The 144,179-nt window shown below is 33.4% G+C and overlaps 3 protein-coding genes across 3 annotated transcripts in view; 1 reads left to right on the top strand and 2 right to left on the bottom strand.

Annotated features, from left to right (window-relative positions):
* Positions 1 to 37,262: 37,262 nt before the first annotated feature.
* LOC129226460 (leucine zipper transcription factor-like protein 1) lies at positions 37,263 to 85,890 on the bottom strand. The gene is made up of 10 exons (XM_054861067.1): positions 85,803 to 85,890; positions 67,954 to 68,081; positions 64,493 to 64,687; positions 60,785 to 60,926; positions 55,220 to 55,285; positions 49,621 to 49,707; positions 47,098 to 47,169; positions 46,623 to 46,727; positions 43,296 to 43,399; positions 37,263 to 37,521 (listed from the first exon to the last, which is right to left on the bottom strand). The coding sequence occupies exons 1-10, from the start codon at positions 85,803 to 85,805 to the stop codon at positions 37,494 to 37,496; spliced, it is 930 nt and encodes a 309-aa protein (XP_054717042.1). The 5' UTR covers positions 85,806 to 85,890; the 3' UTR covers positions 37,263 to 37,493.
* A 351-nt stretch (positions 85,891 to 86,241) lies between these two features.
* LOC129226952 (uncharacterized) lies at positions 86,242 to 134,880 on the top strand. The gene is made up of 8 exons (XM_054861581.1): positions 86,242 to 86,380; positions 90,258 to 90,331; positions 94,182 to 94,239; positions 103,293 to 103,368; positions 107,412 to 107,471; positions 114,859 to 114,930; positions 133,995 to 134,103; positions 134,851 to 134,880. The coding sequence occupies exons 1-8, from the start codon at positions 86,311 to 86,313 to the stop codon at positions 134,878 to 134,880; spliced, it is 549 nt and encodes a 182-aa protein (XP_054717556.1). The 5' UTR covers positions 86,242 to 86,310.
* Positions 134,881 to 143,600: 8,720 nt separating this feature from the next.
* The window catches only part of LOC129226951 (GATOR complex protein WDR59-like), a 64,535-nt gene continuing 63,956 nt past the window's right edge, over positions 143,601 to 144,179 (bottom strand). The window contains exon 20 of the mRNA XM_054861580.1: positions 143,601 to 144,179. This exon is cut by the window's right edge and continues 371 nt beyond it. The gene's annotated coding sequence lies outside the window, so the exon portion shown is untranslated.

The raw sequence follows: 144,179 nt of genomic DNA, 5'->3' as shown, positions 1-144,179 counted from the left end.
CTTTTTAAGCATTTCTCTCTCTCTTTTTTTTTCCTTTTTTAAATTTAGTCATGGCTGAACAATTAAATTCGAAAGATAAAGTAAATACAATAATCATTTTCAGTAACGTAATTAGTCGGCCATGAAATTGAAGCAATTTTTCCCAGGATATTTTCATGATAATCAAGAGTGCAATTAAATACGCGTTTATGGAATAATTCATTTCAAAAGCTCAATTAACTACAAAGAGGGAAATATTCTTCTATTTAGGATTAATGCGCTGTTTAAGGCTCCTTTATAAGAAGAAAAATCAGTAAAAAAACTTTTGTTTAGTTAAGAAATTAAGAATGCAACGTTGCCGACTATTTATAATCGGCCAAATTTCGCCGATTAATCGGCAGAAAAAAATATTTTTCAAAATAATTTTTTTAAACGTATTTTCAACAAGAAACTGTGATGAAAACATTTATGAACAATAAATAAACGTAGTTTGCTACAAACATTATTACTTCTTTTTACAAAAAAGGAAGTATTGCATTCGCGAAAAAATTTTCACTGAAAAATCGACCTTAATTTCCATTTTAATCACCCCCGAATGAATGTTGAGTTTTTTTTTTTTTTTTTCGACTCGACCACACGTGGATAAGTAAGTGCCTAAGAACGTACAGACCCCCGAAATATCCATTTTGACAATCCTCGAGTTAATTACAACGAGTTTTCTCGTGACGTCCATATGTACGTATGTATGTCGCATAACTCAAGATCGGTTTGTCCTAGAAAGTTGAAATTTGGTACGTAGACTCCTAGTGGGGACTAATTGTGCACCTACTTTTTTAGTTGCATTTAGGTTTGTTTCCAAAGGGGTCTTCTGCACCTTTTTGGGGGGAAATCATTGTTAATTTCGATGTAAACTGAAGTGGTGTTATAATTTGACTTGGCGATATATCGCCAGTCTTTTGGACGCCATGTTTTGTCGCCAACTTAGAGACAAATTTGGCGATTTTTTTTTTTTCTTTTTTTTTTTTGAGCAGTTACGATTACTTATTGTTCTCACTTGACTGTTTTTGATGTTACGCTGATTTTATTTTCTCACCAGCACCCTCTGCCAGCGCCACCGTCGCGTCGACCAGCCTCACGATGCTGCTCCTCTTGCGAAAACCGTCTCCATGTTGCGTCCATATCCTACACACACAAACATACACACACACGCCTACACACTCATGCCTGCGCACAGACACAAATACACACTCCTACACACACACACACACACACACACTCATGCCTGCACACAGACACAAACGCATATGCCTACATACACACACACGAACGCCTACACACACACGGGCGCGTGCACACACAGCACTGCTTACACAACACGCACACACATACATACATACATACACACATATACACGCACCTACACACATGCGCCTACACAAACACACACGCGCATTCATACACACACACGTTCGTGATTGCGAAAAACATAATTTAAATTCAAGATGCCAAAAATTTAAATTAATATAATTTTTTTAAATCTGATTTCAATCTGGTCCCTGTTGGTGATATTAGAGAGTAAACTATTGAATCACATTAAAATTGCCAGTAATATGAAAATGACATTGAATTGGAGTAAAAGGAAGTCATGTGATGCACACATCAGCTCGTTTTGGAACTGCCGTATGAAAGTGTACAGAGTAAATACAAATAGTTTAGAAAGTGCGTAAAACTGAATGAAACATTAAAGAATAATTCCCTTAGCTGAATTTTACATGATACAACAAAGTATAATTAAGTTACAAAACTTTTTAACTACAACGCGAAAAATATCTATTAAGATCATTAATTAGCCAGAGTCGATTAATCGATCGATTATCAACAGCGGATTAATCGATAATCGGCCAATTTGCTTATCGATGCATCCCTAATACAAATTTTTTATTTTATTTACTTGTTTACCTTAGAAACATTGAAACCGTACGAAAATAGTTTTAATAAAATATTAAGTGTTGGTTTTGACATTTGATAACGAATAAATATCAGCGCTTGAAATATACATGATTCATTTGCGTTACAGATCTAGGGTAGACCGACCAGTGAATGAAAAGTTAAGCACAATTTCATTTTTTAAAAATCCTAGTAATTTTAGAGTCTATATTATACAGATCGCGATAGCTAAAACATTTTAATTGATCTATGTAAATGTCTCTAAAAAATCGCGGGAACTTAAATGGTACCGCTTCCGACTTTTTTAGGTATTTATAGAAAAAATGGCACAACGACCCAGTGAATGAACACCTCGAACCAGTAAATGAACACAAATTGGTCCAGTGAATGAACATGATAAATTTTGATTCAAAAAGAAACTAAGTTTCTTTGAGATCTATTTATCTATCTATCTATCATCTATCAATCTATATAACTATCAATATCTATTTATCTATCTATCTATTTCTATAATTATCTATATCTATCTATCTATCTACTTATCTATCTATCTATCTATCTATCTATCTACCTATATACTTATCTATATATCTATCTACTTATTTATCTACTTATCTATATATATATACTTATCTGTCCACTTATCTGCTTATCTATCTATTATCTATTTATCTATCTACTTATCGATCGATTTATCTACTTATCTAATTATCTATCTACCTATCTATCCATGTATGTATCTATTTATCTATCTACCTTCCTACTTATCTATTTATCCATATATCTATCTACTTATCTCTCTACTTATCTACTTATCTATCTACCTATCTATCCATCTATATATCTATCTATCTCTATCTATCTATTTACTTATCTATATATCTATCTACCTTCCTACTTATCTGTTTATCTATATATCTATCTACTTTTCTATCTATATATCTACTTATCTATATACTTATGTATATATCTAGCTACTTATCTATCTATCTATCTATCTAACTATCTACCTATTTATCTGTCTGTACATCTAAATATCTACCAATCTATATCTATCGGTCTGTCTACCTGTCTATATATCTACCTACGATCTATCTCTGTATCAGTCTCTCTACCTAGCTATCTATCTCTATATTAGTCTCTCTATCTACCTATCTATCTATTAACCACTACCTATCTATTTTTCTATCAATAAATCTATCGATCTATCTACCTACCTACCTATTCCATCTCTATATTAATCTACCTATATATCTATTTCCCTCTTATTTTTTATTTATCTATCTCTATATCTTCCTCTATATATTTATCTATCTATCTATATACAAACATACATACATATCTACCTATCTATTCTTTCTCTTTATATATATATTTCTATTTCTCTATCTCTCCATCTATCTGTCTATCTATCAAGAAAGATAAAGATATAGAAAGATAGATGTAGGTAGGTAGGTTAATATACAGATAGAGATATAGATAGATAAAAGATAAAACTCAGTAAAAAGTGCATTATTTACAAAGACAAAATAAAGAAATTATAAAATATATAATGAAGTACATAAATAAATAAGCATATAAAACTATCTGCATTACAAAAAAGTACGAGAGTGAAAATATCTCAAAGAAACTTCGAATTTCTTTTTAAATCAAAAGAAATTTTGCCATTGTTCATTCACTGGGTTTTCGCAATTTTTCGTACCCAGTGACTGAACACCCCTCCACCTGAAAATCTACGCATTCTGCATTGACTGAAACAATTTAAATCCATAGCCTAAATATGTATACTTAATTTTTCTTTCGTAGAGTTAAAAAATAAAATTTATCGATAAAAATAATATGTATCAAAATAATTGCTAGCACGAAACCAGCCTTATTATTTTGAAAGAGAGAAAGAACGATTCACGGCAGTAAAAATTTAAAATTTTTTCCAGGAAAAAAATACGTATCCAAAGTAACCAATCAGGTGTCAGATAGCTTAGAATATCAATAAAGAACGCTTTTGTAGTGAATTTATTCAGAAAAATTTTTTTGGAAGCTTATTTCTTTTTAAAAAAATGACGCGCTGTTCATTCACTGGGTGGTGTTCACTCACTGGTCGGTCTACCCTATACTTAATCATCGGTAATAAAGTAATATTGGCCTTTGATACTAATAAATATTGAATATCTTCAACTTTATTAGCAACTTTATTTGTATCTGCTCCGTCAAATCTGAAACAAAAAAAAAAAAAAAAAAACATTTTCTTTACCGACATTCAACAATTTCTAACTGTTCCTCATCACGCTGTTTTACGATCAATACAATTAATTCCATTTACGCTAAATAGAGTTTTAACTAACGGAGCGTAGCCAAAGAGGAGGGGGAATCTTGAAATCTATCCCTCCCTCCAAAACTCAAAAAACTTCCTTTTTTGACCATAGAAAAAGATTAAACTAACCATATCCTCCTCCGAAATTTCACCGTCATAACCATGTTTTTCTTTTCTTTTTTTTTAATTACGCTACTAATTAACTAGATTGGTTATTACACACCAAGAACAAAATCTTGAATGTTTTTTCTACCTACATTTCATAAACGCTTTTAAGTGGTTGTTAAAATTGTGACAATCATTTTAGAACATTTATGAAACGCTAAAACATTACGTGTGCTAACTGGGTAGTGTATGAGGTACGTGTAAGGTCAATTCATCGAGTTGTTACATTGCGTCAACTCGTAATTCTCTCAACTCATTTACAAACATCCATGATCAAAATCTTTAGGGCTGAATTAAAAAAAAAAAAACATTCAAATGCGTTTAGGTTAACTATTAGACTATTCATCAGCCCATTACCGGAATATTCGAGCAAAATGGCTACATAAAATAACAAATAAATAAACAGGCTGTTGTGAAATCAAATTTCTGACATTATAGCAATCTATAGAGGAGGTATTTCTAAAGACATCAAAACACCATTCGTTATGAGGCAAGTGAAAAGCATTGCAAGAGCAATTTGCTCAAAACGATTAATGAGTTAAATAAAACAATGAAAGGAAGTTATTTTCAGAAAGTATAATGAGCGCAATATAAAAAATAATAATAATAAATATGTAGTATTTAATAATTTTACTTTTAGTGGAAAATTTTGTCATTACCAGCACATATTTCATCGCACTTAAATCTGTTTCTAGAACAATTTTTCTATTCAGTTCAGAGTTTTAACAACTTTTTTTTTTTTTTCAAAATTATAAAATAGACAACCGAAAAAGTTTCTTTTTTCCAAATGATTTGTAAAAATAAAGTGTTCAAATATTTTGTCTAAAATGAATTAATGAAGATTTTAAAAGTTCAAGTCGCACATCCAGTTAAACACTAATTTCAATAAGAAAAAAAAAGATCATTTGCCCAAATTTGAATAATATTTCAACTTTGAATACACTTTCGTAAGTTTGAAATTTTTGTTTTTAGATGACATTTACATTAAACTATTTGGGATTTTGTTTGAGTTGAAATTATCGCATCTTCATTTCTTTTTTAAATTCCTCGTTCTAAATTATCATCGAGATGCTTAATTACTGCTCTTAATAAAATATTTTTTTACATTCCTACAATTCTGTATCTTCAGAAACACAAAAAAGGGGGGGAAAATCAAAAAAATGTTTCATTAATAAATAATTGTTTAGGGGAAGAAAGAATTCTTTTTAAGACTAAAAACTCTTGTCTTTATCGCTCGAATTCAAAAAATTATAAATAAATAAAAAAAAAATCTTCGAAGAAATAGAAGAAAAAAATGATAAGTTTGTTCGATTAATTTTTCATCATTTGGAAGTAATTTTGTAACTTAGGGCTTTTTTTTTACTAAGGATGTACAATTTTTCTCCCTGTATGATTGGTTCCATCATTAGAGGGAACGTCGATTTTGAGGTAATTAAAACCTAATTATATTCAAAATTTCCGCCATTACCGTTTTTGACTTTATAATTATCCTCCGCAGAATATATTAGTGATAAGAGAAAAACATTTTAAGAATCGCTGTTTTTCTGTAAGGATGTTATTTCGAAATGTTTTTTTAACAAAAATGTTTTTCAGAATTCTAAGGCAAAATTAATTGGAATGTTTTTGCAAGCTTTTCAAAAAAATTACGTTTTCCAGTTTTCATTTTACAAATTAATGATGTTTATAACTAAAGGGTCTAAATGAGTTTCCAGATTTGATGTTAGGTAGTAGTGGAGATGTTTTAGGTTTTTATTTAGATTAATTAAGACGCACTCAAAATTTGCAATTTCAAATCAAGATTTCCATGAAAAACGAATAAATTAAACATGAAACTAAAGGAGAATATTTCAGATAGTATAAAGAGTATAAAAAAGGAAAACATTTTGGATTTTAATACAATCGTGCAACATAGACACAGAAAAAAGATAAACTGGAAGGTACTCCAAAGATTTTTTAGTAAAATTATACAATAGCTCAACAAAATTACCAAATTCCAGATGTTTCTATTTAAAGGAAATGCTGGGTTATTTTCCTTTTTTAGAAAAAGAGAGGGGAGGGGGGCTAGAGAAATATACGCCCAGATCCATTACCTTAGAGAAAAATTGTGTGGGAAAAAATAATAATTTTCGTTGAATGCATATTTTATTGCTTTTCTTTATTTTTACTAGACAATAATTAGAAGTTTTAATCAGTTTGCTCTTTTATCTCAACAATAATATAACTATGAAATACACCGCCAGCTCAGTCATTTCCAGCCGAGGACTGCAGTTTCGTGCTTGTTAGCACTCATCAGCCCGGCATAGGAATGACTGAGCTGGAGGTGGGAAACCTCTTAAGGAAGCCTAGAGTGCCAAACAAACTGGTAGCTAATACAGAATTAGCTCTGACCAGACGAGTGAACGAAATAATGGTTCGGTTCAACTCGAATATTGAAATTCAACATTCTGTATTAGCTACCAGTTTGTTTGGCACTCTAGGCTTCCTTAAGAGGTTTCCCACCTCCAGCTCAGTCATTCCTATGCCGGGCTGATAAGTGCTAACAAGCACGAAACTGCAGTCCTCGGCTGGAAATGACTGAGCTGGCGGTGTATTTCATGTATTTCGGCCTTAGCTCTGGCTATAGGGCGATAACTTACTGAATAATAATAGAACTAGCTTTAATGTCTGTTTCAAAAGGGTTTTTTAAACAATTTTCTAACTAATAGTTCATCATTTTTCGCCTTTAAATAAAATCCAGATATATCACAATAAGCAAAACACTACTTGATAAACTCATGTGAATTAGTCAGCAAGCAATTATCATATTATCATACTATTAGTCGACTAAGTTGCGTTTCCTACATTGAAAAAAGGGTGCGCCCATGTAAGCCCAAAACACGAGTAGGCAAGTTGCATTGCAGGATATGCCCGATAATATTGCTTGGCTAGTTTGGTTAATCTTTCAATAATTTCAATGGGATATACTGAGCCAAACTTAGTTCATTTCATGATATTTTTCTGCGCAAAGGAACGCAGTCTTTTATGCTAGGCTATCTTTTTCCTGAATCCCAAAATAAATAGATAAAATAAATAAATATTCTTGGAGGAAACGGAGAAAAAAAATAAGTAAGTTTGTTTTTATATTGAATAGAAGAAAACTACGAAAACTCTCCACAGGCCCTTCAATGACTGTTGGGGAAGAAATCACAACAGCCTCGTGAAAATGCAAGACTGAAATGTCGAATCCCACTTGTTAGAGGCAAAACGTTACCGCTGGACTACAAGTCAGTCTAATAAAATTTAGTGCAGGCGCTAAAGGGAGTTGAGTATGCAAAATGTGAGGACCGCATTCTGTAATTTGTTTTGAACGCAGAAAAACTAGCAGATTACGATTCTGGTGATTTCCAGGAGGATTGTTGATCCATTATTTTTTTTATACGCCGCTTCCTTAGGTACTAAATAAATAAATTGAGCAAACTCATCTGAACCATTTTAATGATTGTCCTAGTTACAATGTCCCGTTGTTTCTTAAAATTTATGATATTTAAAACTATGTAATTTAAAATGAAACAAGAAAATTAAAAGAATAATTTTTGTTGGAAAAAATTTGAATCTATCTATTTTTCCAGTGTGTTAATGATTCATAAGTTGTTAAAATAATATTTGAAAAGTTGTTTAAGTTGATTTACCCATCCATGTATAACTAGTTATGCTCATTTTAATCTGCATGCGTTAATTTTTCCCGACTCAGAAAAAAGTTTGTTCAAACAGTTCTGATATTCTATTATTTCGAACTTTCGTTGTAATAGCGTAAATTACGTATACCTAACTTATCGGAACATTGTTTAGCTGTGACGAGAAATCAAAGAAACATTTTACATCGCTTTAATGCTAAAAGTTAGCATTAAAACGATGCCTTGGCTCTCGGTAGTCCAGCTTACTTTATTTCTTTAATAATGCCTTGTTAGCTAGAGAAGCCTAGCATTCAGATTACAGGCTATCATATTCTATCGTCTTAAACCCGTCTTTCAGCCAGTGCTTCGATAGAATGACGATAATAACATTTTGTCATGATTATTTTGATGATAATCATAATCATCATAATAATTACCATTGATATAATAATAAATAGCTCGTTTCTAGTTATTAATGGTTATTGTTGTCCGTCGAACCTTCACCTTGGCATATGTTTCGCGTTGTGGCCCAACTTAAACTTGTGATGCGAAATTTCCCTATTAATTTGATTTAGCCGCTCATTATAAACACGACCGCCTCACATTAGGACTCAATGGCATTATGGGAAAAGCAAGCGTAATTATAGGCTTTTTTATTGGTTACCTACCACACTTCATGCACATGCGCATACGTTAACAGAACGTTGCAAAAATTTACATATGTTAAATATCGCAAAACTGTTGCCTCACCCCAGTAATATTGTCTGTGACAACCTTATTTTGTACTTAATGACTTAATGAACAGCTTCTGTGAAAATGATATCATTTTACGGTTAACAGCTTAAAATTTCTTGAAAGTTTATTACGTTGAAAAAATATTTCTTTGCTACAAAACGTATTAAAAAAAAGCTTAAAAGACAGAGCTAAAAGGGCAATTCATATCATTCCACAAGTAATTAGTATTTCAGAAAGGTTTTTGCTTAAGCCAAAAAAAAATGGCTTAAAATAGAGAATAAAGAATATACGAACAAAGAGAAGAGGATATTTTAATTCTGAATTTTTTAAGCAACTACTAAAAGAACAGAATTTTAATATAAAAACAATCTAGCTTAACTTAAATACAGTATTTCTCTCACATTCATTAATTTATTAACGGTTTGTTTGTTCTTTTTATGCATTAAAGCTCATTTTGAATTCTTTTTGTCCTCTTTAGGGTATATTTTTCAAGCTTTGCACTATCATATAAAACAAACACCCATTTATTTTCCTTATCTTACTTAAATAGCTCATTAAGGAATTTTATAACTGCTATGATATGAATGACAAAAACTCTTAGCTCCTAAAAAAAACAGAACCTTCTTTCACAGATAAGTTACTAGAATCAACAAAGACTTAGAAATAATTATTCACGGTGCATTCTCAGTGAAAACAATGAACTCTGAGAAAAGTGGATAAAAATAATTAATCCCTCCTCGTACCCTCCCTGAATTTCCCAGGAACGTTATTCGAAAAGTATTAAATTGGGGCCAGCCACATCTTTTTAGTCTTCACGAGGTATTCTTTTATTTCAAACGCTTGATGAAACAACAGTAAAGCCTTTGTCAGATGCATTGAATTATAATTAATAGGTTGGAAATAGTTCTCTGTTGGGCTTGAAAATGCTAAAGAGAAGCTTTTTATCTTCTAGGTAAGGGATTTTTGTGGGCATTTATCAGCATGGCTTACTTTCAGCACGTATTATATGTATTCAAGTAAGTTTTGAATGCTAGTAAAATGTTTTATGAGATGTTAAAATTTTAGAGTTAGCAAAGTGTTTTTGGTTCTACAGTGCTGGCTAAATTATTAGACTAAGACTGTTTTAAAAGCAAATTCTTTATTGATTACATAACTATAGACATATTAACGAACAGTGAAATAATTATCTAATATTTAGTATGCATTCCCTTGTTCTTGATGAGCATTTTAAGTCTTTTTGGCATACTTTTCACAAGGTTTACACCATTTCTTAACTTTTTAAAAAAGAGAAACAAAATTGTTTATACTCACTATTATATATACTCACAACTTTAAATGTAACAGAACACACTAATAAAAAGAACTAGTGAACTGTTTAAGCTGATTGAGGTTATGTTCCTGCTAGGTAGATAAACAAAGAACATAAACAAAGCAGACAGTGCTGCCACCTGCAAGCATTAAATTATGCTAAAATAACGTAATAATCAGTGCACAGTATGTACCGTACTTTAACAGTAAAATAAATAGTATTTTAGTACAAATAGGGTACAAAACACAAAACAAAAATTCTTTAGTCAAATTATTTGGCCGGCACTGTAGTTTCTCCTGGGTAAATTTAATTCAATTTAAAAATTATAAGGGGGCTTGGTGCATTTACACCGCTTCTTTGTACTTAAAAGTTTCTATTTATGGCTAGTTTATATTACAGGGTGCGGCAAAAAAAAATCGAACAAATTTTAATGCAACTTCAGTGAAAATAAATAAATTGAACAAAACACAGCAAATTATAATTTTTTGTAGACCTTTACTAATAAGTAAAGGTCAATAACACTCAAATAACACTTTCCTTTGTCACTAAATTCCCCAGAAAGAGGTAACCATTGACAAGATCACAGATCTACTTATCAGAGCCGCACTATAAGCATGCAGGAGTGTTGGGCACTCATAATGTGACAATAAGGAGACTGTTAGCCCAGTGGACGAACCAATGTGCAGGTTGCAGTAACCCAACATGAAATCCTCAAATAGTTAGACCCACAACCTCTAACATGCAAACCTACTTTTCTAGGAAAAGAGAGAGTGGATGGTATTCGGGTTTAAACAGTAGCCTGTTTTGTATTACTATACTAAAGCTGATTACTAAAATATGAAATAATAACTCTAATATAGTAGCTCAATATTAAATCCTCAAAAAAAGACACACATCCTCTAGCATACAAACTTATTTTTCTAGGAAAAGGAAGAGTGAAAGTACGTCTCCTTGTTCGGGGTTAAATAATAATCAGCTCTTGTATTACTACACTAACGCTCAGAGCCGGATTTGGAAGTGTGGAGGCCCCAAATCAGGGTTAGAAAAGATCATCATATTGACGAAAATATCTGATACTTTGATATATATCCGAATATTTTGATATATATGTATATATCCGATATTTTTGATCCGTGAAAGTTAGGATATTTTGTAAAAATTTTATTGTGGGGGGCCCCTTTGTTGTGGTGGCCCCGGGGCAGTAGCCCCGCTTGCCCTCCCCTAAATCCGGCCCTGCTAACGCTGATTTCCGTGAAACCGTGAATAAGTTTTAACACAATACAAAATATATTGCAATAACATAATGCAAAAGTTGTAATGAAATGCAAAACAAAAGAAAGCAGTTGGGAAAAGTTCAAAAATCATTCTGCGTAATTTCTTAAACTAGCAAAGCACGCAATAAAAGTAAAACAATGGGCTTGTTTCCTTCAATCAAAAGTAGTACTTTTTGTCACTGAAATTGATAGAATAAGCAAAAAAAAAAAAACATGGGCCCAAAAAATACTTTAATTTTCCCAACAGTTATTTTTTAATTAATTTTTTTAAATGTCCGATTTTGGAAACAAGGCGTGGTCTTTATGAAGTCACAAATGATGCTCTTGGCGCATCCTTCTATCGCGTTTCCACGCTATGATAATCAAGAAGCGAATTAAAGTTGCGCTCTGCGCTTGCTATCAACCATATCGCTGCCAATACACGTGAGTAAAAATGCGAATTAAACATTTGCTCTGTGAATGGGAACACTGAATGACATTTCATCATTTGTGATGTCATCGGCAGAAGTATAAACAATGAAAGCATACCGATTTAAGTATTTTTTTTAAATATTAAACTTAAACAAATTATTTAAAAAATTGGTCAGATCCTATGTTTTTAGGAATGCTCTTTCAGAAAAAATACTTTTAAAATTTTGGAAACGACCCCATTCTTCCTTTAAAAGTAAGAACCGAGGTATTTCTTCGAACAACTAATAGCCATTTTTATACATAAAAAGTAAGACTTGTTTAGACGTTTAGTGAAAGAAAACAATGTTATTAAAATTTATAATATGATAAATGCGGAAACACCTGCTATAAATTTTAATGAAATATGTTTCTATTTCAATAGGTTTCTTTTTAAAAAGTACATCAGCATATTCGGGATTATGTTTTGGCAGTAAAAAGGACCGCAAACTAAAGCCCAATGCACGGAATTCATTATGCATTCCTTATTTGGCGAAGAATTTACGTCCTCACCCAAGTGAGTAATGTTCTCGCTGAAATCTAATCTCTGTCTAAGGCATTAGCAAAAATGAAAAAAAAAAAAAAAAAAATCCACAAAAAAAAAAAAAGCAAATGTTTACTGTTAAATATAAATGACTTTCATATATCCTCTTAAACTATAATAGAATACGAAATAAAAACAAAGCTGCGGTTTTTAATGCCATCTAAATTCAAAAATGAAAACGTTAAAAAATTGTTCTGGCATAATCAGTTGTGAAAGCTTTAAAAATTCCCGCACCTCTTCTCTTAAATGTTTCCTGTGTAGCTAATGCGACTGGATAAAAATAAATGCCAGCCATGAAAATAAAAAATCGTCCACCAAAATAAAGCGAGAGGAAAAGTGTTAAAAGATAAAATTAAAAAAAGAAAAAGAAAAAATCGTCTGCCTATGGGATGATTTAAGAATCGTTCAAAATCTGAGCACCTTTCACCGACTTCGAAATGAGAAATCATACCTCGCGACTAAATCCGGAGGGTTCTTAAAAAGTTATTTCCGAAAATTTTCCCCTTTTTTTTATTTCCACTTGTGCTCAAGCCGCTATTATTTTCTGCGGCCGTCGTTTTCTAATGACCTTAAATGACGTGGGGTAGAAAAGGAAATGATCATTTGAAGGAAAAGGGGCATGGGGCTTCGAACACGAGACCAACAAATAAAATGAAAAAAATATACGTACGAATATGCGATGTGTATCGAACAAGACAAAAAAAAAAAAAAAAAAAAAAATGGCGATTTTACTTTGGAAGTCCATAAAGATGAGAAGGTGGGTAATCGGGTTTTATGAAAAGAAGATTCCAAGCTGGGTTTAAGAGGCAAGGCTTTATTTTGAAATAAAGGGAATGGTTTTCGCTTTTTCCTTAATATAAATATAGTGCTTTCCAGCAATGGCAACGAAAGAACTGCGCAGACAGCTTAAACGCGGATATCAATGCGAGAATTACGTTTCTGGGGGATTATTTTGCTTCAAAATCTAATCTGAAGTGACATTCTAAAATGTAAGCAATGGACATTTTGAGCTATTTTTTATGCAATGAGTTGAGTTAAAACTTGTTAATAAACAAGTGAAAAAATTCTGCTTAGTTTTTGAGACATGAAAAGAAAAGCAATAAATAATTCACAAGGAGTGAGCATTAAAATGATATATTGTTCGAAACATTGCCAAAAAAGTAAATGCAAATCAGTTTCTCAGCAGAAAAGTGAGTTTTGTAAAAAGGATTTCGATTGTTTAGGTTTTTCCGTAAAATCTTCTCCGAGTAGTCTTAGTTATTACTCAATTATTTTAATTAAAAAAAGGTCAAAACAATTCTTAGGCCCAATATACTAATACGAATAAATTTCTCCAGAACATAGAGCATGCTCAATTCATTTGCACTGATGCGACATTTTTACTCATATATTTGAACTTTATTCTCGGAATTTTAAACTTTGATTTTTAATTTTTAAATACAATAGACCCTCGTTTTACGCGGGGGCTACGTTCCACGGAAATGCCGCGTAAATCGAAACCGCGTAAATTGAGACCTAATAGTAGTGTTAAAATAGGGGTTTGGTTCCGTAGATAACAAAATACTTCATTCTATAAAGCGAGAGGAAAAGTGTTAAATGATAAAATTTAAAAAAAAAGAAAAAATCGAGATGATTAATTGTATAATAAGTTTAATGTGTAGTTATATTGACTTTTATGCACAACATGCATAAAGAAAACATAAATTAATTTCGTGTTTCGTTTATAAAGAGCAGCTGGCTATGATGGACTTATGGCAGTCATTAAGAATTTTTCTCTGTAATTCTTTGGAGAGCATTAACGCATCCATGATCACTTGCGTCATTTCCATGATAGAACCTCCCTTCACTAACAAATCAGAAAGATCATTACTACTGTCTAGGAATGGCTCAAAATTTTCAATGTGAACGTTTTTGGTTGTGTGTCACCGATGTCGGTATCCTCGTTGGTTTTGGCCTCCTTTGTCACTCCTAAAAGCTCTTCTTCCAGTGAGTTCTGAACTGTATGAGTTTAATAACTTTTCTTCTGGAAAGAGCTTTGAAACTAATCGCATAAAATGTCTCCAGTGGCCCAAGCTCGATGATTAGCACGCCAAAATGCAGTTTATTACGTGTAATCTGCAATCTTTAAGAGTTCGGATTTTGAAAGAGGTTAAAATATTATCTGTTTGCATTGCTGCGTCCGCGTAAAACCAAAACTCATCTGCGCAAAATAAAATCAAGTTGTCAAGTCTTAAACCGCGCATAATCGAAACCGCGTAAAATGAACCCGCGTGAAACGAGGGTCTACTGTATTTGTATTTAAGGAACTATTATTCCTCATACTATGACGTATGAACTTTCTAAAACAATGTTTTGTAGATGAAAAGCAATGATATGTACGTGATGCGGGTTTGAACTCGCAATACGGAAAAACAAATTTTAGAAATTTGACACTTCATATTACGAAACACAATAATTCCTTACATTCGAATGTATCAGAATCAAAAACTAAAGTTTAAAATTGAGAGAATCAAGTGCTAATATACGCGTAAAATGTAAATAGATGCATTCTGCATGTAGCCATTCAAAGTCCCCTGTTTTTTCCCCTTTCCATAATTTTGAAATTTAGCACGTTCTGAAAGTTACGTACGTTAGTATGAAATTACTTCCTGAAAGTCACATATAGTACATTTTGTCACCAAAATATACAAAACCCAAATCTATGCGTTTTTTTCTAAATAAATAAATTGTAAAGCTTAAAGCACACAGTACAGTAAAAAAATATATGTATTTTGATTCCTTACAGAAGTTCAAAACAATGTGAACTTACCTCTTCATTACTGTTTAATCCAACTGCTTAGATAAAAATATGACAAATGCATCCTTTTGACATCTTTGATACAAAAGAAGCAACTGAACAACTGCGTGCCAACATAATTGCCAAATAAATGACAAGTCGGTTTATTTCACAAAAATAAGGAAAACTCAATCGTTTCATTATTATTATTTTTTCCAAAAATATTTTTTTAAACCAAACAAACTTTGAATTTTTACTACAAAATTCTTTTGAAACATTTCTACCTCCTGAAAAATTCACTCATTATTACGGATTTCACATCAGAATCTACTGAACAGACTGCGGAAACAGCGAACGGGCTATGCAAAAGACACTCGCGCGTTCACTTTCGTGCACCATTTTCAAGGTCAGTTTTTTTGCGTATTCAATCCCCAACCAAACCTCATGCTACATTTCACGTTCGATGGGAGGGAGCCCGAAAAAAAAATCGACACAAAAACTTGAGAGGTCTGTGGAAGGAACTAGCACGTGCTGCCACGTGCCAGACCTTGAGCCAACGGATGGAAAGAAAAAAATTGCTTAAAAAAATCATGATGTCCCTGTTCTTTGTTAAAAACCTTTTTTCGTGCCCCACATGGAAGGGCCTCAAGTTTGGTATCACCAAATACAATTTTTTTAAACTCTTTCTCCCCCATCAGTCCTACACGCACACGTCACGCATGAGTAAACTAGTTTTTTGCATCTTTAAAATGCAGAGAATGTTTACCAAATTTTCTACTCATCACTAAGAAATTTACTGATATGTAAATAATAATCATGTATGATAATCATACTCAAGGGTTTTGATGCGTTTATCGCAATAAAAATGTTAATTATTATCAGTGTCCGACAAAAAAGGTAAAATTTTAGGAGTTATGAAGAAATTTCAGGTTTTCACTTCGCCCCATATATAATGAAGCGGAAAATCAAAAGTCGGAAAAACGAATCTGCATGAGGTGCAAAAGTTGTCCCTTGATCCCTTGAACATACTTGTTAAATGTTTCAACTATAAAATGTTTCAACTTTCAATTAATTTCTTCTGGTGGCCCAAGGCACTTAAAAAATGGTCAAAACTCGATATTTTTGTGAATTTTGAAACATAACTTATAAATAAATAATTAGTTGAAGAAACGATTTTATAAGTTTAGAAATAGAGATTAGGAATGGAAAAAATATAAAACTAGTATGTTGTGGCCATCACGAAACTTTCTTCTATATTTTTCCTTTTTCTGATCCCTCCCCATGCTTGACGAGGAAGCAATATTCCCAACAAAAACAAAATGACACATGCAAAAACTTGACGACCATCCCAATGTCTGAATTATTGTAAAAACAAAACAAAGAGCGAAAATTGAAAGTTACATTAAAAGCTTAACTTGAATTAATTACAAATATTTTATTTATTAACAAACATAAGATGGCAACAGTTAAAAATTTTAAATCATTGAGATAATATTTCTGATCATTTCCATACAATTAAAATCACGAGAAATACGCAGACGACAATCTATTACGATTTATCTTTCTTATTGTTGCATTAATAACTAGTATGTTGTGGCCATCACGAAACTTTCTTCTATATTTTTCTTTTTTTTTTTTTCTGATCCCGCCCCATGCTTGACGAGGAAGCAATATTCCCAACAAAAACAAAATGACACATGCAAAAACTTGACGACTATCCCAATGTCTGAATTATTGCAAAAGCAAAGCAAAGAGCGAAAATTGAAAGTTATTTTAAAAGCCTTGCTTGAATGAATTACAAATATTTTATTTGTTAACAAACATAAGATGGCAACAGTTCAAAATTTTAAATCATTGAGATAATATTTCCTATCATTTCCATACAATTAAAATCACGAGAAATACGCAGACGACAATCTATTACGATTTATCTTTCTTATTGTTGCATTAATAAAAATATTTTTATTCGCAAAAAAAAAAAAAAAAAAAAAAAATCAACACCTCTTGGAGCGATCGGCGTCAAAATAGAACCAAAGCCTGTTTACATATGGATTCACATATATTCCAAATTTCAACCAGAACGTAGCATTACTTCTTGAGATAGGGCACTCAAAATGGAAAAAAAGAACGGGTGATTGCGCTACCCCCCTTTTAGCTATTGACACAAAAATAAAATCAGTTCTTATACCCACTAAGGGCTACTTGCCGATAAATTTTTCTTTCATTCCGTTCATTATTTCTTGAGATACAGCAGTCACAATTGACGACAAAAAACGTTCTACAGCTCAACCCCCGTTTGAGTTATTAACACCAAAATTGAATCAGCACCTGTTCCTATTAATGGCAACATATGGACCAAATTTTGTTTGATTCCGCCAGTTACTTCCTGAGGAATAGCAAGCCCGCGTAACTCAAAAAACGTCCCAATGCTCCACCCCCCTTGGAGGAATTCGCGCCAAAAACCAATGAACACAAGTTCACATGGGGGCACATATGTGTACTAAATTTCGTTGGATTTCATGCGGTAGTTTTTGTTGTAGAGCGGCCACAAAAAACTGGTCACACACAGACGTGACACACATACACACACACACACACACACACATACACACACACACACAGACAGACAGACATTTTCCAAAAATGGTCGAAATGGACTCAGCACACCTCAAAACGTTCGAATCCGTCAAAATTCGAAATTCGAAAATTTGCACGAATCCAATACTTTCTTCTATATATTAGATATAGAAGAAAGTAAAAATGGACAAGTACTATTGTTCAGAGTCAGCAGCTTCTTATTTCCTTTTCACAAATACGCAGACGACAATCTATTACGATTTATCTTTCTTATTGTTGCATTAATAAAAATATTTTTATTCGCAAAAAAAAAAAATTAACACCTCTTGGAGCGATTGGCGTCAAAATTGAACCAAAGCCTGTTTACATATGGATTCACATATATTCCAAATTTCAACCAGAACGTAGCATTACTTCTTGAGATAGGGCACTCAAAATGGAAAAAAAGAACGGGTGATTGCGCTACCCCCCTTTTAGCTATTGACACAAAAATAAAATCAGTTCTTATACCCACTAAGGGCTACTTGCCGATAAATTTTTCTTTCATTCCGTTCATTATTTCTTGAGATACAGCAGTCACAATTGACGACAAAAAACGTTCTACAGCTCAACCCCCGTTTGAGTTATTAACACCAAAATTGAATCAGCACCTGTTCCTGTTAATACCAACATATGGACCAAATTTTGTTTGATTCCGCCAGTAACTTCCTGAGGAATAGCAAGCACGCGTAACTCGAAAAACGTCCCATTGCTCCACCCCCCTTGGAGGAATTCGCGCCAAAAACTAATGGGCACAAGTTCACATAGGGGCACATATGTGTACTAAATTTCGTTCGATTTCATGCGGTAGTTTTTGTTGTAGAGCGGCCACAAAAAACTGGTCACACACAGACGTGACACACATACATACACACACACATACATACACACACACATACATACATACACACACACATACATACATACACACACACACACAGACAGACAGACATTTTCCAAAAATGGTCGAAATGGACTCAACACACCTCAAAACGTTCGAATCCGTCAAAATTCGAAATTCGAAAATTTGCACGAATCCAATACTTTCTTCTATATATTAGATATAGAAGAAAGTAAAAATATTTTTATTCGCAAAAAAAAAAAAAAAAAAAATCAACACCTCTTGGAGCGATCGGCGTCAAAATTGAACCAAAGCCTGTTTACATATGGATTCACATATATTCCAAATTTCAACCAGAACGTAGCATTACTTCTTGAGATAGGGTATTCAAAATGGAAAAAAAGAACGGGTGATTGCGCTACCCCCTTTTCAGCTGTTGACACAAAAATAAAATCAGTTCTTATACCCACTAAGGGCTACTTGCCGATAAATTTTTCTTTCATTCCGTTCATTATTTCTTGAGATACAGCAGTCACAATTGACGACAAAAAACGTTCTATAGCTCAACCCCCGTTTGAGTTATTGACACCAAAATTGAATCAGCACCTGTTCCTGTTAATACCAACATATGGACCAAATTTTGTTTGATTCCGCCAGTTACTTCCTGCGGAATAGCAAGCACGCGTAACTCGAAAAACGTCCCATTGCTCCACCCCCCTTGGAGGAATTCGCGCCAAAAACTAATGGGCACAAGTTCACATGGGGGCACATATGTGTACTAAATTTCGTTGGATTTCATGCGGTAGTTTTTGTTGTAGAGCGGCCACAAAAAACTGGTCACACACAGACGTGACACACATACACACACACACACACACACACATACACACACACACACAGACAGACAGACATTTTCCAAAAATTGTCGAAATGGACTCAGCACACCTCAAAACGTTCGAATCCGTCAAAATTCGAAATTCGAAAATTTGCACGAATCCAATACTTTCTTCTATATATTAGATATAGAAGAAAGTAAAAATGGACAAGTACTATTGTTCAGAGTCAGCAGCTTCTTATTTCCTTTTCACAAATACGCAGACGACAATCTATTACGATTTATCTTTCTTATTGTTGCATTAATAAAAATATTTTTATTCGCAAAAAAAAAAAATTAACACCTCTTGGAGCGATTGGCGTCAAAATTGAACCAAAGCCTGTTTACATATGGATTCACATATATTCCAAATTTCAACCAGAACGTAGCATTACTTCTTGAGATAGGGCACTTACAATGGAAAAAAAGAACAGGCGATTGCGTAACCCCCTTTTTAGCCGTTAACACCAAAATAAAATCAGTTCTTATACCCACTAAGGGCTACTTGCCGATAATTTTTCTTTCATTCCGCTCATTATTTTTTGAGATACAGCAGTCACAATTGACGACAAAAAACGTTCTATAGCTCAACCCCCGTTCGAGTTATTGGCACCAAAATTGAATCAGCATCTGTTCCTGTTAATGGCAACATATGGACAAAATTTTGTTTGATTCCGCCAGTTACTTCCTGAGGAATAGCAAGCACGCGTAACTCAAAAAACGTCCCATTGCTCCACCCCCCTTGGAGGAATTCGAGCCAAAAACCAATGGGCACAAGTTCACATAGGGGCACATATGTGTACAAAATTTCGTTCGATTTCATGCGGTAGTTTTTGCTGTAGAGCGGCCACAAAAAAACTGGTCACACACAGACGTGACACACACACATACACACACACACACACACACACACACACACACACACACATACACACACACACACATACAGACAGACATTTTCCAAAAATGGTCGAAATGGACTCAGCACACCCCAAAACGTTCGAATCCGTCAAAATTCGAAATTCGAAAATTTGCACGAATCCAATACTTTCTTCTATATATTAGATATAGAAGAAAGTAAAAAGAGACATTTTATTGATTCCGCTTCCCGTCGCATGCTTTGTTTAAGGAAATATGACGCCATTTGTCATTGTTGTAATATAAATTTCGCAAAATATACTATCTATTTGAAAGACCAAAAATTTAACATTGATATAAACGACAGAAGAAATATTACTGCAACACAAAGATCTACGGGCCTAATCTTTGGTCCACTTTGCGAACTTGACAGACAAGTGTTATTTTCATAAACAGATCGGCTAAAATACTTTTTCTTTCCTCTTGGTGTCCTGAGTGAAAATGACGGTATTATGTGACTCTACAACAGATAAAATTGCATAAGTGGTTTAAAAAAAAAAAAAGACTGAGTCAATGTTAATTAAAAACTATTTATTCCCCGTATAACTAGCTCATAAGAGAGGTATTGATAACTTCGAAAATGTTACGTTAAAAATCGGTATCTTTTAAAGCCCTAAAGAGTACGAAGAACTGATAAAATAAATACCAAAACTAAATGAAAAGTTATCGTATTGGTACAATTTCTTTATTTTTCAAAGTCGCAAGTTATAAGTGCACGAATTTTGACACATGTACAGTACAACCTCGTTTATTCGGACTAACCGGGACCAAACACAATCCGGATAAGCGAAAATCCCGATAATTCGTTTAGTGTGTGCAAAAGGCAAAGTATAGCCCTAAAAAAGCAATCCTATCGTTCATCACGATAAAAAGCATATTTTGCACCAAAATTACATAGAATTGTTTAAGAGACATAAAATGTATCAAAACAATTTTTCATAATTTCTCAACAAAGAATTGGTACTAAGTCTTCTGGTTCAATTACGCGTGTCGTTTGTTTAAAACACGGTCAATCTGCCTCTTTCCTTTTTCATTATAGTTCAGCTGCATTGGTATTTGTTAAATTACTATAATCCATTGTAGTAATGCGTGAAACGATACCTCTTGGGGTGCTGCACCAGAGATTGCTCGGTTTCTGGCTTGGTTCAAAAAACCAGAGCTGTCTTCAGAGACCCATCCAACTGGTTAAGCCACAAATAGTGGTAGGTATGGGGGACCTTGCAGTGAAAAGTGAAAAGTGTAATATCTGTGCACTAATGAGCTGTGAAAATCGTAGGTGCGGGGGACCTCGGGGTGTCATGTCATGTAATATCTATACAGGAGCTGTATTTTAAATCACAGCAAAAAGCTAATTTTCGACGTTCTACTAGTTACGTATCATAATTTTACATAATTTAAAAGTATCTATGCAAACATATTTTTTTAATCTATAAATTTGATCCGGATGTACAAGGATCTACTGTAGATGTGAATAACATGACAATTCCACTTTGCTGATCGGATGTTTATGAAAGGATTGGAGAGGAAAATAACTATAGAAGAAATGGATATAATTTTGACCAAAAAGAAAACGAGTGAAAGTAAACAGTTGGAAGACGAAAGTAAAACTCTTAAAACGTTTTTCATGCTGAAGCTTACGCCCGCCGTATATTCAGCCATCTCTGAAGGTTTAAATGAAGTAGACAAATGAAAATGTTGAACTATTTGTGAACTCTTTACATCTTTGGTCCTGTTTTTCTGATATAGATACAAATACGATGCAGTATCAATCACAGAAACGGTGCTTTTTTTTTTTTTTTTTTTTTTTTTTTTTTTTTTTTTTTTTTTTGCGCAATCACGATTTCTTATTGTTCTCACTTGACTGTCCTTGATGTTGTGGTTTCTTTTTCAGCTTGAACCATTGGCCTCTGCAGCACCACCGCCTACCGGCACGTCTCCTCCGGTCCTGAGCACTGTCCCCCAGCGCCCCAGAATCCACTTCTGCTGGGCGGTGACGTCCATGCGCCTTTATACACATACATACTCACACACGCGTGTGCGTAACAAATACGTAAGCCTACACACACAAACTCAACTATACACACAGTAACCACCCAGGAGAAGGGATATGCTTGAGGGGGGGGAGCCGTTTCTAGAAACAATAACTCCAATGAGTAGGGTCTTGTCGCAACTCGTGATTGCGAAAAATATAACTTGAATTCAAAGTTTTAGAATTCAAATTAGAGTTGATTGGAAAAAGTAGTTCACAGGTCTTTTTTTTTTTTTTAATTCATTTTTTACATTATTGGGGAATATGAAAGTACGGAATTTATGTTAGAGCAACTGCTTCGTTGCCAATGTCATAATAAAGTGTGGCTTCTATGACCCTATTTAAAGTGACCTAAGCCTAAGGTAGTCGAAAACTGCATTTTGGGGATTTTAATTTCCTGAAAAGAACGAAAGAAAAACCTAAAACAATGTCCTGAAATTTTGCTTAGGGCTGCCATAGCTGAATGATGACCACCTCTGAAATCGGAATATGGAATCGAGTTTGGCTGTTAGACAAGGAATTGAATTTTAAACTGAAGAAAATGAATGAGACCGAGCAAATGTGTCAATGCTGAGCAAGTCTGTCACATTTTATGAATGGTTCAAATTATTTCACACTTCTTTTCATTAACATGTGTCTCTATAACATGTTTTGGGTCATCAAAAAATATAAATGGATTTTAATTTAAAAAAAATATGTAAACTATTATACCTATCATGCAACTTTTTCAACTCGAAACAATAATAAAAATCGATTTTTTTTTTAATTTTCATAAAACTTTTAACTATATTTGAAGAACTTGGGGCACCCCGAGAGATATCAACAGATTTCGATGGAACAAAATACATAAACTGGTATACCTACCTAAAACGCAAAATATTTTGTCTGTAGGGAAAAAAATCAACCGCAGCTTCCATTTTTACGTAACTTTCAAATAGTTATCCAATAAAACGCAACCCACTATTTTCAAGGGCAGCTATCCTTTAAAAAAGAAATGAATAATTCTTCACTGAAACATCTGCATTTTCCTCTTTTGTATTGGCAAAATCGAACATCATTTCCTACACCTTGTTTCTCTTCCAACCCTTTAACAAAAAAAAAGTTCCCCACTAATAAAAAGTGGAGGGTTAAAAATGACACACTGTTTATTGTGACAGAACCCTTATAAAGAGGGAGAAATCAGGAAGAAGTTCAGTCGTGCCAAGGTCGTCCTCGTATCTAGGTCACTTTTTTTCTTTTTGCCCACCACCTTTTAAAAGCTGTGCATGACTTTCAAATGACATTAATAAACATTTAGAGCCAAGTTTCTCGAATTATGCCGTGATTGCTAGAGTTTAGCGAAAGTTGGAATAACTATTTGTTCATTCAGCACCCCCCCCCCCTGAGAGCAAGGGTGCACTCCCCCTAAATATCGTGAAGAGCCGCTTCCAGAGCAAGACCCCTCCCTGAAACCTCCTCTAGGTAGGCACCCCTGCATTCAGAAACCAAATATAAAATGCGCTTAGCAAATTATAAGAAAAGTAATCATTCAACGTAACTTTGGGCTGCTGGCTCTCTATTTTAAACTCCTGATCCATTCATATTTTCGTTGTATCTTTTAGTATATAACAAAAGAAATTCCCTTAAACTAGTCAGGGTATCCCGCCGTTCAGGGTTACTTCGAGTCGTGTCAAAATGAGAAGTAAATTATTTTAAAGAAAGTAGTGGGGCCAATCTATGGTTACGGGCGTGACGTTCATTGTGTAACGTCACGCCCGTAACCATAGATTACCATGTTATCTATGACATGGATAACTACTATATACTGAAGTTATATAGTAACCATATATAACTTCAGTTGCTCATATTTTATTCAAATATGCTGTTTTAAGTTTTGATGAAACGAGTTGATGTGTGCATCACATGACTTCCTTTTACTCCAATTTAATGTCATTTCCCCATTATTCGCTATTTTAATGTGATTCAATATTTATTCTCTTAATATCACCAACAATGGCCAAATTGAAACCAAAAAAAAAAAAAAAATCCGCCAAATTTGTCGCCAAGTTGGCGACAAAACTTGGCGACCAAAAGACTGGCGATATATCGCCAAGTGTCCGACAAATTATAACGCCACTTGAGTTTACATCGAAATTAACAATGATTTCCCCCCAAAAAGGTGCAAAAGACCCCCTTAGGAACATCCGAAAGCAACCAAAAGGGGAGGTGCACAACTAGACCCCACTACGAGTCTATGTACCAAATTTCAACTTTCTAGGACATACCATTTTTGAGTTATGCGAGATACATACGCACATACGCACATACGCACATACGCACATACATACAGACGTCACGAGAAAAGTCGTTGTAATTACCTCGGTGATGGTCAAAATGGATATTTCGCGTGTCTATACATTCTTAGGCACTTTTCCGCATGTGGTCGAATCGAAAAAAAAACTCAACATTCATTTGGGGGTGAGCAAAATGGAAATTAAGGGCGATTTTTGAGTGAAAATTTTTTCGCGAATACAATACTCCCTTTTTTGTAAAAGGAAGTAAAAAGGAATGATAACGTTCACATCTAACATAATTAATTATCACCTAACATGAGCAGGGACGGATCCAGAAAATTTCGTAAAGGGGGTCAAGTTTCAATCGCCAGTGTTTTCCTCCAACATAAAAAAGTATCAGTAAAGCAGGTGTGACCCCCCCCCCCCCTCCAAGGGATCGGCGCATCCCCTCATATGCTACAGAGCACCGTCCCCCAAATGAGATCAAAACCCTCCCGATTATTTGCCTTTCCTAAATTTTTCAATGGCCCAGCCTGTACCTCCCCTCATTCCCTTAAATGTTCATCAAAACTCATATTTCTTCACGCAAACAGGCTGATCACGTTACCGTAAGCTTTGACTATATAAGATTACAGCCAGGGCCGGACTGGACTCCTCAAAGGGGCGCAAAACGCCCAAATAAAAGTTTAAATGCACCTCTCGTGTGAACACGTATGCAAGAAGTTTTGTAATTAGTAACACACCATGAAAACCTTTTCTCCCTCGCACCCCCCTTGTTATATATAATCTACAATTGGTAAATAAGTGCAGACATATCATGCGCCCCTACAGCTATAAAATAGATGGAAAAAAAGCACAAACGACATGTGGTTTGAGGTGGAAGAGAACTCTGAAAAAACGTTGAACTCATTAAGGATAATTGTTCTTTTGAAAATGAACAAAAAACTCAAAATAGCAGTAGCTCAGCAAACCAACCAAGTCAATCTTTTGAATTATGACGCACTGAGAAGAAATACTTTGCACAACCAAGCTAAGTAAGGTTAACATTGGTTCTATGTACTATTGTGTTGTCTTGTACTATGTTTTCCGGTTCTAAAAAAACTGAAGTTTAATAAGAATCATAGTAAAATTGTTATCACAGGGTGGTCAGCTGACGCTTTGATCCTCCCTTGAATCTGCCCCTGAACATGAGTTTGAGAAGAAAACGAGTGGTTACAGGTGTGACGAAAAAAAAAGACATGGTGTTTTTTGAATGTCATGAAACAATCACAATGCAAATTTTCTGTGAATCTATTGTACTTATGATCTTCTGGATTTTTAAAACAATTTCTCAAATCACTCATTCAATTTTATGAATTTTTGATTACGGTTACGGTTGTGACAAAAGCGATTACGGGTGTGACATTTTTTAATATATATTGTTGCCAAAAAAAGTTTTAATATATTTTTTAGATTTTTTGAGCTCTAATCATGAAATTTTCAGCAGAAAGGTTTTTCACTTTCATTTGAAGATTAGATGCCCTCTCGAGTTTATCATAGTAGACTCGAAGCTTCTAAATCAGTTGAGCTTTAGTTTCCCACTAAACTTTTTCAGAAAAAGCCTGCACCTTTCCTTGTCTCCTCAAGTATTTCAGTTCCAATAGCTCCTCATCAGCAATGTTTTAAAGGTCTGAAATGGATGTATAGGTACAAATTACCGAGCCATAGCCAGAGCTAAAGGCAATTGCAAGCAAACACCGAAAAGGTCAGTTACATCATCCAGAGATTGCAGTTGCGCTCTAGATTTATGCTCATAAGTTTGGAGTAGCTAAAACCATGCTCAGGCAAAAACCTCACGTGAAGCTGAGTAGATTATCACATTGGTAAATAAAAATACATCCGCATAACAGAAAGAAGTATGCTAACATGATGGTATGGCTCCCGATCGAAAAAGGGAAAGAGCTTGGGATAAACATTTTACCCCAGCTATTGCTAGAGTGAGGTAGTAGAAAGAATTGGATGCGCGAAGGGGCTAGGACCCTCGCATAGAAATTTACAAAATTGATGTCAAAAACGCAATTTTTGGAATGTTTTGGTGGTAAGATTAGGTGAGACGGGGTTGAGATTCCTTCCCGATTATTTTTCCTAGCTTCAATCATTTTCAAGCTATCTTTACCGATATTAGGTATTAGGGAATACAATGCTCTTTCCAGAACTTTGCACAAATAAATGTTTAAAAAACGCAATTTTATGCTATCTGTGATTTCATGAAGGTGATGGAGAAGGTCCAGGTGCTCTCTCTGAAAGTTTTTCGCTGTGGAACTCAGGAAAAACACAATTATAGGCTATCTTTGGGAACGTTTAGGCGAGGAATTCTTTAGTGATTTACTTTGGAAAATTTTCAGAATTCTAGTCTTTAAGAAGGAGTTTTATGTAATTTCTGGTGAATCTATGTTACTAGGCGGCTCTCCTCCGGATGTTTTTCGAAATTGAACACGTAAATTTAGGCTATAACTGGTGACGTTTAGGCAATTCGTTCGGAGGGCCCCTGGAAAGGTTTCGTTAGTGAAGTCTGAACGACGCAATTTTAGTCGATGTTTGGTTACGTTTAGGAAACAGAAAGTTTTATAGGCTCTCTATGAAAATATTTTAACAACTATCTCTTCAAAAGGATGTCTTTAGTGGCGTTTCATTTGGAAAATGGGAAAAGTTTATGTCTCTAGAAGTTTTTTGACCCTAAAGTTCGAAAAAAAAATTCAACTGTACGCTTACTTCGTCAACGTTAGGAGGATGTCTTTAAGTCACAAAAGTGAAGTCAGGTCATTATTCCGGATTTTTTTCAAAATTAAGGTCCTAAAGATGTGACTTAAGGTTTACGTTTGTGAAAGATAGAGCAAAGAGGACCCCGACCTCCTCTTTTTTGACTCGATCTTTACCTCCTTCCCTCCCGAAATCTCTTTCGAACAGTCATTTTTAGGTTGTATATGAAGAAGAAAGGTTCGGAGATTCTCCAACGGAATTTTCTGAAACGAAATTTAAAGCTATCTGTGCTGATACTAGGGGGGAGGCGCCGGGTGGGAAGAATTTAGGTGTCTTCTTCTGCTAAATTTGGAAATTGAAATTTTAAAGACACAATGTATTCTATCTTTTATTTTAATACTAGAAAGAGTGTCTCCAGAACTTTAAAACGCATTTCCGTTTTTCTTGGACGATGCTAGAAGAAGCGTTGGGGTTCGCGGGTTGTCCTCTGAAATTTTTTTAAGTTAAAGATCTGAAAATACAATTTTAGGTTATATTTTATGGAATGGGTTATCTTTCAAGGAAATGTTTCAAGCTGGAAGGCCTAAAAATGAATCTTTTTTTAGTCATGTTAAGGGAACGGAGAGTGTTTAAGGACTTTCCCTACAAATTTTTGACATTAAAGCTAAAAAAGCAATATTAAGCTTTTTTTAAGGGTAACGTTAGGGGAAGGAGATTCGAGAGCTCTTCTCCGTCTTAAAAAAAAAACATATTGTTACAAATTCTGTAAATGGTAGTTATTTTTATGATTAATTTGTCGTAATCTAGCTAAATTTGGCTTTTATTAAACTATCTTTCATCTAAAATTATTGTAGCAACTTGACCTGTAAATATTTTCTTGTAATGAATATACAGTTCCCGTACATTCGGCTGAAGTATACGGTCCCCTCATTTCTGAATGATAAAATTTGTGAATGAAAAGAAATAAAATAACTGTCAACGATTTTCGGGAATCTTGTGGAATATTTGAGAGTTCTCTTTCGATGTCTATAAAAACAGCGGTCCCGCATGATAAAAAGTCAGTCTCGATTGAGAATTTGTACTGAGAGTGTATTAGCTCTGTTTATTGCGAGGCATTTCGCTGTGTTGTTTTTCGTATTTGGATGTAAATACGTGTGTAACCGTTGAGTTTACGGTGTTGAGTGATATTTGCTTAATTGCTGATGATTAATTTAGCAGTTGTAAACGATTTCTCCTGTACATAGTGAAAATAAAGCTCCTGTGTTTGTATCAAGAACTTTGTCGTACTTACAAGAAAGTTGGAAGTCGCACCGGAACCTTTAACAATATTTTAAATCTTACTTAGGCGACGATAAAAATAGATCATGAAGAGAAGTTTCATATCAAAAGTAGTTTGAAATTGAAAAGCCAAAATAAAATTGTATTCTATATTTGTCCAATTTATGGGTGAAGATTAGAGTAAATTGGAAAACAGATAGAAAATATTCTCTAGAAATAATTGAAAACAGTGCGTTAAAAATGCAATTTTAGGTAAACTTTGATGACATTAGGGGGAAGTGGCGGATCACCCGAGAAAATGTTAAAAAATTAGAGGCCTAACAAAAGTTTTAGGATTTCTTTGTAAAAGTATTGCAGTATTTAAAATCTTCGAAAATTCAGTTTTAGCCAGCGTAAGTTCTGACCTTGGGGAGGGGAGAGGGCTACAGCCCTTTTAGCCAGCAAACGGAGTAAAATATATGATTTAATTTGAAACTAATAACTTCAGTTTAAAAAGCTTCGACAGCAGGACGAAGTTTTTTCCTCTAAGACTTTCCATGCCATTGCAAATCACATTGTGATCAGTTATAAGTTTTACCCCTCCCCCCCAACCTAACATTAATACGCCACCAAATATATAGAGTATAGATTTATTTAAATATAATGCATATTTAAATTTGCAAAAGTATTGGGTTTTGTCAAGGTTTATTTCTGATCTCATGGGGAGAGGTGCTACAGCACCCTTAGCCTGGGAACGAAGTAAAATATATGTGGCTGTTCATTCAGTAAGTTACCGCCGTATAGCCAAGGCTAAGGCAGAAATACGTGAAATACACCGCCAGCTCAGTCATGAACCAAACCATTGCTTCGGTCACTCGTCTGGTCAGTGCTAATTCTGTATTAGCTACCAGTTTGTTTGGCACTCTTGGCTTCCTTAAGAGGTTTCAGTCACTTTCCTATGCCAGGCTGATGAGTGCTAATAAGCACGAAACTGCAGTCCTCGGCTGGAAATGACTGAACTGGCGGTGTATTTCACGTATATATGGCTGGTTTAATTTGAAAGTAATAACTTTCAGATGAAAAAAAAAAAAAAACGATTGCAGAACGAAACTATTTCCTCTAAGCCTTACCATTCCATTACAGATCAGAATTAACTTTGTTTTTAGATCGACCAAATGGGAGAAGGGGTTACAGCCACCCCCCCCCCCTCTCCTTCCATTAATATGCCAACATACATAGTAGTTTTTTTAAATATAATGCATATTTAAATTCGCAAATGCATTGTAGTATTAAAAGTCTCTGAAATTTAGATTCTATCTAATGTAAGTTCGGACCTCAAGGGGGGAGGGGGGCTATAGTCCTCTTAGACCCCCCCCCTTGGATCCGCCACTGTACGTACCAAATTTCAACTTTCCAGGACATACCGTTTTTGAGTTATGGGAGATACATACGCACATACGCATATACATACGCACATACGCATATACATACGTACATAAAGACGACATGAGAAAACTCGTTGTAATTAACTCAGGGATCTTCAAACAGGATATTTCGGGTGTCTATACGTTCTTTGGCATATATCCACGTGTGGTCGAGTTGAAAAAAAAAAAAAAACTCAATATTTATTCGGGGGCGAGCAAAATGGAAACTGTTCAATCTCGGAAAACTTCCGAAGGGTATTCCCAAATCTCCTCTTCTCTCTCACTTAACGTCTCTGAAGACAACCCCAAATTACCTTTTTAAAACTTAAATTTCGAAAAAGAAAATCCAGGAAATGGTCTTGGAATGCCTCCCTTTTCCCTAACATCAACACAGATAGCTTATAGCTTCGCTTTTAGAAATTTCCGTGGCAGCACCCCTGAACCTTTTTGCCTAAAAGATTTGAAATTGATATAAATTAGAGAAAGATTTTGGGTGAGAAGTCCGAACCTCTCACCGCTTATGTCTCTTATCATTTCCAAAAGAAGCCTGAAATCACCTTTTTAGAATGTCAAACTCAGAAAACTTCGGAGAAGAACCTCTTCGCTTAACTTTTGGTGACGTCAAAGCTCTCTTAAAGTCACCAACGATAGTCTACAATAGTGTTCTTCAGACTTCATGTCGAAAAATTTCCAGAAAAATTCTTCGAACCTTCGCCATTAAGTCACTATAAGAGAAATCTTAAAGTTTTACTAATAAAAATTTCCGTGGGAGAGCTCTCTAACCCCTTTATCTGCACCATAGCCAAAAATTGATTTCAGTTTCATAAAAAAATGTCCAAAGGGAAATGGTGTTTCCTTCAGACCAAAAAAGGGGCAGTGCGCTTTCAGAAAAGAGTGCACTTTTTGATAGAAGTTTTGTAATAGAAAAGGTGCTTTTTCACTTTTTGGTATACTAAGTGCATTTCCGAGAATTTCCTGGAAGAACCCCCGACATTCTATTATAAACAAAAATAAACTAAAATGGACTTCAATTTGAAAAAGAAAAAAAAATAGTTGGGCATTCTCTTCTTTTTCTTCTCCTGTAACGTTACCGAAAATTGTCCGAAATTACGGTTTTTGACGTCAACTTTGAAAATATCGCTTGGAAGGGAACTGGAACCCCTTCTCCCGTTTCTTTTCTCCGTAAGCCAATGTAGATCAACTAATTTCGAAAAAATTCAGGGGGAAATACCCTGACGCCTCCCTTTCCTAGTGTCCTTCTTAAGTTGTCAGTGTAGAAGCCTTAAAATGTGTTTTTTAAGACTTGTAACCATTAGTATCCTTCTTTCAAAGTCATTTAAAGAAAAATAGGAACTATAGTGGCAGTTTAATGTCTTTGCTCGACCTCGGAAGAATCGAGATCCGGCATTGTTTCATTTAACTTTTTTAATTAACAGAGGTGGGCCAAAAATCTGCTATTGCTGACTGGGCCAAAGTCAGCCAGTCCGCCCCTGCACATAACCAAAAGCTTTTGCACTGAAAATTTTGAGCCATTCCTTGACAATGACAAATGATTTTTCTGATTTGTTAGTGAAGGAAGATCCCGTCATGGAAATGGTGGGAGTGATCATGGAAGCGTTAATGCCCCACGAAGAACTACATAGGAAAATAATTAATGGCTACCAAAAGAATATCATAACCAGCTTTTTGTTTTTAAATAAATACTAAGTTAATTCATATTTTTGGTATGCACCTTCACTGTTATAACCAGGGGTTCCAGACGAGTGAAAATATTCCCTCTAAGGTGAAAGCATAGTGCCTGAAGGAGCAATGCAGGCCAGAAAATAGAGCAGAGGAGCCAAAACAGCATGCAATCGCAGAAAGACTCATTGCGCATGCGCTTTTTGCCTTAGACATACATTCAACCACCTCAATATGGCGGACAAGTAATGATTGCGTTTGTGTGTCTCTCACATTGAATGAAGTACACAATTGGATTAAAACACAACTTTTCTAGGATTAATTATCCGAAATTACAAGTAAGTACAGCTTTTGATCACTTTGTAGCTTTTAGGGCTTTCAAACATAGTTAAGTGTTTAAAAGTGCATTTATTGCTTTTCAGTAACCGTTAGTCTTCTAGTTCCCGTTTACCGTTACTATCGTGAAATTTTCATCATTCAAAACGCTACTAAAAATATCTGTCATTACTTTCTTGAATACTCGATAAGCAGCAGCTTTTATTAATCACCAAAAGAACCTTAATAAAAATGTTTCTTGTGCTTCGTAATTATAACAGAAAGCTAGCGAGAAAAAAAAAATCTCTCTCAGTCTAGCTCTCTTTTTTTTTTTGCTTTCTCATTTTTTTTTGCTAACAGGAAATGTTAGAATCATTTCCTGTTAGCGGTTGATGCTCGATAGCATTAGAAATTCCTTTTGGTTTTTCATTTAACTGGTTGAAAAACTTTATGTGCATTTTATTTTGTTATAACGTTTATGAAACGATTTTGTTTTTCCGTAATTGTAATATCCCTGAATATTTTTGGCTCATCATGTAAATAATCCATAAGTACAGCTATGATTCATTTTCGGAATACGTCATGTTTTACTAAATGTATAATTTATCACATGTTTTAAATAATTACTCGTTTTTAAATTATAACGTACTTGTGACAGATCTTTGATACCAAGTGGAGGGGTAGATATTTATTGTTTTATTAATTTTTAACATTACTTTTTGTTAAAAAAACCCATCAGAACCCTGAAATTTTTCACATGTTTTTTAACGGCCCCAGAGTTATTATTCATATTATTTATTTTATGAATTTTTAAGAAAACGATAAAGATTTCACCGGTCCGCAAAGTTTTTCATTTGCTTTTACCGCTCCCGTGGGTCAAAAGAGGTTGAGAAACACTGAGTTAGAGCACGATCAGATGAATTAAAGCTATGAGCACTTCTTAACTATGTTGAAAGCTCTGAAATATGATCAAATGCTGTAATTACAGGTTTTAATCATTCCCAATACCGAGTTCAATGTGAAAATGTCCAAAACGTAGAATATCATAAATCAAAACAAAACTTAAAAAAAGAAAAAAAAAATACACAACTGTATTCAAAAACGCACACAATACGGGGGAGGGGGAGGAGGATCTATAGTAAGGGTGCCATTTCTCTCTCCGAAGGTTCCTTTTTTCACTCCGGCTGTCTAGTTTTTAAAAGGTGCCTGTTTTTCACCCGATTTAGAGGTGCGATTTCGGCTCCGTATTGGGTGCCGCTGGTGAACAAGCGTTTCTCCCCTGAAAGGTGCCGAATGCATCCTGTAGTTTTAACAGTGTTGTGTATATGTATCGGAATAAATACATACAAAACTTATTATAAATATTTATCTATCACTATAATGAAGTTTTTCTTTTCATCTATAGAACATAACCCCTATTTCAGCACTACTGTTAAGTCTTAATTCACGCGGTTTTGATTTGCACGTCATTTCCATGGAACGTAACCCCCGAGTAAAACGAGGATCTACTGTGATAATAATAATAATAGATAAATAAATACAAGGTTTAGTAGTTTACAGCTGCCAAAGCAAAACATATTGCAGTATATTTTTGCCAGCAAGTTTTTAAAAATTTGTCTCTGAAATCAATTTGAATTAATCAAACCAAGTAATGTCTTTTTCTTATGTCACTCCTTCCGTTCTTTAAGTTAAATAAAATAAATTAGTGCTTGTAAACTGAATAATCATATAAGTTATTAAGCAGTAAGTCACCCCTCCTGGGCAAAGACAGAACTACATGCAATGTACCGACAAACCCGTTATCCCATCCAGAGACTGCAGTTTCGTCTTTGCTTGGACTCATCAGTCAAGGAACAGGGCATCCCTGGAACAGGGAGAAACCAAACTGGAGGGCATCTGTCGTCTCATTGAGGTCAGTATACACTGGTGTGAAAAAATTAAGGATGAAGTCGGAAAATTAGCATATCAGCTGAACGAAGAGGCAGAGCAGACAGAAAGACCAATCAGGAGATTAAGTAAGGTGATGTACGGTAGCACATGCGCAGATATGCAGGCAGACGTAATGGGGGAGTGTCTGAGTAGTATAAAGCATGTTGTCGGTGTAAGATCAGTATTTCTGGCAAAGAGATTGCACGCTGTATAGCAGTTAAAATTACACCGAGTTACTGTCTCAGCGAGAAATGGCAAATAATCAATCTGTTAGGCGACATCTGGATGCTTTTACCCAAGGTCGAATCATTGGGAAGTTGGAGGAAGGCCGCAGTGTGACAAGTGTGGCTGCAGAGTTCGGAATTGCTCACAACATTGTTCCACGATTTTGGAGACAATTTCAAACCACAGGAACAGCTATCCGGGTGTTCAGTAGTGATCATTCACGAGGAACCACACCCGTAGATGACCGGTATATTGTCTTACAGGCCAGAAGAAACAGGCGGCAGACAGCGGGGGAAATCGCTAGACACACGACACAGGCGACTGTACGACCGATATCGCGTTTTACCGTGGCCAGAAGATTGCACAGTGGTGGTCTGTTAGCACGATGCCCTATACGGTGTGTACCTCTAACGCCTGCCCATCGGAGAAGGCATTCTCTGTGGTGCCGGGAACACCGGAATTGGAGAGACAATGAATGGAGACTAGTACTATTTACAGATGAGAGCAGATTCAGTCTATGTAGTGATTCTCAACGCATACTCATCTGGAGAGAGCGGGGAAGTCGCAATCATCCCTCGAACATCATTGAAAGGGACAGGTATGAAGGTTGCGGTGTTCTCGTTTGGGGAGGCATCATGCTTGGTAGTCGTACAGACCTTCACATCTTCGACGCAGGTTCAGTCAACGGGACCCATTATTGTAACAAGATTCTTCTTCCATATGTGCGTCTTTTTAGAGGCGCTATGGGTCCGCCGTTCCTTTTCATGGACGACAATGCACCATGTCATCGCACAGTAGCTGCCGAACAGCTCTTAGAGAGTGAGGATATTGAACGTATGGATTGGCCGGCACGATCTCCGGATCTCAATCCCATCGAGCATGTATGGGATTTTCTAGGCAGACGCTTGGTAGCTCGTACCTTACCACCATTAACGATTCGGGAGCTTCGATTGGCGCTGCTAGACAAATAGGCAGCAATGCCTCAACAACTCATTGACACCCTCATTCTCAGCATGGGCAGACGCTGTGAAACCTGCCTAGCTTTTGGGGGAGATCATATCCCTTACTAAAGACCGGATGTTTCTTGCTGGACACCCATCATAGGGATGTTTTGGCCTTCAGTTGCATTGCGCTCCATGCTACTTTTTCAATAAAGCTTCTTGTTATCCCTCTGATTTCTCTTTTAGTAAGTGTTGCTTTTATACATTACACATGTCCTTACGTATTGGGGATCTTACGGTATTAAATGTGTTGATTTGGAACCCTTTTGCACAAAGTTATATTGAAAAAACTGTCTCGTCCTTAATTTTTGCACACCAGTGTATTGCATGTAATCTCAAGTTAATTCCTTAACATTATGTCCCAGTAGCCTAACACAAAAATTGTTTAACTCAGAAAGTATTTTCATTTTTTTCTTATCTGATGTTATTCTAATCATATTAAAACAATAACTCATTTAGATTTTTCTACAAAAATTTTTAAATAGCCAGAAAGTCACGCTTTTGGCATGTCTCCATCCGTTTTTCAAATGGACTTAAATTATTTAAAAAAATTATATCAACATTCCAAAATTCAATTTGTAGTATAAAATTAAGCAGACTTAAAGGTGTAAAATAACATTCTTTAAATAAATTAAAATTATTTAAATCATCAACCTACATCGTTTTAAACTTTGTCCCCAGGTTTAATGTCATTCTCCTGTCTAGGAATGAGTTCAATTATTATCTCTTTATGGTAAACTAGTGATACCCGCACGGCTTTGCCCGTAGTAGAAAATTAAAAGGTCTTTTGGTTCACCTGTATATTTACAAATAATGTACGGTGAATTTCTCGACAATTGGCTTGCTCATGCTGCGATTCCACATTATGATAACTTGGTAATTTACTTGTCCATCTTATGATAATTTTGCTTATGAAAATGTTCTTAAAATTGGAATAGAAAAAGAACAAAATCGCTTCGAGGTACACACCCCCATACTACAAACTAACTTTATGCCAAATTTCATGAAAATCGGCCAAACGTTTAGGCGCTATGAGCGCCATAGAGATCCAGGCTTCCTAACAGAGAGACTTTGAGCTTTATTATTAGTAAAGATAAAGATTTTGATAAAAGTAAGGTTTCAAAGAAATTCTGGAAGGAAATCTGTGGCGGACCTGTGTCCAGGAGACCCCATAGCACCTACAGCCTTGAAATTTAGCACAAAATTACTTCGAGCCCCAGGTGTGTTCACCTGAGGTTTAATTTTTAAAATTTGAATTTTTTATTTATTTTTTAATTTTTTTGCAATTAATTTTTTAAGTTCAAATTTTGTGTAAATTGCCGATTATTGCCTATTAAAGGGGTGAAAAATTACTTGAACATATTAATATTAAACATATATTGTTGGAAAGGGTAGAATTTTTCTATGCAATTTGTTTCAATGCTCTAACTTAAATACGGCAGGAGTTATTTATGTTTTTAGCTCGAACATTTCTAGATTTAGCTGAAATTTAGACACTACTTCCTTCATTAAATCTATTAGTAAAAAGCGAAGGAATTGTCTCACAGTTTTCCTTTTGACACCACTGGAAAGCGCAGCTTTTTTTACTCGAGATCTAACTCAACCTATGGTCTAAAAACTAAGCTTCTATCTCCAAAGGAAAAAAAGTTACAAGCTGTTAAAAGTTTAAGTTCAAATAATCTCATCTTCATTAAAATTATTGAAGTTTTATTTGTAGTTGCCATAGTTACGTCTTTTCGATTCGCATGTTTCTTTTTCTTATTTACAAAAGGGTTTTGATTTTAATGGAAAATCTTAGACTCAACTCAATTTAAGCCCCGAGTTAAAGAGCAAAATATATTACTAAAGACCACGAATATGAAAGTGACTTTTCAAACATACAAAACTGCAGTTCAAATCGGGTCATTCTTTTTGAAACACCTTGTATTTAACCCAACATGTAGATTTTTATTCAAAATGTGTTTTTAAAGTCATGCAAAATACATAAACTATCAACATAAATCATTTTTAATAGATATATATAATTTATTGATATATATTAAATACATATTTTGCAATCAAAATAGTTTTCTACATTTTGTGCAATGTAAAAGATGCAAAAAAAAAAAAAAATCTCACTAAGAAATATAACAATTATATATTTTAAGAATTTGTATGGACTAGATATTTGATATGTGTCAAAAAATAGGTGCTGTTTGTGTATCTTCACTGTCAAGCATTATCATTTCTAATTCAGTTATCCTGGTCACTTTCTTCATACCTATAAAAAAATTAGTAATAAATAAACAAAAATGATGCAAATATTCAGCAAATGTAAAATACAATTGAAATTTGCAATATTTCATCATTCAAATATCAACAAATGAGTACCAACATTGATGAAAATAATGTTGGCAAAAGAATTAAATTCATGCACATGACATTTATAAGTACCACATTAATAAAAAATATGTAATTTCTAATATTCAAAGATATTAACAAAATTACAATTTGAAAACAATATGCAAAAAAGCAGTAATAAAACTTCGTATTAAGAAATGAGTAAAATACGTCAACGTGTACACCAGTATGAAATAAAAGTAATTGAAAAGAGTTAGAAACTCAGTAAAGCTCTAACAAGTGCCTTGAAATAGCTGTTTGCTGAGTTTTTAACTCTCTTTAATTGATTTTATTTGTACTGGTATACACATTGTCCTATTTTACTCAATGAAAACAATGTTATGTTTATTAGCAACTTTACAATTGTTATTACTTTTACAACAAGAAAAAATACCGTTTGTGTACAATTTTACTTTTATAATTCAACTGAAACTATATTGAATAAAATTAGAGGATATATTTTAAAACATTCCGTGTCATATTGTTAGTAATTCATGATGAAATATTTTATGTTTAATGACAGATATCAATTTTTCATCACAAATGCAAAGTGTCTGCAAATATTTTGAGACATAATATATATATATGAGTTCTCTTTTTAAAACCAGTAACAAAAGTACTTCCAAGAAATTGCCTAATGTTTTAGGAACCAACCCAATAGTTTCACAAAATAAATACAGGGAAATTATTAGATGAGATTAAGTTAAATAAATGTCAGGCATTAAAGACTGCTCTTGCAAATGAATGCTAATGAATTTATGAAAAATCTTTTTTGGCAAATGTAAAACTTATGGTAGTCTATCATTTTGGTGATTATAACTTCCTGAACGAGTGATTTTACCATATTTCAATTGTCAACCAATGCTGAAGGGCTCCAGAGTGCATAGTTAAACTGGACAAAAGAAAGTGTACCACCCAATCAAGTTTATCGGCTTAGTCATATGACCTTAAACTCTTAAATGTTTCAGAAAAAAGAGACATAAGGGATTAAAATTGAAAAGGACATTTATGAGTTCTCTTAGTCATAAATTTCAGTGATACATAAATACTGTATATACTCGCATTCAAGTACAGAAATTTAACACAAAAAATAAGGTTTAAAGTTAGGGGGTCGACTTACAAGCGGGAAAATGTTTCAAAAATTGTTCAGAATACAAAAATAAAATGCTTTTCAATGTATGAGTTCTGTAAACAAAAGAGAAAACAGTAAATGAGAAGAAAAAAATTACTTTTCATGAAAATAAATTTGAGACAATGAGGGTTGTTTCCTTCAGTCAAAAGTATTGCTTTTCGTCACTGAAATTGATAGAATGAGTAAAAAAATAACATGGACCCAGAAAATACTTTCATTTTCCAAACAATTATATTTAATTCATTTTTTTAAATGTCCGATTTTGAAAACAAGGCATGGTCTTTATGACGTCACAAATGATGCAATTTGGCACATCATTCTACCACGTTTCCACATTATGACAATCAAGAGGCAAATTAAATATTGCACTCTATGCTTGCTTTCAACCATATCGTTGCCAATACATGTGAGTAAAGATGCGAATTAAATATTTTTCTCCAGGAATAGCAACAATGAATGGCATTTCATCATTTGTGATGTCACACTACAAAAACGTAAACAATTAAAGTGCACCGATTTAACGAATTCTTTAAAAATATTAAACTTGAACAAATTATTTAAAAAATGGTCAGATCCTATATTTTTAAGCATGCTCTTCCAGAAAAAAGTACTTTTAAAATTTTGGAAATGACCCCATTTGAAAATAATAAATGTAATCAGTGCTTTAGTTGGAGGAAAAAGCTTTGTGGGTAAGCATTCTTAAATAATTTTTTGCATATTTGCATTTCATTTGCAGATTCTATAGTTAAGTGTGTATCTGTTCAAAACTGCTACTGGTACAGCGGGAAAACTACTGGTACAGTGGGGCAAATAAATTTGTTCCGGGAGAAAGTTCGGTTCACAAAAACCTTATAAGCATACACGATATTGTATTACTAGAGTCAATACACAGAACTGCAGGGAAGAGGAAGTGATCTAAAGAACTGTTTTGTTAGAGAGCTGTGCTGGTAGATAGGCTACATGATGCTGATGTTAAGCCAAGGAAGAATCAATTTCTAAGCAGTAGCTTCTAATCCAAATTGTTATAAAAGAACCCCATAGCAGAAACAGGACGATGCTGCGACATGCAAAGCAGGTTCTTGAAAAAATCTGCAGACTATTCCTACACCGGGGGAGAAAATGACATGAAATATTTAAAGAAAATCGAAGATTCGTTTAATGCAGAAAGGGCATAAGTCCTGGACTTATGCCGCTTCTGCTTAACGCGAATGAAAGAATAGTAAGGCGCAATGTGAATATGGCAACATTATAGGCAGTTTGGATTTTTTGGTGTAATGAAGAACAACCAAATAACTCATGCACTCTAGCATTATTAAGGTAGCGGCAGGTCAGTCATTTAAGGGGTCAGGTGGGATTGTCCTGACTTTTATTTTTTTTTATATAAGTCGGAGGGGTTTTTATTGCTATCCTATGAAATTTGCATCGGTTTTCTGCCCGTTATCCTCCTCTCCCCCCTCCCTGTAAAAATTCGAAATCATGAGCCAGAGTATAAGTAAGGTAGAAAAGCATCAGAATAAAATTTGAATTTGCTCATGGATTTATTAACATAACTCTAGGAATTAAAAAAAAAAAAACTGTATGCTTTCAGTGAAATATAAATGCTGGTCAAAGTAAGATCAAAACTGTTATGAAACTTTTTCTGGACTGGAAACTTTTTCCGTTTTACAAGACTGCTCCAGACTTTTGTTTGCAGTTGCGAATGGGATTTTGGGACAGTAAAACAAAAGTTTAACAGAGATGACAGATTATTGCTGTGTGAACTCTCATCTCTTATGAGTAAAATTCTGCAATTACGTCAATCTTTCAATTTCTTTAAGTCAATGTTCACCGTCAAATCTTTTGAAATCACTGAAATCTGTAACTGCTAAAACAGGTGTCTTTCATTGAGATTTTGGAAAAACTACTCTATGCGATGACAAATGTTTTCAAATCTCAACATCCATGAAAGTGGAACATCAAGGGATAATTTCAGGCCAGCTATTTTATTGAAGGTTTTCAAGAGGATACTTTCATGCTCGCAAAGTAGTACTTGTCAGCTAAATCACATTTCCAACATAAAACGGAAAAGAAAAAATTTCATCAATGTAGGGTGAAATAATTGATATCAATGAGATTATTCAGAGCAATTTTGACTTAGATTTATTTTTAAAATGGGTTTCAAAAATTAATAGTTTCAGTTCTAATAGTTTGGTAGTTTAAAAAGAAAATAACATTGATAATAATAATAAACAAATAAGTTGTTCTCAGAAAAAATTGTTGCATTTAATTAGTGAATTTTTACTACAAAAATTTCATAAGAATGCAAACTCAGTTTTTATTTCACACCCCTGTTAGTTAAAGTGCTACAAAAATTGAGAGGAATATATGGCTAATTTAGACTTTATTGATATCTTGCTCAACTTCTCTCTGTCTTGAGTGATATATTTAAATTAAGTCTATTTTTCATTGTTTATTTAATTACACTGACTCTTGTAAACAATGACGAAATTCAACTTAGAACAGAAATAAGGGCAGCTTTCATTTAGTTTCACTTGTATACCAAACTTCTGTATGAATCTTTGCATTACTTTTTGAGATATAGCAGTCATATAAAACATGGAAAGTAATTCAGTGTGCCATCCTTTTGGGATGATTGAAGCTAAAAACAAATAAGCAACTCGCCCTTTAAGATATACCTGTAGACCAAATTTTGTCTGAATCCATGTATTACTTCTTGAATATATCAGTCACAAATAATAAAAAAGAAAGGGGAAAAAAGTCATTTGATTGCTCTACCCTCTTGTGTTATTGGTCCCGACATTATCCCGCTGCTGCTTGCTCACATTTTATTTGATTCTGTTCATCATTTCCTGAGAAATGTCAATCATGCATATCGATGAAAACGCTCAGATAGATTGTGCTCTACAGAAGGCAGCATAATTATGACAAATGTCTATTATCCTAAACAGCATTTAAAAGAGCAATTTAAGCATTACACCACGATGCTCTAAGTGTGATGAAATTTTCTGAATCTTCTGTCAACAGAACTTTAGTTAAAAAAAAGGTAATATTTCTTATGCTCAAAAATCGTCAAGTTTTAATGATTAAAGAATTTGTTATTTTGGGTACACAAAATTAGGATTGCACAAAGATGAAATTTTTAATGCTTTAGACATAATTAAAGAGATCATGATTTTAACAAAATTATAACATGAAATAAAAAATAAACAAACAAAAAGCATTAAAAAACTAAGTATTTTTGCAATTTTGAAAAATTTTTTCATTAAACAGGGTTCATACTCAATTTGGATGAAAAAATTCCATGACTTTTCCAAGACTTTTTCATGACTTCATAAAAATTTTCATGACCTTGTTATACGAAGAGAATAATACTATTTTATGTCAAATTTGCCAATTTTTTCGGAAATGGGCATTAGAAAAACTTTTACATGAGTGCCATTACCTCATAGGAGCACTTACTTGTGACTGAGAAAATATCAGTGCATACTACTGAAAGTAATAAATTATTCTTATTTGTCTTCATCACATAAAGTCAAGTAAAATAAAAATATAATGAATGCGATACACTGATGTTTAAATGTCTAATAATTATTTATTAAATAGGGCAGAATAGTAATGAATGGGATAAAAATTGAATAAGTTTAAAATAATAAATTTACTTCATAAAAACATTGCCCTTTGATGTCAATAGTGCATCTAATCACTCATGTAACTGGTCAGCACATTCATTCATTAAAATAAAGCAACTTTTTGCATTTAATTCATTTTTCCAAACCAGATATTTCAGCTGGCTAAAAGGATCGGTTTTGCGAGCTACATGTTGGGTACTACTGTTTTAGACTATTAGAATTCCCCCTTTTCCATGTTCTACTTCCTGACTAAAGTCTTCATTTTTAAACCTTCAACATATCAAGAGACATTCCGATAAATTTAATAATGAACTTTTTACAAGTAGTCAAAACGGACTCGGATGCAATTGAATTACACTTTTTGAGGGGAGTGGCAAAATCAAGAAAGTGCGAGTCCAATACTACAGAATATAAAATATAAGAGGTACTGAAAATAATGATGGGTTCAAAATTAGTAATGCCCCAGTAGTAAAATCACATCACAAAAAGAAAAGGTGAGCGGCTGTTACAGAAGCGGATGAAATTGGATTCCAAAACTCGGATTTGTTTTTGAGATCGTTCAATTTATATGCAATATTACTAAATCACTCAATATTTCTAGAGATCTTTTAGCAATTGTTGCTTTCTTACTGCCCAAGACATTTTTCCATGACTTGAAATAAATTTCCATGACTTTTACGAAAATATTAATTTTCCATGACTTTTCCAGGTCTGAAATTCGTTTAATTTTTTTCCATGACTTTCCAGGATTTCCATGACCCGTACGAACCCTGATTAAAAGAAAAAATATGTACTAACTCCACTGCAATTTAGTTGTGGAGCTGCTTTCCTAATGGAAGCTAAAACTGTTTTTGAAACTATTTTAACAGTGTTAAAAGAAAAAGTCCTAATTACTTCTGAAGGCGTTGTCTTAGGGATTTTATCTGCTCATTTTTTGACGATAGCATCTGCTTCATATTTTTAAATGCCCCTGTTTGACTAAACTTCAATTCTAATTCCTAGAAAGACAATTAGATAAGCATTAAACTTCAAAGTTAAATATACAACAAGTTTTCAATTTGAGAAAAAGAACATAAATTGTTAGGGGTGTATAGGCGGATTTAGGACTGAGTTCCTGGGGGGGGGGGGGGGGCAGGATTTTTTTTTCTTGGAGCAACATTTTTAATTGCCCTCCCCCCCCTCTCCCATGTCTTTGTCTGTTTTCTGTGATGCATAAGGCCATTCTTTACTTTTTTATGTGTCGTTTTCATTAGTGTGTGTAATCATGCTGTCCTTTTTAAATTGACCTTAAAAGAGAGGGGGCTGGTATTAAGAGAGTGACGCAGTGCTCCCTTTTAAGTGGGATATAGAATATCTTTAGTTTTAGGGGGCCCGGGGGTTACTTCCCCGGAGGAAATGATCTAAAATGGATATAAAATTCTGCATTTTGAAGTCTTATAAGGGTTAATTGGAAATAATAGGCAAATAATTTTTTAAGTTTTACGCTTTAAAAGTGTTTTGTGATGCAAGTTAATACTATAATACTTTAAAAGAAATGGTGCACAGACTTAGAGAATAGGTATCAAGAGAGTAACATTCTACCCATTTGAAAAATTCTTAATTTATACACTTGATAAGAAATAAAATTGAAGCACACTTTGCTTAGGAGTTTCAAAGACTTGTCTAATTATTTTCAAGGTTTGGTTAGTTAGATTGGGTTTTTGGCTCAAGAGCCCTGGTAGATTGCACTGCACTAATTCTTTTCAGGGATTTTAGAACCTATCAATAATTTGCACTTTCCAGTCTCTAAAATTGAGTAGTAAATTATACAGTTGTACAGTGTTGTTCAAACTTTGCAAGAAACGGCTATTTTAAGTTTAAAAGAAAAAATAAACTTTAATTTCCTATTCAAAAAAGAAAAAATCATGATTTTTTTTGTTATAAGATTTTAGAAGATAAGTTGTTACTATATAAACTCCTCCCAAAACTGGGAGCATTATCCCCTTTGCCCCGCCCCCCCATAAATCCACCCCTGCTCTTCTGAACTATTCAAAAAAAAAAAAAAATGATTTTTTTTTTAAATTTTTGGATGCTGTGTTGTTACAACATAAAGTCCTCCCAAAACTGGAGGGGGGGGGGCATTGCCCCCCTCTGCCCCCTGTAAATCCACCCATGTAGGGGTGTCCAAATGAAAAGGTACCAAATGTCACAAAAATGTAATCGTTAACATATTTGTGTACGTCTCTATGGGAAAACGAAGCAAGACATCTAAGGATAAGATTGGAGTATCCGGAGTATGTGTGGTCACTCTGCATGCGCAGAAAGATTCGAGGCTCTTATAAAGAGCGCCATCCAATTGATGCAGCAGTGCATTAGAGCATACTTGTTTAATTTCTTTGTTGCCGCTACTACTTGTTGAATTCTTTGAGCACAGAAAAACCATTAACTCTTATAGTATACTGTGAGATACTCCAAAGCCTATGCAGGTTCATCAAGAACAAAAGACCGAGGCTGCTCACAAAGATTGGTTCTGCCTCGTGATGACATGTGTCCACATGTCTACAGGGTCACCCAGGCGATACTGGTCAAATTCAAGTAGCAGCAACTTGACCAGCTGCCCTACACCCCAGACATGTCACCCTGTGATTCACATGTGTTTGATTCTTCGAAAAAGCTTTTGAAAGGAAAGTGCTTTAACTCGGACGACAAACTCGATGACACCGTGAAGGACCGTGTCTCGTCACGGCCACAGAAGTTCCCCGAACAAGGAATTCTTTGGTTAGTTAATCAGAGGGATCGTGGTGCTCAGGCCCGTGGTGCATACATCAAATAAAGTCCCCATTTAGATCCACAGTATCGTTTAGTACCTTTACATTTGAACACCCCTTTTATTTCAGATTAAAAAGTAAAGTTATCAAGAATATGGAAGAACACAATTATAATGAAGCATAGTTTTTATTAAAACTTCAATTCATCTTCAACATTTGAAACATGTAGTGAACTACAAATCGTAGATAATAATAACAAAAAAAAAATAAAAAAATTAGGGATAGACTGAATTTTGACGGATACCGGGCATCTGATGTCTTTTTGTCGACCGAATTCGGATATACAACTCTACAATTGCTTTCAGCTGCATTGTATGTTGTTATTTTTATGTAATGCTGATTCACAACAATAAATCTATCTTTTTTCACACGTCATTTCTTTAAAAACTTATTGAACACATTTAAAGACAATTTGTATTTTGATCTATAGTGTACTGGAGCAATGCTGCATATAAAATGAAGCACTAAAATATTGTAATAATATTAAACATTGTAATCAAAAACAAATTAGCAAACTGATTGCAGAAACGTGTTTCAGGGCTTCGCAGAATCAATTTTTCAATGCTAGGAAGTGTGAGCTTTTGGATGAAAAGGTATCCAAGAAAAGCAACAAGGTGGAACAGAACAAATATTAGCCCACAAAAGTGTTGAGTCTAACCTCATGAGAGGGTAAAATGGGCCATTTTTCAAAAAAGATTTTAATTTACTAGATTTATTAAAGAAGTATCTACAATAAACTTACATGGAAATATTACCTCAAGCTAATTATTTTCATATTTCAACATGATGTTGTTGAATAGAATTCTTCAATCGAATCTTCCAGTAGTTTAGGTCTAATTTTTGCAATATCAATGCTATCCTTTTGCAGAAACACATAACAATTTGCCATACTTGATTTTGCTTTTTTTTTTTTTGTACTTCCTTACTATCAGCACGTGTGATTTGTCCTATAAATATAACTACAAACTAAACAAAGGAAAGGTCAGTTAAGCCTAAGACCTGTTTTATCACATCCATAATAAAACAAAATAAAAAAATCAATAATTTTTCTTATTTAACCGCTTTCAGTGGATGTAATAATCTTCTGTCATTAGGCATAAAATACTTTAATTTATCCTCTATTCAACAATTTTAAGAAAGTTTGGAAGAGAGAGGAAAAAAAAAACTGCACACACATAAAAATTACTTTTTTTTTTCAAATGAAATGAATAAGTTTTTCTGCTTTTGGGGAAAAAATTGACAATAAAATTTGCTTAAAATAAATATTTTCTAAAAATATAAATGCATACTACAAAAACAAACCTAAGCACAATAATATGTATCAAATTCAACTATTAATTATGTATAATCATGTTTCAGGCAATTGCTCAAATAATGAAAAATATCAACTAATATTTCAAAATCAAAAGTTTACCTTCTCAGCTAATTGTAACTGAGATTGTACTTCTAACAATCTCTCCTTAGTTTGAACAAGATCACATTCTAAATGTTGTTGAGTAAAAGCACTTTCACACACTGTCTAAAAAAAAACAAAAAAAAAAAACACTCGTTTAAAAATTTAAGCTCACTAATTTAAATACAAGGCTAAAATGAAATTGAAACAAAGTTATTCAATTCAGTGGGCAAAAAACCCCTCCCCCTTTTCAGAAGGCTTACTATAAACAGTAGATTTTGTCTATAGTAAGCTTGATTATAGTGACAAGTCTTTTATAACAAAAAAAAAAATTTCAGTCCCTTCAGTCACCCATAAACAGTAAATATAATCCATCCCGTAGTGTCACTTGACAAAAATGTCTTAAATATTCTAGGCCCTTGGATGAAGTTATAAGAGTTTCATTTAATATAACAGTTTCAAATGAAAGAGAATGCAGATATGGAATGCAACATACCGTTTCCAATTCTTTCTTAACTTGAAGCATTTCAGTTTCTAAATGCTTTAAATCCATTTCCACAATGTCAGCCTAAACAGAAAGCAAAATAGAACCTTAGTGTCAGTTCACAGAATTTCAATTAATTTTATACATTTTAGTTGCTACACCCATTTTGATAACGCCCTTTCCTCTCATTATTTGTAAATGGAGAGTATTTTTGTAATGTTTTTGTGAATGGAAACTTGTATACAGAAAGAAGTTAAATTACATCATTTGCGGAAAAATATTTTAACTTTTTTTATTTTCCCCGGGTCAAAAGTTTTGTTTTTTTCCAATTTTTACAAAATTCAATTGTACATATTGCTTTAATTAATATAACTAAACAACAACATTTTTTAAAATCAAATTTTATACATGTTTTAAATTAGATCATTCAAGATATGCGATTTTAGTTGCATTGAAAAATAATCAGTTCTATAACTTTTTAAAAGACTAAACTTGAAATGTTGTTCAAACTGCCAGCAAAATAAATAAATAAATAAATAAATAAATAAATAAACAGCTTGTAAAGAAATAAAAGATAACCACAGGGGATTTGATATGCATTGTAACTACTAATAGAAATGTTTCTGGGGGGGGGGGGGAAATGCAGGGCATGAAACTGGTCAGTCAAAGTCAGTACAAGTCAGTATTATACAAATACAAATGTGATGACCAGCAACAGACTCTGGGCCCAACTAGGCAGGCCCTAGTCGGATCCCCAATGAAGATCAATGGCTCTCTTAAAGCTATCCACCCCCTTGCTTGTTACCGCCTCTTCCGATAAACTGTTCCAAGTGCCCACAACACCCTACTAAAGAAATAATTTTTCCTAATTTCCAGGTTAGCCTGAGTCGAATAGCTTAAACCAATGACCCCTCGTCCTGTTTGCTGTGCAAAAACTTAACCCATTTACGTCTTTCATTTTGATAAATTTAAACAACTGAATCATGTCCCCTCTGACTCTCCTGTGCTCCAGGTTATACATATTAAGCCTACTTAGTCTGTTATCATAGTCTAAGTTTGAAAGTCCCCTTACTAGTCTAATAACCCTTCTTTGAACCCTTTCCAATACAGAAATATCTTTCCTGAGATAAGGAGACCAAAACTGAACAGCATACTCCAAATGAGGTCTTACTAAACTCCTCTGTGTACATAAACTAGTATTTTCCAATTTATTTGCAGATTTATTAGACTATATATGATCTCGTTTTAATGCAAAAGAGCATTGTCTGAATTTTTTATCTGTAAATCTATACAACTATTAATTCTGCTCTACATAGTTGTAATACTCTGCATTTTATCATCATTGAAAGCATCCCTTAGAAAAAATTTCCTATTTTTGTCCAATGTGTAAGGTTAGATGAAGATAATATCAAAGCAATAAGTTATACATGACAACTACATTTAGTAAAACTTCAAGATGAGAAAAAAATTGTTATGTTTAAATTATTATCTTTATTTGCTGCCTTCAACTTTCATCATAAGTTCTTTCAGTATAAGTAAACTTAGTTTCTGTACAGGGTGCACAGAGTTCATCTGCACCTGACACAGCGTTTATCTGCACCTCCTATCTGGCCAAACATGGCATCGCAGTGCTTCCCCAACCCCCTTTCAACAGAGACATGTCTCCCCCAGACGTTTTTTTGTTCCCGCTCATCTAAAAAAAACTGAAGGGAAGATGTTTCCAGTCGATAGCGGGCATTCTAAAAAGTGTAACCAACAATCTTAATGCTATCCCTGAAGACGCGTTTAAAAAATGCTTTGACAGTGGGAGGACCGCTGCTATACCGGTGTATCAAAACCCAAGGGATGCATTTCAAAGAATATTAAGTGCATTTGTCAAAACATTCAATAAAATTGTTGTACAAGCAAAAGTTTGGTTACTTTTCTATTGCACCCTGTACATGCAAAAATATTTGCTGATTAGTAATTAAAACAATCTTTTAAATGTGTTCTGTATTTACTAAAATATTTTTTGAACTAAAAATTAACAGGTTTAAATGCACAATTTATTCATTTTTCTGATATTTTTTTTTTTTAAAGTTGTGTTTTCCAGTGAGTTTTCAAAGAAAAAAACTGAATGAAACACTGCTCTGAATAATTTAAGTTGCAAGATCTTTTAATTTATTTTCCTCATTTCAGAAAAGTTAATTCATTATTTATTAAATATATGAATTAACCTCACAACTTTCAGTCAAAATTTGTACCAAATAAGCTTTACATTATGTTGCTACACATTACAAATACAGCTAGTGTCTATTTCACTAAGTATGATACCCTTTTTTGTTACTTTGAAGTTTATTAAGTTTTTAAATTTTAGTCAGTATTTGGTCAGTATTTAGTCAGTATTGGTCAGTATATTACAAATTTTGGCCAGTAAAGTCATTATTTTTGTCCCTCAAAACAGTTTTACCCTCTGAAATGGGCAGTTTTCTTTTCTTTTTTTTTTTTCTTTTTGGAATAAAATTTAAATTGTGTAATTATTTAAAAACAATTCACCTTTTTTTCCTTCCACTCCTGCAAATCTTTCTGAGCTTGCGCCAAGCTTTCAGCTAGTAAAGACTTTTTTTCCAGGATTTCAACTGTCTGAAAAAAATTAAATATTTTCATATGTTATGAATGGTGCTTCAGGAAAAACCTCTTTAAAAAAAGTTTTTAATTCATTTTCATCTATGGAACAAGTTTAGATTTATAGAAGTGCGAACACAGTTTCTAAAATAACAATCACAGAAATGCTTTAATTTATTATTATGCTGCATTAAAATTGTTGTGTAATAAAAGTTGCTTTATAATTTACCAGTACGAAACTTTGGAAATGAAGTAATGACATTTAGTACACATTAGGAATTAAAAAAAAACAATTTGAAAAAAGAAAAATTAATTTGAATTTTGACATCTTGAATTCAAATTATGTTTTTCGCGATCACGTGTGTGTGTATGTAGTGTCGTATAATTAAATTTGTAAGTTTCTGTTTGCTCGATGGCAACTCTGTCGTTTTCCTTTTTCTTCCGTTTGAATAACGGCTCTTATCTTGTTCTTGTGAATTAGTGTAGTTTTGTGCATTAAAGCCTTAATTAGGTTGTAGTTTTTCTCTATAACAATTTAATACACAAAAACTCTTGAATCCCATACCTAGCGCAATGGAAAACTTTTAAAACCTGAAAGTCTGGATTTGAAGCCTTCTAGCTCAACGGAATCGGAACTCTTGAATCCCATCCCTAACGCAATGGAAAAATATTTAAAACCTGAAAGGCTAGATTTGGATCCTTCCAGTTCAACTGCGGACAAACAATGGACACACTGGAAAAGCACTTTTGACAATTTTTTAGAGCATATAAAAGATGTTTCCGATACAGGTAAAATGCAACTTCTTACAAATTATGTCTCTCCAAATGTTTTTCTGTACATAGCAGATAGTAAAGACTTTGAAGAAGCGGTTAATAGTTTAAATGCCTTATACGTTAAGCCTAAAAATGTTACCTACGCAAGACATCGCTTAGCGACAAGGCGCCAATTGGCTGGAGAATCTATTGATCAATATCTATCTGCTTTGAAACAACTGAGCAAAGACTGCAATTTTGAAGCCGTCACTGCCGACCAAAATAAAAACGATTACATCAGAGATTCATTTATTGCTGGATTAAATAACAGTCAAATTCGTCAACGGCTGCTGGAAAACATTTCTATATCTCTCGAAGGTGCTTACAACCAAGCTCGTTCCTTAGAGTTGGCGAAAGTACAAGCAGATAATTATTCAGATGCGGATTATTCCACCACGTTTAACCAAAATGCTGCTTGCCAGTCCTCGTCTGTAGATGGTTCTGCAACCAACAGACACGATAAAATGAATGGAGCCTTTGACACTTTGACAACAACTGCTGCGTCAATTTCAAAAAAGGGTCAGTGTTATTTTTGCGGCGGTAATCGCCATTCCAGAAACTTATGTCCAGCTAAAAATGCCTTGTGCAAATTATGCTCAAAAAGAGGACATTTTCAACGTGTTTGTCTCTCTCGGGTTGTATCAGCTAAAGAACACCCAGTTGCATCTACTGATTGTATCGCGACCGTCTCTGCCGCATCCCTTTACTGTCTTCGTAAATCTATAATTCAAATCGAAGTAAATAGTATCAAAGCGAATGCTTTAATTGATACCGGAAGCTCTCTAAGTTTCATCGATCATACCTTCGGGAAAAAATGTGGCATTCAGATCTCACCATACCATGGAAAAATTACAATGGCTAATTCATCCTTATTTTCTGATGTCGTTGGTCAGGGTCAAGTGAATATTAAAATGCAAGGCTATGTTTACAATATTTCTATATTAATTATGAAAAATCTTTGTTCGGATGTTTTAATTGGACATGACGTACTTCGAAACCATTCTGCCGTTGAAATTACATTTAGTGGCTCTCAACCAGCACTTAAAATCTGCAATTTAGCGGTTGCAAAGGTTATACCCGTTTCGATTTTTGCCAATCTCTCCCAGAATTGTACGCCTATAGCAACTAAATCTAGACGACATTCGAGTGCGGATAACCGTTATATGGAAGCAGAAATTAAAAGACTTCTGTGTGAAGGAATTATAGAGAATAGTAATTCTCCATGGCGTGCGCAGGCTTTTGTTGTGAGAGGAATGAACGAAAAAACTAGAATGGTAATAGATTATTCTCAAACTATAAATAAGTTCACTTTGTTAGATGCTTATCCGCTTCCAAGAATCGACGAAATAATTTCCAAAGTGTCAAAATTTGAAGTATTTAGTGTAATAGATCTAAAAAGCGCATATCATCAAATACCAATTTTGGAGACAGAGAAACCGTATACAGCTTTTGAAGCCTCTGGGAAACTTTATCAGTTTACTCGTGTACCATTCGGGGTCACTAATGGTGTCGCCAGCTTTCAAAGGGTTATTGATCAGATAATTCAGGAAGAAAAGCTCAACGGCATTTTCCCATATTTAGATGATGTCACAGTTTGCGGGAGAAATCAAGAAGATCACGACAAAAACCTGGAACATTTCTTATCGGCAATTAAGAAATATAATTTAACGTTGAACAATGACAAATGCTCCTTTTCTGTTCGAACTGTCAAATTACTGGGCTATATAATTTCTGACAAAACCATTAGACCTGATCCAAGCCGTTTACAGCCACTCCTAGATTTACCCATTCCCAAAGATACCTCTTCTCTGCAAAGAGCCCTAGGAATGTTCTCATATTATAGCAAGTGGCTACCCAGATTTTCGGAGCGGATACGACCTTTAATCCAGAAAAAACCCTTTCCTCTATCTGAAGAAGCAATTTCAACCTTTCAAGCATTAAAAACAGAATTGATTAATGCGTCTATGGCTGCTATTGAGGATGACGTTACTTTCACTGTTGAAACAGACGCATCTGATTTCGCGATATCAGCAACGCTAAGTCAAGCTGGCAGACCAGTAGCCTTTTTCTCGCGGACATTAAATAAGTCAGAACAACGGCATTCTTCGATTGAGAAAGAAGCATATGCCGTAGTGGAATCTCTGCGACATTGGCATCACTATCTTATAGGAAAACACTTTATGATAATAACTGATCAGCGCTCAGTTTCCTTCATGTTTAATCAACAACACTCTGGCAAAATCAAAAATGAAAAGATCATGCGATGGCGTTTAGAACTCGATTCTTACAAGTTTGACATAATTTATCGTCCAGGAAGTCAAAATGCAGCTGCTGATACATTTTCTCGAATTTGTGCGTCTTTGAACCCTATAAGTGACCTTAAAACTCTGCATAACGCTCTTTGCCACCCTGGCATAACTCGAATGACTCATTGGATACGAGCGAAAAATTTACCCTTTTCAGTTGAAGACATACGAAAGATCACTAATTCTTGTCATATTTGTGCAGAATTAAAACCCAGATTTCACAGAAATGAAGGAAATCTAATTAAAGCAACGGCTCCGTTTGAAAGACTGAATTTGGATTTTAAAGGGCCTTTGCCTAAGCGAAATAGAAATCAATATCTCTTGACTATTGTGGATGAGTATTCTCGATTTCCGTTTGCATTTCCTTGCTCTGACGTTTCTACAACGACTGTAATAAAGCATTTGAAATACTTATTCAGTATTTTTGGAATTCCTGCTTACGTACATACTGACAGAGGTGCTGCATTTATGTCACAAGAGCTCAGAGTTTTCTTAAATTCCAAAGGGGTAGCTACTAGTAGAACTACTCCCTATAACCCTCAAGGAAACGGGCAAATAGAGAGATATAATGGCATTATTTGGAAGACCATAACCTTAGCACTTCGATCAAATGATATGAAAATCGATCAATGGGAAGATGTTTTGGATATGGCTCTACACTCCATTCGTTCTCTTCTTTGCACCTCAACTAATGTAACTCCTCATGAGCGAATGTTCAACCACCCCAGAAGAACTGAAAATGGTCGGTCTATGCCTACTTGGTTAATGGAGGAAGGTCCAATCCTAATGAAAAATAATCTCCGAACAAGTAAATTTGACCCACTAGTGCAGGAGGTTCAACTAATAGAGTCTAATCCTGATTACGCCCATATACGCTTTCCCGATGGACGCGAATCTACCGTGTCAACCAGACGTCTGGCTCCTAGAGGGGAATTGCCAACAAACGTTGCTGGGAACAGAATTGAAGAAGACAATGCATTATTACAGTTACCTGACTTACCCTCTTCGAATCTAGATGCTCCTCATTCTGAACCAGTTGGAGATCCAGCTCCTCATTCTGAACCAGTCGAAGGTCCAACTCTAACTCCCCGGCCAGTTCGCCTCAAACGGAAACCCCAGTATTTGTCTGACTATGTCACTGACTTTTAAGGAGGAGTGACTGTCGTATAATTAAATTTGTAAGTTTCTGTTTGCTCGATGGCAACTCTGTCGTTTTCCTTTTTCTTCCGTTTGAATAACGGCTCTTATCTTGTTCTTGTGAATTAGTGTAGTTTTGTGCATTAAAGCCTTAATTAGGTTGTAGTTTTTCTCTATAACATGTAGACGTGTGTGTTTGTATGTGGGGAGGTATGTGTGCTTGTGTATAGAGGGTATGTGTATGTGTGTTTGTGTGCAGGCATAAGTGTGTGGGTAGTAGTGTGTATGAATGTGTGTACGTGTTTGTGTGTGTAGGTATATGTGTGTGTAAGTGTTTGTGTGTGTATGTGTTTGTGTGTGTGTGCGTAGGTTTATGTGTGTATATGTTTGTGTGTGTGTAGTTGAGTATGTATGCGCGTGTGTGTGTAGGATATGGATGCAACCTGGAGACGGCTTTCGCTATAGGAGCAGCACCGTGAGGAGACCGTCGATGGTGATGCTGCAAAGGGTGGGGGGGAGGGGGGAATAAAGTCATAGGACATCAAAACAGTCAGGTGAAAGCAATAAGCAATTGTGATTGCTCAATAAATGCAAAGATATTTGAATGTAGAGCTTATATTTTAAACAGATTGAATATTTGAAGTCAGATCATTGTTATCTTATGTTTTAGTAATTATGAAACTATTATTGCACTTGTACAAAATAAGGGTTCATTAAAAGTAAGCTTAAACAAACTAACAATTTTTATTTACAAGTGCTTTCAAACGCATGAAGTTTATGTATGAATTAGATTAAGAGACTAGGTAAAAAAACTATGGAAGAGTCTTTATTTCCAAGGTTGTTCACTCCTTAGTAGTCATGATGCTTTTCCTGCATAGAAAACAATACCAGTATATTGAAAAATAAATAGGGAATTTTCATTTGAACAAAAATTAAAAACAAATTAAAAAATAATAATGCTCCAATATAAAAGGGGATGGGGGGGGGGGGCAGACTTTTCAAAACAACATCTGAGGCTTCAATTCCATATTGCATAAAAAACAAATCTTTCAAAAGCTGTTACAAAATATGAGGTGAAAAAGGTACTTTTCAATGAATTTTAAAGAAAATTCTGTTTTTAAAAATTTGTTGAAGTGACTATTTTTTTCTCTTCATTTTTAATAGTGACTTTTGCAGAAACCAAATGAAAACAGTTAAAAAATTATCGAACAGGGGAGAAAATTTCAATAATCTTCATGAACTTCAAAACTAATTTTTAAACAAAAATTTCATACTTGCTTCTCCATTTCTTTCAATTTGTCAGACAATTTGTTGTTATCTTCTTTGAGCCTATCAATTTCCTAAAATGAAAAGAAAAGGATACTGAAATGAAATAAATTTGTTCCTCAAATAGATTAATGGGATCAACGGATAGGACAAATGGGTATTGCTTTAAAAAAAAAGAGTAATAAATAATATACTACAAGACACTAATATTTAAACATACAATTTGTATAACGGCTAATAATGATGCTGCTCTATGCAGAGGATGATGCAGAGGAGTAGAATTAAACAGCATTTTATGGAAATATCTAATCAGTGCACAAAGAATAACAAATTGATATTAGTGGAGCCATGTATAAAAATGTTATCTTAGAAGGTCTTCCCCCCCCCCGCCTCCCCCCAACAACGTGTATGTCTCAAATGCATTTTGAGAATGCATTTACTTTCATCTTTCTTTTCCTTTTTGTACAAAAAGTTGCACTGAATTAATGTAAAGTTCGAAATAAAAAGGAAATCGTCCAGTCATTTTAGTCAAAAAAAAAGGGGTCAACCTTGAAATGCGAGATAAGAAGCTGTAAATTTGTATACACCTTTATTTTGGGATTTTAAATGCTGTTTCTAAAGTCTCATAAAATCTCGTGTCTACGTTATAAGATATTCAAGGTCAAAGGTCACAAAAATCAGGTTCTTGCAATTATCCTACAGGTTTTATGTTACAAATATGTATTCTAAATATTGCAGAGCATAAAATTCTCTACAACTTTTGTATAAAACATTTTTTATACCATTAACCTATTTTGAGATAGAGGTCAAAGAGCGTGCAGAGCTTATGCATTTTCAGCAAAATTCAAGGTCAACCGTTAGTCCCCATTAACAATATGCTGTTTAAAGTCTGTATGTCTTCAAAATTTTTATAATTATGAATCATTTACATTTTCTATTACTTACTACACCATATTTATTATTTTTCATTAATCAAATATATATTTTTCTAATAACACTTACTTATTCTAGTAATTAAAAAATTGTTCAATGAAATATTTTCATTACATTTTAATAATATTCTAACATATACAAATTGCACTTCGCAGTTGGAAAAAAAATTAAGAAAGAAAATTTTTATTATTATACATATATTTTTTAGAAACTAGGGACTCCGCCCCCTGCTTGTTGTTGCTCACCAACCAGTGAAGATAACTTCGCAATCTTATTTGATTCGCAAAGATTTAAATCATCAATGAGAAAGAACAGGGATAAAAACAGCCCCAAGTCAAAAAAGAGGAAAAATTGCAAGACTTAAAATTTGAATATATATATATATATATATATATATATATATATATATATATATATATATATATATATATATATATATATAACACAAATTTATATTGATACTATACTGTCTTTTAAATATTAATAGATAAATGGTTTTTTTTTTTTTTTTTTTTACTAGTAGAAATGCTAACAAATGAATAAATAAAATAAGCTTGCATTTATTTAAGATTTTGACACATATATCAATGCCATTTACCACTTTCAATTTCCCATAGCCCACAAATCAGGTGAAATTAAAACTTTATAATGTGACATCTAATGCTATAAAACTTCCATATAATTAAACACTTAATACAAGCTGAATCATTGGACACCTTAATTACAAAATGACATTATCAGTGTGGCTAAACCTTGAAGAAACAATTTGAAGAGCATTTTGAAGTTTTGCGGAGTAGCTGGGTATATTCTATAAAAATCATTAAAAAAATAAACCCAATCTAAAACTTTTTGAGCTTTGATGGTCATTTTAAGCACTAGCATAAAAATGATTATTTTTAAATTGATAAAAAGTTTTAAACACTGTCATGTTTGAGAACATAAGCATCTTTAATTACCCATATTTAAATGTCTGTCATAATGAAATAGCACAGTATGTTTAAAATAAATTTAAATTTATTAAGATCTTCAAGAGTCATCTTTGGTAAGCCTGATAAGCATTGAAACTAGATTTGAAGAATAATGTTGGCTTAAATTAACTCGGATGGAATAGGATAAACATTTTTGAATGGGCGTGGCAGTCTTCATAAAAAATAAAAATAAAATAAAGTATAAGAAGGGTTGAAAATATTATTCTACAAAAAGGTATTAATGTCTAAGCAGAAAAATGGCATAGCAGATAGAAATAAGAGTGTTACAGAAGCAGATGCAATCGGATTTCAAAGCTACATCTAACGATTGCACCCACCATCACTCTCAAGCATTTTCCCCTCCATTATTTCACCCTTTTCACCAACAGCAAAAAGTTCCTTACTTTTTTCTACTCAAGATAGAACGTGTGCCTCAGCAAGAATCCTGATGGGAAGGTCAGAGCAGAAGGGAGGTATTTGCGTGGATCGCTAGAAAGTGGCTGTGAAATGGGCGTGGAAAAAAAAAAGAGCATACAAGTCTTCAGCAAAAAATAAAATACATACAACAATTGAAAATAATGATCTATACAAAGATAATGGTTTAAGTGATAGGATGGCATAGTACACAAAAATGAGCGAGTGTTATGGAAGCGGATGCAATCGGATTTCAAAATGCATAAACGCTGATGCTTTCTACGTCATTCTCGAGTCTTTTTCCCTCCCCACCCACGGAAACAAAGTTCCTTTCTTCTTTCTACCTTAGAAAGAACACGTGAGTCAGCAAAAATCCTAATCCCTTGAAAATGCTTGGCGGCCGGGAAACGAAAAAAATACAAAACTGGAAAATCGTGGAACTGCAGAAGACTTTCATCCCTGAAATAATCAGATTAAAAACGCGTTACGAGTTTGGAATAAAAAGCACCTTTTCCCATGTTTTAAGCTAATTTGCAGAACTCTAGGTGCTAAGATCTTCAAGAACTTTGGGGTCAAAGGTACTATCTTCATCAAGATCGCTCTGATATACGGTGAAGCATTGAAGCATGCTTGCTCATTACACTGACCACAAACTGAAGTACATTTGCAACCCTGATTTCCTGTATCCACAGTGTTAACCACAACCAGTCCTGTAGTTGCAAAATATTGTATTGACTAACTCATCTATAGTTGGTGGTAATATTGTCTTAATCGGTTTCGGGAATACATTTCACAGAATCCAGCGCTATTTATGGGGTTCTAAATCGTTCTCTAACCAAATTTGAATTTAATAATATATACGTCGAAGACTGAACAACTGCATAGGTTTATTGAGCTTTGTTTACTTGACGAATTGTGTGTTACAAAAATGATCGATATTGTCCTGATTTTTAGCCTTATATATTGCCAACAAGATGCGTACTCCATTTTTACATAATGTCTGCACAGGGCAGTTTTCTTGTTGAAATACTTCAGCTATTGTTGAATCAAATTGGTAAGTTTCTCTAATATTCTAATGAAAGTTTTTTTCTCTTTTTTAAACAGTGCAAACATTGTGCCACAGCCACTAAACGCGTGCAGAAATAAAATGTGTTTTTTAAACGAGGATATTTATCAAAATTTTTGGAAGAAAAAGGTTTTTTTTTTTTAAAAATGACGTTTTTTGTAACGCCAAAACACATGTCTGCAGTAATCTGCAATTTGCTTTTTGACGTGTTATTTTGTACTTTACTTTTCAGCACAAAGGTATTTATTTATCTTGAGTGTTTTTGAGTTTTAACATTTCTTTTGTCAGCTTTCTTAAAGAAAACTTCTTGTTGGTGTGACCGAGTGCGCCCAATTAAAATGATGAATAAATCTATATCTTGCCCTATTATGACGGCAGTCCTTTGATGTTTTTATTCTTCTTCTTCAAAAGCTGTTTCAATGATAAGAACATCTGCCCAGGGATGGACTGGGAAAGATGTTCAGCCCTGAGATCTTTCAAAACGACCAGTCCTGAAAGGAGCAGGGGGGGGGGGGGTGTATGCCATAACTTTCATGCAAATAAACGCTGTAAATAAGTTTTGCAATACTAATTTTATGTCCCTTTAAAATGATTAAACCTGAGACGGAAAACATGATTAAAAATAGAACAAAACTTAACCCCCCCCCTTTTTTTTGAACCATTTTAAAGTATACAACTAAATTCAAAACAAATGATTAATAAAATATAAAAAATGTTTTTTTTTTTTAATTCTAAAGAGTATTACTATAAGGTTGGTTTGCGCTGAAAAGGATGAAATAAAATAAATATATCGTTTCTTGATTAAAACACTAAAAAATTGCAATTGATCCTTATGTCTTTATAATTAGAGCTGCTTCTAAAGCAACCAATAAAATTTAAATTAAAAATTGTGAGAAGAAGAAATGGGCGATTTTTCTATTTTCCGCTATCTAGGCGGAATAGTAAACCATTAACCCGTTATCAAAAAAATGTTTGCAACAAAAATTATAAGTAATTTCATCCTCTATAACATGTATAATGCAAATATGGTTAAACCAATAGAAAACAAATATATATTAATCAAGTATATACATTTGATGAATGAAAAATAACAAATAAGATATAATAAGTAATAAAACAATGTAAATTATGTAAATGTACAAACAATGCAAATCTGCGCACTCTCTGCTCTCTATCTCAAAATCAGTTAAGGGTATAAAAAAAAAAGTTTTGTACAAAAGTTGTAGAGAATTTTATGCTCAACAATATTTAAAATACATGTTTATAACATTAAGCCTATAGGAAGCGAGATATTTGCAAAAAACTGATTTTTGTGACTTTTCACCTTGAATATCTAATGACGCGTACAGGAGATTTTATGAGACCTTTGAGACAGCATTTAGAATCGCAAAATAAATGTATATACGAATTTACAGCTTCTTATCTGGCATTCCGAGGTGAAACCCCTAATATGACTGGGCTAAAATATTTGTTCAGTAGAAAACTGACAGCTCAAGCTTTAAAAAAAATTGAAGGAGTTGATGAGCTAAGCTTTAAAAGCTTGCATTGTTGTTAGTCAATGAAAGCAAAATAATGCAAAAGAAATCAAGGAAAAAAAAGATTGAAAAAAAACCTTTTTTTCTTTGATGACTTGTATTTAAATGGTAAGAATAGCTAATTTTAATTGCCACTAATTTTAATTGCAAAGCTAGAAAATAGTTACACAAGTGATAAAAAATAACATTATTAGATGATGTCTAAATTGGATTAGTATCTTTTAAAAGTTTTGAGAGTTTTATAAACTTCTGTAATGTTATAACTAATATTGCTTCACTCTGGTAACTTCAAGTGGTAATTTCTTCTCAAGAAGTTCAGTCAGAGGAGAAAGTGCTATTGATGCAATTTTATGTAACTCCCCAAGAAGAAATAAACATTTCCGAGGTCAGACCTCAACTTAAGAGTCAAAATATGCCATACTGCACAACACAGTACATTTTTCAAAAATACATTCAAAAAATAAACAAAAAGACTTGAAACTAAATTGATACATTTTTTACAGCAGAAAATTTTTAGTTTAAATGACTTGTAAAATTTAGCTCAAAGAACTATTCAAAAATGAATTTTACATTATTTTTTTTCTTCTGAAAACCAATTTATGCAAGCATATTTATATTTATTAAGAAAAAAAATATACATGATGAAACATACATTACCATTTGCAGCAATTTACTGGCACCACTGTTTTCAGCAAGAGGTTGTAATTTATTCAGTTTTAGTGGTGAATCCATTGGATTTTTTTCTAAATTGTTATTGAGTAATCTTTCTTCAAATTTGTTAACTTTTTCCAGCATGTCCCTGTAAATTGATTTTATGCAGTTAAAACTGACAAAGTAAACATTAAGATATATTGGGAGGAGGAGTTTAACAGCAACAACTGACATATTTATGTCATATCTTGTGATTAAAAAGTAAAAATGTCAAACAAACATCGTATGCACACATAAGTGTTTTTACATCTTTTACAGATAAATATAAAAAAGATAACTAAATATAAAAAAATATGTTCTGTTGATAAGTTAGGGATTATTTCATAAGAAAATAAATCTATATGATTATTAATATGTAATGTAACACCAATGAAATTTAGCACTTGATTTTAAATTAGATCAAGAATCAAAAAAGCACTGTTAGCATACTGATAATATTATATACGCAGCTAAAAAAACGCAGCTAAATATGAAAATATCTAAAATGCATCTGAAAAATGAAATGTAATGCCATTGTTAATGTAACAAATGAAGATTAAACTATCTGCATATAAAAAGGAATAGAAGTTTTTCGGCAACTTTTACAAAAGACCAGTCTTTACAGATATTTGTGTGCAAACAACCAGTCTTTTGCACGCAAATAGCCAACAGCTCATTGCAACATCTGAGCACAATCTGTTTGTTATTTGCTCGCAATTCTGCCTCAGCTCAAAATATGTGGTGGCAGATTTGCACATTTGGAGGTTCCTTGCAATGTATTTTGGGACCCCTTTGTCTGAGGTAAACCCTTTCTAACACGTAGTTTTGGATCACTTTTGGGTTCTTAATACAGGGGTTCATACTCTATTTGGATGAAAAAATTCCATGACTTTTCCAGGACTTTTTCATGACTTCAATAAAAATTTTCATGACCTTGTTTACGAAGAGAATAGCACTATTTAATCTCAAACTTGCTAATTTTTAGAAATGAGCACAAAACGTCTACATGAATGCCACAGCCTTATTGAAGCACTTACTCGTAATGTAAAAAATATAAGTGTGCACTTAAAAAACTAAACTATTCTTATTTGTCTTCATCATTTAAATTTAAGTAAAGTAAAAATGCAGTGAAACAAAAATTATGATGTGTAAATGTCTAATTTTTTTTATAAACAAGCAGAATGATAATGAATGGGACAAAGGGTGAATGAGTCATCACTAAGTTTCAATAAAGTTGCTTCAAAAGTTGCCTTCAGTGTCAACAGTGCATTTAATCATCCATCTAACTTGACAGTATTTTGGTTCTTTAAACAGGGTGGGCGACAGGAACTGTGAAAAAAAGTTCTTTTCCCTGAATTCCCTGATTAAGTTTACCAAATTTCCCTGATTTACGTTACTAATAATAATGGTCTCCTTTCTTTGCTCTACTTGAAATCCATTGTATGTTTGTACAAAATGCAGTATTTTAAACATTTTAAGTTGCATAAAGTTGTTAAACTAAAGATATATTTTTAAAAAATGCTACTTTTTTAATAAAATGGTTAAAAAAAACATATCAAGTCAATTTTTTTGGAAAAAGAACGCCTACAAAACCGTATATAAAATTTTTCTACATGGAAAGATTATAGAAAATTAAAAAAAAAAAAACTTTACTTCCAGAAACCACTTAGCATAAGAATTTTAAGAAACTATTAAAATCATTCTTAAAAACATATGTGTTTTATGATAGAAACTAAAAAGTAATTGAAATCATTTTGAACTAAATTTTCAAACAGTATAATAATTGAATTACACTGCCCAGCTCAGTCAATTCCAGCCGAGGCCTGAGCTGGCGGTGTATTTCATGTATTTCTGCCTTAGCCCTGCTATAAGGCGGTAACTTACTAAGTATAATAATTATTGTAAGAATAATGAAAGAATAGAAGTGATGTAGTTATTCTTATATAACTAATTGACATATTTATGTAAAACAGATGAAACCATTTGACATTCGTTCATAGGGAGTGTTTCTCTAAGAACATAAGTTTTAATGTAGGAATACAGCATCTTGACAATAAAAAAAATAAAAATATTTACTTAAGTGACAATGGAATAAAGGCAAAGGAGCTAAGGCATTAATGAAGGCTTCCTCTTTGCCTGTATAGTTGTTTATTTTAAGTAGCATTGAAAGCGTGAAAGGAAATTTCAAGCTAGGTAAAATAAACAACCTAACAGACACAGAAGAAATCTTAGAAAGTTCATCCTGTGATTAATAAGTAAGACTCAATACTTTGACATTAAGGAAAAAAGACGTACAAATAAGCAGCAGTGTATAATCGCACCTCAGTAATTTTACTTTTTTTTTTGAACAGATAATTGGCAGAAAATGCATAGGGAATTAGAGTACTTAATTTCGTAAAGCAAAAAAAGATTTTTTTTCTTCATAAAATCAATTTTTCCTGATTTTTTGCTATTTTTTCGAAATTCCCTGATATTTCCCTGACTTTTCCCTGATTAATAAAGTTCCCTGACTTTTCCCTGATCTCCCTGATCTGTCGCCACCCTGTTAAAGTAAAGCCACATAGTTTAGTTATTTATGTTTCTAAACCAGATATTTTTCTGAAAAAACCATTCAGTAATGAATCAATCTTCTGATGCAAAAGTACTTGTTTTGTTTACTTATTTGCACATTTTCAAATGTATATAAATTAATAGATTTAGAAATTCCAGAACATGAATGATTTCTGACATTGAACACAGCAGTGGGTCGCATGGATTAGTTTTGCGGGCCGTATGTTGTACACTACTGTTTTAGAGTATTAGAAGTCCCCTTTTCTGTATTCTATCGCCTGATCTAAAACCTTCAGCAAATTAAAATAAACTCTGATAAATTTAATAACAAAGTTTCTTACGAGTGATGGAATCGAATTCGGATGCAATTGAATTGCTTTTTATGAGGGGTGTGGCAAAACCAAGAACGTGCAAGTTTGCTACTACAGAATGTAAAACATAAGAAGTGTTGAAAATAACAGTAATTCAAAATAAGAGATGTCCAAATAGTAAAAATCACATCGCAAAAAAGGCAAACGGCTGTGACAGAAGTGGATACAATGATTTTTCAAAATTCAGATTTGATTTTGAGATCTTTCAATTTGCCACTTTTAATAGCTTTTATGTGCTATTCTGTTAAATCACTAAAGATTTCTAATGCTCTTTTAGTTACTGTTACTTTATCTCTGTCCAGGACATTTTTCCATGACTTGAAATAAATTTCCATGACTTTCAAAGGAAATTTCAATTTTCCATGACTTTTCCAGGTCTGAAACTCGCTTATTTTTTTTCCATGACTTTCCAGGATTTCCATGACCTGTACGAACCCTGTTAATAGTTGTGACATGGTAAATCAGCCGCTGCTGCTGCTGTGTGGTGGTAACCAGTGCTGTAGCTGCAAAAAAATGTTTGGAGGAACTCCTCTTGGGAGTTTGGCAGACTCACCAAAAGAACAGGTGGTTTGAAACCAATTTACATTGTATTTGAATTATTTTTACAATAAAAAACCAGACATTTCAGGGGTCATCCATCCCGACGTAGCTTGCAGTTTTTGATAAGTCTATTATGACGTTGCTTCTACTAACTTAAAATAATTTTATACTATATCAGAAAGTTATGAAATTTTTGGCAAATAAAAACTAATACCTGTTTTCTAATTCTGACACATCTGCATTCAATTTCAGGTGCCACTGTTGAGCTTGACAGCACATTTGGCAAAGCAGAAGAGCTGCTGTATGAGCTGTATTGATGAGTTCCATTTCTAAATCTCCTTTCAATAAGGCACACAGTTCATCTAAAATATCTCGCACTTCTTCAGCAGTAAAAGTTCCTTCCATTAGTCTAACAAAAGAAAAAAGAATGTCACAATTTTTTTAGTGATTAGTCATCCATATAAAATAAAACAAAGAATATATATGTGTGTGTATATGTGTGTATGTTCCCTATACAAATCCACAGCTTACGTCAGATCTCGACCAAATTTGGCAGGAAGGTACATGGGTACCCAAGAAGGAATGTAGGGGGTTTTCGAATGGCAATAAAATATTGAACCGTTTGAATTTTAATTTTAGGGCTCAAAACTGGCATTACAGAGCTCTTTCTACCCGAAATGAGTATCCATCTTTCTTGATTCAGGTCCCATTTGAAAGCCCATGAAAAATACCACTGAAGTTGATTTTCTTCCTTCAAATAAAAAAAAAAGACTGCAAAATCACCGGGAAAAAAAGAAAAAAGCATTTTAAGCCGAAAATGGAATAGCATTTTTATACTGGAAAATTATTGTTTGGGTGATCTCGTTTTAAATTAGCGTGAATAAAACCATTCAGAATGTTGCCACTTTTTTTTGTGTACTGTGACTAAATAAAATTTTGTTTTTGTTTTATGGTAAAAATTTCTTCTTTTGATTATTATTTGGCAATTTATCTTTTTTTTTTTCTGCCAGCAGAAGCTAATCAGGAAAGTTGCGTTTAATTTGTTCGGGGATTTTTGATTTGCCGTTTTCTTTTACTAACCTTTTAAACGCCAATGTTCCCAAATGGGAACATCAACTTTAAAAAATCATAAAAATAAAGTTTTGCTTATGAGGACGGAATTTTTGAAAAAAAACTAGTTCTATTTTGCAAAAACTGTTTTCAACAAAAATTAGCAAAAATATGCTTTATTACCAATTTTCAGGGAGACAGATAAAAAAATTCATATATTTTTTTAAAAATGCTTAACTGTTTTGATATTCCAGAATAACAATAAATAGGGATCCTTTTGGTGACCAAACATGACAGATAATGATTTCGAACAAAAATGTAGAGCCTATAAGTGAACAGACTTCGTTGTTCCCGATTGTGAACATTGGCGTAATCCGGTATACAAAACTGGGCAATTCACACCGCAGCATAAGTTCCGTTATGCAATAAGTGAAAGCCTCAGTATTTAAAACAACGTATTGACGCATTTAAAAGCGGAGTGCAACATTTCAACCTTTCACTGTTCTCCTTTCACACCCTCCCGTCCCCTTCATCTCCAGTTTTAGAGTGGGAGTGATGTCAAGAAATCGCTTTGTACGTTGAAACGAAGATGTTTACAGCTCTTCTCTAGCACCCCACTTAGGCTACAATTTGTTAGCACTAAAAGTTCCCCTCCCTGGTCACGTGAAACTTTTCCAGAGCTTCGGTTTCCAATCAACGAGTTAACTTTTTTGGCCTACTTTCCCACTAAAAGCCAGATAAAGAAGAAAAAAAAGAAAAGAAGGTTTAAGGCATCTTCAAAATATTGATTAAAAAATACATTTTGAAAAATTAAAAATAGGAAACTAGGGTCTGTCTGTCGGTCTGTCTGCCCCCCCTAATAACTTTTGTGTGAATAGTCCGATTCAAACGATTTTTTTTTGTTCGAAAGATCTCGGCAAGGACACCTTATTACCATATTTCATGATTTGATTTTAACAATTTTTCGTTCAATTTTGAACAGTTAAAAAATAGTTAACATTAGTGCCTACGGGAAATTAAAGGCAAGTAAAAATCCCGAACTTAAAGGCAAATTTGCTGCAAACAAATTTTGCAGGAAAAAGCTATTGAAGAAGAACATGTATAGAAAATATTTTTTTGATTTGAACAATTTTCCGATTAGTTTTGAACAGTTCAAATGTCTTACCGTTAGCACCTACAGTCGACTCCAACTCCGACTCCTGTAGGCGGAAATTAGTCGGACACTGACTCCATAGCTTTGGAAAAAATTTAGATAAAGAGAAAAATATTACTTACTCCGACTTTTGGATTTCATGTAATCGGTACCAAATTTTGAATAAATTTGTTTATAAATGCATACTAATATTCCTTTTCTTCTATTTTTATGTGTTTTAAAATATTTAATATTTGAAATTGAAATGAATGTGACAAATAGTATCATGTATATCAAGTGTTTCTGCACAAATAAAATTGAAACTAAAGCGGGCGTGAAGCATAATCAATTAAAAGCCTTAAGTGAAAAAACTTAATGTAACACACCAATGTTCCCAAACGGGAACATTCCCAAAATACAGTGAAACCTGTGTAAGTTGACTGCTTGCGGTGCACTACTTTAGTGGTCAAATTACAAAGGTTTATTTACATGATAAGGGCTAATTTCGTGCCTGAAAAAAGAGGTCAACTTAGATAGGTGGTCAACTTCACAGGTTTTTACTGTATTAGATAAAAAAAATTTCTTTGAAAATGTCTTCTTGCATTGTTTAAAGGGATGCCTAAGAGTCCTATTTTTATGAAGTAATTCCACATTTTACACTTGGAACATAGAGCAGCATTTAAAGGGTTAAGAATGATTATTTTCAAAGGAAATTAACAGCATTTTTTTCTCTAATTGAAGTCTGGTTGTTGAACACATGTCACTTGACATAACTTTTATTTTCGAGGAGACCGTACAGAGTCGGGAGATGCCGCTAATTAGTGTAATAAAAAATCAAGTTCAGGAGTTGAAATTAATAGTGATCTACTGGTTCAGGACCACAAAAACATCCATAGGACCAGCAGTTATTTTAAAACATTATAATTAAAATGCATGAATTTTAGTGGAGAATGGAAGAAAATTATTTTCTAGAGACAAAATTAACTGTATTTTAAACTTACTTTTGGAAGTTCATTCTTTGTGGGTTTCAATAATGAAAAGGTAGAAAAGAAAAGCTTTGATGCAATCCAAAACAGTGGGCATCACATTTGACCAGTGCTGCCGAGAGCCAAGAGGGGCCCCTTGTCAATTTAGTCGCCTTGCCCTCCTCCACTTTGAAAACGTATAAAATTAATACTACTCCATTTTAGATCTAAGCTCTCTCAAGGACTGGGTCCCTAGATTTCGACGTGGCCGACATGGCCTCTTGTCGGTTGGGGAACGTCTAATGGAACAACTTTAGCGAGCATAAAAAATAGTTTTGGCAAAAAATGAGAACTACAGCATTTCAATTGAGAAAGAAATTAAATAAACAAAAAATAGTTTTAAATCTGTAATATCAGGACAAAAAGCTGAAAATTGAGCAAACATATTTTTATCATGCAAATCAGAAATAACACAAGGGCAATTACAACCTCAGCAAAACATAATACTAATAAGTTAATACAACTTACCTTGATAATTTTGTCTCTTCAAAAGTTTGCTCAACAATTCTTAAATGACGACCTCTTCGAAACTTAGCAAAACGAAGATAGCTTCCAATCATTTCTCCATGATGTTCATTTAAAGTTAATTCTTCAGACTAAAGTGATAAATCAAGATATCAGTTTCACACAATTTACAAAATTTATAAATTATTTAAAAATAAATTCTGATAATCTTATTGTACAGTGGCTCCTAAAAGTGTACACCTTGAAATTTTGTAGTAAAACTGAAATATTGCAAAACTGAATTCGAATATGAAGTCCAATTTTTTTTCACTTCATTCCTATGCCATTCTAAATAAAACCCAGTAGTATTTTTTCTAAAATATTGCCTGATTTTGTATTTGAAATTTCTATAGATTTCCGTTATTAATAAAGCTGTTTTTTCATATAAAAAGACTGGAGAAATTTTGATTTTTGAATTCTTTAAAAATTAAAAAACTATGTTCCGGAGCTATGTACCCGCAGACTACGCAGTGGGGCACGCTTCTTTGGGGCCCGACATAAGCCAGTTGAAAATACTTTTAATGTTTTGGTAAAAATGCGAAGAAAAATTGAAACTTAACACATATTACTTAAGCACATAAGCGAAGGAGGAGGGGAAGAGCAATGTAAAATCATGAGAGACTTGTATTCCTGCTGACACATGGGTGCAAGTTTGGTGATGTGTTCAAGACGGAAAATATTTTCAGCTCCCCCCCACCCACATGCGGGCTTAAGGAAAAAATTGTATGTATAAATGTTGTAGGTTTTAACAATGCCAGTTTTGGAATCTGTTTGATTTAAATTTTAAGCCTTAAAATTGTAATATTTAAGTGATTTGACATCACAATTCCAAAAAGTCTAAAATCCGGCAATAAAAGGAGGGAGGGGGGGGGGGTCTGGGGGTCTCCCCCATAAATTTTTTCAAATTGAAGTCCAAAAAACGCTATGGTAGGCCATTTTGGTAAGGTTCAGGGAAAGGAGGGGTTCAGGGACTCTTACATCAATTATTTCAAACTGATAGCCCCAAAATCACAATATTGGGCAACCTTCAAAAAATATTAGAGAAGGGGGGGGGGACGCTATGGGCTTTTCCTGAAATTGAAGATTTGAAAACAAATTGTAATTTAAATTTCATAACGTTTTTACGCTTTTTGAATGCACTATTGAAGGGATGAAGTTCAGGAACCCACCTTCGGTAACATTTCGAAATTGAAGTTTCAAAAACGCAATTTTAGACGATGTTGGATAATGTAAGGGGTAAAAGCGTTTGCAGCACCCCACCATTAGTTTTTTGCTGATCGTAAACATTTTTATTGTAGCAATAAAATCGCTTAGGGCATAAGATTTTCACTTTTGCAACATAAATCAGTTCTGATCGGAAAGTCTACCCAAGGTAGTGCTAACAAACTAGAAAAGAAGGAAATGTGGGGGAAGGGTAAAGCCGACTAATGATAATGAACTGTCACTATTCCCCCACACAGTCTTCATTTGAAAAAGAATTCTTTTATAAGATAGAATTAGCAATAAAAAATCGCTTCAGTGAAGTAGATGTATTTTTTAAACAAGGTACCCTTTCCAACAATCATTAATTAAAAAAAGAAATAGGGGAACCGAATCCTAATCCCAGGCAGGGTTCCCGAATCACATCCCTCTTAAGGCACTCAAATATAGTCTAAAGTGGAGCTTTAAATATTTCAGCATCAGAGAATTTTCGGAAGAGAACTCCCGAAACCCTTCCTCTGAATTCACCACAAATGTCCTAAATTTCAATTTTTAAGGCTTCAGTTTCTAAATTGTTTTGTAGAAATAGTACCCTCTTACCTATAAACATGACTTATGACCGCCTAAAAATTTTAATACTTTAATTTTGGAAACTTTTTGAAAGAATCTTCCTACATCCTTCCCCCTTAAGTCAGTCAAAGATAGCCCAAAACAAAGCTCTAAAAATTTCAGAAACGAAAATATTTCGGGCTGAGGGTGCGGAATACCCCCCTCCTCTCATTGTGTTTACTAAATGCAGTGTAAGTTTTTGTTTAAAGTTAATTTTTCTATTGAGAGAGCAACTCCCTTCCATACATCGCCAATGACAACCCAAAGTTTTAAGACTTCAATTTCGAAAACGTTTCGAGAAAGACCCCTGGATTCCCTAACTCTTAACTCACTCAAAAATAGCTAAAATAGCATTTCAATACTTCCGGGGAGAGAGACCCCCCCCCCCCCCCCCCGAACTCTTTCCTCTAAGTTCACTAAATTTTACTTAAATTTACGGTTTCCCCTTTTCATTACCGAAGATTTAAGAATTTAAATTCTAAAACGTATTGAGAGAAAGCCTTCGAATTCCCTCTTAAGTCTTCCAAAGATTACCTAAAGCTGAGTACTTCAGCTCTGAATATTTTTTGGGAAAGGAGAACCCCAAACCCTAAGATGGTCTTAAGTTGCGCTTTTAAGACTCCAATTTCGGAATTTCACCTAAAGAGAGCGCCCTCCCTCCCTCTGAACATTGCCAAAGACAGCATGAAAGTTTTAAGACTTCAATTACAAACACTTTTCGGAAGAGGGTCTCAAATGCCCTTTACCTTAAGTCATTTACGTATAGCCTCAAATAGTTTTTAATACATCAGCTACAAAACATTTTCATGTTAAAACACCAAAACCATCTCTCATGAATTCACCAAAGATTGCCTAAATTAGTGTTTTTAAGTCTCCAGTCTTCGATTTTTTTTAAAACCTCCCCCTCCCCGCTTTTACATCATTAAAGACAGCCTAAAACTTTTTGACTTTTAAATTTTTAAGGGTTTGCAGCAGGGTTGGCCGGATTGGACCCAATTGGGTTGGACCCAATGGTTTTTTTTGGAAAAAACCCATTTAAAAAAACCCATTATTTAGCCCACTTTTGGGTTTTTTTAAATTTTCCAAGCAGTTTTTAAAAAAACTAATTAATTTAAATACTTTCGCAATTTAAACTTCTTTTTTATTTGTTCTTCACTACAGCCAATGTACATAAAAAATGAATGTTGAACTTTAATAGTATTTCTTCACTCTTAACAGCATTTAAAAAATACTTCAAAGATTTTAAATAAATGTATTTAACTTTTTTCTTTAACTGGTCAATAAATAACTCAAATTATCTTTATGAAGTCCTGTCATGTCTGATTTTCTCAATATTTGTAGATTGTACAGGGGAAACTACTCTAGCCGACAGGCTTTCGTGTGAAATATTTTCCGGAAACCAACACGTCACAAATCTCGAATAAACAAGGTATATATTTTAGAAATTAACAGGTTTTACGAACGGTCGAACAGAAAACAGAATAAGATGTACAGTATTTTCATTATTTTACAAAAAAGTTTAATATTTCTTACTCTGTACACAGAAATAGAAAAACAGGCAACATAAAATTCAAAGAAATATCTTGATTAAGCTAGAATTCAGTAAAAAGGGATTTAAACTACTTGAGGTTCTACAGTAGTTTTGCATAACAAAATGAAATACAATAAAGTAAAATGCAAACAGAAAAAAATGTAGTAATTACAAACAATAGATTTTATCACTCGAGAAGTAACTTTGCCTTAACTGTTGGTAATCATGGAAACTAAAAAATCTGAAACTTCACCATTCTTAGGTTTCGTCGTCTTTTTTACTTTTCTTCAGAAAACGCTGAATTTTCCCACCTTTTCTACCCCAAGACAATTTTTTTGTTTTGTCCATGTACTTACACAACAATATGCTACAAGTACCCCACATTTTCCCTAAGAAAAGACGAAAAAACCACATTTCTTTTAAAAAACCCAGCTTTAGTTGGGTTTTTTTTGGGTTTTATTTAAAAAAACCCAAAAAACCCTGGGTCCATGGGCTTTTTTAAAAAACCCCGGGTTTTTGCCAACCCTGGTTTGCAGAGGAGAAATATCGAACCACTCCTAGCTTCAAAAATATTTTCAATTCAGTTTTTCGATATTTTATACTGTAACCCGTGAGTAACCCCCCACCCCACCTTAGATTGTCCAAGATATCAACGTTTTAAAACCAATGTTTTAATTTGCGAACAGATTACCCTCTTTGCAAGAGCAGCGTTTTTTCGCAAACTCATGCTCCGTTATTTTTCTTCTTTCCTTTCTCTCCCCCCCTCCAATATTAACAGTCGAGTGAGTGTTAGATTCAATGACAGAATTTAGTGTTTCCTCAAGTCTTTGTCAAAAATGCAGGAACGGTTGCCCATCGGTGTTTCCAACCAGCAACTCCTTGGTCAATGCAGTGAGTTGGAAATAACAGAGCTACACCTAAAAAAAAGTGAAACGGCGCGAGTCGAAAAGCCACTCCTCCAAAAGCACGTTGCAAACAAAACGAGCCCATGGCAGAAAACTGAGAGAATGTCGATGTAAATTCGTGGTTATGGAACGGTCCAGTAATATTAAAGCATATTTTTCAAACACTCAATTTTTCTTTTTTCATTAAAAACTAAAAGAAAGTCATCGAATTTCTTTTCGTCATCGAATTTTTCCGTCCCGACCTCCGTCTCGGAAATTTTGTCAAGACGGAAATCCGTCCTGAGACGGAAGGTCTTGCACCCATGTGCTGACATAACTTAAAAATAAAATGAGTCAAAAAAAAAACACACACACACACTCACAAGTATACCTGTGGAAGCATTTCAGGGCCATGCTTAGGGGTGGCTGACTGTGCGGCCGCACAGGGCCGCTAAAATATTGTGACAAAATATCTTCTTTCGAATGGTACCAACAAAAAGAAGATGCAATGGGACAAACTTGAGCTACAGTGCAACAAAAAATGGCTATTTTTTATGTGAACAATTTTGACAGCCACTTTGGATGCCAATATTTTAAAGAAAATCAATATTTACGTTCTGGAACTACAACCCATTAAAAGCATGTATATTAATAATAGAATTACAAAGTAAGCACTTTTGAATCATTTTTGTTCAGAATTTATGACATTCTAAAATCCTGGAAAAAGTTTTTCCACTGTGTTTTTCTTGCAACTTTGAATGCGTGCTACACAAAAGTTAATGAACTCAAATTCATAAAAATACAAGAGCTTATTGACAACCAAAACTACTATGAGCTCCTAAAATTTCAGGCTTCCAGTGTGATAAAATTTCCTGTAAGCTGAACTTAAACATGGGAATTCGATACGACTGTAACATATGTTTTGTATTATGTAGCAACATCTGTTTTTAAAATTCATGATTGGCAACGCTTGCCTACTTGCCATGCTCATTGTTGTAACATGCACGTGAAGTGTGCTTCGATTCTTGCTATTTTAATAAAAGTTGTTAAGTTGAAAAATTTGCTGTTGTGCATAACTAATATCTATATACTGATATAATAATATGAAACAAGACATGGTGTCAGGTGGAAACGCTCGCAGTAGACCTCTCTGAGCATTGGAACTTTTGTGTTCAAACAACAGATATAATGGAGATGTTCAAACCGCCAGCTCCGATAAGCTTCTCAACTGGTAATGTGCCAGAAACATGGAAGCTGTGGTATCAAAAGTTTGAGAACTTTATGTTGGCGATGGAAAAAAGTGGGGAAAGCGACAAGACAAAAATCGCCATACTCCTCAGTTTGCTAGGCGACGAAGAAGTCTCCGTCTTCAATACTTTTAAGTTTGATGATACAGCTAGTAAAGATAAGTATGACGACATCGTAAGCAAGTTCACCTATTATTGTGCACCGCGCAGAAATGTGGTATTCGAGCGATTTAAGTTCTTTTCTTGCTCGCAACAAGAAGGACAGTCAATCGACTCATACGTCACCCAGTTACGGACGTACGCAGCAACTTGCGATTTCACTGATCAGGAAAAGTCTCTTATTTGCGATAAGAGAGATTTCTTCAGGAACCGGCCATGACTTTGAAGAAGGCTACCGATTTCATCCGGGCAGTGGAAGCCAGCAAGGAGCAGTACAAAAGGATCAGGGACTCGGGCGGCTTTAAAGCAGAAGTCGATGTACTGAAGGCGAAGAGGAAGCCTATAAAGAGCACTGCCTCAGCAAAATCACACCAAGAGTTCGACTGGCAGGTGCGGGAGAACGCACAAGAAAAGAGAGAGTGCCCTGCGTTCAACAAGCTGTGTAACGTGTGCAAACAGAAGAATCATGTGCAAATCGGGTAACAATGAAGGAAAAAAAATTCTGAAAGAAATAAATCGGGTTCTCCTCACGTGAACGAGATACAATCTAATGTTGAGCTCGATATATCAAGTCTCGACATTGATGTTGTAAGTGCAGACTCAGGGCCTAGAGAGAAATCTTGGTCAAAAGATGTGATCATTAATGGTCAAGTAATTTCCTTCAAATTGGACACAGGTGCAGAGGTAAATATTTTACCTCTGTCTGTTTACAAAGGTAGGAAACTCGATAAATTATGCGAATTAATCAGTACTGATGTATTGCTAACACCATATGGTAACCACAAGTTGAAACCTGAAGGTTACGTTAATTTATCTTGTACTGTAAATAATAATGTAAATACTGTATTGTTAAAATTTCTTGTTGTAAATGTTGATTCAAAGCGAATATTAGGCTTACAAGCATGTAAAATGTTAGAATTAATTCAAAGAATTGATCAGGTAGAAATCCTTAACAAGGATGAAATTTTTACCAAATATGGTGATGTTTTTCAGGGACTAGGTACTTTCCCTGGTAGGCCTCACAATATTGAAGTTAATGAAAATGTTACTCTGGTAATAAAAATCCTCCAAGAAGGATCCCCCAGACACTTTTAGCAAATCTAAAAAAAACATTTTCTGAGTTGGAAAATAAGGGAATAATAGATCATGTAAATAAATCTACAGATTGGGTGAACAACTTAGTAGTGGTTGAAAAGACAAATGGGAAATTGAGGATATGCTTAGATCCAAGGGATCTGAATCCTTATACAGTGAAACCTGTGTAAGTTGACCACTTGCGGTGCCCTATTTTAAAGGTCAACTTAAACAGGTGGTCAACTTACAAAGGTTGATTTATATGATAAGGGCTAAATCCGTGCCTGAAAAAAGCGGTCAACTTCAGAGGTTTTACTATATTATTTCTGTAGCCTGCTTTTGGTTTTTACGCCAGATTTTCCTCAATTCTTGATCGATTTGTTTGATTTACACCTTATTTTAAAGCTTATCGCGCTGGCTACAGACGAAAAATAGACCCACGGTCTAAAAATTGTTTTTTTTTTCTGCCAAAAAACCTGTTTCAAAGAACCAAAATGAGGTTTTCGGTTAAACTTATAACTTTAACGTGCACTATGACCGACAGAGCTGAATAGCTTGATCGGCAGAGCGTTCTCCTCGCAACCAGGAGAATGAGTGTTCGAGCCCACGGCCGGACAATCTGCATCAAAAAATTTGAGAAATATCGCGCTTTGCATGAACACTTAATTAAGTGAATAACAAATCTGAGGGAATAGAATAAATGAGAAGGAAACGCTCCTTGCTGTTATGAAAACTTGATGTGACTTTGTGCTAAATTACTTCTGAATTGTACGTTTTATTTTTCTTTTTTAAAGCTTTGGCTCTGGTAAGAAAATTAAAGCATAATGTAAGCGAAAATATAAGTAACAGGTTTAAGATTTCAGACTACAATAGAATTGTTTTTCGTTCAGAAAAAAAATAATAAATCGTATATTGAAATATATATTCTTCTAATGAGTTTTTGACTCTTTGTACAAATAAAAAATTTACTACCTCAATTTGAAGGGTAAAATGTATATTTTTTCTTCTTTTTGCACAAAAAAAAAAGAAAAAGATTATCACATGTTTACTACATTCGAAAAGCTACGCTTAAAATAGAGCATAGTTCAATTTATTTTGTATTTTAACCATGCTGTTAAATGATGAACACGTGCTGCCATCTAAGTCATAACGGTTCAAGCAGCCAGCGGTAACGAATTGTAAAAATTTTCAAAAAAATAAAAACCTTTCTCTTCAATATCTTATCTTATATATTATTCCCTTCTTATTTTAAAACTTATCAGGCTGGCTAATGAAGAAAAATAGACTTACGGTCGAAAAATCAAGTTTTCGAAAACGCCCCTTGCTGTTTGAAAACTTTGATGCAGCCGGTAGTTCTTATGCTTTTTTTTTTTTTTTTGCAAAGTTCTAATGCAGTTTTATAATTTTTTACGTTGCTTTCGGCAAAAAAAGAAGCCTGTGTGTGTGTGTTCATATTTTAATAAAGCTTAAAAGCACTGGAATTAGTTGTTTGGTTTAAATGATAAGTTTTTTTCGGTAGAGCGTTCGGCTATAAACTATCTGAACTTCGGGCAAGCTTGGGCTCTCCGACATAATATCAAATTTATATTAGTATTAAGCATTACATGTACTCATAACATACACACATAATAAAATAAATGCAGTGGGAATGCTACTTGGTGTTTCGACTCCTTTATGCAGGCTACAGTTATCATTCAGATAAGTTGACTGTTAATCGAAGGGTGTTCTTCCTTTTTTTTAAGCTCTGCCTACATCCAGATCACTCAGCATAATATAAGCATAAAAAAGTATTAGATTTACCTAAAGGAAATCCTTTTTGTGCAGAAAAACATTTTCATTGTATGCTGAAATGTAGATGCTTCTAATAGCAGTGTTCAACCTTTTGTACAAATGAAAAAATACTACGCCAAATTAAAACTACGAGTTTCACCCAGTAAACCTTTAATTTTTTATTCGCGCAAATACGATATAAAGCATTAAAATCATTATCAACTTCATTAGCAAGAAATCATCTTCTACTCCTCTGCTTTCCGCTGAAAAGGAAGGCACAATTGCTAGGTTTGTTGGGGTGTCAGGCTGTTAATCAGAATGGCGCCAATTCGAATCCGAGCCAATAAATATCTCTTTAATGTTTCTTTTTTTTCCTGTCAGATGCTCACATGGGCAGGACTGTATTTGCCACAACCTGTTTTTTTCACATGCACAATTATTGCTTTTTTACGAGTCACTACTCCGCCACTTTTAATGATATTTATGTTTGCATTGAAAATATGTACGACCAAATGGTGAGCGATGATCAAAGTATCACAACGATGATCAAATTATCACAACGTTGTATTTAACGAGGTTTTGTTACAGATGTCTTTAAATTACATGCCTTCTCTTCTGCGCTTACTTTTTTTCAGTTCTTCTTCATAATGTTCTTCTTTTGAAATTTTTAAAGAGCGAAATGCCTTATGAAACGATTCGAAGCACAGTGCGGAGTTCCGCACGGGTCGACTAGTAAAGCCATAAAAAGGGAACATCACATTATTCCATCTAGTGATGAAATAGTTAGTCAGTTATAGGGAAAGAAATATTTTTATGTGCTAGATCTTAAAGAGGGTTTTTGGCAAATCCCATTGGATAGCAAAAACTCTGATCTATGCACATTTAACTCTCCTTTTGGACGGTTTAAATTTAAAAGACTTCCTTTTCGTATTGCTTCGGCTCCAGAAGTCTTCCAAAAACAAAATCAAAAACTGTTTGGTGAAATAAAAGGTGTTTAAATCTACTTTGATGATATAATAATTGCTGGAACTGACAAACAAGATCATGACATCACATTAATTAAAGTATTAGAGAGAGCCAAATCTCATAACGTTAAATTTAATCCTGAAAAATTTCAGTTCCGAATTGATGAGTTCAAATATATGGGGTTAATAATTTCGGAAAAAGGGGTAAAGCCTGATGAATCGCATGTCAGAGTTATCAATGAGTTAGAAAAGCCTACCAGCAAAAAAGATATAAGAAGACTTTTGGGGATGGTAAATTTTTTAGCAAAATTTATCCCTAATGTATCAAAGATTACTGCACCCTTGAGGGAACTGTTGAAGGATAAATTTGAGTTTCAATGGTCATTTGAACAGGAAGAGGCATTTAATTGTATTAAAAAACTAATCAGTACTGCCCCAGTCTTAAGAGTATTTAGTAGCTCTAAAGAAATCACAATTCAGAGTGATAGCTCAAAGGATGGGCTAGGAGTATGTTTGCTGCAGGAAGGGCAGCCAGTATCCTATGCCTCCAGAAGTCTAACCGAATGTGAGAAAAACTACGCTCAGATAGAGAAAGAGCTTTTAGCAATAGTTTCTGCTTGTGAGAAATATCATAACTTTATTTACGGGCATAAGGTTCAAATACAAAGTGATAACAAACCATTAACCTCAATCATAAGAAAACCTCTTAGTAAAACCACCACTCGCTTACAAAAAATGGTTTTGAAATTGCTAAAATACAACTTAGTTATCAATTACTTGCTAGGAAAAGACATGTTTTTGGCAGATGCATTGTCTAGAGCATTTATTAAAGATCAGGTACTTGATGATCCCGACATGTTGCATACTGTACACTCTATTTCTAAATGCTTACCAATGAGTGACAGTAGAAAGGAACAATTTAAAAAAGCATTGGAGGGGGATGATGAACTAAAAGTTATCATTAGTTTTTGTAAACAGGGGTGGCCCCACAAAAAGAAAATTCCCTTCAATTTAAGGAAATACAACAAATTAAAAACTGAATTGTATCTAGATCATGATTTGTTATTCTTAAATAATAAAATAGTAGTCCCAAAAATACTTAGATCTAAAATGCTCACACTTATCCATGAAGCTCACATGGGTATTGAAAAGTGTAAAAGTCGAGCACGAGAGATCTTATACTGGCCAGGCATTTCAAAAGACATTGAAAGAACTGTAGAGAACTGTGTAATATATGCTAAATTTCATAAAGATCAAACTAAAGAACCATTACAACCCCATGAAATACCTGACTGAGCTTTTCAAAGAATTGGGATGGATATTATGTATTTCCGAAACGTTAACTATATTTTGTCATAACCGACCCTATTTCTTTAAATGGATTGAAATTGAAGAACTGAAAAGTAAATCAGCTGGGGACATTCTTAAAGTATTGGAAAGGGTAAAGTATTGGAATAAAGTATTGACCAAGTTTGGTATTCCTGAAGTAATTGTGTGTGATAATAGCCTTTTCAACTACTGGGAATTTAAGAAATTCTGTAAAGAGTGGGACATAACAATTTCATTCAGCAGCTCATATCACTCAGAAAGCAATGGTATGGCAGAAAAAGGGGTTGGGATTGCTAAAGTCTTATTCAAAAAGGCCTATGAAGACAGTAAAAGTCCTCTTGTGGCATTGTTAGAATACCGAAGCACTCTAATAGCCGGCATAGGGTTATCCCCAGCCCAAATGATGTTCAATCGCAGGTTAAGAACTAAGCTTCCCATCTGTAATAAGCTATTGAATCCAGAAATCTTTAAAAATATTAGTGATGGCTTAAAGCAGCGACAAATAAAACAAAAGTTTTATTATGATAAATCAGCAAAACCACTCAGGAAATTGAAGTTAAATAAGAAGGTACTTGTTAAAAACTTCCTTAAGAAAACATGGGAGCCAGGAAAAGTCATTGCTTATGGGAAAAACTCAAGATCATACAAAATAAGAACTGGATCTAATAAGGTTCTCACGAGGAACAGAAAACATTTAATACCATCAAAAATGCTAATTTTAATTTTAACTCTCATATAGATTTTGATATTGATGAATATTCACCTAATGAGGGCATAATTTCTTCGAACTTAAATCGAACCAACAATAACCCAAATTTCACATTATCAAATAATAATAATCAAATTGTGCGGACAACATCTGGGCGTATATTGAAAAAACCTTCTTATTTGAAAGATTATGAGACGATGTAAAAGGGGAGATGTAACATATGTTTTGTATTATGTAGCAACATCTGTTTTTAATATTCATGATTGGCAACACTTGCCTACTTGCCATGCTCGTTGTTGTAACATGCACGTGTAGTGTGCTTTGATTCTTGCTATTTTAATAAAAGATGTTAAGTTTAAAAATTTGCTGTTGTGCATTACTGATATCTATATACTGATACAATAATATGAAACAAGACAACGACAGACAGAATTTAAAACTCATTTTCCTATCCTTATTTGAAAGAACACCATTGAAGAAAAAACTTTTTTGAAAGGAAAAAATAGCTAATGATACAGTAAAACCATTCCTAACCGACACCCCCTCTTATGCGAACAATTTTTAATTCCCTAATTCCAAGGCAAATAGCATCATTAAACCATGTCCTGCGAACCCCCCTATATTGCAGACAAAAAAATTTGTCCTGTTAGTGCCCGCATTAGAGGGATTTTACTGTATTAACGAAAAGGAGATACGGGGTGACAAACTTGAGCTACAGCGGTGAAATAGGCTATTTTTTTCTTGAACGGTTTTGGTAGCCACTTTGGATGATAATATCTTTTAGAAAATAGATATTTAAGTCAATTACGGATTCAGAAAATGTTCAAGGAGGGAAATGTTCAATTGATTTACCCTTTTATAAATTCCCGAACCTCCGCTCCCCCCCCCCCCTTTTTTTAACTTCCAAATTTTAAACATTCCGGATTAGCATACTGAAATCCATCCCTTAACTTATCGTCATCAAAGGTGCCCTACAATTTGCCTTTTTCAGACTTCAATTGAAACACTTTCCAAGGGAACCTGACTTAATATAATCTAAGATTGTCTAAATTTGAGTTTGAAACTTCAGAAAATTTCTTAAACAAAGTTTCAATCCCTATCACCAAAATGTTTAGAGAGGTGCTACAACTGTGTTTTCAAGACTACTAATTCTGAAACATTTCCGAGGGGGAGCCCTCATTTTCGTAACATTGTTAAAGATAGTATAAAATTGCGTTTTTGGAACTTCTGCATCGGAAATATGCCGAGGGTGAGTTTGGGCATCTTGGCTCAAGGAGGGGGCAATTGTCCCTGCCTTGTATCTGCCCTTGATTTAAGCTCTGAAACTGTAACCCATTCAAAACAAGTATTTTTACAATGTAATCACAAAGTATGAGCCTTAGAATTATTTTTGTTCAGATTTTATGACAGCCTAAAATCCAGGAAAAAATTTTCTTGCCGCGAGTTTGCACGCTTGCTGTAAAAAATCTAATGAGCTCAAAATTTCAAAAATACTTGAATGTATTAACAGCTAATTGTCCCTTAAGCGCCAAAAATTTCAGGCTTCCAGAGTGATAAAATTTTCTGTAAATTTAGTCTCAACTTGGCAGTTAGGCACAAAAAGGAGATCCTAGATCTTCAGGATTTGGATCTAGGAAGCTGAAAATTTGCAAAGGTTAGTTTCACAGGTATATCTCTACACCTTTATAAAATGTCATCCAAATCGGAGATGGTCGAACGGGGACTCCTAGGTCATTTAACATGGAATGACTCTATATTTGCTAGTAGTAAAAATAAGTGAAAAGGCAGAAAAAGGTCAAAATTTTTCGTTTTTTTTTCCAAATGTTGTTCTGAAGTTAGATTTCAATTTTGTATTTCATACCCCCCCCCCCCCCCTGAAAACAACGCAATTTCGATACCAGTTTTTATTTCATCAATTACATCTCTTTCGGATTCCAAAAATTTTCTTTACAATAATATTTTGTGTCAAAGTTTTCCACATTAATTTTGTAATTACTATCAACCCCGCTTAAACGAGTAACGGATAAACGAATACCCCACTTATACCAATAAAACCACCCGAAACCGAATGTTTTCCCATAGACGCAATGTTAAATATCCCCACTTATTCGAATAACTTCCCTAATAATTGAATAATACTAATCAGCTTTTGCAATTATTTCTGTTGAGAAAAATTTTGGAATAAATTAGGAAAAAAATAAGTAAGAACAATTATTGACTTTAAAATACAACGTTATATTTATTGGCGACAACAGGCAAGAAAAACAACATTCATATTCCATCAAAACGTTTCCACTATTCTATAAAATTTCTTTTGTCTTTGTCATTATCAAGAAAAAAAAAGCGCAGTCGATAATTAAATTAAATAAAACAAATAAGTATACACATTTTAGACCAGAGGTTCCCAAACTTCAGACCTCCGCGGACCTCCTCCGGAAAAATTAGGAACTCCCCCCCCCCCCACCACCACCAATAGGGCAGGCAGCAGAATTATTTGAAATCTATTTCTTGTTTAATATATTTTTACGCTTTTTCCCCTTTAAACTTACTTATTCATTGTTCTGTATATATTTTTCAGAGCTCTCGCCTGGTTTTCATTTCTTACAATATTATTTGAGTTATGGATGTAAAATTATATTTGAAATTCAATTAGGAAAAAAAATGTTTTCACCAAGTTTCTAAAAAAAGTATATTAATAAAAATGAACTTTTGAAGTTAATGAACAAAATACTGTTGGCCTAGTTTAAGCGTGTTAATTTTTCATATGAGTTGTTTTTTATAGCATATTAGGATTTTAATTATAAACTACGATTCAGGCAAACCTACCCTGGTAGCATCGTAATGCTGTGATTAGGATCTGTGTAGCCTTCACAATGCTGCCTGCTTAAGTTAGCTACTTCTTAGAGTTCCAAGATGAAGGGGGGGGGGGGGACTGCTGCATTCTGCATGTTCTTAAGCAAGAACTTATTTCTTTTAAAATATCGTTATATCTTTCAATATTATATTTAACGTTTTAGCTGGTCAGCTCCGCGGACCCCGCCACAGTTTGAGAAACTGTTTTAGATGATTATAAATTGATGAATATTAAATGTACGATACAATAGACAAGGAGGGGAAAGAAAGAGTCAGAAAAGTGTTCCCAAAATATCTTGAGCAAGCAACCTCCCTATTTTGAAATTTTTCAAAAAATAATATACTAAAAAGAAGTGACAAAACAAAGATTTCTTACTCAACTTGTGAGACAGATGTTGTCAATTTTGAAAGGTAAATAAAATTTCCTCTCTTAATCAAATAATTTTTCTTGGAACCGACAATGTTCGATATTCAATTAAGCAGGTGACAGTAGGTAGTAAAAATCTCGAACTAACTTATACAGCTGTGTAACACACTTTAGCGGTTATTTTTGGGAGAGAATAAATAAATAACAAAAATTATTATTTATCGAATATTAAAACAAATTTCGCACAGGGCAGTTAAAACTCTAAGCACGCCCCTGAAGCATTTAAAACGTTCGTTAAAAACCTTAAAACAATAATAATAATAATAATAATAAAGAAAACGTTTAAGCAAATGAATCTATAAAGCATTGAAGCAAATCAAAATGTATAACAATCATTCATTAGGTCAAAAAAAAAAAAAAAAAAAATCTGTTTGTGTGTGTAGGGGAGGGGGGTAACGGTTAGAAGATGTGCTGATTTTTTGCAGTGGGGGCCCAAAATTTATAGATCCAGTCCTGATGCTCTTGCCAGAGGCGTAGCTAGACCCGACTTTTTTTTTTTGGGGGGGGGGGGGGTGTTACTTCTTTTATATATATATATATATATATATATATATATATAAGAAATTTACTCACACACACACACACACACATATATATATATATATATATATATATATATATATATATATATATATATATATGTGTGTGTGTGTGAGTAAATTTCTTTAACGTTATGGAAAATTCAACTTTTTTTTTCTTTTCCCTCCAATTAATTCAAAGTGAAATTTTCTAGCAACGTTCTTGTCAAAACCAGTCTATACAAATCAGGGGGAAATCAAATATCTGATGAGCGTGTTCCGTTCATTTCATTGTGACTGCTTAATTTAGAGGATAACACACATCTACAAAAACTCACATCCCTGAAAGCTAATAGATACTTCCATTTCTGCCTGTAAACTGGATGTTTGACTTTCAATCTCATCGGTGGTCATACTATAAAGACTATTTTTACTGGTTTGCACTAAAAGTATGAAATAAAATAAAAAAAGACTTCTTGAATTATAACCCGCAAAAAATGAAATTGCTTTTCATATCGTTCTACTTATATATTGCTTTTTATGTATTTACATTTATGCTAATTCTAAAGCATATAATAAAATTTGAATAAAAAAAGTTAGGGAAGAAATATAGGCAGTAGATATTTATTCGCTCAAATGCACACCATCTGTTCTCCTCTCAAGTCTTTATTTTTAATTGTATTAGCTGCTTTAGAATTCACATAAATATCTATTTGGGAGAGCAAAAGCAATTTTCGAGTATTATAAACAGAAGTCTTTTTTATTTTCTACTTTTTAATGCGAACCAAGCTAATAGAAATAATCTAGATTCATTTCGTTTTTAAACATTTTATTCATATAATGCTATGCAGTTTTTCTTTTGAATTAAAATTACCTTCAGAAGGGTCCGATGGGACTAATGCTGCTTTGCAGACTGTACTTCGTTTTCTTAAGACGACGTTAACTTTCTCTTTTTAGAGTAATGATTTTCGTCATTTTTTTTTTCCTTTGGGTTTAAAAAAGCCTGTTATTGATTTTGCTTGCATCATTTATGCAACAACTTTCACTTAGAATTTTAAACAGACTGTACGTTTCCAAAAGAATATGCAGTAAATACTGGCTGAAAAATCAATGTGATTGCAATGGATACCCTGGTTAGCAAAGGTCGTTTTGACTATGACCTATGACACACATGAGACCAGACCAACAAAAACCTCTATCCTCTCGAATTCCGGTTATGCTATACTTTTTGGAATTAAAGCCCAATGATCTTTAAAGCAGCAAACAAAAACATTTTCTTCAACTCAGAAACAGAGGAATTGTCTTCAAGAGCTGAGGAGGCAGTGAAAAAAAAATGTGAAATGCATTTCATGAATAGGCTTTCCAGGAAGATTAACCAAAGGACAGTCGTTTCGCGCACTTTCTTGGAAGAAGAGTAAAAGGGTGAAATTAACAGGTTTGACATTTAAGATGAACATTTCAAGTTCATGGTTATAGATCATTGAAGTTAAAAGCCATTTCGATCTGTTAACTGGATTAGTACTATTGTTCTTTGGTTGCTCGCTTTCTTAAAATTGTGATTCCTTAGAAAATCGAAATGATTGGAGTGAGGAAAGGAAAATCATAGAATACTAGCCAAGCTAGATTTGCAGCAATTGCTAACCTCAAGAGGATAAATAATGAATTCAAAAAAAAAAAAAAAAAAAAAAATCAGGGACCAAAAAGCAATAAAAGACTTTTTCTTGAAAAAGATATGCTTAAAGTTTCTTTTACTATCAAAATGATTCCTTAAACTTGCAATAAAGCACTTAATAATGTAATAATAGAATAAATACATAACAAAACTAATAAAGAGGAATTTTAATCAAGAGCCCATATTGTCTTTAGTATCGATTTCAAATTTTCACCATCATATTTCAAATTTCTATAAAAAGTCTCCTAAAGCCCCCGTACCTCAAAACCTCTTTATCTGGATTTTTCTTTAATGTGAAATTCGAAATTACAAATTCGACTGTATGCAATATTCCCACTGGGCAGCCCATAAAATTAAACATGTTTAACAATTTGCGGAATATATGACAAAGAAAGGCTGCATATACGTGGATTTAACAAATCAATCTCATTTCTAAAGCAAAGTGTCAAATTTCACTCAATTATCAAAAAATTGTCACAGCAGAGGGAGGCGTCTTTATGCTTGAGGGTCACACATGGAGCAGATTTTCAATGCCATTGGGGGGGGGGGGGGTGGAGTGAAGTGAATTTTTGACCTTTGTTACTCAAAAAAAAGGTCGTTTTGATTTTTTTTTCTTTCTCTACTCTCTTCTTTCTCTTTTTTTTGAGACTAACGTTTCGGGGGGGGGGGGGGGCAACCCCCCCCCCCTTAGCTACGCCCCTGACTCTTGCACTAAATGCAAAAAATGATACCCTCCCGCTCCGTTTACAAGACAAGCAAATGTGCTATATCTAAAATAACAAGAGTGTTTTAAGAATTATACCAAAGACCCGTTTGTTTATCAAGTAAAGGTTCATAATATTATGCATTTCAAACATTAAACTAACCATTTTGAAAGGAAAAAATGATGTCAAAAACTAAATAACTTCAAACTTCATTCAACATGAATGCAAAAACAACAAAAACTAAAGAAAGGTAACTACAACAAATAATAACAGAGTGTTGCCAAATTTAAGTTCTGAAATGTATTCGTTTTAAAGAACACGAGTAAAGGGTGCTACTATATGATTTTAAATGCTTAGACATGCATCACAACATATTTTTACCTGAACTGCATTACGTTAACTACTTGCGAATTGCAATATTTCTACTTTATTATGTATTATTTTTCATTTTGGGACGGCACCTCTTCCCCAGTGCAGTGGCCTCTCCGCCGCGCGAAATATGAACTGGCGGTTAATTAACGATTGATTTGTTTGATTTTGAATGAAACTCAAATGTCAAATGACATATCTTACGCACGGGCCGTGGTAAACAAATCAAAGCGGATGATGTTTATAAAGCAAACCAATGCAAGATTTGTGTGGTTTCGATAAATCCATGATTTATTAAACTATGCCAAAACGTAAGAGTTATTGTGATGGACGCCGACGTAGCCGGAGTATTGGTGGTTATGCTACTAATGGTAAATCACTTTGGTTTTCAAATTACTTCGTAAAAAATATATTTAAAACATTCATTTATGGTTTTTTTATTCCCTAAAGAAATACATTTTGCTCCTGCTTTTAGAATTTATTAGATTAACACGTGCACTTTTCCTCTTTGGCTCAAGTAGATCTGTGGACTGCAACAGTTTTTCAAAAAGTAAAATCCAAGCATGGATGATACCTTAGCAATTCTGCGAATCTTTTATTTCTGTCTTTGTTATTTATTTGCTTTTGCAGATGCGTGGTAAAGGAAAATAGGTTTTATTAATTTAAAAAATGTTACTTCTAAGTATTATTACTGATTCACTTATAAATAATTTTACTTTTTAGTACAAGTTTGGTACCCCAATGATCATTCTTGCTTTACAAGGGTTTGAACGAGTTAACATGAAGTTTGGTTTAGTATTTTTCAGCTTCAAAACAGGGTTTGTTGATTTAAATTAAGTGGTTTTCTTTTAAAAAAATCAGATTTGAATCAGGTGATTTTTTAAACAAAATCACTGATTAAAATAAGATGGTTTCATTTTTACAGATTGATTTTGCTTTGTTTTTAGAGTTTGTTGCTCTAAATTTAACTACACTGCGTCATACAATCTTAACTTCAATTAGCAAAACTTCATAGATTCCTCTTTCAGTGGGTGTAACAGATTTTCAGACTCTTGCAATATTGCTTTTATTCCAAAAGTAACAGTTCAGAACAAAATAACAGATTTTCTATAAAAAAAAATACTAAGCACTTTTCGTAATGCACTTAAAAGGACAAAACAACTTTTCTGGGTCAGAAAGGACAAGTTAAGAATTCCTGTAGTTTTCGAAAATTCCAAGAAAATGACACCACAAATGAAGAAAAGTGCGGGGTCAAGTCATGAGCAGAATTTCTTATCATTACCTAGCTGGGAAAAATTTGGTTTGAAATGACTAGAACCACACTTTTCTTCATTTCTGGTGTCATTTTCTTCGAATTTTCGAAAACTACATTAATTCTTAAATTGTCCTTTCTGACCCAGAAAAGTTATTTTGTCCTTTTGAATGCAATTATGAAAATTGCTTAGTATATTTTTTAAAAAATTCTGTTATTTTATCCTTTTTAATGTAAATGTATTTCTGAAATAGAATAATTTTACCCGAACTTGAATTTTTTTTAACGAAACTTCCCCTTATTTTTCATATAAATGCTCGGTATTAAAAGGGAAAAACCTATATACGTGTCTAAAACTGTAAGCAGTTGACACTAAAATTTAATCCTTGTTCCTCTCTAGGATTTATGCTTGCAAATTTCATTCTGCTTCAGAGAAGCCTTGATTCAAAATTTTCATTATGATTGCCTTTTAACATTACTGTTGCAAGACAACGAAATTTATGATAATGGGTTTTATATTAAAACATTTTGTATGGAAATTACATGAAATTTGCTGTTTTCCATCCTAATTGAAGTAATAATTTTATTCTAGAATTTTAATTTTTCAACGCTAAGTTGTACCTTAAGATTAAACAAATCATTTAGTGAAATCCTGAACTCTCTAAGTGGTCTAGTTGCAGAAATATGAGCAAAACCAGGCCCTCTGATTTCTCCGTGACAATCAGGCCAAGTGCTTTAATAATTAAAATGTGCAATTTTTTCTTACACACCTTGACTAACCACCATTACTTTCAGCCTCATTTTGAAAAAAAAATAGGTAGAATTATTGTAACCGGGTCACGTTGGCGTATTTTTTCAAAAACTGCCAAATTTGGTACCTGCAACTCAATGTAAACAAAGTACTACAATGTAAACAAAGGAAATCATCCAATGAGAGTTGACCCAATGGAAAGGGGCAGAGTTTCGGATTGCTCAAACTATCACCTTAGTGACAACAACTGTGAAAACCCTTTTTCTTTCTCTGATTGCAACCATAGAGAAATTTAAAAAAAAAAGCATTAAAATTCTTTTTTCCTTTTAAAATATTGCAAAATATGAAAAGAAACAAATGATTGAGCCTACTTATATATTATATATATATATATATATATATAAATATATATATATATATATATATATATATATATATATATATATATATATATATATAACTGTGTTATTTTTCTTACTTTGAAATTAAGTTTTCAAAAAAGACAAATGAGAGGGAACTTTTTTAAAGATGTTAACATAAACATTCGAAGATAAAGCGCAGTATCTACAGAGATGTATTTTTGAGACATTAAAAGAAACTTGATTTGGATTCGATACTAACAATAGAGAAATGATAGAATTTGAATTTTTTTTTCAGTGGAAAGCAAATAAGCAAGTGGAATTAGAATAATTTTCAAGAATTATTAAAATTAAATCTCTAGTACTTCAATTAAATTTCTATCATGTCTGTTTGTAAAACTTTTTTTCTGAGGGGAGATTTACTGACGATGAACATCTCCTTCACTGAAAATTAAATTCCATGTTAGATATTTCAATAATTTGTATGCATTAAATGCTTTTATTACTTTAAAAGTTGATAGTTTTATTTTAATATGTGCTACCTAAGTTAGTTTTTAATTTAATAACTGATTATATTTTTCTTCTCAAACTTGAACTGTTACTATGAAATATATAACTAGATTTAACATACTATAGATTTTAATGTCAGTTAAAGTCATACTGCAGTAATAAATATATTTTGGAAACCTGAATGTATTATTAGGGGCACCCTTAATACACAGAAGTAACAACAGGAATGTTTGAAATACAAACTTCCATCTAAAATAAATGTATAATTTTGTTGCAAATTCTTACAGTAATATTGCTTTTAATTATTTTATCAGACTGCATTCGTCTTTTTCAATGCTGTTGTTTCCAGTAAAAGAAATAAATGAATATGCACCGGTACATGTGATGATGAAATACATAGATATACCTACATGTAACTCACATTGATGTATGGAGATCAGACCTAGATAAAGCGTAAAACTGAAAAAAAAATATTTCTTAAAACTTTTCTGCAAAATAAGAAAAGAAGAAGTGCCTCCCAAATCCTAAATTGCCTTCAACAGACAGCAAAAATTTCAAGTTATAAACAAGTTGAGAGCTACTACCATGAGACCAGCTTGGTTGATAATATATGTCATGATTTTTAAATGTACCAATTTGCTATGTAACTAGCTACTTCTGCTACACAACCAACAAAATCAAGACATATCACAGACAAAAAAAAGCTGGTTTTAAAGAAATTTTATAAAGAAAATGTCAAAGCTGTGTGCAAACTTAAAAAATTTTCTGTGAACAGTGTTCACGTTTTCAACTTTTCTAGGTCTGATGCAGATAATATAAAGTTCAATATTATAAATAGTCCTGATTTTTTTTCCAAAGCCACTACAAAGCCTGATAATAGTATACAGGAATACAAGGTCATTTATTTTTATTATGAATATGCAATACATATTTTTGCATTAATGTTTAAACTATAAATTTAAATAACTTTTTGATTCACATTTTCATAGCTTTTTCTTTGCTTCTTCTCATAATTATTCTACCTTAGAAAAAAAATTTCTGCTGAAAATACGAAGGTATGAGCATAAGTCACAATATTATTTTATGCAGATAAATTTTTCTTGTGAAAAAAGGCATTGTAAATGTTAAATTTAAAAAAAAACAAAAAAAACACACACACAATAATTTGAAAATGTGTAAGCAAAATGATGCTCTTCTTCTCATGCTATTTAAAAAACTAAAAGTATTTTTTTATACAAATAAATTGTACTTGTTACATTATAAGTAAATATTTTCTTTTCTACGGTTTTATAAACTAACTTATCTGGCTTTCTCAAAAATATGTACTTCACTTGCATGGTTGAAAATCAAGTTTTTTTTTAAATTTTTATTTATAGGATTCTCTGAACTTATTGATCCATCTTTGCCTTCTGATACACGACTACAAAAGTTACTTGAACACACATTTGAAGTAAGAAATTTTAGTTTTATTCTTTTCAAAATCTTTTTTTTTTTTTTGCATTTTACACTGCAATATAAAAGCAATTTGAATAAACTGATTACCAGGAAAAAAAATTTTTTGATGCAAGTATATGTGAGCTTTTGAATGGAATGCATGACTTTGCATCCATTAACTCGCATCCTTTTGCATTGAAAAAGTAGGCTCATTGTAATCTCAAAACTTGTCTTCAATATTTTTCACTAACTTGCACTTATAGCACTGCTTTATAATACAAAACAATTTCTTTGGAATCTGTTAATCCATATCTGGCATGACAATTTTTATACCTTGTATATTCCAGGGTTTGTACAGATCATGGAAATCCTGGAAAGTCATGGAAATTTTTTTTAAAAAATTCAGACCTGGAAAAGTCATGGAAAGTTGAAATTTTTCATTCAAAGTCATGGAAATCTATTTAAAGTCATGGGAAAATGTCCTGGGAAAGTAACAGCAGCTAAAAGAGCATTAGAAATCTTGAATGATTTAACAGTATTGCACATAAACACTTAAAACTGAGAAACTGAACAATCCCAAAAAAAATATAAATTTTGAAATCTCATTACATCTACTTATGTAGCAGCCACTCGTCTTTTTTTGCACTGTGATTGGACACCACTCATTTTAAATTTACCATTATTTTCAATATTTCTTATATTTTATATTCTGTAGTCGCAAACTTGCATGTTTTTGATTTTACCCCTCCCACTCAAAAAATGCAATCCAATTGCATCCGAGTTTGTTTCTATTACAAGTAATGTAAAAACTTTTATTATTAAATTTATTATAGTTTATCTTAATTTTGTTCAAGTCATTATCAATTAAATATCTTTACTCAAGCGATAGAAGACAGTAATAGGGGAATTCTGATGTTCTAAAACAGTACTCAGGGGTACCCCCCCTCCCCCCTAAAATCACTATGTTCAACGTCTGGAATCAAACACTATGTTCTGAAATTTCTGAATCTATTAGTTAATATGTATTTGAAAATGGGCAAATAAGTAAACAAGTACATTTGAATTAGAAGATACATTCACTACTCAATGTTTTTTAAAAATAAATATCTGGTTTAGCAACATGAATTTTCTAAAGAATGTAGCTTTACTTCAAAGAACCAAGCTACTGTCAAATTATGTGGATGATTAAATGCAGTTAACATTAAAAGGCAACTTTTGAAGCACATTTATTGAAACTTAGTAATGATTCATTCTACCTTTGTCCCATTCATTATCATGCTATTTGTTTATAAAAAAAAAAAAAAAATATTAGACATTTAAGCATCATTATATTCCATTCACTCAATTTTACTTTACTTAAATTTATATGATGAAGACAAATAACAATTGTTTAGTTTTTTAAGTGTACACTGATCTTTTTTCAATCACATGTAAGTGCTTTGATGAGGTAGTGACATTCGTGTAGAAGTTTTGCTAATAATCTTTTCCGAAAAAAGTGTAAAGTTTGATAGTAAATAGTAGAGACGTACCGAGTGGCACTTTGGCCGAGTAGCCGAGTACCGAGTACTCGGCCTTTTATTACTCGGCCGAGTACCGAGTTACCGAGTACTCGGCCTTTCACTACTCGGCCGAGTTCCAAGTACCAATTATGTTTTAAGAAGAACCACCGACACACATGTGATGAATTTTGAACTTTTTGGAATAGTAGTATAAACCTCCTTGTCCATATAATAGTCTTTTAAACTAAATTCCTGCTGAAATTTAATTACGCATTATATATGTACAGTTTTGTTTGTGTCAAAAATTTTACAAAAAAAAAATTTTTTTAATTAAAAATAAATAAATAAAAGGTATGATTAATCAAGTTGGAATTAAAACAAATTACAGTAAAATCCCTCTAATGCGGACACTAACAGGACAAAAATTTTCTGCAATATAGAGGTGTCCACAGGACAGGGGTTTAATAATGTAATTTGCATTGGAACTGGGGAATTAAAAATTGTCCGCATAAGAGGGGTGTCCGCCTTTGAGGGGTGTCCGTTAGGAGGGGTTTTACTGTATACCAATCAATTATAGTTCTAATCTGCCAAACATAAATAATTTTTAAAAGCAGATAAAACAAATGTGCAGGAACACTCCAAACACGTGTTTCTGCCCCCCCCCCCCCCCGTTACAAGGAACGTCTTTTTCAGTGCATAACATGTGAGCAAAAGAATGTAAAGACATTCAACAAAAAAATAAGACTTTTGTCGGACGCCTTTAAATCTACGAGCCCCCATTTTGTGCATTGAAAAAGGAATTCCTTGTAATGCCAAAACACATGTCTGCAGAGTTCCTGCACTGTACTTTTAAGGTTGTTTTATTTTTTAAGCAAAGGTATTTTTACATTTTTTATAACTAATTTTTGTTTGTAGCAAAAATCCATTTTGAATATAAAGATTCCATATTTTCTATACTTACATTTTTGGCGTAATAAGTCTTATTAACTTTGGGGACATTAAAATAAAGATTTATTCCATTGAAGCATTACAAACTTCATTATTCTCAAAATTTAAATTTGACTTATAAATTTCAGTTGTAAATGATTGCAGAATATAATGCTTGCTCTTTTTTTATAAATTTTAGTATCTGTCTTGGACAATATTCAATTTTTTGCAACTACTCGGTATTGGCCGAGTATCTGATCAGAATTTGGCCGAGTACCGAGTACTCGGCAAATTGGCCGAGTAGGCCGAGTACCGAGTAGTTACCGAGTACTCGGTACGTCTCTAGTAAATAGTATTATTCTCTTCATGTAACAAGATCATGAACATTTTTATGAAGTCATGAAAAAGTCTTGGAAAAGTCATGGAATTTTTTCATCCCAATAGAGTATGGACCCTGATATTCAGTGAAGCACCGTTTATACGTTTTTAAAGGGACTGTATGAAAAAAGTGTACAAATGAAAAAACATATAATAGGTGTAGGTTAACGTGTATTAGACTCTGCAGGGAACAATTTTAAAAATGTATAACTGGTAAAAACGTATAAAAGAGAAACGTATAAATGGTGCTTCACTGTATTTTGTAAAACTTAAACAAGCAAGTTTAAGTTAAAAAAAACAATGTGATGTATTTGCCACATTGTAATGCATTGCTACATCGCAATGTAAGGTTGGTGATGCATCACAATGTAAAAATTCCTACATTGCCCAGCCCTAATACCTATTAGAAATACAGTAGATCCAACCGCCCGTTTATATAGATATCCAATTTATCTGGATCAAATTTGTAGAGTTAAAAAAAAATATATTCACTAAAATAATTGTTCTAAATTATATGATAACAAGGGTGCCCACCTAGGGGAGAGGGGTATTTTGAGAGGTATCATTCTCTTTTTTGGAGGGGTCTTTGTGGTATTTGGTATTTGTAATTTGGGGAGGAGGTGTGTCCTTGCTCTTGGGGGTGGGTGGCAGCACCCCTGATAATAGCAAGAACAGACCTATGAAGGCGCCAAATATTTGCTGTTTATTTTGATTAAAGTATAACTTCTGTAAGGTGTCGTATAATAAATTGTAATAATCTAACAAACAACTTGCCAAATTTGGAATGTCAGTTCAACACCATTGCAGCTCTATTATAAATGTTTAAGTATTTGTGACTAACAATCCTATGTAATTTTATTACAAAGCATTATTTTTTTTGCTGCAATCAAAAATAAGTCTGCCTATGTAGGAATGTGTTTCCCTCATTACCCATACTACCCAAATTTCCGTTTATCTGGATTACCTTTGGTCCCAGTCAGTCCGATTAAATGAGGGTTGTACTGTAAATGTATTAATGAAAATCATTTCATTTTTGCATTAGTAATTCTTCCTTTATTTTAGCACTGTATATTGGTTGCTCAACGTGAATTTTCTGTGAAGGACAACTATGACTCAAAAGGTAGTATTTTATTTTTTAAAGCCAATTTAATATTTTGCTTGTTTTTAAAAGTTTGATTAATCTGGACTTATTTTGTTGCTTGAAATTTTTTCTTTCCAATTGTATTTCTCAAGTATGTTGACGTTAGCTTGTAGAAAACAATGTTTTTTTTTTAAATTCTAATATCAGGGAAAGGCTGGACAGTCCATTTCGCTTTTTGCAGCCCAGTACAAAATAGTCTTTGAAAGATACTTGTCAAAAAGAAGTAAAATGGAAAAAGTGTTTTGCATTTAGGCACAAGTTGTCAAATGTAAAATGTTTATTACTTCACCCGATAGTCGCTAAAAGATGAATTGAAAATCACTGAAGTTACAAAATTAGTTGATCATAAAAACTATAAAATCCCAAAAACTTTAACAAATTGTAAAACCTAAACCGATTGAGATTCTCCACAAGTATTTACATGCTTTCTTAAAATGATAGAAAAAACAAACAAACCTGTATCTCAAACCATATTTTTTTAGTTTATTTTTCATGGCATGAAAAGAAAATAATTAAAATAATGTTAATAAATAAATAAATTACTAAAATAATAAATAAAATGAGTCGAGTTCTGATAGCATGTTATTAAACGCCTCAAAACTTCCCAACTTATTGAAAGATTTTCAGGGATCAAAGGGATTGAAATCTCAAACAAAACACGCGATTTTCAGCGACAGACATGTTTTAATGTTGGCAAGTTTTCAAAACATACATTTATGCCGAAAATTGCAGTGGATGAAGCCCAATTGGGAAAAATCAGGATATGTAGAACCAAAAATGCATGAAAAATTATAATCTTTTCAGATTTTTAAGAAATATAAGATCGTTATGAGTCCTGAAAAAGTAAAACAAGGAAGAAAACTAAGGAAAAAACCCATAAAAAGCTGGAATATGAGGTATAAAGCAGGTGCAGGCAGTCAAAGGATTTTCTGAAAAATTCGGTAGAATTTCTAAAAGTATCTTAGTTTTCCAGAAATTCTGCAGAAAGTTCATAGTAAATCTAAAGTCCTGCAAGAATGCATCAAATTAAACATTTTGCACGCGCATTCTGCTGAATTAGCATAATATGCGAGAATTTTACATTTTCTTCCAATTTAAAATGTAATTCGAAGAAATTGTGCAAAATTTCTGCAAAGTTTTATCTTGAGTTCAAAGAAATAAAGAATTTCTGCAGAAAATTTGTCCAAATTTTCCTCTCACATTTGAACAGAATTGTTTTGCAATATTCTGCTTTGGGGTGTATGTTTATTACATAATCTATAATGTTCAATAACTAAAAAGAAATGGGTGCATGTACTCTGGTTCAGGAATTAGGAGCGGTACTTCTTGTATTCATTTTTTAGTTATGGATTTATAATTTTTTTTTATAAATTCTTGAATAGTTTACTACACCTATAAAATGTGATAAATATAGAGATGAGCTCTTTTAGAAATAACGAAATTGAATTTCTTTGTTGAACTCAAAAATTTTCAACTGCAGTAACAAATATTAAATGCCAAATCAGACAAAAAAAAAAAAAATCACAACAAATCAAAACACTATCCTTCCTGCGTTCCTGTGTAATTTTTGTTGCAGAACAAAAAAAAAAATATTGTAACAGATCCGGCGAGACTTCCAACTTTCTCGAAAGGATGACACAGTTCTTGATTAAAAATACAGGAAATTTATTTACACTATGTACAGGAAAGAGCATCAACAACTGCTAAATTAATCATCAGCAATTAAATCAATATCACTCAACACCGTAAACTCAACATTTACACACGTATTTACTTCCAAATACGAAAACAACACAGCGAAATGCCTCGCAATAAACAGAGCTAATACACTCTCAGTTCCAATTCTCAATCGAAACTAACTTCTTTATCCCGCGTAACCGTTTATATACACACCGAAAAGAGAGCTCTCAAAGATTCCAGAAAATGCTACAACGTTCTACAACTACACTTTCATTGATAAAATCAGTGAATAAAATAAGAAAAAAAGAATAGGGGGTTGTATACTTTAGCCATATGTTAAGGGGTTGTATATTCATTACGGGAAACTATTTACAGGTTACGTTACTACAATAATTACTATTTACAGGATTTGTAACATTGCCCCCTTCCTAAGGACTGCACGTCCCGGGCAGTACAATCCCCAGAAAGGGTGCCAAACTTCTATCACAAGTTTACAAATATACACATTAATTAATAACCAATAGTGCAAAGGAAACACAATAATAACAAGAAATATTACTAAACAATTAAAGCAAAAATTATCTACAACTTTTATGTTATCAACCATGGTTGTTTACGTAATACTCATGAACTATGGCCATAGTATGGGGCTAACCGATCATAATGTACAACCCTAGGTTTTGCATTAGGTGATTTTTGGATTCTCACTACGACGTCATTCAGTCGGTTAAGGACTTTGTAAGGTCCATCCCAATGCGACTGCAATTTGGGTGAAAGACCTTTCCGTCGGATGGTATTCCATAACCAAACCTTGTCAACTTCGTTGAATTCATGTCTAGTAGACCTTGTGTCGTATCGGGTCTTCATCTTCTCCGCCGCGATGTTAATTCGCTCTCGTGCGAAGTTATGAACGTCTTCCAACTGGGCCTGGAGATCCTGGATGTACTCCTCAGGTGATGCAGGCGCATCTGGAGGACGACCGAAGACGAGATCACAAGGTAGCCGAAGCTCTCGTCCGAAGAGCATCTGAGATGGGGCATATCCGGTAGTCCCGTGGACAGCACTGCGGTAGGCCAGCAGGAACAAAGGTAGCTTCTTGTCCCAATCCTGTTGATTTCTGGATACCATAAGCGAGAGATTATTCAGGATTGTGCGGTTAAATCTCTCCACCATGCCGTCCGATCGTGGGTGTAGTGGTGTTGTCCTAGTTTTCTCAATTCCGAAAATTTGACATAGGCCCTTAAACACAGCAGAGATGAAATTCCTCCCTTGATCGGAATGAATCTGCAAAGGTGTTCCATATCTCGAGATCCAATGTTGAACTATAGTCTCTGCTACGGTGGTAGCTTCTTGATCTGGAATGGGATACGCTTCGGGCCATTTGGTGAAATAGTCGATGGAAACAAGAATGTATTTGTTCCAATCAGCAGTTCTTGGTAGAGGACCCAGGATGTCGATCCCAATTCGTTCGAAAGGAGCTCCAACGTTGTACAGATGAAGCTTCCCTCTGCTTCTTTTCTTCGGTCCTTTACTAGCAGCACAGGCGTCACAAGAATGGCACCACTTCTCCACGTCATCCTTCGCCTTGCTCCAGAAGAAGCGCTGCCGAACTTTATTGAGGGTTTTCAAGACACCAAAATGTCCTCCAGTCGCACTACTATGTATTTCTTTCAGAACATCTGAAATCCTTGATCAGGGAAGTAGTAACTGCCACCTAGACGTTTTGCTGTCATCAGATTTCCATTTTCGGTACAGTACGCCATTCCGTAAATGGAGTGAGTTCCATAAAGCCTATTATCTTTTTGTTGCAGGGCTGAAGATGGAAACGTCCTGCCAGCTAGGGCACCGACTGTCACTTTCCATGAACTCCAAAATTGGTTTTATGTCGGGGTCTTCAAGTTGATCTTTTCGAACTTGGTCGTCACTCCATGGATCAGGTTCTGATGATATTGGAGTCACTGTCACCTGTATGGCTAGTCGTTCCATACTGTTTTTCGATTCGGGAACAATAGTGGCAGTTCTCAGGACAGGGTCTCCTTGATAAAGCGTCAGCATTACCGTGAGATAACCCTTTTCGATGCTTGATCTCCATGTCATATTCCTGGAGCCGCTGTATCCATCTGGCTATCTGGCCTTCCGGATTTTTGAAGTTCAAAAGCCAAGTTAATGAGGCATGATCTGTCCAAAGCAGAAATTTTCGGCCGTAGAGGTAATGATGGAAGTGTTCTACAGCTTTCACTATGGCCAGTAACTCCTTTCTGGTGACGCAGTAATTTCGTTCCGACTTTGATAAGCATTTGCTCCAGTAAGCGATGACATGTTCATTTCCGTCAATTTCTTGGGATAAAACAGCTCCGATGCCCTCGTTGCTCGCATCAGTGTCCAGGATAAAGGATTTTTTAGGCTGAGGATAGGCAAGGATAGGCGTTGATGTTAAAGCCTCCTTCAGTCGTAGAAATGCATCTTCGCATTCTTTGGACCATTCAAACTTTTGCTTGCTCTCCGTCAGCTTATGCAAAGGTCGTGCAATGTTGGAAAAACCCTTTACAAACTTCCTGTAGTACGTGCAGAGCCGCAGGAAACTTCGCAGCTGATGGATGTTTTCGGGACGACTCCAACTCTTGACTGCAGATACCTTTTCTGGATCGGTTTGTACACCTTCAGAAGAGATGATGTGACCAAGGTAGTTCACTTCCCGGCGGAACAAATTACATTTCGACGGGCTTAACTTCAGATTGGCATCCTTAAGCTTTTGCAGAACCTTCCTAAGATTTGCCAGATGTTCTTCGAAACTGCGTCCCACGATGATGATATCGTCTAAGTAGACCAGACAGGATTCGTAGGAAAGTCCTCTTAACACTGTCTCCATAAGACGCTCGAACGTAGCTGGTGCATTGCAGAGGCCGAAGGGCATCACTTTAAACTGCCATAAGCCTTGTCCAGTTGTAAACGCTGTCTTCTCTCAGTCATCAGGGTGTATCTCAACCTGCCAGTAGCCGCTCTTCAAGTCCAGAGTCGAAAACCACTTGTGTCCGGAAAGAGTGTCCAAGGTGTCGTCTATCCGTGGAAGAGGGTAACTGTCTTTCTTGGTGATTTCGTTCAGTCGTCGGTAATCGACACAAAATCTGGTGGAGCCATCTTTCTTTCGGACGAAGACGATGGGAGAGGCCCAGGGACTGGATGAAGGTTCGATTACATCATTCTCCTTCATCACTTTCAGGAGGGTTTCAACATCTTCCTTCTTAGCGAACGGTAGTCGTCTTGGATGCTGTTTAATAGGGGGGTGTTCTCCAGTGTAGATCCTATGCTGCGTTAAATTCGTACGGCCAACATCCTCCGATGTAGATGAAAACAGATGCTTGAAGTCGTCCACCAATTGTTCCGCAGCAGTTCTTTGATCTTTCGATAATGGAGCACTCCCAATTAACTTCGATGTCAAGGACTCAGAAGACACAGTCTCAGGGGAATTGATTCTTCTAATGATGCAGTTTACTGGAGTACAGGTTGCTAACATTTCACCTTTCCGGATATTCCTTGGCCTTTCACTCACGTTGGCGACTCTCACAGGAATTACATCCTTCGAAAGGTCCACAAGCGTAGATGCTACTAGCACTCCTTTTAGGTTATTGCTTAGGTTAGGGTATTCAATGAGTCCAAATCGAAAACTATTGCTTTCTTCAAGGGAGCCAGGTATTAATGATTCTGACCTTGAGGGAATCGATAGATCCGTTTGGGCTATTATTTGATGAGCGGATTTTACATCACTTTCTGCAGGGTGCAGTTCATTAGTCTTGAAGTCCAGGGTGAAGTCATATTCTTTAAAAAGTCCAATCCAAAAATGAAGGGGTCCGTGATATTAGCGACGAATGCCGTATGATGGTAGGTGGCATTTCCAAACACTATTTCCAAGTCCACTTTACCGTCAATCTCGATTTTGTCACCTGTCACAGTCTGGAGACTTACGCGTGGCGATGTCCACAGCAGTTTCAATCCAAATTCACGAGCCACATCTGTCCTAATGATTGTCACATTGGCTCCAGTGTGGACAATCAGTCTGCAGGGGTTCCCATTTACATGTGCGTAAATTAAAAGTCCATCACTGCCACTACTAGAAGAGGAAATCTGCAGAGCTCTGGTGGTGGTGATTTCCTTCCCTCGCGTAGCTTGGCGAGCCGGACAACTCCTTCCCAGGTGTCCTTCACTACCGCATTTCCAGCACTTCTGCTCTTGTTTCTTTTGGGCTGTTATGCTGCTCAGATGTCTTGCCAAGTCACCGAGTTGTCTCTCAAGTTCAGCGAGGTGGGACGACCTGGAATCGGACTCATCAATTTCCTGAGTCCGGATTAGATGGCGATCCACACGGGTTGCTTCATGGACGGCCTCGTATTTCATCGCATACACAACAGCAGAATTCAGGTCTTTGACATCCGCCATCCGTAGAGCTTTCTGGATTTACGGATCTCGAACCCCGTCGATGTAGTAGTTGAGTGCCAGGTTGTCTCGAACATCCGCAAAAAGCAAGATGAGACAGTCTCTCGACGTCCGCCGCTAGCTCTTGCAGGGTTTCCCCGGTTTTCTGGAAACGGGACTTCAACTGGAGTCGGCTGAAATCTTTCTGGCACTTCTCACCGAAGCAAAGCTCCAACGCAGATGTGAGGGCGGCGAAATCCAGGCGCTGGCTGTCCGGAAGGGTCTGAAGAATGTCCGCTGTGTCACCTCTCAGGGATGCTGCAAGATGGCAGGCCTTGGTAGTAGAGTCCCATCCGTTCGCTTCCGCCACTATCATGAACTGAGTTTTGTAAACCTGCCACGAAGTTTTCCCATCAAATGTGGCAAGTTTAATGGACGGTCGAGCAACCGATGTGGGAGCGTCAAACTGTACAGAGCTGCTTTCCGCGGTCGCCAATCTCCTTTCCGGGTCTTTAAAGATGTCTTCTTTAAGTTGATGAAATTTTCTATCTTCTTCTTCCAGTTTATTTTCTACGGCATTGCATCGACCTTCAACGGTACTTAATTTTTCTTCAAATTTCTCTTCGATTTTATTTTCCACTGCGATGAATCGGCCTTCAACTGCCTGAAACTTTCCTTCAATAGCATCAACTCGATGCTCTATCTCATTAAATTTATTTTCCATCACAGTCTTTACCGAAGTAAGATTGTTTTTAATTTCGTCTTGGTTAGAAACTAGGTCATTTTTCAGCACCGTTAAATCACTTTTCAATTGGTTTTGATTAGCCGCCATATCATTTTTTAATTGTTCTTGATTAGCTGCCATATCATTTTTTAATTGTTCTTGATTAGCTGTAAAACTTGCAGTCAAGTCACTTTTTAATTGTTCTTGATTAGCCGTAAAACTTGCAGTCAAGTCACTTTTTAATTGTTCTTGATTAGCCGCCATATCACTCTTCACAGAGGTGATCGCGTCAAGAAGTTGTTTTAATTGTTCATCCATTGCGCGAGTAATCACCATAAAAATAAAGTCCTAATTCAAAAAAAAGTCTTTATGAAAAAAATGTCCAAAGTCACACTTACTCCAAGAAAGTCCAGAAGAAGCCCCACGTTGGGCGCCAATTGTAACAGATCCGGCGAGACTTCCAACTTTCTCGAAAGGATGACACAGTTCTTGATTAAAAATACAGGAAATTTATTTACACTATGTACAGGAAAGAGCGTCAACAACTGCTAAATTAATCATCAGCAATTAAATCAATATCACTCAACACCGTAAACTCAACGTTTACACACGTATTTACTTCCAAATACGAAAACAACACAGCGAAATGCCTCGCAATAAACAGAGCTAATACACTCTCAGTTCCAATTCTCAATCGAAACTAACTTCTTTTTCCCGCGTAACCGTTTATATACACACCGAAAAGAGAGCTCTCAAAGATTCCAGAAAATGCTACAACGTTCTACAACTACACTTTCATTGATAAAATCAGTGAATGAAATAAGAAAAAAAGAATAGGGGGTTGTATACTTTAGCCATATGTTAGGGGGTTGTATATTCATTACGGGAAACTATTTACAGGTTACATTACTACAATAATTACTATTTACAGGATTTGTAACAATATCATGTGATGTCACATGCAAAACTAATCATTGGTGAATTCAGTAAGCTAAAAAAAAAGGTATTCTGAAACACTCCAGATTTGAGGTCTTATACTATACACTCTAATGTAGAATTGTCTTTAAATGTTGATATTACTATATGTTTATACTTCTGCTAAATAAGTATTACAATATGAAAAACATTAGTATTTAAAACCTTTGCTATCGCCTAACCCCCATTGTTTCAAATTGAAAAACAATAGTTTTCAGATACAAAAAAAAAAGAAAAAAAGTCAGAATAATAGATTTTTGTAATTATGATTTGATATATTTTGCATTCTTAATTTTTTTTTTTTTTTTTGCTTGTTATTTGCTATAGTTCTGTTATATATACATATAAAATTAAGCAAACAAAATTACAAATATTAAACAAATTATAAATAACAAATGATGATAAAAAGGAAAAATGCGAACAGCTATTAAGTAGGAATAGAAAAAGAGTGAATCCAGAGCTCATCAGCCGTGGAGGATTCATTAATTATGGTCAAAAGACCAAAATTTTAACTATAAACTAGAAGAGAATGCTTAAGCTCCAGTACATGTAATATAGAGTAATAATGGGCAAACGCACCACTTGCTAAGCTAAAAACAATAAACTAGAGCTCAAACCTAAAACTAAAAGTAGGGGGTTTCGCCTCGACTAATTAGGAAAACAAGTTCCGATAATTAGCCTTCCACGGGACAGTACCTGCCAATAACAAAATTGTCTTACCTTGAAATCCGCGTAAACAAATCCTGTCCATTGTTCAGCCTGATAAAAAAAGCCAATCCATTTGTCAACAAAACATTAAAAACATATCCGGAAATCGGTCCATAGACATACCGAGTCGCCTGTTTCGCACGTGTAAAATTCATCCACCACGGTGATTCATAAAAAAATGGTTTGCCACGGTTGTATCATACATTTACACAGTTAAGCAGTTTCAAAAGAAGCGAAATGTTCATCGAAGGCTATACTTAAGCAGATGTTTTCAACTAGATTTTTAGGGAAGTTAATAATAACTTCCGTTATTTATAATTTGTTTAATATTTGTAATTCTGTTTGCTTAATTTTATATTTACTTGGCTTTTTAGTTTTGCTGCGTTGCGCATCTATGGGCTCTTGGTGTGGTCTTTTCAATATTTTTCACTTTTATTATTATATATATATATATATATATATATATATATATATATATATATATATATATATATATATATATATATATATATATATATAGTCTAATTCCTTTCAGGAATTGAATGTTGGAAAAAAATTAAAACAGAAATAGATAATCGAGCATTGTGTTCTGCAGCAGCATCAGAAAATACGTAAGTAGGAAAATATAAATTTTTGACTCAAAAGATGCTTGTTTTATTCTGTAATAATTATTTTAAACATTCCAACAGAAGCTCTCTGTATTAGCATGAAAGTTTGTATGTCCGCAATGCAGCACTGTGAAACGTGTATGTTAATAGTGTATTAGTTAAATTCTATTGTCATTATTAAAGAGATAATAAAAGCTTGATTTAAACATATTGATCTTAAGATTGTCAAACCTGTCTATCTCAATACCTGCCCGATCTCAAAAAACTGTATATCTTGAATTTTGTAATTTTTCAGCTACAATGACTGCTGCTTATATGAATCATGTTTGTTCTAAACAGTTTGGATATCATAAAGCAGCTGATTCAAATAAGTGGCTAATTCATCAAAGCTGGATTTTATTCTGATTTTGACAATTGGATTCATTAAAGCAGTTGATGCAATTAAACACTGATTCAAATAACTGACATCCACTGTACTGACTTCATTTCTCTTTCTTTTATCCCTGTCTGAAATTTCTTAATTCATGCTTCTTCACCCAGGGTTCGTACTTCTTTAAAAAAAACCCTTAAGAAACCTTTAATTTCATCAAAAAAAATTAAGGTCCCTACAAAACCCTTAAAAAGTCAAGTAAGAAAAACAACATTAAAAAAAGCACAAATTTTTGCTTTTTTTTAACGTTATTTTTCTTACTTTACTGTTCAACACAAAGGTATTTATTTATCTTATTCACCTTAAAAAGTCCTTGATTTTTTAAAAATTTCCTTAATTTTTTAAAACTATATCAAATTTGGTCTCCTTTTTCTCTTTTAGCCCCTTATATCATCTTCCTCCACGTGTTTGCCGAAAACGTACTTTTGAGAGACATGCCAACGACGTCAAACACGTGTTTCGCCGAGAATTGCATGCCTTGCTTGAGATTTCAATCTTTTTGCATCCTGTAAATATTTCAATCATTTTTAATGTTGGAAGGTTTTTCATCATATGCTACTTCATATCTGCTTATTTTATTCATTATTTCATTCATATTTTTATTTTTCAAATTTATTTGAGAAAAAATCGGAAAGACAATTAAAAAAATGTGGTCCACTCCCGAGTCTCGGATTGTATTGAAACTCAGCATGGTTACTTTTTTATGTAATCAAGAAAGCGTTCAAAATGTTTATTTTGAATCTCTAATGTTTTAACTTAGGCTTTACAGAGTGTAAATTTTTTTGGAATTTCATGATTAAATGAAGCAACTTCAAGATATATTTTTTTTAATCCTGAAATAGCATTATGAAGTTTTTAAAACCAAATTATGAGTTCCAATCCAAGGAAAAAGGATAAACTCAATCATGTATTTATTTATTTTCAATTCTCGCTGTCTCACTGTCAAAATTTGTTTTACCTTATAAGGAAAACTTAGATTTTTTACTGTGCTGTAATTTTTTACTATACAAACAAGCCTAATTTAAAATTTACGTTCTCATTTTCAGTACTCCATCAGCCCCTTTATTCGAGGACTTATGAGTTAGAAATAGCTGCCTCTCTTTCAAAATTTAAATTTATATAGAAATGAGAAACTTGAGAAAAATGGTTCAGTATAGCAAATTTGTACAAAATCAGATTTTAATAATAATAACAAAATCATAATTTAAGTATCTTGAAGAAAAGATTTTAGTTCATTTCCTTCAATTTGCCTCTCACTCCAATAATGTGTGCCAAAAAAATAATGCTTTAATATACAACTAATTTTCTACAGTTATACCCATTTTCCTGATTTTTTTTTTATAATTGAAATTTGGGAAATAAATGCAATGCTTTAAGAACAATATCCAACTATCCAATCATTTCAAGCATATAATGAGGAAAAAATTTTGTATTATCTTTGAAACTGGTTATGGCTGTTCGATATTTTTTGTTGAATTCTGGAATGTCATGGATTTGAGGGGTTATTTTGATTTCTTCCCTTTTCTTTTTGATTTTGTGTATTTTTTTTTTTTTTTTGAATTTCTTCCATTTTGCTCTCTGACCACTCATCCCTGTGATGTATGAAATAAAAAAAAAAAAAAAAATTTAACTGACAATGGGACATCCTTGTCAATTGTGCTTCTCCCTGCTTTTTGGAAACAATATTGTGCATTTGTGTATGTGTATTTATAATATGTATATAATACTGTGCCCCCCCCCCCCCTGGAAAACTTTGAAATGGTGTACCTAAAGTTATCTAATAGTTTCCGATGATTCCTTTAGAAATTTGAGAGTCCGTAAAACTTCCTTAATTTTCACTTTTAAAAATGAGTATGAACCCTGTTCACCATTTTACAAAAAATAAAGTCATCTCTGTCTCTGAAGCCCATGGTTTATTTCTGTTACTGAAATTTAAAATGTCATTGAATTGCTAAGGATGGCTGTTCTTGTTAATGCTTTGAATTGATTTTAAGTTGATTGGACAGTTTCTTTTTTTTCAAAATTAACATGTTTTAAAGAGTTTAAAAATTTTTTTCCTGTTATGCTGTAGTTCTAACCTTTTCATTTAAATTTATTAAAGTTTATATTTGCCCATTTGTTACTGGGATCCCCAGGAACTAGGTATAAATCCCAATAATACATGAAGTATGAAACCCTTACAAATTACCAAAAACCTAAAGAAGGCATAATTGGTTAAAAAATGGGGTGCTTTAAAATGCTAAGTCAGATTTGGGCAAATGACAGAATTACTAGCAGAAGAAGAAGAAATTGTAGACTTTGACATTGAACTTCAGGACAGCAATTGGATAAGAAATAAAATAAAATTTAACAAACACATAAATGTAAAGGATTCTTTTGCTACTAGTTTCGTTTGCATAAAGGTCAGGGTTGATTAAAGAAGTGTGAGTTGATTTTGATGATGCTAATACGTGAAAGCACAAATAGATTTTAAAAACTAGAAGAAAACAAAAGTGGCAGCTTAAATGCTAAGAAACTTTCTGAATTCACAGGAGGGCAACTATCAGGATTTTAAAAACTAGAAGAAAACAAAAGTGGCAACTGAAATGCTAAGAAACTTTCTGAATTCACAGGAGGGCAACTATCAGGATTTTAAAAACTAGAAGAAAACAAAAGTGGCAACTGAAATGCTAAGAAACTTTCTGAATTCACAGGAGGGCAACTATCAGGATTTTAAAAACTAGAAGAAAACAAAAGTGGCAACTGAAATGCTAAGAAACTTTCTGAATTCACAGGAGGGCAACTATCAGGATTTTAAAAACTAGAAGAAAACAAAAGTGGCAACTGAATGCTAAGAAACTTTCTGAATTCACAGGAGGGCAACTATCAGGATTTTAAAAACTAGAAGAAAACAAAAGTGGCAACTGAAATGCTAAGAAACTTTCTGAATTCACAGGAGGGCAACTATCAGGATTTTAAAAACTAGAAGAAAACAAAAGTGGCAACTGAAATGCTAAGAAACTTTCTGAATTCATAGGAGGGCAACTATCAGGATTTTAAAAACCAGAAAAAAACCAAAGTGGAAACTCAAATGCTAAGAACTTTAGATTCACAGGAGGGCCACTATAAGGATTTTAAAAATCAGAAGAAAATCAAAGTTTAAACTCAAATGTTAAGAAACTTTCTGGATTCACAGGAGGGCCACTATCAGGATGAGTTTTCTGCCACTGTCAAATAAAGAAAGAGTAATTTAAAAAGAATAAGTTCTCTAACTTTATAAGTTGACTTTTTAGTGAGATATTTAATTATAGTGTTTTAATTATTTTTATTTTATAATTATTCTGTTTTAAAAATGCAATTTGCTTCAAGGACTCTTCTCACTTGGTTGAAATATCAGTTGAAACTTTCATGTCTTGAAACGTGTCTCATTTTTTTTCCATTCCACAGTGATCAAGGAAATAAGTTCAGACATTTAAAGTCAAATTCAAATGTACTGCATCTACTTGATACTCACGCCTTCTGTAGAAGGTTAAATAAAAATCTTTCATTTTTACACCATTGTATAATATTTTTGTAAGGTACCTTGGCGCTCAATGTATACCTAATGCCTATTAAAATCTACTGTTTACTTGTTTAGGAGTACGGAAGACTTCAAAACTGCAGAAGTGCTGAAAAGTTGTGACAAAGAAATTAAGAGGTATTTATTTTTCACATAATTATTAATATCCCTTAATTTAATACAGTTTAAAAATCTTAATTATCAGTTTCTTTATTAAGTACTAGCAGTACCCGCACAGCAATCCCCGTGCTAAAAATTTAATGGAAGTTCGTTGAATAAAAAAAAAATTGACGCCCCCTCCCCCTCTGATGTAAAATGATCATTTTTCTTTGTATAAAATGCGTACATACCTTTTCAAAGAAAAGAAAAACCTATTAAAGTTTCTTTGGAATTTAAAATTTTAGGTCAAATCATTAAATTAGATTTACAGTTGCTTTAAAACTCTATTTAGCGAGTGAAGTGGTTTTGTGAAAGTGAGTTAAAATATTTCGCCAAATAAACAAAAAAATGCATCAAATAATATCTTTCAAATATAAAAATAGTTTCGCAACTCTATTGTTTATCGCCAAACTCGCCCAGCAACTACGCTCTCATAATCCATCCGCCTGACGGAAAAAAAAAAAAAAATCCAGTGGTACATTTAAAAATCATCCTCAGAAAAAAAGAAGAAAATGTCGTACATTTCACTCGGATAAAAACAAATCAAAAGTTTCTTTTCTTCCAAAACAAATCGCCAAAACAATGAATTACATTTACAGTTGCTTTATAGCAATAATCCTAGACTGAACTGACCAGCGCCTAACTCGCCAAGCGACCACGCTACCGGAACTCAGCCCTTTTGCAAGTGATGGGGATGTTTTTTCTTTGGCAAAGAAAAATGTAAACTATATCACTCATTATGCCTCATTCATTATGCGCTGGGGACCTTCGTTGCTTTGTGGTAGAAACTTAACTTCAAATGCTGGTAAACGTCGGTTCCATAACCTCAGATGCTGTGAGTGGTGTATTTCTTTTCTTTATGCTGAAAATCCTTCTCATAATGGCTCTCAATCCTTCCACGATTATTAACTATGGACACGTAAACAACAACAGTAGTGTCATATAAGTTAAAGGCAACAATTTTCAACTTAATAAAAAATATGGTCATTTTTATAGTAATGAATGGACTTTAAAAGCCACTCCACCACAGTCATTCCGTCATAACGCATAAATTTGAATTTGTCAACCTAGTGCATGAAAAGCTATTTAAATTAAGTTTCTTATTGTTACTTCTCTATCACGAAAGTATTCGTCAGTTAAAAAATTGAATTGTTACGCAATCTTACAAGAGTATCATTTTGTTTTAAGAAGTCCAAAAACTTGGTTCAGAAAAATGTCATTTCATCACGGAGCAGAAAATAGCACAAACATTGAGGGAAAAGGAATATTATTATTTCTCTCCGTCTTGTTTTTCATATTTTAACAATAAAGTGCAGAGAAAAAAAAAAGTCAGCTGAAATAAGACTAATTTCACTCTAATCGCTTAAACCTTTAAAAAAAATTGCTCTGAACTAAAAGGCATTACTTTTCTCTATTGTAATTAAAATAGCAGGGTTGTGGACATTACCGAAGGCTGTGGATCGCTGTAAAATAAAATCCCAACAAAACATAAATGTGAAAAGGAGCCAAGTTCGATCTAAATGAGACCCTGGGTAGACGGTGTCAATGATAAAATAGTTTAGATCTGAACGGGTACCAAGTTTCATAGCTATTCCTCATAGAAGTTGAACTTACCCATGTGTTTTAATTAATTCGGAAAACATTTTTTTTTATTTTCTTTGATTCCGGATTTTAAACTTGCGGCAAGTTTTGGTCGTCAATAAAAAATTTCCAAAACATTTGACTGTTCCAATTATACAGTATTTTGTTAAGTTTAAATCTGCAATCAAAGAAAGTAAAAAATTGTTTTCAAAATGAATTGAAGAACACGGGGCAGTTCAATTTCCATGAGGAACTGCTATGGAACTTGTTATTTGTTGAGATCAGAATCTTGTCGGTGACACCGTCTACCAAGAACCTCATTTCGATCGAACTTGGCTACTTTTCACATTGATATTTTGTTTGGAGATCATTAAGTTTTGAAAACTAAATCATAGTAATGTTCTTCTTTAGAATTAAATGTAAAAGCGCGTACAAATACAACTTCCATCCCCCTGCTTTTACGATGCACTGGTTTCTTTTCATTAGTAATTTCGAAGATATTTTGATAACTGGGGGTTTGGCGCCATCGTCAATTATGGGCTAAAATTGTTTGCTTCTGTCACTATCAGCAAGGCCATGGCCAAAGTACATTAGCCCTTGGTCTTTGGCGTCCACAAATTTGGCGACAATTGGGAATATTGCTAAGACTCTTAGTTTTCAAACTCTTCCCGCAATTTCGACATTGTCTGGGAGAATTATCATAACGTAGATCGTAAAATAATGCAGAATTGGCGAAAACATTTCCCCGTTGCTTATAATTCCGTGGCGTCAAGTTTGTGGACCTTTAAGAAATTAAAATGAAGCAAAGCTAAAAGATGTAACCATGGCAATGTGAAACAAAACATCAGTAATTTTAATGGAGATTAGATTTATTCGAACTTTTTTTTAAACGGCTTGTAACTTCTTTTCTTTTGGAGATAGAAGGTTATTTTTTCGACTACAGGTCGAGACATTTTTGGAGTAAAAAATGTCGCTTTTTCCAACGGTGTCAAAAAGAAAACTGGGACAATTCCTTCACTTTTTATTGATAGATTTAATGAAGAAAGTATTGCCAAAATTTCAGCTAAGGCTAAAAATGTTCGATATAAAAACGCAAATTGCTCCCGTCGTAATGAAGTTAGAACGTTGAAACAAATTGCCTAGAACGTGGAAAATTTCACCCTTTTCTACAATATAAAATATTAATATGTGCAAGTAATTTTTCACCCCTTTAACAGCCAATAATAGGCAATTTACATGAAATTTGGGCCTGAATTGGAGCCTATGTTACTTAGTAAGAAGGCACCTTTCATACAGTGAAAGAATTTTTCAAATAGTTGCAATTGTTCCGGAGATTACCTCGAACATATAAACACACAAAAATTTATCCTCTCTCTTTATAATATTAGTATAGATATCACCTGAACTAAGTATTTAATGTATGTTTGATGGTAAATTTGAAAAAAAAAAAGATTGTTATTTTAAAATCTGGGACAAATTATTACTATAGAACTGCAATGTATTCTAATAAATGAATTGTTATTTTATAACACTTTCATCATGAACGTAATTTTAAGTTTTTAGAGCTATTATTTATCCAACCCTAATGATTGACCATGTTTTTATTTATTACCTATGATTTTGATTGGAGTGTAAAACTGGTGTAATAAATATAAAGAGTGAAACTTACAAATAAAAAATAAAATAAAAAATCTTTTTTACGACTGAAGTCTTAGATGGCCATAGAAATGTTTGAAATAAATACTAAGATTGAGCAAAAGTAAAATGCAGAAAGCCAATAAATAAATAACTGATTGGATTGTGTAAAAAGAACAAAAGTACAATGTAAAATTACTTAAGAGGGAAGAGGAGAATGTTTGAAGTGTCAATGCTTCCTGTTCTTTTTTTGCAAATTGATGCAGGATAGAGTTTAACACTGGAATATCATGTTTGTTACAAATTTGCTGAGATATATGAAAATGTTTGCCAATTTATGATGTCACTTCAGTTTGTATTCCTTGTTGTGTTGAAATTTTACCTTTAAAGTTCAAAGTGCCACAAACTTCGACACATCGATTTGCATTTCTTATGTAGTTTCCTTTCAGTAACTTTGCAAACGATGCTTGATAAGCAAACCATGGCTAGTCACCAATTCGTCACAAACAGAACATACAAGACAAAGTATGAAATTTTTTATGTTTTGTGTAGGGGCTATGAAGTTATGAATAATAGAGTGTATCGAGAAAAACAAAATTTTGAATCTTAATTTGGAATACCCGCCAAAAGCTGTGCATGTGTAAGTACAATACACATTTCAAATATTATCAAGTTTGAACAACTCCTTGAGGGTCCTACCAAGGCTTGAATTTCTCCAAAAATAGGAAAAAATGTAAATTTTTCAAAATTTTTATGAAAATACTAATAGGCAAAATTTTTGTTCTAATACCATTAAAATTCTTCCTTTTTACACTCTTTTCATGTATCTTCAAAATTATTTACATTCTTTGCAATATTAAGTTCTCACATAAGCCGTGAAGTTTCTCTGAATTAACGTAAGACTGGCTTTTTCAAAGCTTTTTTGCGCATTACAATATTTCTTCTTTAATTATAATTATCAAAACATAAATTGATATTATTTCATGTAATAATTGTGCAAACATTAATATACTAACATGCAATGGCATAAGTTCTGATAAGCTGATAATACTGATGAGAACCAGCGAAGCTTAATTTCAATTCCAGAAGAAGAAAAATGTGCAACGTCAATATTCCTTCTAACAGAGCTATCAACAACTTTTGGTAATGATGCAACTTCAAAGGTGAAACAAATGAGGGCTTCTCTACCAACTCCATCAAGACTGTACCAGTGCGGCATTTGACAGATGCATTGCTGCAATTACTTCAGCAACATTAGAGGATATTGTGCCCAATAATGATTGCTCTAGAGTCGTAGATAGAAATAAGCTTCTAAGACAGAGACAGAAAACATGTGCTTCTCTTCAAAACCTGCTAACTGGAAGTAAAGGGTGTTTGAAAAGTATATTTTTTTATAGCTGAAAAGACAAAGCTCTGAGAAAAGAAATGGCTGTAGACAGATATTATAGAAGCACCATAAGCAAGGGACATGCATGTTTATCCATGATTAGAGAACCAAATTCCCTTTATTTCGATCTCGTACTTCTGGAACGGGGAAACATGTTGCGACAGCAATGTGTGATTTTTGCATCGAAAATGGTTTAAGCCTTAACGAAAATTTAGCTGTTGGCTGTGATGCCACGAAAACCGGAAGAAAAAATGGTGCAATTGCGGGCATAAGGAATAAAATTGGATATCCTTTCCAATGGTTAATCTGCCAACTGCATGCGAATGAGCTGCCTTTGCATCACCTGTACTCACTCCTTGATGGTCAAACTATTGGTCCGAGTGAATTTTCAGGACCAATAGGTAAATTGCAGAAAGTGTGCGAAAATGTATCACTTGCCTAGTTTGAAGCATTTTCGTGTGTCTTGCCAGAAATAGACTATGATGATCTCAGTACGGACCAGATATGCATCTATGAAATGCATCAGGCAGTTTTGAATGGCAATGTTCCTTAAATTTTAGTAGCCATAATCTAGGAAAACTGTCACACTCGAGATGGGTTACAGCAGTAAATTGAATGTTACGAATTTACATTTGAAATGCCAGTCTTTCTTTAAATTTGAACATTCTGATCGAATATATAGTGAAAGTTTACGCTCTAGTTTGGTTCCAAATAAAGAAAACCTCATCTTGTTTGAATTGAGTGAGGCATTTATTCAAGAAAATTACAGCATCTCGTCAGCTAAGTTACAATCTGAAAAAAAAAAATACTGATCCTGTCATTCAACGAAATGTTTATTTTTACCGCCTGAAACATATCCTCTTAACAATGATAACTGGTGAACGAAGGCACATCAGAGAACTTGATTTGTGGAGAATGTTGAAAGCCAAAGAAGTGGCTTCTGTCCTTCTGTTCAGAAAAAAAATAAGAGAATTCCGTATTCCAAAGGTTAACTTTAATGCATTAGACTACTCTAATGTTATTAACTGGCAAGAATGTCGAATAACTACTCCCTATTTTAGCTAGCATATCTAATGAAAGTCTTCAAAAATTGATTGAAAGTATCTATGCCAATAGAGTTCCTTCAGTTCCCTTGTCGCACTCAGGCGGTGACAGAAGCTTCTTTGTCTGAGATTGGTCAGCAGGTAAGACATGGCTTCATACTAGTAAAAATCAAATCTCAAAGCATCATGTCATCGTTCGAACCAAAAAAAGATTTCAAAGTGGTTTCATGAATGGATGGGGCGAACTATTTTTTGTGGTTTCAACTAATTGGAACTTTCAAAATTCCCCATTTTGTGAAATATTGTTGCTTCTATATTGGAGCTACTGTATGGCGTAAATATACATTATTTGTACATAATGCTCTTTACTTTATGTTTTTTGAATCAATACTAATAAATTATAGTGATAATTTACTTCTAATATAAAATGAATTGATATATTTAAATTTAACACATATGGCTGGGCAGATGGAAGGGCAGAGGGGAACTCGAAATGCAGCCACCTCCTTGTAGTGGTGCCGGGCCGGTAATGTAATAAAGTAAGAATTCACTTAAATTTTAAACTGCATCCTGCACAGTCACTACAAAAAATAATAACTAGGCTTTTAAAGAAGAATTATTGCTATGTGAAAAAAAGCTTTAAAAAAGTCAGTTTTTAGTTTAATTTCCCGAAACTTTGCAGCTCAATTGCAAACTTAATGCGACAAAGAAGGTAAATAATTTTGAAGTTACATGAAAAGAGGGAAGCATTTTAATGGAATTCGAACAAAAATTTTAAACATTAGTGTTTTCATAAAAATTTTGGAAAATTGACCTTTTTTCCTATTTTTGGAAAAATTCAAGCCTTGGTAGGACCCTCAAGTAGTTGTTCAAACTTGATAATATTTTACATGTATATTGTACTCACACAGGCACAGCTTTTGGCAGGTATTCCAAATTAAGATTCGAAATTTTGTTTTTTTCGATCCACCCTAATGAATAACCTATCAGTAAGCAGGGTTCTGACAATTCTCTACTCATTGTGCTAAGAATAAGGATTGGCTCTACTGGGCCATTCCATGAAAAACCCACCATTTTGTTCCCCACCTGACATATATTTCATTCAAAAGCAATAATTTTAAAAGATAAGCATAATTTTATGTTAAGAGATCTCACACCTTTGTGATTTTTTAAGGAATATTTTTTTTTCATTACCCTTTTAATTTATTCTTTTTAATGAAACATAGGGTAGACAGACCAATCAATAAACACTTAAGCACAATTTCATTTAAAAAAAATTCTGGTATTTTTAAATACTATAATATTTAGTACATATATATAGGAAATAGCAACATATTGCAGAAAGTTACAGATTGCTGCAGACACATGTTTTGAGGTTACGAGGAACCCATTTTTCTTTGCAAAATAAAGCTTATGGATGAAAAGACATTATTGGATGTTTTTTTGCATTGAAAAAGGGGTTCCTTGTAACCCTGAAACTCTTGTCTGAAGTAATCTGCAATTTTGTGCAATCATTGTTATTTCTTATTTTTACTTTTCAAGCATAATGATATTTATTATTTATTCAACTTTAGCATAAAGATAAAACATTTTAATTGATCTGTGCAACGATGTAAAAGACGTTGCAAGAACTATCAATAAGTAAATGTTTGAAAATTTATTCTAAGAGTGGTTTGTTTTATATGTAAAGCTTGGATAATGTATATGTATTTACCTCTAGATATGAAGAAGAATCAAGGAAATGGAACTCACTAGTTGCAAGACTCAGAGAAGAACTTACTGAAGAAGTGGAGTGAGTTAGCATTTTAAATAAATTTTGAAAATTGCTGCAAAATTTTAGGGCATATATTCATTGGGTGATTCATTGAGATGTTTTTTTTTTTCAGAAAAATAAAAATTGATCCATATAATATTGTTAAATAATTCTTTATTACAAAGTAAAAGTACCATGCTTGACATTTATTTATTAAATAATTTCTTTCAAATGGTTGGCCGTAAATGTGGTTCACATGATCCATTCTGAAATTCAAATTTTCAATGACACATTAGAGCATTCGAGTGATTTTGGCTAATGAATGGAGTAATGCTAGCCTCCAGTGCCTCAATTATAACCGGACTTATCCTTGTAGACTTCTGAGTTTAGGTAACCTAAAAGGAAAAAGTAGCTTGCCATACAGCCCGTAGAACCATAGCTTTTTTGAGATCCTGACTCAGTGAGCAGCTCATTTCATGCTCTGGACCTATGAATTGGCTGCCCAAATTGTATCAGGGTTCGTACGCTCCTTCAAAACTACTCCAATACTCCTTCATTTTAGAAAATTTTTTGAAGGGCCCTTCAAACTCCTTCATTTTGGTTTTAACTCAATCAAAACTCCTTCTTTTTAAGTTCAAGTCTACATAATCTTCCTTTATGACAGTAACTTAAAATAATTCAATCAACAACTGACTTTGCCACAAGGGCGATTTTAATGTAGCAATTTCGTATGTTTATTTATTTTTTTCTTTTCATCAAGATGTGATTTACAAATTGATAAATGTTGAAGGTGAAAATTTTATTATATATCTAAGACATTTCAACAAGTGAAGTAAAACATGCTTAAATGATGCTTGGCTATTTTTTCAAGTTTTAGAATGATTGTTTTTCCCTTCACCACACTCTTAACAGCAGAAGTCAGGCTGTCTATTTTTTATTCAAATATTTAAAAACACATAAGTAAATGTACTACATTAAGTGATTGTGTTAGAAAAACATTTTTTTAGTAAATTGTAGTTATGATATTTTAAAAAGGATCATCTACATTCTACAAATGATGTCATACCTTGAGGAAGAGACGGGTTCATGACATTGTGACACAAGGAATAGAGAGGGTGACAAATAGTGACATCACTCAGTTATTGTAACAATATGTTTATAAAAATATGACATGAGGACAAGAGGAGGAGTTAGGTGAAGTGTGACACTTAGTGATAAAGGGGGAGGGGGGGCAAATATGTTGAAAAAAATGTGACATCGTTTAATGACAGCCCGTTAGTACTTCTTCAAAATCTCAGTTTACTCCGTCAAAACTTCTCCAAAACTCCTTCATTTTATTTCCGATATTGAGTACGAACCCTGTGTATAACAGACCGCCTCTAGACTTTTCCTTTTGGGTTACCCGTAATCAAAAGTCTGCAAGATTAAGGCAGCTAAATTTGAGACATTGGAGGCTGATATTGCTTGAATCGCTGGCCAAAAAGCAATTGCAATGCTCCAATTCTTCATTGAAAATTAGAATTTCAGAGTGGATTGTGATAACCCGTTCAAGACAGCAGCCCACCGAAGATAGAACTCCCTCAGCATGGCAGCTGTTACATGAGGACTGTGCTTACAGACTAGGGCATTTTCTCCCGCTAAGCCTAATACACTATTTCAGAAAGTATGCATTACATAATAAATCATAAAATGTACATTTTACGAAGAAATGAAACAATTTTCACATTTGCGATTAACATTATCATAGTTTCAACCATAACAAAAGAAAAAGCAATTAAAAATTTGATATTTAACAATAAAAAACAGGGCCGGATTTGGAAGTGTGGAGGAACCAGGGTAGCGAAGGAGTGGAGACCCCTAATCAGAGTTCGAAAATATCCGAATTTTTGATATAAATGTATATATCTGATATTTTCGACTCATGAAAGTTAGGATATTTTGTAAAAATTTTATTGTGGGGGCCCCTTTGTTGTGGAGACCCCGGGGCAGCAGCCCCGCCTGCTCTCCCCTGAATCCAGCCCTGATAAAAAATATTAATATACTAGAAAATTGCTTCTACATTTGAACAAAGCCATTGCCTGTTTGGTGATATGTAGATAGTTGAAATTTTAACCCTACCACCAGTGGATTAACCCTCCAGTAGATAGCGTTAATTGTTTTCGTTTCTTCGTTTTCCTAAAATAAAAGTCTTACCAGCTAAACAGTTAAGCTACTGGATCAAGTTCAGCCTTGTCACATTAAAGCCTTTCTATGCATGGTTAAACATTACCAAAACATATTATCAAATTATATATCATGCCGTGGCGCAAGTTTCATTGTTGAAACACGCAAGTTACTCTATCATCGGCTATTATTTATATGAGGATTGTATTTTACTATAACTAAAAGTACCTAAATAAAACACTAAATGTTTGTATAAATATCAAGAAGCATTAAAAATATTTGCACTTAACATTTTGAAATACTTGAAGAATATTGTAATAATATTTCTAAGCTGCATATAACATATCAAAGCATGGATCAATGCAGAGACCAACATTTCACATTTTACATTCCTAGGCAGTGTCACCTCTTTTATTGTACTTTGAGCAAAACTACACATCTCCTTCTTTTTTTTTTTTTTTTTTTTTTTTTTTTTGCCATTGTTTTCAGCGGATAACTTTTTAAAGTAACTACAATGTGAAGAACTTCAGTAATTTTTAGTTGTTTCACTGTCATTGTCAGAAATATTGATTGATAAATCATTCATAACTTTAGATATTTCCTCCTTGGAAAGATAACGAGATCTTTTAGTGCTGGCTACGCAGATGAAGCTAAAAGTAAAACCCATGCCAGAATATCTCCAGAGTACGTCGTACGCTCCTTCAAAACTCCTCCAATACTCCTTTATTCAGAAAATGTTTTTAAAGGGCCTTTCAAACTCCTTCATTTTTGTTTTAATTCCCTCAAAACTCCTTCTTTTTTAGTTCAAGACTACATAATCTTCCTCTTTGGTACTTAAAATCCTTCAATTCACAGCTTAACTTCGTAATAAGGGTGATTTTAATGTAGTAACTTCGTTTTTTTTTCCATAAAGATGTGATTTACAAAATGATCATAGAAGTGATTAATGTTGGTGAAAATATTATTAATTAATTGACTAAGACATTTAATAAGTGAAGTAAAACATGCTTAAATGGTGCTTGGCTGTATTTTCAAGTTTTATGATTATTGCTTTTCCCTCCACCACACTCTCAGCAGCAAAAGTCAGTTTGTCTAACTATTATTTAAAAATACACAAGTAGATTTACTATCTTATGTGATTGTGTTAAAATAAAATTGTTTAGTAAGTTGCAGTTACGATATTATAAAAATAATCATCCACGAGTGATGTCATTTCTTGAAGGGGAGACGAGTTCATGAAATTGTGACAAGGCGGAAGAGACAGGGTGTCGAAAAGTGACATCACACAGTTATTACAACAATATGTTTATAAAAATATGACATGTGACAAGAGGAGGAGTAAGGTTAAGTGTGACACTTTGTGACAAAGAGGGAAGAGGGGTCAAATATGTTTGAAAAACTGCAACATAATTGAAGTACAGCCCATTAGTAGTCCTTCAAAATCTCATTTTGCTCCTTCAAAACTCCTCCATAACTCCTTCATTTTATTTCTGAAATTGAGTACGAACCCTGTCTCCCATAAAATCCCATCCTAAAAGTGAGAATCCAAACTATAAACAACCACTTCAAAATGAGTATGTGTTTCCCTTCCGTTTTCACCCGTTTTACATTCACAAAAATCCAATAAATCACAGACAATTGATGGACGTTATCCTGATGTCATTGAGAGTGATACTGATAAACATGGATAATGGAGCATGGATAAGTAACACCATCTGACAGTAAATATTTCATTCTAAAAGGATAACACAAATGTGCGGCGGTCGTCCTGCTGTGTATAATTGGCCGTAACGCAAGATGCATCATTTGGCTCTGCGCAGCTACTATTGCTTATGCATATTTGCATATGCACGTCATTCATTCCGAATGGGTTAACCGCAGTCAAGACCAACATTTGAATGAAATTATATTTAGAAATAAATTTCAAGAATGGTTCTAGTGTATAATAATAAAGATAATTCAACAAAATTGATTTTTATTTTTGAATAAAGTACCTCTCAATGAATGAATCACACTATAGAGCCATTCCATTTCAGATCAGGCAGGGTCTGTCACATGACCATCACCGATTTTTTTGAAAAAATTACAGTAGTTACAACTAAGGGACATATGAAATATCCCAAAAGGATTTTGCAAGAAAAAATTTTTTTCTTCAGTTACAGCCGATTAAAATTCTGCACAAAATCCGCCATTTTGTAAAAAACCGGCAAAACACTCCATTTGAAATGGACACTATTTCAAAAGTATTTAACCTATTTGAATAATTCTTTTTTCTAAAAATAAATAAGGACCCATATATCCTCTAGACATCATTTTTGAAAGTTTAGTTAGATTTTTTGATAAAGAAAAAAATTCATTTTTGCCGCGAAAAAACTGCATTTTTACCGATTTTATGATTTTTTTTCTCCATGAAAAAAAAGTTTTTTTTACTAAACGGAGATGGCAGTCTAAAGCCCTTATATGATAGTTTCATAATATATTTTATTAGAATCCTTGGATGCATACAACCTCGGAAATAAAATTTGAAATTTTGAAAATTTTCAAAAATTAGCGATTTTTAAAGTGATTTTACTCAAAAAACCCATTTTTTAAAAATCTAAAAATTGGCTCATTTGTACCCCATATAATGCTTAACAAGTGGATAGACACCGCATCCAGTATTTTTTCCCATAAAATGTTTTATGATTTTTTGAAAGTGACCTTATCGCCCATGGCATGCATGTAAAATAAAAATTTCTAATAATTTCAGTCACTGAAAATCTGATCATATTAATGGATTAATGCCTAATAGCTACAATTATGGTGCACTTTATCAGCAGCAAATAAAATTTTACTGACTTTTAATAATATAGCAATATCAAACCGCTTTTGATGACCCAGTCAATTCGTCTTTTTGTAAGACTCTGTGTGTAGCCTTTAGATAGAAGAGCCTTTGGTGATTATATTAATGACTAATTCAGTGGCTCCCAAAAGCGTTCGTACACCTTGAAATTTTGTAGTAAAACCAAAATAACGCAAAACTGAATTCGAATATGAAGTCCAATTTTTTTTCACATCATTCCTATGCCAGTCTGAATAAAACCCAGCAGTTTTTTTTTTTTCAAAATATCTGATGACCCAGTCAATTCGCCTTTTTGTATTTCGTTATATAAATATATTTTTCTGTTGATCAGCGCCTAATTGTTATGGGAGCTGAGCTCCCATACTTCCTTATTTGTTTTACTCGAATTTTTGTATTTTTGACCGAATTCAGGCCACTTAAGCATTAAAACAAGTTCTGAAGACTATAGGGATCCTGCACTTCTTTTGTTAGAAATTGGATCCCTGGCTATAATAATCACCTTTTGTGAGATCTGTTTGGTTACCTCAACTTACAACCATGTTCAATTGATTACTTCTCTCATAAAACAGGTGGGCTTTTTAAATTCTTAAACTACAAGTGAGTTTTACAGTTTGAATTTAGTATAAATATTCTTACGTATAAAAGTAATCATACGAGGTAGGATCCAAAAATTATGTGACAACATTCGCCAATGACAACCAAAGCACAAAATTAAAATTAATCATTTTAAATGCATTGTATTGTTCTTCCCTTTGATGATTTCCCCTGTCGTGTAATTGAGTTGAAGAGAATGACTATTGAAAGAGAAAAAATATGATTTGTTGCTGCATATGAAAGTAACGGTGAATGCACAGCTTTGGAGACAAAATAAACTAATTTTTATTAAAAAAAAGGAAAGATTTTAACTGTTACTGATAAAGTACATCATTATCATAGCTAGTCATTAATATAATCACCAAAGGCTCTTCTACCTATAAACTACACACAGAGTCTTACAAAAAGACGAATTGACTGAATCATCAAAAGCAGTTTGTTACTGATATATTCTTAAAAGTCAGTAAGATTTTAGTTGTTCCTGATAAAGTGCACCGTTTTTGTAGCTATTAGGCATTAATATAATCAGATTTTCAGTGACTGAAATTATTAGACATTTTTATTTTACATGCATGCCATGGGCGATAAGGTCACTTTCAAAAAATCATAAAACATTTTATGGGAAAAAATACCGGATGCGGTGTCTATACACTAGTTAAGCATTATATGGGGTACAAATGAGCCAATTTTTAGATTTTTAAAAAATGGGTTTTTTGAGTAAAATCACTTCAAAAATCGCTAATTTTTGAAAATTTTCAAAATTTCAAATTTTATTTACGAGGCTGTATGCACTCAAGGATTCTAATAAAATATGTTATGAAACTATCATATAAGGGCTTTAGACTGCCATCTCCGTTTAGTAAAAAAAACTTTTTTTTCCTGGAGAAAAAAAAACATAAAATTGGTAAAAATGCAGTTTTTTGGCGGCAAAAATGAATTTTTTTCTTTATCAAAAAACCTAACTAAACTTTCAAAAACGAGGTCTAGAGGATATATGGGTCCTTATTTATTTTTAGAAAAAAGAATTATTCGAATAGGTTAAATACTTTTGAAATAGTGTCCATTTCAAATGGAGTGTTTTGCCGGTTTTTTACAAAATGGCGGATTTTGTGCAGAATTTTAATAGGCTGCAACTGAAGAAAAAAAATTTTTCTTGCAAAATCCTTTTGGGATAGTTCATATGTACTTTAGTTGTAACTACTGTATTTTTTTCAAAAAAATCGGTGATGGTCATATGACACTTTTCATACCTGCCTGCCTGATTTGAAATGGAATGACTCTATAGATTTTTCCACTATAGACAAAAGTCATAGATCCACATAAATTTTTGCGACTTCTTTCGGTGTGTATTAGAAATTTAAAAGAAAAAAATGTTTTTTTTTAAGCTTATAGAATCACGTATAGTGATGTAAAATACCCGGGTATTTATTTTTAAGGGTAAATACCCAGGGTCTATACCCGGGTAAATATCCAAAGTGGGTATTTACCCGGGTATTTATTTCAAATATTTATATTCAACTAAAATACTTTTCTGTATGTATTCCACTATGTATATGTTACGGCCAAAGCCAGAAGTCCGGCCAGTTCGCGAACTGGCTGGCCAATTCGCGAATTGGCCAAGAGGTTTGGCCAAAGCCCGAAATACTTGCAATTAATATTGCATTTTCTACTTTGGCTAGCCATTTCGCGAAGTGGCCAGAAATTCTTGGCTAAAGTCCGAAATGATTACGAAATATTTTAGATTAACAGGTAAACGACGCATGTGTCGCTTCCAGTGTGACGGCGCGGCGTGCAAGTGGTAGAAACTAGAAAATAAGGGTTGGTTCAGGGCCGTCGAGAGCCAAATCGAGTCCCTTGTCAGTTTCGCCACCAGGCCCACCTCCCTCTATAAAACCAGTCAAATTTATAGTACTTTAATACAGAGTCGGATCCCTAGTTTCCCACTAGGCTGATATGATGTCATCTCGTTGGGCTTGGAGGGTGCAACCATGTCCCTGTGAAGGTCGTGACAATAGATATTCTAAACTTCGACCTCGTTTTTCTTGGCGTTAGTTCTTCGACTGAGCTATGAGTATGTATTTATGATATTTTCACTTCTATATGTGAATACCTTCAGTTGAAATTACATGCGATCGCTAATAAAGTGTCATTCAAGTATTGTGTAGGCATTTTTTTATTCATTTTGTACCTCCCCCCACCCCACCTTGTGAGAAAAAATAAGCATGCGCTATACCCCTTCCCTTTTTGCTTATATAAGATTTTATGCCATATTGTGTGTCACAGGATGCTTTTTTCCCACGTTTTTTGTTGTTCATTATTTAATGCTTACCCAAGAATTTTTGTGACCCCCACTTCCCTTGTCAGAGAAAATAAGCAGCCCTTCGTCTCCCCTTTCTGCCTACATAATACTTGACCGGTCCCAGCTAAGGTTAAGCCTAAGGCTGTGTTTCTCAACCTTTCAGTGTGTGTGACTCAAATTTTAAATATAATTTTCATTCTGAAACCAAACCTAATCACAAGTAAGGAATTTAGCGTGTGCTCCCCTCCCCAGAATTCCATTTAAAATCGGTTCAATTTAAAATCCCTCTGAATCCCGAATTTCTACAAAACCACATCTCAGAGAAAATCTCCAAGCCAAAATCAGTCATGACTAAAAAATTAGCTATAAAGAAGTGATGAAAATCCAAATATAGCAACTTAATCTTCGGCAACACACATTTTGGAAAGGACTTATTGCACGAATAATATGAACTTGTTTCCATTTAGAAATTAATTAAATAATCATGTCTGATTTTTTTTTCTTGAAATTTGCTTTATTGGAAGCAGAAAGTTTAAAATTTGAGAAGCTACAAATGTTTTTTTTTTTCTTTCTGCTTTCATTTGTGTAGAATTGACAATTAAAAAACGAGATAGCAAAGATGGGAAATTTAGCATGTTTTGCGCTGAGTCCATGCAATTAGTCTGTACTCACAGTCTATTCACACCGTTGTGTTGGTGCGACAAGCCATTTCGAAAAGTATGAGAGTACTTTTATTAATTACAAGCTAAACCCGCATAAAGATTCCCGTGCTAAGAATTTAAAGGAAGGTTCTTAAATAAATCAAAATCCCCCCACCCTCCCATCTCTGATGCAAAATAATCATTTTCTTATACTGAAATGCGTATACTCTTTAAGAGAATCTATTTTAAAAAAAAATCTGCAATTGTAAAATATTTTGCTACATGAAAAAGACATTAAAGTACATAAAAAGTTGCTTTAAAATGTAAAATAATTAATAAAACTCTGTAGTTTTTTCTCCTAACTCGCCAAGTTACCACGCTTCGTTATCCAATCGATTTGCGAGCGAAGCGAACTCCGGTCGATTAACGATATAACCTTTCTTACGAAAGCGTTTAAAGGATAATCCCGCTCTCTCGCCTTCCTCGCAGAGAAGGTAAATAAAAACACATTGTATCTAGAACCAAAGGAAAATCTCGCTTATCTATCCCCCATAGAAGAAAAAAGAATTAAGCTCAAATATACGCAACGTAAATTATATAAATGAATTCCGCATCCTCAAGAAGAAAAAGTTTTGAATTAAAACTTCGCATTGCAAATACAGCAAGACAAAGAGAAAACCAGCTAAAATACACGCAATCAATTCAGCCTTAAAATAAATGCAGTAAAACATGCGTGAAAACGTGCGAAAAAAAGAATTAAAATAAATACTATGACGGTAAGAACAACCTTTCCTAAATGTACGGAAAATATGCTTAATTTTCTAGATTGCTTTCTCTTCCGAAATATTGATTCAACAAAATTTGGACTGTTTTACAAAGGAAAAAACAATGCTAAGAGAAAATTAAAATAAATATAATGACATTTATGTATAAAGTATTAATAAGGACATGTTGTAGGGGAAGTTTGACAAAAGCGGCATTAAAGAAATGTCTTTAAATAATATTAACAACACAACTATTTTCGCTTTTTATTTGTTTTAATGAGCCCTTATTATGGAGGCTTTCCAAAATAATTTAAAATTTTTTGAAGCGATATTTTTTGGTACAATGTGATCCAGAATCTTTAAAATTAAGTCTACGGAGCAGAAAAAGACTGTCGATCGTCCTTAAATTCATTTACCTTTGCATTCGCACACTTTACACAACGCATTTATTTAAGATATAATTCGCTCACTTGAAGGGTGCAAATGTACTTCTTTACGCTATCACGTTGTTACATCATGTACTTTCACTGAATAATATCTATTATGGCTTAAATACGAAAAGAATAACACGAGATATTTTTATGCATTTCAAGCTTTTCAACAAAGAGGTATCATATATTTGAACTTGTTTTTGAAGCAAATGTACTTTAGAAAAAAATAGTACATCGAAGTACTCATTTCAAAATACTTCATTTTTTAAATTGTGTAAAACAGTCTGCTCCTCATTTCTTTTTTCGTACTTTGGCCGATCGTCCATAGCCACTTCGCGAATTGGCCGGCCAAAGCCCGAAATCAAGAAAATTTCGGGCTTTGGCCGGTAAGTTTTCAGCAATGTTGGCCAGTTCGCGAATTGGCTGGCCAATTCGCGAACTGGCCGATTTCGGGCTTTGGCCGTAACATATATATGTAACCAATCATATACAAAACAATACATTTTTGCCTAAAAATTGTATTTTGATTACACATTTCAAGAATTGTGTGAAACAACTTAGGGATCTAATATGATATTCACATTAAATGTGTTGGATATGCCTAATCAATGTTGATAGCCAAATTTCAGATATAAAAAGCCATTTTACAAAAAGTAAAAAGCTTAACAGGTTACAAATAAAAGCAAACATCAATTTTTTAAGGTCCTAGTCTTTTATAACCCAGTAATATGCCCCTGCATGACATGAGCACTTAAAATTCGCAAAGCCACTTCTACTATAATACCGGTTCCACGTAAACTTCTCCACCATAACAAAAGATTCATACTCTCTAATCCAGGGGCGTAGCTAAGGGGGGGTTTTTGGGGACAAACCCCCCCCCGAAAAGTTAGTCTCAAAAAAAAAGAGAAAAAGAAGAGAGAAGAGAAAGAAAAAAAAATGAAGAAAAGGAAAAAATTCCAAGCGATTACACACATACATATATATATATATACATATATATATATATATATATATATATATATATATATATATATATATATACATATATACACATACATATATATATACACATATATATATATATACACATATATATATATATATACACATATATATACACATATACATACATATATATACATATATATACATATATACACATATATATACACATATACATACATATATATACATATATATACATACATATATATACATATATATACATACATATACATACACATATATATATATATATATATATATATATATTATATATATATATATATATAGATATATATAAAAGAAGTAACCCCCCCCCGAAAGTCGGGTCTAGCTACGCCACTGCTCTAATCCTTCCCACAATATTTTCCTTCCCCATATCCCAGTCTTTTCCTTATAATGAACAAGTTCAGTCTTCAGTTGAAAACTATCTAATTTCATATGCTTCCCAACTTGATAGATAAACGTTAAACCATCGAGCAGATCAGGTGGTTTCAGATCCCCCGCCTTGCATCATTGTATCCAAAATATCTGCAGCAAGATGAATTGGACCCCAATGCCAAATTCTTTCCTTTCTTTAAAGTTATTCAAAATTTCTATTTCTTCATTTTTTTGCAAAGGGGACATGGGAAGCTGTTCCAGTAATACATTCTCTAATTTGTTGAACTGCCCATTGACCAAATGTATTTGCGGATCATTTGACTCCAGAGATAAAGTCAACTTCACTATTGGCTCTAAAATATGAATCATTTTATCAATACAAAGTCAAATAACTTCATCATCTAGGAACCTCTTCTTTGATGCACTGGACAACTGGGATTCACTGACTGCTAGATTTTAAATTACAAACTTGTTAGCTTTAAACTTTGGAAACAGTACCAATAACTGCCCCATCTGGTTTTCATTGGAAGTTTTAAAGAAGTAGCAGATTTTGCCACCTCTTGTTTTGAATTTTGACGAAAATTGCTTGTAATACATGGCTTTGTTTTATGGTTTTCACAATTTCAATTGTATGTGACAGAAAATTTTGAAGTGATTTACACTGCATTTTTTTTTTTTTTTTTTTGCTTATTAATGTGAAAACTGTTTCTATATTTGCCACGTTATCATTTAAACAGCAATAAAATAAATAAATAACATCATAGTCTTAATAACTTCTCAGTTTATTCTTCCAAACATCCCTCATGCTTCCTCTTTTTTTTTTCATTTTGGATATGGCTAACCTAGATTGTTATTTTGAAATCCTGAAGTTCATCATTAAATTGCTTATACTTCTCCAGTTATGACATTGAAACGAAAGATTCTTCGGTTTACAATATGTTTCTTTCATAATTTCATCAAGTCTTTCAATAAAAAATATTATAAACTGTGCAACACATATGTATGTATCGGTTTTACCAATTATTTCATATTTAGATTAAAAAAAAAAAATTCCCATTCACTTTTTGCATTTTTTTTTGTAAAATACCCAGGTTTTGGGTATTTACCCAGGCTTTGGGTTAATACCCGGGTAAATACCCAAAAAATATTTACCTACCTGCTGGGTATTTACCCGATCCACATCAGTAATCAGGTATCAAAAGAAGTGCATTGGAAATATTGGTGTAATGAGGAAACAGCAATTTTGGAAAAGTTGACAAATGTTGAAATTTGCTGTATATTTAAAGTAATTGGAATTTTAAAAATTAGAGAATTGAAACTTAAAAAGCTTGAGCAAATGTATGTGACTAGTGTTTAAATAAATTGCTAAAGTAAAAATGTAAGAGGATACTCCTAATAAAAACTACCACTTTTAATAAATGTTGTAGAGATATTTTACTTTTACATCCATTGCAATACTGCCTCTTAGTCTTTCCCTCCCCCCGCCCTAGAAATCTGTATTTTTTCACTTAGTTCCCATAAGTCCTTTTTTTTTGTTTAAAATTCAATTCTGTGTAGACTTAACAGTCTTAAAAGCCACTAATTAATTAATTGAATGGCCACATTTAGTGAATTTAAATCACTTTTTTTTACAGAAAACAAAGAGCTGCAACTGATTTTATTTTTGATACAAATTTTCATTTCTTATTTGTTAAAGAAATATAGTTGATTTTAAAACTTCATCATAAAAACATCAATAGTTAGAAATATGGAAATACTCGACACTTTGAGAAAATGAAATTACAAGATGTATTTTGTTTTGAAATATTAATTTCAATCATTAAAAAATAGGGATGCACAAACTATCACATTTTGTCAAAACTCAAACCTTTGGTTAAACTATTTTAGCTGTAATATTTGTATTTTATGTGACAGATACTTAGAATTGAGAGTGTATGTGCAGCTGATATATCTTAATCTGTGTTCTGTAGTTCTCTTAGTGTTTTCTGTTTTGTCCTGTAATTTTCTCGGTCTCCCAGGCAATGGGGGGGGGGGAATATCAGGCCGAGGACTGCTGATGGCCTTTGAAAAAAGTGAGAAAGATGACAAATTTGAAAACAAAGGTGACTAAAAGGTGACAAAAAAGTAACTAAAATTTGACCAAAAGCAATTTGTTAAGAACTCAAAAAACAGAAAAGGATTATCCCTTTTTACTGACTTTTACCAAAATAGCCCTATATGCTTTTTGTAAAGATTTCTACAGTTTCACTTTCAATATATGTTTCAATTTTTTCCATTTTCTTAGTTTCTTCTTCACAATCCTTTCTTTTTTGCTCTTCTTTTTGCTTCTGTTTCAATTCCAAATCCTTTTTCCTTTCACATTTATCCATGTATGTTGTGTAATTTACGTGTGCTTGTTGTGCACATTTAATTATTTCTGGACCAATTGGTAAAGAAAGCAAATGAGGATATTCTTTTTACAGCATCTTTAACTATAAGTATGCTGTTTAAAAATCTTTCAGTCCTTGTTGTCTTATTTTCACCAAAAAGGTGCTTTGAAATAGAAAATAGTCTTTTAATGTCAGCATTACCATGTGATAATGCAAGTGAAGCAGGGTTGGCAAGGTTTTGGACACTACGGTAAAAACCCTGGTTTTTACCGTCCTGTCCAAAACCCTAGTGTCTAAAACTATATTTAAAAAAATAGTATTGTGTTAAAAAACATCAAAAAACAGAATAAAATGTATCAAAGTAATGTTTTATATTGAACATTTATTCAATGAGAACCTTCAACTTACTTATGCAGCTGATTTTAATCTAGTTGCATAGGAGTTGAATTCTTGATAAAAATTTCAATTTTAATGCATACGTTTATTTATTTTTGATAATAGGAACAAAATTTCCCTATGTTTATGCATGTGTGCAAATGAAAGCAGGGTTGGCAAGGTTTTTACCATCCTGTTCAAAAGCCTTGTGTCCGAAAATGTCCAAAACTATTTTGTGAGAAAATATCAAAAACAGAACAAAAAGTGTCAAAATTATTTTATTGACTATTTAATATTTATTCAATGTGAACATTCTGGTATAAATATATATGTAACTTATTTATGCAGCTGATTTTAATCTAGTTAAGTAGGAATTAAATTCTTCATTAAAAATTTCAATTTGTATGCAGGAGTTTTTTTTTTTTTTTGCATAAACTAAATTTTTTTTACATTTATGCATGTGTGCAAAAGAAAGTGTTCAAAATATAGTGCAATAATTGACTTAAATGCAATAAATTACAATTTTTTTTAGTTACAGAATGTATATTAAAAACGTAAACTAAAAAAAGAATAGCACAAGTTTTATAATATAAGTGTTTAATCATCAATTTCTTGTTCTTTAATCTAAGATTTAAAAAATGATTTTTGTTAAAAAAATCATGTAAAACTTATTTGCAAAAACCATTTAAAAAATTTACCTTTTTTCTTGCACCTAAATATTGTACATTTAATAATATTCCTTTGCGTTATGAATGGAACTGAAATTAGTTGTCTTGGTAGTGTTGTGAATTTCCTTTCAAAACTCTACCAACTGTTAAATAAGTTTTTGTAAAAAAGTTATTGGCAATTTTTTTTAAGTAAAATGTTTTTTAAATGAATATTTTGAAGAAAAATATTATCAAATACTGATTAATTAAACCTCATTAATATCTTTATTTATGCATCATGAATACTGCAGTAAAAACGAATTGATTAGATTACACCCCTTTAACTTTAACATAGTTTTGGACAGTTTAAGGCAGTTTCGGACACTTTTGGACAGTTTTAGACGGTAAAAACCACTTGTCCTGTCCTAAACCAGTTTTGGACAGTCCAAAACCCAACCCTGAAGTGAAGCTTTTATCACCTTAGAAACATTAGATTATTGGAAGTTGAGTCCTTTTTTGAAATGTGCTGCTGCCAGTAGATATCAATGGTTTTGTTTTCAGATGCTTCATCATCTTTTTCCAGCTGCAAAAGTTTCCATTCATCTTGCAACTTATCGAGTGGAACATTAAAAGGCATGATTTTGGCAACCTTTATCAAATCCTTACAGCTTCTAGATTTACTTCTCTCTTTTGGATCCAAAAATTTAAAACTTTTCAGTAACCCGTTTGATATGCAACTTTTTTCCATTACATACTTGCATGCAGTCACACAATAATTTTTAACAGCTCTTAAAAACATAACCTTTTCATTTTCTTTCAGTTTTGACAGTTCATCTGTCACCTATCCACTAACAACGAGATCTTCAAGAGGTAGTCTGTTACCAAAATAACAGTTTATCCGTGTCTACGTTTGAAAAATCAACTTTCTTTATGACAAAGGCTTTTAAAACTCGAGCCATAAAAATTTGAACAATGGTCTCTATTTCTTGGTACAATTTGTGTATCATAGGCGCTAGGCATTGAAAGCGTTTCGTGAACTGCATAAAAAAAATCAGCAGATGAAAAGATAAAATGCAGCTCAGCTTTTATAGAAGGTCTTTTTAAAACATTTGCAACAGCTTTATATGACCTGCATTGCATAGCTGAATTCTTTTTCAAAGGCACATGTTTAAAAAAATAATGCTGAAGAGCATCCCACTGTTCCAGTAGTCTGTTTGCTGCAGGTCCAAGAGTAAGCCAATGGGTAGTTGTGTGTTTCAGGAACTTGTGATGAGGTGTATTTAGTTGAATTTGCACTTCTTCGAAGTCCTCCTAACGGGAAGGCCAACCATCAAAATAGCTATAAGTACTAAGAAGTTCAGATGCTTCTTCACCTAAATACTGCAATGTTTTGACATACGCATTATGCATTGTATGAATACTGCAAGTACCAATATTTATTAGGCTTTTTTCTGGTGTCTCAAGGATAATAGTGTCAAACAACCTAAAAACCTTTTTATTAACATAAGGACCATCCAAAGGAAAGCATGAGACATTTATTCATGGATAATTACTCTCGGTAAGTGCTTCACGTAGCTTCTCAATCGAAATTTCACCAACTGCCTTGCCCAAGAAGAAAGTTTTGAGATGCCTTGTTGTGATGCAACATTGGCTTTCAGATCAATATTTTGTTGTTCGTTGCAGCTCTTTTTTGTCTTTGACATTGGTAGTTTCATCAAAGCTCAAAGTATAATAGGATAAACATGCTTCTTTTTACATACATTCCCGAAAATAAGGAGCAAGTCCATCTGTAGAAAGGATAGAAAGACTGGTTCTGCTCATAGGGTACAATTGCAAGCGATAAAAAAATTCCCCGATTTCCCGATAGCATAGCTATTTTTCTTAAACAACAAGGTGGGGGGGGGGGGGGGGTGCATATTTAAGGCTATTTTTTAAATTAATTTCACTGTTAAAGCTACCATTCAGATACTTTTCAAAGATTTAATTATTTAAAAAAAAATTCCTAAGACGCATTTCAAAAAAGGTGAGAAAGGTGACAAAAGTTGCAAAAGGTGACTAAAAGTAACCAAATTTTCAAAAGGTGACTAAAGGTGAGAAAGGTGACTGACTCCTCGGCCTGGGATATTTATATTTTTATTTTACCCCAATTCAAACTGTAGACTTTTATGTATTTTGTGTTATTTGTAATGTGTAAAACTTTGGAAACTAAAATACAGGTGTCCCTTGTATAACACGATACTTTTGCAACAAGGTTTCGATATTACACAGTACCAAATTTGTGATTATTATAGAACTGTTTCGATATTACATGGTACGAAATTTGAAATTGTTACTACACGGTTTGATTTGGCACAAATTTTAAAAGAAAGAATTTCATTTTTATACATTTATTTTAATACAGTTAAAAAATGTATGATTATAACTGTAACAAGTTTTTACTTTGTTTTTATGAAACTTTTACGAAACATTGTCTGTCTTCCATTCGAATGTTTGGTTTCCTCGTATCACACTAACTTAACTTTTAAATACTTTGTTTGTCTCAACAGTGTTCTAAAAGCATAAAGATGAATATTATTTTGTTTGATATGTATTGTAAGAAAATAACATTAGAACTAAACATAAACTGAATTTGGCTGGTCATAAATAAAAATGTAGTCAAACCCAAATACAAAATAAAATAAATGGAATATTTCTCTTTTTATTTTAAATTTTGCTTTGTTGTTGCTTATACAAATTTTATTGCTATCAAAAAGCTCAGATTTTTTTCTGATAGAATGCGTTTCGTTCTCAGTAAAGGAAGGTGAGAAAGTTTTTTCTTGTTGGGTATAACAGTTTTGATTTGAGGTATGTAAAACAACTAGGTTATATCATTTATAGCAACACTTATCTTTGGTTCTATGTTCTGATTGCCAGTTTTTGTTTGTATGTTCTATTGAGCCGAAATTTCAGCTATTATAAAATTTGTACCTTAAGACTTGGTTTCGATATAACATGGTACATATTCCTTGATTCACATTATTTCAAAGTCTTGTAGAACATGGTTTCGATGCAACACGATCCCCAAAGCAGAATGCTACTAAATTTGTGACGTACGTCGCAGAACAGATGTCTGAACTGCAGAACTATTTTCAAATGTTCAAAATCAAAAACCTATTCAAATGTGAGAAGAAAACTGGCAGAAATTCTGCAAATTTCAGTGAAATTTCTGCAGAAAATATGCAGAAACCAAGGTGCCAGAAAAAATCTACAGAAACCACGGTGCAGAAAATCTGAAGAAACCGCAATGCAGAAAATCTGAAGAAACCGCAGTGCAGAAAATCTGCAGAAACCGCGATGCGGAAAAACTGCAAAAACTGCAGAGCCAAAAATCTGCAAAAACTGCGGTGCCGAAAATCTGCAGAAACTGGTGCAGAAAATCTGTAGAAACTGCAGATTTTCTACAAATATCTTCCAACTCAAGATAGAATTTTGCAGAAATTCTTCAGATTTCTTAAAATTAGAAGAAAATCTAAAATCCTTGCAAATTACGATAATTTGGTGGAAAGCTCGCGATGCTAAATTCAATAAGTCCTTTGTAGGACTTTCCCAATCGATCTTCAGCCAATGCAATTTCCTTCATACACTTATGTTTTGGAAACATACCTACATTGAAACACATCCATCGCCAGAAATCGCATGTCTTGTTTGAGATTTCAATCCTTTTGCATCCAGAAAATATTTAAGTTATTTAAAAAGTTTTGAAGTGTTTTATTATATGCAACCCAAACTCGACTCATGTTATTTATTATTTCAGTAATTTCCAAATTCAGTAACATTATTTTAATTGCTCCTTCATGCCATGTAAAATTAACAAAAAAAAAAATGTAGTTCGACACCTAGGTTCGGATTTTTATAAAATTTTGTATCTTTGCTCTTTCTATGCATTTTAGAAAGCATATAAGCTATTTTTAGAGAATCTCAATCGGTTTAGGTTTGACACATTGTTAAAGTTTTTTTTTGATTTTATAGTTTTCATGATCAACTAATTTTCCAAATTCAGTGCTCTTTAATTAAAATATTAATTCGTTATTTTGTTGAAAACTGTGATGTTCCTGGAAATATCTCATTTCCACAGAAATAAATAGCAACAGTCCAGTAAAAAAAAAAATCCCACATGAAACAATTTTGATTTTTGTCACCCAATTTGTGGAAAATGTCACGTTTTTTCGTGTACAATGCTTGAAGTACTAGCAGAACAATTTTGGTCACATGATTTTACGTTGCAAAACATCGTAAAGTATTCAGCTTTGGGGAACACGATACATACTGACATGATTGACACATTATTATTTTATTTTATTTTAAATGAGAGACAGGCATATTTTGTTTTCGGAAATCGGCCTAGAATGTTAATAGAATACATTTGACATAATTTGCAGCCTTATCTAATAGAATATTGATCTGATACTGGAAAATTAGTGTTGGTATACAGCATAGTAGAGGCTTGTTTAGTTCTAGACGGAACTAGTTGTTTTTAAACAGTGCGGCACAGGGAAATGTTTTCTTCAATAAAAACTTCTTTAGTGAATAATTAATTCAGTTTGATTTATTTTTAGGGCCACCCCATCGATTATTGAATCTGATTTGGACATCAATGAGCCTCTCTTTGATTATTCAACTGTAATAAAAGAGCAAGCATCTATTCTCACAGATATTAATTATAAGGTAACTGTTTTTCATGTGCAATGTTTTAAAAAGTGTAACTTATAATTTATATATATTGTTTTAAAATCCTTAATATATGCTGTAATTCCAACAAAAAGTAGTTTTAGGAACAGATTTTTTTTTCCTTGGAGGCAAACCAAACATAAAGCAGAAGTACAACTACTGTGCCAAAATTTGCTGGAAAGATGAATTTTCCTGAATTAGAACAACGCTTGCCATAATTTTTTGATTTGAACTTTTTCAGTTTGAGTATGCTAAATTTAACAACTGCTATTTGCAATAGATGTTTTTTTCCCCGGTCACTAAATGCAAGCACTGTACAATTCTAATAACTTATTTAGAGTAAAAAGTGAATGTTTGGCATACCTATAGTTATGTTCTTGATGTCATAACTTAAAATCATCTATACAGTTGAACTTGCTTATAGCAAGCCCTGTTTTAACGAGAACTCAGATTTAGAGAGGAAATTAAAAAGATTTGGTTGGTACACTGTTAAGTCTATAGGAACAGAACTCGCCTGTAACGAGCAAAGCCCGCTTAAAGGGAGCAATATTTTTGTAACTCTTAAAATGTCTGCTGATTTCCTCCTCAGGAAAGATTAAAAAATCCATTAAGATTTTGAATTCAAAAGAAAGTTAGAGATAAGACATAAACAGATGATAACACGGCCCTTTTTTGAAAATCATGGAATAGAGAAGCATTTTAAAAATTGTATATTTGTTAAAAAGAATGTTATATTAATTTCAGAAACATACTTCAGAGGATATTGTAGCTTAAAGTCAAGAGAGAGAGAGAGGAAAAAAAAGAAATGAAAGCTACTATCATGACGAAAAATGTGAGGAATTTGAAGTTAAAGAATTTGAAGTTGAAGTCCCCGACATACTTGGCTTCTAAAGTGCAGAAAAATTTCAAGCTATACTCAGGAACATTGAAAATAGCACCCCAAAAAGAAAGCATTGGATTAAAGTGAAATTTAAAGTACAGAATAATACAGATGAGAGATAAACTTGATCCCAAAATCTAGACACTTAAACAAATACAGGCTAAGAAATGAGCTAAATACAGTGCTACTTCAATGGCGCATTGGACACCCTTTTGCTGCAATACATGCCACAGTACAGTCGGACATCAAGCTAATTAAACGTCTGATGTTGTTCTGAGGCCGATGGACCCCACAAATTTTTAACAGCCACTTCTAAATCTTCCACAGAGTACCACGGCGACATCTGGTGTTTCAGCTGATCCCATAAATGCTAGGGGACAAGTCGAGAAAGCGGGCTAGCTCTGGAAGAGTCTCAAACGGACGTAAGAAGTATTGAGAAACTCTAGCTATATGAGGGCGAGCATTATCTTTCTGGAAAATTGTTCCTGGGAGGCCATTGAGGAACGGTCCTAGATGTGGTTGCAGATCGTTATTAACATAACGCTGGCCCGTTACAGTTCCACGTACCACAACTAGAGTGGGCCAGCTTTCATAGACTATAGCTTCCCTGACCACTATGCCCGCTGTGCAGGCAGTGTGTCGTGCGATAGAATGTGGTGTGGTACCTTTCTTGGCTGCCTCCTCATCCGCGAGGATACACTCTGACCCCAAAACGGATCGGGATTGATCACTGAGCACCACCTTTTGCCTATCTGACATCCCACATCGCTCTAGCTTTGCACCATTGCAGACAGAGTTGCCATGTTTCGGTGTTAAAGGGAGTACATGAAAAGGGTGCTTGGACTGCAGCTTGATTTCCGCAAGACTTTTAGAAATGGTTCGGGGAGCAACTACTACCCCTACATCTGCTTGTATGGTGAAACGAGTCACTGTGGGATCCACGAACGCTTGCCGCACAATCCTTCCATCCTCTCTCCTCATGGTTTTCCTGGACACTCCAGACCCGGTGTTTTGCACGTGGGTACCATCTCGTGTCCACTGCCTCTAGCAGTTTCTAACAGAGCACTCTGAACAATTCACCTGGGCAGCAACAAGGTTCGTCGACCAGCCTGCAATTTTCTGGACGGTGATCAAACCTCTCTCAAACTCGCTTAACTGTGAGAAACGTTTTCTAACTCATCTACCTGGCATCTTCACTCATTAAGGTTCTCCGACTATCAGGATGTAATCGTAACATTTATAAATCTTACATTATGCACTGGTTTATTTAGCACCTTTTTCCCGATTTAACCGGTGCTGTAGGGTGAACAATCATGCACATTTACACCAAACTTAGATCATTTGCATATCAGATGTCACTCTTATATGCAAAATTTTGCCATTATACCTTTCTTCTTTCTTGGGGCGCTATTTTCAATGTTCCTGAGTGTATTTTGAAGCCATGGATGCAAATGACGTTTCTCGAGAAGAAATAACAAGAAAGAGACAATAAGACATTTCAAATCAAATAACCAATTTCTTTGGTACTGTACAGAAATATAAAAATAAGAAATCAAGGATGTATGAATTTTTATGATTTTTTTCACAAACATGTCTTTTATGAGCGAGCAGAAATCAGAGTCCCTTTTCGCTTGTTATAAGCAAGTTTGAATGTATAAACAAATTTTTTTAAAGCTACAAATTTGATCGAATAAACAAGAGTCAAATAAAAGATGTTCTGCTGTATTTTACTAGTTGATAACATTTTCGCACAAGAATTCAAATTATATGTTTAGTCATCGCAGGTCATGTTAGTTTTAATTACACAAACAATTAAAATATGATAGTGAGATAAATTGATTCTAATGTGAAATTGCTGTGTCATTCCTGATTGAAGCAGTAATATAAACAAATACCTATTTATTTATTTTTGCAGACACAAGAAATGCTAAAGAGAAGCAAAATACTTTCCAGTTGCTTAAGACTCAACAAGCATTATAGAGAACAGTTGTTTGTAAACGCAAGACGTAAGTAAGATAAATAAATACCTTTGTGCTGAAAAATAATGTTAGAAATAACAACGTCAAAAAGCACAAATTGCAGATTGCTGCACACATGTGTTTTGGCGTTACAAGGAACACCTTTTTCAATGCAAAATAAACGATCTTATGGATATTTGTTGCATGTCTTTTCATCCATAAGCTCATTTATTTGCTTTTTGACGTTGTTATTTCTTACATTACAAGACGTAAGTTTTGATTTTTTTTATTACTGTATCAATGAATAACAAATTATTGTTAGATAGACTGTAAATGATGTACAATGAACTTTCTCAAATAAATGGGCCTGAAATCTGCAGTTGTATAAAATCCTCAGAAGGTTTGCAGGGTTGTCCGAAGAGGAGGGCGAGTGGGGGCAATCACCCCGGGTGCCAATATATGAAGGGACGCCATAAACTAAGCTTTTACTACATTTAAAATTTTTTTTAGCATTATTCTTTTTTAAAAATAGTTTTTAAAATGTAACACATCAGATTCCAGATAGCATGTTTAATTTTTTTAATTGATATAAAAATTTTCGAATTTTTTCCAAAAAACGTCCCCCATTCTGTTTGAGGGGGCATCAGAAAATATTCGCCCCAGGCGCCGTCCTCTCTTGGGACGGCCCTGAAGGTTTGAAATGTAAAAAAATTAAATTTACAATTTAATGTTTATGAGTTTGAATGATATTGAGGAATTTAAAAATTATTAAATATTGAATATTTAATGACAAATTAAGAGATTTTTTTAAAGGTTTAATTTGCATAAGTAGTACAGTGAACACTGGTTAATTGAATCAACGACTTTAATGAATCAAATCATCAAAAACAGAACAAAATCTAGCTTTATTGAAGTAGCCGCTTTATGGAATTGTAATTGTTTAGAACAAATGTGATTCATATAAACAGCGGCCACTGTATAACATGAATTAAATGCCTCTATCATTATTATTTTAATTCTAGGATTTGCTGTAACCATAATGACAGGTTTTGTGATTTAATGCTAATCTTTGGTTTACTTTTTATTAATAAGTCTACTACTTTAAAAAATGATTTCAATTTTTATATTTTATCTGGGCATACGTAAATTGATAGGTTTAGGTTAAGGGTTATGTAGTTGTTTAGTGATACTAAAAAATAAAAATATGAATCATTAGCAGAAATTTCAAGCAAACAAGAATTGACCAAAAATTGTTAAAATAAACAAAGGGCACAAATTAAAAAACTTAAAATTTTTATTAAAAGGAAGTTTTTTTTGATAGAATAGCATGCTTTTCTTATGTATGCAAATTTCTTTATAAACAATGATGATAATCTTGAAAACTAATATTGCAAAATTCTAAAATCTACTAAGTGCTTGGTCCCGAGCTATACCGATTGAGACAGTTGATTGTACTTTTACATCTCTATTATGAGAGTTAGTGATAAGCTAATTAAAAATGATTTGTAATATAATGATGGTATGTTAAATTCTCTTTCTTAGCAGTAAGACTTTTCTGGTAAGAATAATAATTTTGCAGTTCTTTCTATACAACTGTGCTAAGCACAGCAGTCGTATCTGCACTTTTTATCGAAATTGAGTTATTGTTACATATTTCACATATATACAATGTTTTACGGTTATTTATGAATGGGAAATATTTTTATAAAATTATAAAAAAGTGAAATTTGAATCAAATATTTGGGGGCGTAAAACTTTAAATATCAATTTCTCATTTTGAGCTTAGCTGCAGATACGATTTTTGCACTTAGCATGGCAATATAGTTTGTCACAAGATTGCTAAAATTTTCAAATTGTTCCAACTCTTGTATTTTATTCTCATCACCATGTTTATGCATCTTTCGGTTTTCTATGACTTTAATTAGCGAAGATATTAAGAAAAACCTTAGTGAAAGGCACTTTGGTACAATGCCAAATTCGACCTTCGGTTCTTTTTTCCTAAGGCGAAGTTGATCTCGCTTTGGTCAAAACCTCTTTTCCAGTGCTTATAATTTCTTTCTTATTCTGCTTAAAGCAGAATTTATAAATAGTTCAAGTTAATGGTTAAGTTACAAGGCACACGGTGAACAGGGAATGAAATGATTCTAGAGGTGTACCACGTAGAAAATTAATGCACTGCTCATTATTTAATGTATTGATGCAGGCAATGCATTTTTTGATGCAATAACTTTTTCCTCTTTTCCTTTGAAGGAATGTAATTTACGTACCAAAAATGTCAATACATTTCTTTTGCTAGGCAAAGCCCCCAAAGTACTGTTTCTGTACTTCGGTGGAACAGAGTTGTACATCAACCCGCTGTTGGCGGCTAGAAGGAAATATATGTTAGGACTTTCATTTGTTTGAAACTTATCCATGGCTCATGATTCCCAAATCTCACAGTCTAATTTTCTTTTTCATATAATTGCTCCAACTCAATTTTTCGTTTACTCTTTTTTTGCCATATATAGTCAACTTGCAATAACTCGAAGCCTTATGAATTGAATATTCCTTGATCTTTTAAATTTGCAGTGGATCCCAAACTTTTGAGAAGGCTGTGGGAACTTCTTACAACTCAAACTAACAATGATACGTAGGTTTTAGCTGGCCTCTTTGGACTTCCAAGTTATTGATAGTTGACTGAATATATATTAAATATATTACTTGGTGCTTAAAATACACCGCCAGCTCAGTTATTCCATCCGAGGACTGCAGTTTCGTGCTTTTTAGCACTCGTCAGCCCGGAATAGGAATCAGAACTGAGGAATTTTGGAATAACTGAGCTGGCAGCGTATTTTAATTATTTCTGCCTTAGCCCTGGCTTTAGGGCGGTAACTTACTACAAAATATATTACTTGGTGATTTGAGAAGATTTTTTTCCTGCTTATAGTCTTTAAAATAAATATTTCCTTTGATGCAATGAATAAAATGCATTCAATGATTTTTTTTTCTTCTAGTGTTGTTGAACTTAGAGAGTCATGACACTCCAAGAAGAACAATTAAAAATATTGTTATCAATGACAAGAAATGTTTTCATAAATTTAAAAGATAGTTTTTTGTATTTTTTATCGAGATTTTATGAATTGTTTATATTTTATGTGTAACTCATATACATCAATTGCTCACCTTATATATTGTCTGTACTAGAATAAACTCCATTCTATATTTTATCACTTATCTTCATTCTTCATTTGTAGTTCAATAAAATTTGTAAAGTAAAAGACTGTCAAATGCTAAACATGTTGATTACATTCTCTATCTCAAACAGAATAGGTAATAGTTAGTGGAGAAATGTTCATTTTTAAGATTTATTTTCTATGGTGAGAAAAATCTTTAAGAGTTCTTATTATCTTATTGCTGTTATACATGCGAAAGTTTGTGAGGATGTTTGTTATTTTTTCATGCAAAAACTACAGGATGGATTTTAATGAAACTTCCCAGTAATATAGCTTATACATCAGAATAACATATAGGGTAGTTTTCGTGCTGTTACTGAGGGTGTTAGGCATAAAAAGTTTTTCTCATTAATTCTCTAATATAAGGGTGAATAAATTCTTGCGCATATTAACATTATATGTCCATCAAAAGCTCTGATTTTCTGCTGAAGATGGCATCTGTTCGAAATTTCTAAGTAAAATAAAAAACAAGTTATAAGCTTTTTAGTTCCATGTTCGAAGGCTTTCATTAACCCTGTTCAGTGTATCATCTCAACTTGGTCGATTGCTAGAATTGTTGTATTGTTGAATATTTTTGCTCAATAATTGAAATTTCCCAAAATAACCAAAGCAGGTATTATGGGATTATGTGCGGTTACAATTTTTTAAACATTGGTACTTCAATAGCCATACAGAGATCTTGTATGTGCTTTCGTTTCTAAATGAATACTATTTTGTTCTTTTACTATTTTGTTTACACTTATTGCTATTTTACTTTTATGGGTAAGGAAGAAGCTCCATTTTTAATCACTTCAAAGTGGTGTGTTTTGAGTTGTTTCGATTAAAACACATAACAAATGAAAAGAGCGATTGTTTCTCATAATTATTACTGACCCAGGCAATGCTGGGTATTTTCGCTAGAAGAAAATAATTTTTAATTAATTCATGTAGATGCAAAAATAAGGTCTATGTTCTTTGGTGTCAGCGTTTCAAAAGTTTCAGAATCTTCATCTGAATTTGAAATATTTTCTAAAAGAAGTTTCAGGTCTTAGTTTGACTGTCTATGGGTTCATAATTGACCTCAACTATACTGTTCTTACATATGAGTCAACCCCAACCCAGGGTTGTGATTTTAACCACTCAAAACTATAATTGATAAAAGGGACAGTGGTTGAAAGTGATTTTTAACTATCTAAAAGATATTTTGTGATTCTGTTCAATAATTTGTGACTTATTTATTTTAAATATTTGAATGGAAAAAACTACATAAATGTAGCATGAATGCATAAGTTTTTCAATCTTATTTTGGAACTAAATTTGTGTGTCTAAAATGGATAAATTTATCTCATTTCATAATACACTTATTGTTACCAGTTGTTTCTAGTTAACAAAAAAATTTTGATCACATTAAGCAGAGGCTACTGTATAAACAAAATTCTGTTTGATTGAAGATAATTGATCAATGAAAGAAATGCATAAAACCTTTTAGTGTCTTACAAAAAAAAATTAGAAAATCGACTTTTTGGTATGGAAAATTTCCTTCTCACATGACACCCTGGTAGCAATTCTTCAGGAAGTATGCAAACTACTTTTTAACTGGAGGGGAGGGGGGGGGGGGAATAAGAATTCTTAACGTGAAAAAAATTACAATTTCTGCAAATAGAAATTTGTACCTCAATTTTAGGACAAAAACCTAAAAGTCTCATACTTTAATTTTTGAGAAGGGAGAGCTCAAAATTTCTCTGAATGATTAAGTGCAGGTATACACACATATGTACATCTAAAGAAAAGGCGGAATCACATTTGAGCATTTAAAAACTAATATTGTAATTAACAATGCAAGCTTGCCAAATCGTCCAGCAAAATTTGCCGGGGAAAAGTATATTATTAGAAAGTTTCATCGGAGTGTTCCTGCACACTTTGAAATGATGAAAAAAATTGCGAGCTTCTACAATGTACTTTATTACATAATGTATGACCTGCCAATCAGTTCAATAAAAAACCATACTTAAACTGCAAAATACATAGCTTTGTATTTTTTCTCAATACATTGTATTATGTGCTAATGAAATAATAATAAAAAATAACATAAATGGCATTAAAAAGTATATTTTTGAAAAAAAAAATGCAAAAAACAAGTTTCCAATGAGTAGAAGACAAATAGGAATAATCTTGAATATTAAAAAAAACATGTCTTTAAAATCTAAAATTTAAGAAAAATCGAAACTTTTTAAAATGAGGGGTGTTTATTTTTTCACCTTTTCATAGCGATGCATGGTTGTTTGATTCTAAACAAATATTACATTCAAATAAAATGTACTAAAAAATAAGAAATAAAAGTTTTATTTTGTTACTGCAAACATTTAAGAAAAACTTTTGAATGTGATTTAATCTACACGTTTGTATGAAAAGGTAACATTTTTGGCGATTTTGGAAAAAAAAAAAAAAATTATCAATTCCAAAGTGTCATCTTTTTTATAAAAAAAAATACTTAAAGCATTCAAAACTATTAGTGATGTCTCAGATTGATATTCTTGAAAAACCATTGCGTTAAATTTGGTTTCACAAGATAGCTTATCGTTTAGTGCAATCCTTTTGGCAGTGAATAATATGCACATCAATATTTGAAAAATTTCAACAGTATTTAATCACAGATTTATGCTTAGGACTGGCATAGACACAATTCATTGTTTCCTGGAGAGAGAAAATTAATGTGAAATTGGAAAATTCAGAATTAAATAAAAAGAAAAATGTAAGAGTTTAAGGTGATGTTTTAACATGCTTTAAAAAAAATTAATAAATTCTATCAAAGTTTTCTGTTTGTTTTGTTACCATTTAAATTGTAATTTTTAAGCATGCATACTATTCTATTTTTAACCAACATATTTGATGCTAGTTTTTCATATCTAAGTCAAATTTACCATCACAGACTATTTTTGAATATGTGTCGCAGACTTTTGAAAGAATTTATGCTACTGGTTTTGGTAGACATTCAAAATCACCACAAGTTGTATTGAAAATTATACCTGTTCTATGCTCATATGACATGTCAAGCCTAAAGACTACCTTGCATAACTTAGAAGCTGCAGTTAAATAATAAAAAATTCAAGAAGTTTTTTCAAACATTTATTTATCAAAACAAATTATACATATCTCTATATACATATCACATATTTAATTAATTTAAAATAATCAAGTTTCAAATAAAGTTCAGTCAATAGTAAAACTATCAACACTAGTTATTTTTAAAAAATTTAATGGAAGGAAAGATATTTCAATATGAAATATAAATGGAAAATATGTTCATCAGAATTGAGGAGAAGAAAAGGAATGTAAGTGTGCTTTTTTTAAGTTTAGAGTTTAATGATTAAAATTCAAACCCCTAAAATAGACATCCATCATTTTTTTTTTTTTTTCTAAATCTTGCAATACAGCAACACCCCCCCCCCCCCCCCATACCAGAGCTACTACTACCATCTCTTGTCTTAACCTCTTCCCTCTCGCTTTCATGAATATGCCGGGCTGGGGTTTCGATCTTCATTTCTTGCGCCCGTGATATTGCCGTGTTGGGGTGTGCAATATTAACGCCACGAAACGATCAAAATTAATTCATTTTTTTGGCCCAGAATACATTTTATTTCTCTTTTTATACACTAGACGGCAGCACCAGTCAATTTTAAATGTAATTGCAGCTTTTAAATGTAATTGCAGAGATGCAGGAAGGAATTTTGGTATTACTTACCAGATTGTGACGTTGGCCTCTGTATCTTAAGCTTTGAAATTTACCACACAAGAAAAATTTACTTATATTACACAAAAGATTAATAAAATTCTTTTTTTAATGTTTAAAAGACATATTTCTTAAATTTTTGCTGCTTGCTTGGGCTTGCTTGTTGACTTTTCATAAAATTTTAATTTTTTTTAAAAATTTCAATCTAAAAAATATTGAAAATGAAAAACTGAATGCATATTGTTCATACACTTTTTATATAATTTTCCTAAATAAAAAAATAGACACTTTTATGACCGTTTTCTTGAAAATTA

The sequence above is a fragment of the Uloborus diversus genome, chromosome 7 (genome assembly GCF_026930045.1).
Source record: "Uloborus diversus isolate 005 chromosome 7, Udiv.v.3.1, whole genome shotgun sequence".
Taxonomy (NCBI): Eukaryota; Metazoa; Arthropoda; class Arachnida; order Araneae; family Uloboridae; genus Uloborus; species Uloborus diversus.
Note: the sequence above shows the minus strand (reverse complement) of the source record. Positions and strands in the feature narration are given on the sequence as shown.

What these genes read in the sequence shown, in the direction of transcription:
- LOC129226460 (XM_054861067.1), bottom strand. An exon ending in GAAGAGACAAAATTATCAAG is followed by an intron (nt 64,688 to 67,953) that starts GTAAGTTGTATT and finishes TTCTTTTGTTAG; the next exon opens with ACTAATGGAAGGAACTTTTA. An exon ending in AGGAGTGGAAGGAAAAAAAG is followed by an intron (nt 47,170 to 49,620) that starts GTGAATTGTTTT and finishes CTTTCTGTTTAG; the next exon opens with GCTGACATTGTGGAAATGGA.
- LOC129226952 (XM_054861581.1), top strand. Translation starts at nt 86,311, where the DNA reads ATGCCAAAACGTAAGAGTTATTGTGATGGACGCCGACGTAGCCGGAGT. An exon ending in TACTTGAACACACATTTGAA is followed by an intron (nt 90,332 to 94,181) that starts GTAAGAAATTTT and finishes CCTTTATTTTAG; the next exon opens with CACTGTATATTGGTTGCTCA. An exon ending in GCAGCAGCATCAGAAAATAC is followed by an intron (nt 103,369 to 107,411) that starts GTAAGTAGGAAA and finishes TTACTTGTTTAG; the next exon opens with GAGTACGGAAGACTTCAAAA.